This window comes from Camelus bactrianus, chromosome 17, assembly GCF_048773025.1.
Source record: "Camelus bactrianus isolate YW-2024 breed Bactrian camel chromosome 17, ASM4877302v1, whole genome shotgun sequence".
Taxonomy (NCBI): domain Eukaryota; kingdom Metazoa; phylum Chordata; class Mammalia; order Artiodactyla; family Camelidae; genus Camelus; species Camelus bactrianus.
The window spans coordinates 53,832,200-53,976,378 of record NC_133555.1 but is presented as its reverse complement, the minus strand read 5'-3'; positions in this window follow the sequence as shown (position 1 = coordinate 53,976,378).

Below are 144,179 nucleotides of genomic sequence, written 5' to 3'. Positions count from 1 at the left end.
TTGTTGGGAACACAAAGTTTCTTTTCAGTTGCAAACTCCTTTTCATACATATATATGGGGAGGTACTAGCTCCAACTAGTTTTGACAGTGAAAACTGCAGGAACTTCAAACCGGCACTAGGAAACAGACTGAGAAAGCAGAGAAAAAGTGTCTCCTGCAACCCGTTCCCTTGGTGCTAGATGAACGAACGTCTCTCCACTTGCTCAGTTCTGAGAGATAAGTGTGTGTGAAAGCCGTCCTTTACCTAGCTTGTTGGGAACACAAAGTTTCTTTTCAGTTGCAAACTCCACTCCATCCATATATATGGGGAGGTAGAAGCTCCAACTCGCTTTTACAGTGAAAACTGCAGGAACTTCAAACCGGCACTAGGAAACAGACTGAGAAAGCAGAGGAATACTGTCCCCAGCAACCCGTTCCCTTGGTGCTAGATGAACGAACGTCTCTTCACTTGCTCAGTTCCGAGAGATAAGTGTGTGTGTAAGCCGTCCTTCACCTAGCTTGTTGGGAACACAAAGTTTCTTTTCAGTTGCAAACTCCAATCCATACATATATATGGGGAGGTACTAGCTCCAACTCGGTTTTACAGTGAAAACTGCAGGAACTTCAAACCAGCACTAGGAAACAGACTGAGAAAGCAGAGAAAATGTGTCTCCTCAACCCGTTCCCTTGGTGCTAGATGAACGAACGTCTCTCCACTTGCTCAGTTCTGAGAGATAAGAGTGTGGGAAGCCGTCCTTCACCTAGCTTGTTGGGAACACAATGTTTCTTTTCAGTTGCAAACTCCCTTCCATACTTATATATGGGGAGGTACTAGCTCCAACTCGGTTTGACAGTGAAAACTGCAGGAACTTCAAACCGGCACTAGGAAACAGACTGAGAAAGCAGAGAAAATGTGTCTCCTTCAACCCGTTCCCTTGGTGCTAGATGAACGAACGTCTCTCCACTTGCTCAGTTCTGAGAGATAAGTGTGTGTGAAAGCCGTCCTTCACCTAGCTTGTTGGGAACACAAAGTTTCTTTTCAGTTGCAAACTCCACTCCATCCATATATATGGGGAGGTAGAAGCTCCAACTCGGTTTTACAGTGAACACTGCAGGAACTTCAAACCGGCACTAGGAAACAGACTGAGAAAGCAGCGAAAAATTGTCTCCTGCAACCCGTTCCCTTGGTGCTAGATGAAAGAACGTCTCTGCACTTGCTCAGTTCCGAGAGATAAGTGTGTGTGTAAGCCGTCCTTCAACTAGCTTGTTGGGAACACAAAGTTTCTTTTCAGTTGCAAACTCCATTCCATACATATATATGGGGAGGTACTAGCTCCAACTCGGTTTTACAGTGAAAACTGCAGGAACTTCAAACCGGCACTAGGAAACAGACTGAGAAATCACAGAAAAAGTGTCTCCTGAAACCCGTTAACTTGGTGCTAGATGAACGAACGTCTCTGCAATTGCTCAGTTCTGGGAGATAATTGTGTGTGAAAGCCGTACTTCACCTCGCTTGTTGGGAACACAATGTTTCTTTTCAGTTGCAAAATCCATTTCATACATATATATGGGGAGGTACTATCTCCAAATCGGTTTTACAGTGAAAACTGCAGGAACTTCAAACCGGCACTAGGAAATAGACTGAGAAAGCAGAGAAAAAGTGTCTCCTGCAAGCCGTTCCATTGGTGCTAGATGAACGAACGTCTCTCCCCTTGCTCAGTTCTGAGAGATAAGTGTGTGTGAAAGCCGTCCTTCACCTAGCTTGTTGGGAACACAAAGTTTCTTTTCAGTTGCAAACTCCACTCCATCCATATATATGGGGAGGTAGAAGCTCCAACTCAATTTTACAGTGAAAACTGCAGGAACTTCTAACCGGCACTAGGAAACAGAGTGAGAATGCAGAGAAAAAGTGTCTCCTGCAACCCGTTCCCTTGGTGCTAGATGAACGAAAGTCTCTCCACTTGCTCAGTTCCAAGAGATAAGTGTGTGTGTAAGCCGTCCTTCACCTAGCTTGTTGGGAACACAAAGTTTCTTTTCAGTTGCAAACTCCAATCCATACATATATATGGGGAGGTACTAGCTCCAACTCGGTTTTACAGTGAAAACTGCAGGAACTTCAAACCAGCACTAGGAAACAGACTGAGAAAGCAGAGAAAATGTGTCTCCTCAACCCGTTCCCTTGGTGCTAGATGAACGAACGTCTCTCCACTTGCTCAGTTCTGAGAGATAAGAGTGTGGGAAGCCGTCCTTCACCTAGCTTGTTGGGAACACAATGTTTCTTTTCAGTTGCAAACTCCCTTCCATACTTATATATGGGGAGGTACAAGCTCCAACTCGGTTTGACAGTGAAAACTGCAGGAACTTCAAACCGGCACTAGGAAACAGACTGAGAAAGCAGAGAAAATGTGTCTCCTTCAACCCGTTCCCTTGGTGCTAGATGAACGAACGTCTCTCCACTTGCTCAGTTCTGAGAGATAAGTGTGTGTGAAAGCCGTCCTTCACCTAGCTTGTTGGGAACACAAAGTTTCTTTTCAGTTGCAAACTCCACTCCATCCATATATATGGGGAGGTAGAAGCTCCAACTCGGTTTTACAGTGAACACTGCAGGAACTTCAAACCGGCACTAGGAAACAGACTGAGAAAGCAGCGAAAAATTGTCTCCTGCAACCCGTTCCCTTGGTGCTAGATGAAAGAACGTCTCTGCACTTGCTCAGTTCCGAGAGATAAGTGTGTGTGTAAGCCGTCCTTCAACTAGCTTGTTGGGAACACAAAGTTGCTTTTCAGTTGCAAACTCCATTCCATACATATATATGGGGAGGTACTAGCTCCAACTCGGTTTTACAGTGAAAACTGCAGGAACTTCAAACCGGCACTAGGAAACAGACTGAGAAATTACAGAAAAAGTGTCTCCTGCAACCCGTTAACTTGGTGCTAGATGAACGAACGTCTCTGCAATTGCTCAGTTCTGGGAGATAATTGTGTGTGAAAGCCGTACTTCACCTCGCTTGTTGGGAACACAATGTTTCTTTTCAGTTGCAAAATCCATTTCATACATATATATGGGGAGGTACTATCTCCAAATCGGTTTTACAGTGAAAACTGCAGGAACTTCAAACCGGCACTAGGAAACAGACTGAGAAAGCAGAGAAAAAGTGTCTCCTGCAAGCCGTTCCATTGGTGCTAGATGAACGAACGTCTCTCCCCTTGCTCAGTTCTGAGAGATAAGTGTGTGTGAAAGCCGTCCTTCACCTAGCTTGTTGGGAACACAAAGTTTCTTTTCAGTTGCAAACTCCACTCCATCCATATATATGGGGAGGTAGAAGCTCCAACTCAATTTTACAGTGAAAACTGCAGGAACTTCTAACCGGCACTAGGAAACAGAGTGAGAATGCAGAGAAAAAGTGTCTCCTGCAACCCGTTCCCTTGGTGCTAGATGAACGAACGTCTCTCCACTTGCTCAGTTCCAAGAGATAAGTGTGTGTGTAAGCCGTCCTTCACCTAGCTTGTTGGGAACACAAAGTATCTTTTCAGTTGCAAACCCCATTTCATACATATATATGGGGAGGTACTAGCTCCAACTCGGTTTGACAGTGAAAACTGCAGGAACTTCAAACCGGCACTAGGAAACAGACTGAGAAAGCAGAGAAATAGTGTCTCCTGCAACCCGTTCCCTTGGTGCTAGATGAACGAACGACTCTCCACTTGCTAAGTTCTGAGAGGTAAGTGTGTGTGAAAGCCGTCCTTCACCTAGCTTGTTGGGAACACCAAGTTTCTTTTCAGTTGCAAACTCCATTTCATACATATATATGGGGAGGTACTAGCTCCAACTAGTTTTGACAGTGAAAACTGCAGGAACTTCAAACCGGCACTAGGAAACAGACTGAGAAAGCAGAGAAAAAGTGTCTCCTGCAACCCGTTCCCTTGGTGCTAGATGAACGAACGTCTATCCACTTGCTCAGTTCTGAGAGATAAGTGTGTGTGAAAGCCGTCCTTTACCTAGCTTGTTGGGAACACAAAGTTTCTTTTCAGTTGCCAACTCCACTCCATCCATATATATGGGGAGGTAGAAACTCCAACTCGGTTTTACAGTGAAAACTGCAGGAACTTCAAACCGGCACTAGGAAACAGACTGAGAAAGCTGAGGAAAACGGTCTCCTGCAACCCGTTCCCTTGGTGCTAGATGAACGAACGTCTCTTCACTTGCTCAGTTTCGAGAGATAAGTGTGTGTGTAAGCCGTTCTTCACCTATCTTGTTGGGAACACAAAGTTTCTTTTCAGTTGCAAACTCCAATCCAAACATATATATGGGGAGGTACTAGCTCCAACTCGGTTTTACAGTGAAAACTGCAGGAACTTCAAACCGGCACTAGGAAACAGACTGAGAAAGCAGAGAAAATGTGTCTCCTCAACCCGTTCCCTTGGTGCTAGATGAACGAACGTCTCTCCACTTGCTCAGTTCTGAGAGAAAAGATTGTAGGAAGCCGTCCTTCACCTAGCTTGTTGGGAACACAAAGTTTCTTTTCAGTTGCAAACTCCCTTCCATACTTATATATGGGGAGGTACTATCTCCAACTCTGTTTGACAGTGAAAACTGCAGGAACTTCAAACCGGCACTAGGAAACAGACTGAGAAAGCAGAGAAAATGTGTCTCCTGCAACCCGTTCCCTTGGTGCTAGATGAACGAACGTCTCTCCACTTGCTCAGTTCTGAGAGATAAGTGTGTGTGAAAGCCGTCCTTCACCTAGCTTGTTGGGAACACAAAGTTTCTTTTCAGTTGCAAACTCCACTCCATCCATATATATGGGGAGGTAGAAGCTCCAACTCGGTTTTACAGTGAACACTGCAGGAACTTCAAACCGGCACTAGGAAACAGACTGAGAAAGCAGCGAAAAATTGTCTCCTGCAACCCGTTCCCTTGGTGCTAGATGAAAGAACGTCTCTGCACTTGCTCAGTTCCGAGAGATAAGTGTGTGTGTAAGCCGTCCTTCAACTAGCTTGTTGGGAACACAAAGTTTCTTTTCAGTTGCAAACTCCATTCCATACATATATATGGGGAGGTACTAGCTCCAACTCGGTTTTACAGTGAAAACTGCAGGAACTTCAAACCGGCACTAGGAAACAGACTGAGAAATCACAGAAAAAGTGTCTCCTGCAACCCGTTAACTTGGTGCTAGATGAACGAACGTCTCTGCAATTGCTCAGTTCTGGGAGATAATTGTGTGTGAAAGCCGTACTTCACCTCGCTTGTTGGGAACACAATGTTTCTTTTCAGTTGCAAAATCCATTTCATACATATATATGGGGAGGTACTATCTCCAAATCGGTTTTACAGTGAAAACTGCAGGAACTTCAAACCGGCACTAGGAAACAGACTGAGAAAGCAGAGAAAAAGTGTCTCCTGCAAGCCGTTCCATTGGTGCTAGATGAACGAACGTCTCTCCCCTTGCTCAGTTCTGAGAGATAAGTGTGTGTGAAAGCCGTCCTTCACCTAGCTTGTTGGGAACACAAAGTTTCTTTTCAGTTGCAAACTCCACTCCATCCATATATATGGGGAGGTAGAAGCTCCAACTCAATTTTACAGTGAAAACTGCAGGAACTTCTAACCGGCACTAGGAAACAGAGTGAGAATGCAGAGAAAAAGTGTCTCCTGCAACCCGTTCCCTTGGTGCTAGATGAACGAACGTCTCTCCACTTGCTCAGTTCCAAGAGATAAGTGTGTGTGTAAGCCGTCCTTCACCTAGCTTGTTGGGAACACAAAGTATCTTTTCAGTTGCAAACCCCATTTCATACATATATATGGGGAGGTACTAGCTCCAACTCGGTTTGACAGTGAAAACTGCAGGAACTTCAAACCGGCACTAGGAAACAGACTGAGAAAGCAGAGAAATAGTGTCTCCTGCAACCCGTTCCCTTGGTGCTAGATGAACGAACGACTCTCCACTTGCTAAGTTCTGAGAGGTAAGTGTGTGTGAAAGCCGTCCTTCACCTAGCTTGTTGGGAACACCAAGTTTCTTTTCAGTTGCAAACTCCATTTCATACATATATATGGGGAGGTACTAGCTCCAACTAGTTTTGACAGTGAAAACTGCAGGAACTTCAAACCGGCACTAGGAAACAGACTGAGAAAGCAGAGAAAAAGTGTCTCCTGCAACCCGTTCCCTTGGTGCTAGATGAACGAACGTCTATCCACTTGCTCAGTTCTGAGAGATAAGTGTGTGTGAAAGCCGTCCTTTACCTAGCTTGTTGGGAACACAAAGTTTCTTTTCAGTTGCCAACTCCACTCCATCCATATATATGGGGAGGTAGAAACTCCAACTCGGTTTTACAGTGAAAACTGCAGGAACTTCAAACCGGCACTAGGAAACAGACTGAGAAAGCTGAGGAAAACGGTCTCCTGCAACCCGTTCCCTTGGTGCTAGATGAACGAACGTCTCTTCACTTGCTCAGTTTCGAGAGATAAGTGTGTGTGTAAGCCGTTCTTCACCTATCTTGTTGGGAACACAAAGTTTCTTTTCAGTTGCAAACTCCAATCCAAACATATATATGGGGAGGTACTAGCTCCAACTCGGTTTTACAGTGAAAACTGCAGGAACTTCAAACCGGCACTAGGAAACAGACTGAGAAAGCAGAGAAAATGTGTCTCCTCAACCCGTTCCCTTGGTGCTAGATGAACGAACGTCTCTCCACTTGCTCAGTTCTGAGAGAAAAGATTGTAGGAAGCCGTCCTTCACCTAGCTTGTTGGGAACACAAAGTTTCTTTTCAGTTGCAAACTCCCTTCCATACTTATATATGGGGAGGTACTATCTCCAACTCTGTTTGACAGTGAAAACTGCAGGAACTTCAAACCGGCACTAGGAAACAGACTGAGAAAGCAGAGAAAATGTGTCTCCTGCAACCCGTTCCCTTGGTGCTAGATGAACGAACGTCTCTCCACTTGCTCAGTTCTGAGAGATAAGTGTGTGTGAAAGCCGTCCTTCACCTAGCTTGTTGGGAACACAAAGTTTCTTTTCAGTTGCAAACTCCACTCCATCCATATATATGGGGAGGTAGAAGCTCCAACTCGGTTTTACAGTGAACACTGCAGGAACTTCAAACCGGCACTAGGAAACAGACTGAGAAAGCAGCGAAAAATTGTCTCCTGCAACCCGTTCCCTTGGTGCTAGATGAAAGAACGTCTCTGCACTTGCTCAGTTCCGAGAGATAAGTGTGTGTGTAAGCCGTCCTTCAACTAGCTTGTTGGGAACACAAAGTTTCTTTTCAGTTGCAAACTCCATTCCATACATATATATGGGGAGGTACTAGCTCCAACTCGGTTTTACAGTGAAAACTGCAGGAACTTCAAACCGGCACTAGGAAACAGACTGAGAAATCACAGAAAAAGTGTCTCCTGCAACCCGTTAACTTGGTGCTAGATGAACGAACGTCTCTGCAATTGCTCAGTTCTGGGAGATAAGTGTGTGTGAAAGCAGTACTTCACCTCGCTTGTTGGGAACACAATGTTTCTTTTCAGTTGCAAAATCCATTTCATACATATATATGGGGAGGTACTATCTCCAACTCGGTTTTACAGTGAAAACTGCAGGAACTTCAAACCGGCACTAGGAAACAGACTGAGAAAGCAGAGAAAAAGTGTCTCCTGCAAGCCGTTCCATTCGTGCTAGATGAACGAAAGTCTCTCCACTTGCTCAGTTCTGAGAGATAAGTGTGTGTGAAAGCCGTCCTTCACCTAGCTTGTTGGGAACACAAAGTTTCTTTTCAGTTGCAAACTGCACTCCATCCATATATATGGGGAGGTAGAAGCTCCAACTCAATTTTACAGTGAAAACTGCAGGAACTTCTAACCGGCAGTAGGAAACAGAGTGAGAATGCAGAGAAAAAGTGTCTCCTGCAACCCGTTCCCTTGGTGCTAGATGAACGAACGTCTCTCCACTTGCTCAGTTCCAAGAGATAAGTGTGTGTGTAAGCCGTCCTTCACCTAGCTTGTTGGGAACACAAAGTATCTTTTCAGTTGCAAACTCCACTCCATCCATATATATGGGGAGGTAGAAGCTCCAACTCGGTTTTACAGTGAACACTGCAGGAACTTCAAACCGGCACTAGGAAACAGACTGAGAAAGCAGCGAAAAATTGTCTCCTGCAACCCGTTCCCTTGGTGCTAGATGAAAGAACGTCTCTGCACTTGCTCAGTTCCGAGAGATAAGTGTGTGTGTAAGCCGTCCTTCAACTAGCTTGTTGGGAACACAAAGTTTCTTTTCAGTTGCAAACTCCATTCCATACATATATATGGGGAGGTACTAGCTCCAACTCGGTTTTACAGTGAAAACTGCAGGAACTTCAAACCGGCACTAGGAAACAGACTGAGAAATCACAGAAAAAGTGTCTCCTGCAACCCGTTAACTTGGTGCTAGATGAACGAACGTCTCTCCAATTGCTCAGTTCTGGGAGATAAGTGTGTGTGAAAGCCGTACTTCACCTCGCTTGTTGGGAACACAAAGTTTCTTTTCACTTGCAAAATCCATTTCATACATATATATGGGGAGGTACTAGCTCCAACTCGGTTTTACAGTGAAAACTGCAGGAACTTCAAACCGGCACTAGGAAACAGACTGAGAAAGCAGAGAAAAAGTGTCTCCTGAAAACCGTTCCATTGGTGCTAGATGAATGAACGTCTCTCCACTTGCTCAGTTCTGAGAGATAAGTGTGTGTGAAAGCCGTCCTTCACCTAGCTTGTTGGGAACACAAAGTATCTTTTCAGTTGCAAACTCCACTCCATCCATATATATGGGGAGGTAGAAGCTCCAACTCAATTTTACAGTGAAAACTGCAGGAACTTCTAACCGACACTAGTTAACAGAGTGAGAATGCAGAGAAAAAAGGGTCTCCTGCAACCCGTTCCCTTGGTGCTAGATGAACGAACGTCTCTCCAATTGCTCAATTCTGAGAGATAAGTGTGTGTGGAAGGCGTCCTTCACCTAGCTTGATAGGAACACAAAGTTTCTTTTCAGTTACAAACTCCATTCCATACATATATATGGGGAGGTAGAAGCTCCAACTCGGTTTTACAGTGAAAACTGCAGGAACTTCAAACCGGCACTAGGAAACAGATGAGAAAGCAGAGAAAAAGTGTCTCCTGCAACCCTTTCCCTTGGTGCTAGATGAACGAACGTCTCTGCACTTGCTCAGTTCTGAGAGATAAGTGTGTGTGAAAGCCGTCCTTCACCTAGCTTGTTGGGAACACAAAGTTTCTTTTCAGTTGCAAACCCCATTTCATACATATATATGGGGAGGTAGAAGCTCTTACTCGGTTTTACTGTGAAAACTGCAGGAACTTCAAACCGGCACTAGGAAACAGACTGAGAAAGCAGAGAAAAAGTGTCTCCTGCAACCCGTTCCCTTGGTGCTAGATGAACGAACGTCTCTCCACTTGCTCAGTTCTGAGGGATAAGTGTGTGTGAAAGCCGTCCTTCACCTAGCTTGTTGGGAACACAAAGTTTCTTTTCAGTTGCAAACTCCTTTTCATACATATATATGGGGAGGTACTAGCTCCAACTAGTTTTGACAGTGAAAACTGCAGGAACTTCAAACCGGCACTAGGAAACAGACTGAGAAAGCTGAGGAAAACGGTCTCCTGCAACCCGTTCCCTTGGTGCTAGATGAACGAACGTCTCTTCACTTGCTCAGTTTCGAGAGATAAGTGTGTGTGTAAGCCGTTCTTCACCTATCTTGTTGGGAACACAAAGTTTCTTTTCAGTTGCAAACTCCAATCCAAACATATATATGGGGAGGTACTAGCTCCAACTCGGTTTTACAGTGAAAACTGCAGGAATTTCAAACCGGCACTAGGAAACAGACTGAGAAAGCAGAGAAAATGTGTCTCCTCAACCCGTTCCCTTGGTGCTAGATGAACGAACGTCTCTCCACTTGCTCAGTTCTGAGAGAAAAGATTGTAGGAAGCCGTCCTTCACCTAGCTTGTTGGGAACACAAAGTTTCTTTTCAGTTGCAAACTCCCTTCCATACTTATATATGGGGAGGTACTAGCTCCAACTCGGTTTGACAGTGAAAACTGCAGGAACTTCAAACCGGCACTAGGAAACAGACTGAGAAAGCAGAGAAAATGTGTCTCCTGCAACCCGTTCCCTTGGTGCTAGATGAACGAACGTCTCTCCACTTGCTCAGTTCTGAGAGATAAGTGTGTGTGAAAGCCGTCCTTCACCTAGCTTGTTGGGAACACAAAGTTTCTTTTCAGTTGCAAACTCCACTCCATCCATATATATGGGGAGGTAGAAGCTCCAACTCGGTTTTACAGTGAACACTGCAGGAACTTCAAACCGGCACTAGGAAACAGACTGAGAAAGCAGCGAAAAATTGTCTCCTGCAACCCGTTCCCTTGGTGCTAGATGAAAGAACGTCTCTGCACTTGCTCAGTTCCGAGAGATAAGTGTGTGTGTAAGCCGTCCTTCAACTAGCTTGTTGGGAACACAAAGTTTCTTTTCAGTTGCAAACTCCATTCCATACATATATATGGGGAGGTACTAGCTCCAACTCGGTTTTACAGTGAAAACTGCAGGAACTTCAAACCGGCACTAGGAAACAGACTGAGAAATCACAGAAAAAGTGTCTCCTGCAACCCGTTAACTTGCTGCTAGATGAACGAACGTCTCTGCAATTGCTCAGTTCTGGGAGATAAGTGTGTGTGAAAGCCGTACTTCACCTCGCTTGTTGGGAACACAATGTTTCTTTTCAGTTGCAAAATCCATTTCATACATATATATGGGGAGGTACTATCTCCAACTCGGTTTTACAGTGAAAACTGCAGGAACTTCTAACCGGCACTAGGAAACAGAGTGAGAATGCAGAGAAAAAGTGTCTCCTGCAACCCGTTCCCTTGGTGCTAGATGAACGAACGTCTCTCCACTTGCTCAGTTCCAAGAGATAAGTGTGTGTGTAAGCCGTCCTTCACCTAGCTTGTTGGGAACACAAAGTATCTTTTCAGTTGCAAACTCCACTCCATCCATATATATGGGGAGGTAGAAGCTCCAACTCGGTTTTACAGTGAACACTGCAGGAACTTCAAACCGGCACTAGGAAACAGACTGAGAAAGCAGCGAAAAATTGTCTCCTGCAACCCGTTCCCTTGGTGCTAGATGAAAGAACGTCTCTGCACTTGCTCAGTTCCGAGAGATAAGTGTGTGTGTAAGCCGTCCTTCAACTAGCTTGTTGGGAACACAAAGTTTCTTTTCAGTTGCAAACTCCATTCCATACATATATATGGGGAGGTACTAGCTCCAACTCGGTTTTACAGTGAAAACTGCAGGAACTTCAAACCGGCACTAGGAAACAGACTGAGAAATCACAGAAAAAGTGTCTCCTGCAACCCGTTAACTTGGTGCTAGATGAACGAACGTCTCTCCAATTGCTCAGTTCTGGGAGATAAGTGTGTGTGAAAGCCGTACTTCACCTCGCTTGTTGGGAACACAAAGTTTCTTTTCACTTGCAAAATCCATTTCATACATATATATGGGGAGGTACTAGCTCCAACTCGGTTTTACAGTGAAAACTGCAGGAACTTCAAACCGGCACTAGGAAACAGACTGAGAAAGCAGAGAAAAAGTGTCTCCTGAAAACCGTTCCATTGGTGCTAGATGAATGAACGTCTCTCCACTTGCTCAGTTCTGAGAGATAAGTGTGTGTGAAAGCCGTCCTTCACCTAGCTTGTTGGGAACACAAAGTATCTTTTCAGTTGCAAACTCCACTCCATCCATATATATGGGGAGGTAGAAGCTCCAACTCTATTTTACAGTGAAAACTGCAGGAACTTCTAACCGACACTAGTTAACAGAGTGAGAATGCAGAGAAAAAAGGGTCTCCTGCAACCCGTTCCCTTGGTGCTAGATGAACGAACGTCTCTCCAATTGCTCAATTCTGAGAGATAAGTGTATGTGGAAGGCGTCCTTCACCTAGCTTGATAGGAACACAAAGTTTCTTTTCAGTTGCAAACTCCATTCCATACATATATATGGGGAGGTAGAAGCTCTTACTCGGTTTTACTGTGAAAACTGCAGGAACTTCAAACCGGCACTAGGAAACAGATGAGAAAGCAGAGAAAAAGTGTCTCCTGCAACCCTTTCCCTTGGTGCTAGATGAACGAACGTCTCTGCACTTGCTCAGTTCTGAGAGATAAGTGTGTGTGAAAGCCGTCCTTCACCTAGCTTGTTGGGAACACAAAGTTTCTTTTCAGTTGCAAACCCCATTTCATACATATATATGGGGAGGTAGAAGCTCTAACTCGGTTTTACTGTGAAAACTGCAGGAACTTCAAACCGGCACTAGGAAACAGACTGAGAAAGCAGAGAAAAAGTGTCTCCTGCAACCCGTTCCCTTGGTGCTAGATGAACGAACGTCTCTCCACTTGCTCAGTTCTGAGGGATAAGTGTGTGTGAAAGCCGTCCTTCACCTAGCTTGTTGGGAACACAAAGTTTCTTTTCAGTTGCAAACTCCTTTTCATACATATATATGGGGAGGTACTAGCTCCAACTAGTTTTGACAGTGAAAACTGCAGGAACTTCAAACCGGCACTAGGAAACAGACTGAGAAAGCAGAGAAAAAGTGTCTCCTGCAACCCGTTCCCTTGGTGCTAGATGAACGAACGTCTCTCCACTTGCTCAGTTCTGAGAGATAAGTGTGTGTGAAAGCCGTCCTTTACCTAGCTTGTTGGGAACACAAAGTTTCTTTTCAGTTGCAAACTCCACTCCATCCATATATATGGGGAGGTAGAAGCTCCAACTCGCTTTTACAGTGAAAACTGCAGGAACTTCAAACCGGCACTAGGAAACAGACTGAGAAAGCAGAGGAATACTGTCCCCAGCAACCCGTTCCCTTGGTGCTAGATGAACGAACGTCTCTTCACTTGCTCAGTTCCGAGAGATAAGTGTGTGTGTAAGCCGTCCTTCACCTAGCTTGTTGGGAACACAAAGTTTCTTTTCAGTTGCAAACTCCAATCCATACATATATATGGGGAGGTACTAGCTCCAACTCGGTTTTACAGTGAAAACTGCAGGAACTTCAAACCAGCACTAGGAAACAGACTGAGAAAGCAGAGAAAATGTGTCTCCTCAACCCGTTCCCTTGGTGCTAGATGAACGAACGTCTCTCCACTTGCTCAGTTCTGAGAGATAAGAGTGTGGGAAGCCGTCCTTCACCTAGCTTGTTGGGAACACAATGTTTCTTTTCAGTTGCAAACTCCCTTCCATACTTATATATGGGGAGGTACTAGCTCCAACTCGGTTTGACAGTGAAAACTGCAGGAACTTCAAACCGGCACTAGGAAACAGACTGAGAAAGCAGAGAAAATGTGTCTCCTTCAACCCGTTCCCTTGGTGCTAGATGAACGAACGTCTCTCCACTTGCTCAGTTCTGAGAGATAAGTGTGTGTGAAAGCCGTCCTTCACCTAGCTTGTTGGGAACACAAAGTTTCTTTTCAGTTGCAAACTCCACTCCATCCATATATATGGGGAGGTAGAAGCTCCAACTCGGTTTTACAGTGAACACTGCAGGAACTTCAAACCGGCACTAGGAAACAGACTGAGAAAGCAGCGAAAAATTGTCTCCTGCAACCCGTTCCCTTGGTGCTAGATGAAAGAACGTCTCTGCACTTGCTCAGTTCCGAGAGATAAGTGTGTGTGTAAGCCGTCCTTCAACTAGCTTGTTGGGAACACAAAGTTTCTTTTCAGTTGCAAACTCCATTCCATACATATATATGGGGAGGTACTAGCTCCAACTCGGTTTTACAGTGAAAACTGCAGGAACTTCAAACCGGCACTAGGAAACAGACTGAGAAATCACAGAAAAAGTGTCTCCTGAAACCCGTTAACTTGGTGCTAGATGAACGAACGTCTCTGCAATTGCTCAGTTCTGGGAGATAAGTGTGTGTGAAAGCCGTACTTCACCTCGCTTGTTGGGAACACAATGTTTCTTTTCAGTTGCAAAATCCATTTCATACATATATATGGGGAGGTACTATCTCCAACTCGGTTTTACAGTGAAAACTGCAGGAACTTCAAACCGGCACTAGGAAACAGACTGAGAAAGCAGAGAAAAAGTGTCTCCTGCAAGCCGTTCCATTGGTGCTAGATGAACGAACGTCTCTCCCCTTGCTCAGTTCTGAGAGATAAGTGTGTGTGAAAGCCGTCCTTCACCTAGCTTGTTGGGAACACAAAGTTTCTTTTCAGTTGCAAACTCCACTCCATCCATATATATGGGGAGGTAGAAGCTCCAACTCAATTTTACAGTGAAAACTGCAGGAACTTCTAACCGGCACTAGGAAACAGAGTGAGAATGCAGAGAAAAAGTGTCTCCTGCAACCCGTTCCCTTGGTGCTAGATGAACGAACGTCTCTCCACTTGCTCAGTTCCAAGAGATAAGTGTGTGTGTAAGCCGTCCTTCACCTAGCTTGTTGGGAACACAAAGTATCTTTTCAGTTGCAAACCCCATTTCATACATATATATGGGGAGGTACTAGCTCCAACTCGGTTTGACAGTGAAAACTGCAGGAACTTCAAACCGGCACTAGGAAACAGACTGAGAAAGCAGAGAAAAAGTGTCTCCTGCAACCCGTTCCCTTGGTGCTAGATGAACGAACGACTCTCCACTTGCTCAGTTCTGAGAGGTAAGTGTGTGTGAAAGCCGTCCTTCACCTAGCTTGTTGGGAACACCAAGTTTCTTTTCAGTTGCAAACTCCATTTCATACATATATATGGGGAGGTACTAGCTCCAACTAGTTTTGACAGTGAAAACTGCAGGAACTTCAAACCGACACTAGGAAACAGACTGAGAAAGCAGAGAAAAAGTGTCTCCTGCAACCCGTTCCCTTGGTGCTAGATGAACGAACGTCTATCCACTTGCTCAGTTCTGAGAGATAAGTGTGTGTGAAAGCCGTCCTTTACCTAGCTTGTTGGGAACACAAAGTTTCTTTTCAGTTGCCAACTCCACTCCATCCATATATATGGGGAGGTAGAAACTCCAACTCGGTTTTACAGTGAAAACTGCAGGAACTTCAAACCGGCACTAGGAAACAGACTGAGAAAGCTGAGGAAAACGGTCTCCTGCAACCCGTTCCCTTGGTGCTAGATGAACGAACGTCTCTTCACTTGCTCAGTTTCGAGAGATAAGTGTGTGTGTAAGCCGTTCTTCACCTAGCTTGTTGGGAACACAAAGTTTCTTTTCAGTTGCAAACTCCAATCCAAACATATATATGGGGAGGTACTAGCTCCAACTCGGTTTTACAGTGAAAACTGCAGGAACTTCAAACCGGCACTAGGAAACAGACTGAGAAAGCAGCGAAAAATTGTCTCCTGCAACCCGTTCCCTTGGTGCTAGATGAAAGAACGTCTCTGCACTTGCTCAGTTCCGAGAGATATGTGTGTGTGTAAGCCGTCCTTCAACTAGCTTGTTGGGAACACAAAGTTTCTTTTCAGTTGCAAACTCCATTCCATACATATATATGGGGAGGTACTAGCTCCAACTCGGTTTTACAGTGAAAACTGCAGGAACTTCAAACCGGCACTAGGAAACAGACTGAGAAATCACAGAAAAAGTGTCTCCTGAAACCCGTTAACTTGGTGCTAGATGAACGAACGTCTCTGCAATTGCTCAGTTCTGGGAGATAAGTGTGTGTGAAAGCCGTACTTCACCTCGCTTGTTGGGAACACAATGTTTCTTTTCAGTTGCAAAATCCATTTCATACATATATATGGGGAGGTACTATCTCCAACTCGGTTTTACAGTGAAAACTGCAGGAACTTCAAACCGGCACTAGGAAACAGACTGAGAAAGCAGAGAAAAAGTGTCTCCTGCAAGCCGTTCCATTGGTGCTAGATGAACGAACGTCTCTCCCCTTGCTCAGTTCTGAGAGATAAGTGTGTGTGAAAGCCGTCCTTCACCTAGCTTGTTGGGAACACAAAGTTTCTTTTCAGTTGCAAACTCCACTCCATCCATATATATGGGGAGGTAGAAGCTCCAACTCAATTTTACAGTGAAAACTGCAGGAACTTCTAACCGGCACTAGGAAACAGAGTGAGAATGCAGAGAAAAAGTGTCTCCTGCAACCCGTTCCCTTGGTGCTAGATGAACGAACGTCTCTCCACTTGCTCAGTTCCAAGAGATAAGTGTGTGTGTAAGCCGTCCTTCACCTAGCTTGTTGGGAACACAAAGTATCTTTTCAGTTGCAAACCCCATTTCATACATATATATGGGGAGGTACTAGCTCCAACTCGGTTTGACAGTGAAAACTGCAGGAACTTCAAACCGGCACTAGGAAACAGACTGAGAAAGCAGAGAAAAAGTGTCTCCTGCAACCCGTTCCCTTGGTGCTAGATGAACGAACGACTCTCCACTTGCTCAGTTCTGAGAGGTAAGTGTGTGTGAAAGCCGTCCTTCACCTAGCTTGTTGGGAACACCAAGTTTCTTTTCAGTTGCAAACTCCATTTCATACATATATATGGGGAGGTACTAGCTCCAACTAGTTTTGACAGTGAAAACTGCAGGAACTTCAAACCGACACTAGGAAACAGACTGAGAAAGCAGAGAAAAAGTGTCTCCTGCAACCCGTTCCCTTGGTGCTAGATGAACGAACGTCTATCCACTTGCTCAGTTCTGAGAGATAAGTGTGTGTGAAAGCCGTCCTTTACCTAGCTTGTTGGGAACACAAAGTTTCTTTTCAGTTGCCAACTCCACTCCATCCATATATATGGGGAGGTAGAAACTCCAACTCGGTTTTACAGTGAAAACTGCAGGAACTTCAAACCGGCACTAGGAAACAGACTGAGAAAGCTGAGGAAAACGGTCTCCTGCAACCCGTTCCCTTGGTGCTAGATGAACGAACGTCTCTTCACTTGCTCAGTTTCGAGAGATAAGTGTGTGTGTAAGCCGTTCTTCACCTAGCTTGTTGGGAACACAAAGTTTCTTTTCAGTTGCAAACTCCAATCCAAACATATATATGGGGAGGTACTAGCTCCAACTCGGTTTTACAGTGAAAACTGCAGGAACTTCAAACCGGCACTAGGAAACAGACTGAGAAAGCAGAGAAAATGTGTCTCCTCAACCCGTTCCCTTGGTGCTAGATGAACGAACGTCTCTCCACTTGCTCAGTTCTGAGAGAAAAGATTGTAGGAAGCCGTCCTTCACCTAGCTTGTTGGGAACACAAAGTTTCTTTTCAGTTGCAAACTCCCTTCCATACTTATATATGGGGAGGTACTAGCTCCAACTCGGTTTGACAGTGAAAACTGCAGGAACTTCAAACCGGCACTAGGAAACAGACTGAGAAAGCAGAGAAAATGTGTCTCCTGCAACCCGTTCCCTTGGTGCTAGATGAACGAACGTCTCTCCACTTGCTCAGTTCTGAGAGATAAGTGTGTGTGAAAGCCGTCCTTCACCTAGCTTGTTGGGAACACAAAGTTTCTTTTCAGTTGCAAACTCCACTCCATCCATATATATGGGGAGGTAGAAGCTCCAACTCGGTTTTACAGTGAACACTGCAGGAACTTCAAACCGGCACTAGGAAACAGACTGAGAAAGCAGCGAAAAATTGTCTCCTGCAACCCGTTCCCTTGGTGCTAGATGAAAGAACGTCTCTGCACTTGCTCAGTTCCGAGAGATAAGTGTGTGTGTAAGCCGTCCTTCAACTAGCTTGTTGGGAACACAAAGTTTCTTTTCAGTTGCAAACTCCATTCCATACATATATATGGGGAGGTACTAGCTCCAACTCGGTTTTACAGTGAAAACTGCAGGAACTTCAAACCGGCACTAGGAAACAGACTGAGAAATCACAGAAAAAGTGTCTCCTGAAACCCATTAACTTGGTGCTAGATGAACGAACGTCTCTGCAATTGCTCAGTTCTGGGAGATAAGTGTGTGTGAAAGCCGTACTTCAACTCGCTTGTTGGGAACACAATGTTTCTTTTCAGTTGCAAAATCCATTTCATACATATATATGGGGAGGTACTATCTCCAACTCGGTTTTACAGTGAAAACTGCAGGAACTTCAAACCGGCACTAGGAAACAGACTGAGAAAGCAGAGAAAAAGTGTCTCCTGCAAGCCGTTCCATTGGTGCTAGATGAACGAACGTCTCTCCCCTTGCTCAGTTCTGAGAGATAAGTGTGTGTGAAAGCCGTCCTTCACCTAGCTTGTTGGGAACACAAAGTTTCTTTTCAGTTGCAAACTCCACTCCATCCATATATATGGGGAGGTAGAAGCTCCAACTCAATTTTACAGTGAAAACTGCAGGAACTTCTAACCGGCACTAGGAAACAGAGTGAGAATGCAGAGAAAAAGTGTCTCCTGCAACCCGTTCCCTTGGTGCTAGATGAACGAACGTCTCTCCACTTGCTCAGTTCCAAGAGATAAGTGTGTGTGTAAGCCGTCCTTCACCTAGCTTGTTGGGAACACAAAGTATCTTTTCAGTTGCAAACCACATTTCATACATATATATGGGGAGGTACTAGCTCCAACTCGGTTTGACAGTGAAAACTGCAGGAACTTCAAACCGGCACTAGGAAACAGACTGAGAAAGCAGAGAAAAAGTGTCTCCTGCAACCCGTTCCCTTGGTGCTAGATGAACGAACGACTCTCCACTTGCTCAGTTCAGAGAGGTAAGTGTGTGTGAAAGCCGTCCTTCACCTAGCTTGTTGGGAACACCAAGTTTCTTTTCAGTTGCAAACTCCATTTCATACATATATATGGGGAGGTACTAGCTCCAACTAGTTTTGACAGTGAAAACTGCAGGAACTTCAAACCGACACTAGGAAACAGACTGAGAAAGCAGAGAAAAAGTGTCTCCTGCAACCCGTTCCCTTGGTGCTAGATGAACGAACGTCTATCCACTTGCTCAGTTCTGAGAGATAAGTGTGTGTGAAAGCCGTCCTTTACCTAGCTTGTTGGGAACACAAAGTTTCTTTTCAGTTGCCAACTCCACTCCATCCATATATATGGGGAGGTAGAAACTCCAACTCGGTTTTACAGTGAAAACTGCAGGAACTTCAAACCGGCACTAGGAAACAGACTGAGAAAGCTGAGGAAAACGGTCTCCTGCAACCCGTTCCCTTGGTGCTAGATGAACGAACGTCTCTTCACTTGCTCAGTTTCGAGAGATAAGTGTGTGTGTAAGCCGTTCTTCACCTAGCTTGTTGGGAACACAAAGTTTCTTTTCAGTTGCAAACTCCAATCCAAACATATATATGGGGAGGTACTAGCTCCAACTCGGTTTTACAGTGAAAACTGCAGGAACTTCAAACCGGCACTAGGAAACAGACTGAGAAAGCAGCGAAAAATTGTCTCCTGCAACCCGTTCCCTTGGTGCTAGATGAAAGAACGTCTCTGCACTTGCTCAGTTCCGAGAGATATGTGTGTGTGTAAGCCGTCCTTCAACTAGCTTGTTGGGAACACAAAGTTTCTTTTCAGTTGCAAACTCCATTCCATACATATATATGGGGAGGTACTAGCTCCAACTCGGTTTTACAGTGAAAACTGCAGGAACTTCAAACCGGCACTAGGAAACAGACTGAGAAATCACAGAAAAAGTGTCTCCTGAAACCCGTTAACTTGGTGCTAGATGAACGAACGTCTCTGCAATTGCTCAGTTCTGGGAGATAAGTGTGTGTGAAAGCCGTACTTCACCTCGCTTGTTGGGAACACAATGTTTCTTTTCAGTTGCAAAATCCATTTCATACATATATAAGGGGAGGTACTATCTCCAACTCGGTTTTACAGTGAAAACTGCAGGAACTTCAAACCGGCACTAGGAAACAGACTGAGAAAGCAGAGAAAAAGTGTCTCCTGCAAGCCGTTCCATTGGTGCTAGATGAACGAACGTCTCTCCCCTTGCTCAGTTCTGAGAGATAAGTGTGTGTGAAAGCCGTCCTTCACCTAGCTTGTTGGGAACACAAAGTTTCTTTTCAGTTGCAAACTCCACTCCATCCATATATATGGGGAGGTAGAAGCTCCAACTCAATTTTACAGTGAAAACTGCAGGAACTTCTAACCGGCACTAGGAAACAGAGTGAGAATGCAGAGAAAAAGTGTCTCCTGCAACCCGTTCCCTTGGTGCTAGATGAACGAACGTCTCTCCACTTGCTCAGTTCCAAGAGATAAGTGTGTGTGTAAGCCGTCCTTCACCTAGCTTGTTGGGAACACAAAGTATCTTTTCAGTTGCAAACCCCATTTCATACATATATATGGGGAGGTACTAGCTCCAACTCGGTTTGACAGTGAAAACTGCAGGAACTTCAAACCGGCACTAGGAAACAGACTGAGAAAGCAGAGAAAAAGTGTCTCCTGCAACCCGTTCCCTTGGTGCTAGATGAACGAACGACTCTCCACTTGCTCAGTTCTGAGAGGTAAGTGTGTGTGAAAGCCGTCCTTCACCTAGCTTGTTGGGAACACCAAGTTTCTTTTCAGTTGCAAACTCCATTTCATACATATATATGGGGAGGTACTAGCTCCAACTAGTTTTGACAGTGAAAACTGCAGGAACTTCAAACCGACACTAGGAAACAGACTGAGAAAGCAGAGAAAAAGTGTCTCCTGCAACCCGTTCCCTTGGTGCTAGATGAACGAACGTCTATCCACTTGCTCAGTTCTGAGAGATAAGTGTGTGTGAAAGCCGTCCTTTACCTAGCTTGTTGGGAACACAAAGTTTCTTTTCAGTTGCCAACTCCACTCCATCCATATATATGGGGAGGTAGAAACTCCAACTCGGTTTTACAGTGAAAACTGCAGGAACTTCAAACCGGCACTAGGAAACAGACTGAGAAAGCTGAGGAAAACGGTCTCCTGCAACCCGTTCCCTTGGTGCTAGATGAACGAACGTCTCTTCACTTGCTCAGTTTCGAGAGATAAGTGTGTGTGTAAGCCGTTCTTCACCTAGCTTGTTGGGAACACAAAGTTTCTTTTCAGTTGCAAACTCCAATCCAAACATATATATGGGGAGGTACTAGCTCCAACTCGGTTTTACAGTGAAAACTGCAGGAACTTCAAACCGGCACTAGGAAACAGACTGAGAAAGCAGAGAAAATGTGTCTCCTCAACCCGTTCCCTTGGTGCTAGATGAACGAACGTCTCTCCACTTGCTCAGTTCTGAGAGAAAAGATTGTAGGAAGCCGTCCTTCACCTAGCTTGTTGGGAACACAAAGTTTCTTTTCAGTTGCAAACTCCCTTCCATACTTATATATGGGGAGGTACTAGCTCCAACTCGGTTTGACAGTGAAAACTGCAGGAACTTCAAACCGGCACTAGGAAACAGACTGAGAAAGCAGAGAAAATGTGTCTCCTGCAACCCGTTCCCTTGGTGCTAGATGAACGAACGTCTCTCCACTTGCTCAGTTCTGAGAGATAAGTGTGTGTGAAAGCCGTCCTTCACCTAGCTTGTTGGGAACACAAAGTTTCTTTTCAGTTGCAAACTCCACTCCATCCATATATATGGGGAGGTAGAAGCTCCAACTCGGTTTTACAGTGAACACTGCAGGAACTTCAAACCGGCACTAGGAAACAGACTGAGAAAGCAGCGAAAAATTGTCTCCTGCAACCCGTTCCCTTGGTGCTAGATGAAAGAACGTCTCTGCACTTGCTCAGTTCCGAGAGATAAGTGTGTGTGTAAGCCGTCCTTCAACTAGCTTGTTGGGAACACAAAGTTTCTTTTCAGTTGCAAACTCCATTCCATACATATATATGGGGAGGTACTAGCTCCAACTCGGTTTTACAGTGAAAACTGCAGGAACTTCAAACCGGCACTAGGAAACAGACTGAGAAATCACAGAAAAAGTGTCTCCTGCAACCCGTTAACTTGGTGCTAGATGAACGAACGTCTCTGCAATTGCTCAGTTCTGGGAGATAAGTGTGTGTGAAAGCCGTACTTCACCTCGCTTGTTGGGAACACAATGTTTCTTTTCAGTTGCAAAATCCATTTCATACATATATATGGGGAGGTACTATCTCCAACTCGGTTTTACAGTGAAAACTGCAGGAACTTCAAACCAGCACTAGGAAACAGACTGAGAAAGCAGAGAAAAAGTGTCTCCTGCAAGCCGTTCCATTGGTGCTAGATGAACGAAAGTCTCTCCACTTGCTCAGTTCTGAGAGATAAGTGTGTGTGAAAGCCGTCCTTCACCTAGCTTGTTGGGAACACAAAGTTTCTTTTCAGTTGCAAACTCCACTCCATCCATATATATGGGGAGGTAGAAGCTCCAACTCAATTTTACAGTGAAAACTGCAGGAACTTCTAACCGGCACTAGGAAACAGAGTGAGAATGCAGAGAAAAAGTGTCTCCTGCAACCCGTTCCCTTGGTGCTAGATGAACGAACGTCTCTCCACTTGCTCAGTTCCAAGAGATAAGTGTGTGTGTAAGCCGTCCTTCACCTAGCTTGTTGGGAACACAAAGTATCTTTTCAGTTGCAAACTCCACTCCATCCATATATATGGGGAGGTAGAAGCTCCAACTCGGTTTTACAGTGAACAATGCAGGAACTTCAAACCGGCACTAGGAAACAGACTGAGAAAGCAGCGAAAAATTGTCTCCTGCAACCCGTTCCCTTGGTGCTAGATGAAAGAACGTCTCTGCACTTGCTCAGTTCCGAGAGATAAGTGTGTGTGTAAGCCGTCCTTCAACTAGCTTGTTGGGAACACAAAGTTTCTTTTCAGTTGCAAACTCCATTCCATACATATATATGGGGAGGTACTAGCTCCAACTCGGTTTTACAGTGAAAACTGCAGGAACTTCAAACCGGCACTAGGAAACAGACTGAGAAATCACAGAAAAAGTGTCTCCTGAAACCCGTTAACTTGGTGCTAGATGAACGAACGTCTCTGCAATTGCTCAGTTCTGGGAGATAAGTGTGTGTGAAAGCCGTACTTCACCTCGCTTGTTGGGAACACAATGTTTCTTTTCAGTTGCAAAATCCATTTCATACATATATATGGGGAGGTACTAGCTCCAACTCGGTTTTACAGTGAAAACTGCAGGAACTTCAAACCGGCACTAGGAAACAGACTGAGAAAGCAGAGAAAAAGTGTCTCCTGCAAGCCGTTCCATTGGTGCTAGATGAACGAACGTCTCTCCACTTGCTCAGTTCTGAGAGATAAGTGTGTGTGAAAGCCGTCCTTCACCTAGCTTGTTGGGAACACAAAGTTTCTTTTCAGTTGCAAACTCCACTCCATCCATATATATGGGGAGGTAGAAGCTCCAACTCAATTTTACAGTGAAAACTGCAGGAACTTCTAACCGGCACTAGGAAACAGAGTGAGAATGCAGAGAAAAAGTGTCTCCTGCAACCCGTTCCCTTGGTGCTAGATGAACGAACGTCTCTCCACTTGCTCAGTTCCAAGAGATAAGTGTGTGTGTAAGCCGTCCTTCACCTAGCTTGTTGGGAACACAAAGTATCTTTTCAGTTGCAAACCCCATTTCATACATATATATGGGGAGGTACAAGCTCCAACTCGGTTTGACAGTGAAAACTGCAGGAACTTCAAACCGGCACTAGGAAACAGACTGAGAAAGCAGAGAAAAAGTGTCTCCTGCAACCCGTTCCCTTGGTGCTAGATGAACGAACGTCTCTCCACTTGCTCAGTTCTGAGAGGTAAGTGTGTGTGAAAGCCGTCCTTCACCTAGCTTGTTGGGAACACAAAGTTTCTTTTCAGTTGCAAACTCCATTTCATACATATATATGGGGAGGTACTAGCTCCAACTAGTTTTGACAGAGAAAACTGCAGGAACTTCAAACCGGCACTAGGAAACAGACTGAGAAAGCAGAGAAAAAGTGTCTCCTGCAACCCGTTCCCTTGGTGCTAGATGAACGAACGTCTATCCACTTGCTCAGTTCTGAGAGATAAGTGTGTGTGAAAGCCGTCCTTTACCTAGCTTGTTGGGAACACAAAGTTTCTTTTCAGTTGCAAACTCCACTCCATCCATATATATGGGGAGGTAGAAGCTCCAACTCGGTTTTACAGTGAAAACTGCAGGAACTTCAAACCGGCACTAGGAAACAGACTGAGAAAGCTGAGGAAAAGTGTCTCCTGCAACCCGTTCCCTTCGTGCTAGATGAACGAACGTCTCTTCACTTGCTCAGTTTCGAGAGATAAGTGTGTGTGTAAGCCGTCCTTCACCTAGCTTGTTGGGAACACAAAGTTTCTTTTCAGTTGCAAACTCCAATCCAAACATATATATGGGGAGGTACTAGCTCCAACTCGGTTTTACAGTGAAAACTGCAGGAACTTCAAACCGGCACTAGGAAACAGACTGAGAAAGCAGAGAAAATGTGTCTCCTCAACCCGTTCCCTTGGTGCTAGATGAACGAACGTCTCTCCACTTGCTCAGTTCTGAGAGATAAGAGTGTGTGAAGCCGTAATTCACCTAGCTTGTTGGGAACACAAAGATTCTTTTCAGTTGCAAACTCCCTTCCATACATATATATGGGGAGGTACTAGCTCCAACTCGGTTTGACAGTGAAAACTGCAGGAACTTCAAACCGGCACTAGGAAACAGACTGAGAAAGCAGAGAAAATGTGTCTCCTGCAACCCGTTCCCTTGGTGCTAGATGAACGAACGTCTCTCCACTTGCTCAGTTCTGAGAGATAAGTGTGTGTGAAAGCCGTCCTTCACATAGCTTGTTGGGAACACAAAGTTTCTTTTCAGTTGCAAACTCCACTCCATCCATATATATGGGGAGGTAGAAGCTCCAACTCGGTTTTACAGTGAACACTGCAGGAACTTCAAACCGGCACTAGGAAACAGACTGAGAAAGCAGCGAAAAATTGTCTCCTGCATCCCGTTCCCTTGGTGCTAGATGAAAGAACGTCTCTGCACTTGCTCAGTTCCGAGAGATAAGTGTGTGTGTAAGCCGTCCTTCAACTAGCTTGTTGGGAACACAAAGTTTCTTTTCAGTTGCAAACTCCATTCCATACATATATATGGGGAGGTACTAGCTCCAACTCGGTTTTACAGTGAAAACTGCAGGAACTTCAAACCGGCACTAGGAAACAGACTGAGAAATCACAGAAAAATTGTCTCCTGCAACCCGTTAACTTGGTGCTAGATGAACGAACGTCTCTGCAATTGCTCAGTTCTGGGAGATAAGTGTGTGTGAAAGCCGTACTTCACCTCGCTTGTTGGGAACACAATGTTTCTTTTCAGTTGCAAAATCCATTTCATACATATATATGGGGAGGTACTATCTCCAACTCGGTTTTACAGTGAAAACTGCAGGAACTTCAAACCGGCACTAGGAAACAGACTGAGAAAGCAGAGAAAAAGTGTCTCCTGCAAGCCGTTCCATTGGTGCTAGATGAACGAAAGTCTCTCCACTTGCTCAGTTCTGAGAGATAAGTGTGTGTGAAAGCCGTCCTTCACCTAGCTTGTTGGGAACACAAAGTTTCTTTTCAGTTGCAAACTCCACTCCATCCATATATATGGGGAGGTAGTAGCTCCAACTCAATTTTACAGTGAAAACTGCAGGAACTTCTAACCGGCACTAGGAAACAGAGTGAGAATGCAGAGAAAAAGTGTCTCCTGCAACCCGTTCCCTTGGTGCTAGATGAACGAACGTCTCTCCACTTGCTCAGTTCCAAGAGATAAGTGTGTGTGTAAGCCGTCCTTCACCTAGCTTGTTGGGAACACAAAGTATCTTTTCAGTTGCAAACTCCACTCCATCCATATATATGGGGAGGTAGAAGCTCCAACTCGGTTTTACAGTGAACACTGCAGGAACTTCAAACCGGCACTAGGAAACAGACTGAGAAAGCAGCGAAAAATTGTCTCCTGCAACCCGTTCCCTTGGTGCTAGATGAAAGAACGTCTCTGCACTTGCTCAGTTCCGAGAGATAAGTGTGTGTGTAAGCCGTCCTTCAACTAGCTTGTTGGGAACACAAAGTTTCTTTTCAGTTGCAAACTCCATTCCATACATATATATGGGGAGGTACTAGCTCCAACTCGGTTTTACAGTGAAAACTGCAGGAACTTCAAACCGGCACTAGGAAACAGACTGAGAAATCACAGAAAAAGTGTCTCCTGCAACCCGTTAACTTGGTGCTAGATGAACGAACGTCTCTGCAATTGCTCAGTTCTGGGAGATAAGTGTGTGTGAAAGCCGTACTTCACCTCGCTTGTTGGGAACACAATGTTTCTTTTCAGTTGCAAAATCCATTTCATACATATATATGGGGAGGTACTATCTCCAACTCGGTTTTACAGTGAAAACTGCAGGAACTTCAAACCGGCACTAGGAAACAGACTGAGAAAGCAGAGAAAAAGTGTCTCCTGCAAGCCGTTCCATTGGTGCTAGATGAACGAACGTCTCTCCACTTGCTCAGTTCTGAGAGATAAGTGTGTGTGAAAGCCGTCCTTCACCTAGCTTGTTGGGAACACAAAGATTCTTTTCAGTTGCAAACTCCACTCCATCCATATATATGGGGAGGTAGAAGCTCCAACTCAATTTTACAGTGAAAACTGCAGGAACTTCTAACCGGCACTAGGAAACAGAGTGAGAATGCAGAGAAAAAGTGTCTCCTGCAACCCGTTCCCTTGGTGCTAGATGAACGAACGTCTCTCCACTTGCTCAGTTCCAAGAGATAAGTGTGTGTGTAAGCCGTCCTTCACCTAGCTTGTTGGGAACACAAAGTATCTTTTCAGTTGCAAACCCCATTTCATACATATATATGGGGAGGTACTAGCTCCAACTCGGTTTGACAGTGAAAACTGCAGGAACTTCAAACCGGCACTAGGAAACAGACTGAGAAAGCAGAGAAAAAGTGTCTCCTGCAACCCGTTCCCTTGGTGCTAGATGAACGAACGTCTCTCCACTTGCTCAGTTCTGAGAGGTAAGTGTGTGTGAAAGCCGTCCTTCACCTAGCTTGTTGGGAACACAAAGTTTCTTTTCAGTTGCAAACTCCATTTCATACATATATATGGGGAGGTACTAGCTCCAACTAGTTTTGACAGAGAAAACTGCAGGAACTTCAAACCGGCACTAGGAAACAGACTGAGAAAGCAGAGAAAAAGTGTCTCCTGCAACCCGTTCCCTTGGTGCTAGATGAACGAACGTCTATCCACTTGCTCAGTTCTGAGAGATAAGTGTGTGTGAAAGCCGTCCTTTACCTAGCTTGTTGGGAACACAAAGTTTCTTTTCAGTTGCAAACTCCACTCCATCCATATATATGGGGAGGTAGAAGCTCCAACTCGGTTTTACAGTGAAAACTGCAGGAACTTCAAACCGGCACTAGGAAACAGACTGAGAAAGCTGAGGAAAACGGTCTCCTGCAACCCGTTCCCTTGGTGCTAGATGAACGAACGTCTCTTCACTTGCTCAGTTTCGAGAGATAAGTGTGTGTGTAAGCCGTCCTTCACCTAGCTTGTTGGGAACACAAAGTTTCTTTTCAGTTGCAAACTCCAATCCAAACATATATATGGGGAGGTACTAGCTCCAACTCGGTTTTACAGTGAAAACTGCAGGAACTTCAAACCGGCACTAGGAAACAGACTGAGAAAGCAGAGAAAATGTGTCCCCTCAACCCGTTCCCTTGGTGCTAGATGAACGAACGTCTCTCCACTTGCTCAGTTCTGAGAGATAAGAGTGTGTGAAGCCGTAATTCACCTAGCTTGTTGGGAACACAAAGATTCTTTTCAGTTGCAAACTCCCTTCCATACATATATATGGGGAGGTACTAGCTCCAACTCGGTTTGACAGTGAAAACTGCAGGAACTTCAAACCGGCACTAGGAAACAGACTGAGAAAGCAGAGAAAATGTGTCTCCTGCAACCCGTTCCCTTGGTGCTAGATGAACGAACGTCTCTCCACTTGCTCAGTTCTGAGAGATAAGTGTGTGTGAAAGCCGTCCTTCACATAGCTTGTTGGGAACACAAAGTTTCTTTTCAGTTGCAAACTCCACTCCATCCATATATATGGGGAGGTAGAAGCTCCAACTCGGTTTTACAGTGAAAACTGCAGGAACTTCAAACCGGCACTAGGAAACAGACTGAGAAAGCAGAGAAAAATTGTCTCCTGCAACCCGTTCCCTTGGTGCTAGATGAACGAACGTCTCTCCAATTGCTCAGTTCTGGGAGATAAGTGTGTGTGAAAGCCGTCCTTCACCTCGCTTGTTGGGAACATAAAGTTTCTTTTCAGTTGCAAAATCCATTTCATACATATATATGGGGAGGTACTAGCTCCAACTCGGTTTTACAGTGATAACTGCAGGAACTTCAAACCGGCACTAGGAAACAGACTGAGAAAGCAGAGAAAAAGTGTCTCCTGCAAGCCGTTCCATTGGTGCTAGATGAACGAACGTCTCTCCAATTGCTCAGTTCTGAGAGATAAGTGTGTGTGAAAGCCGTCCTTCACCTAGCTTGTTGGGAACACAAAGTTTCTTTTCAGTTGCAAACTCCACTCCATCCATATATATGGGGAGGTAGAAGCTCCAACTCAATTTTACAGTGAAAACTGCAGGATCTTCTAACCGGCACTAGGAAACAGACTGAGAATGCAGAGAAAAAGTGTCTCCTGCAAACCGTTCCCTTGGTGCTAGATGAACGAAAGTCTCTCCACTTGCTCAGTTCCAAGAGATAAGTGTGTGTGTAAGCCGTCCTTCAACTAGCTTGTTGGGAACACAAAGTATCTTTTCAGTTGCAAACTCCATTCCATACATATATATGGGGAGGTACTAGCTCCAACTCGGTTTTACAGTGAAAACTGCAGGAACTTCAAACCGGCACTAGGAAACAGACTGAGAAAGCAGAGAAAAAGTGTCTCCTGCAACCCGTTCCCATGGTGCTACATGAACAAACGTCTATCCACTTGCTCAGTTCTGAGAGATAAGTGTGTGTGAGGCCGTCCTTCACCTAGCTTGTTGGGAACACAAAGTTTCTTTTCAGTTGCAATCCCCCTTCCATACATATATATGGGGAGGTACTAGCTCCAACTCGGTTTGACAGTGAAAACTGCAGGAACTTCAAACCGGCACTAGGAAACAGACTGAGAAAGCAGAGAAAAATTGTCTCCTGCAACCCGTTCCCTTGGTGCTAGATGAACGAACGTCTCTGCACTTGCTCAGTTCCGAGAGATAAGTGTGTGTGTAAGCCGTCCTTCACCTAGCTTGTTGGGAACACAAAGTTTCTTTTCAGTTGCAAACTCCATTCCATACATATATATGGGGAGGTAATAACTCCAACTCGGTTTTACAGTGAAAACTACAGGAACTTCAAACCGGCACTAGGAAACAGACTGAGAAATCAGAGAAAAAGTGTCTCCTGCAACCCGTTAACTTGGTGCTAGATGAACGAACGTCTCTCCAATTGCTCAGTTCTGAGAGATAATTGTGTGTGAAAGCCGTCCTTCAACTAGCTTGTTGGGAACACAAAGTTTCTTTTCAGTTGCAAACTCCATTTCATTTATATATATTTGGAGGTACTAGCTCCAACTCGGTTTTACAGTGAAAACTGCAGGAACTTCAAACCGGCACTAGGAAACAGACTGAGAAAGCAGAGAAATAGTGTCTCCTGCAACCCGTTCCCTTGGTGCTAGATGAACGAACGTCTCTCCACTTGCTCAGTTCTGAGAGGTAAGTGTGTGTGAAAGCCGTCCTTCACCTAGCTTGTTGGGAACACAAAGTTTCTTTTCAGTTGCAAACTCCATTTCATACATATATATGGGGAGGTACTAGCTCCAACTAGATTTGACAGTGAAAACTGCAGGAACTTCAAACCGGCACTAGGAAACAGACTGAGAAAGCAGAGAAAAAGTGTCTCCTGCAAGCCGTTCCCTTGGTGCTAGATGAACGAACGTCTATCCACTTGCTCAGTTCTGAGAGATAAGTGTGTGTGAAAGCCGTCCTTTACCTAGCTTGTTGGGAACACAAAGTTTCTTTTTAGTTGCAAACTCCACTCCATCCATATATATGGGGAGGTAGAAGCTCCAACTCGGTTTTACAGTGAAAACTGCAGGAACTTCATACCGGCACTAGGAAACAGACTGAGAAAGCTGAGGAAAACGGTCTCCTGCAACCCGTTCCCTTGGTGCTAGATGAACGAACGTCTCTCCACTTGCTCAGTTTCGAGAGATAAGTGTGTGTGTAAGCCGTCCTTCACCTAGCTTGTTGGGAACACAAAGTTTCTTTTCAGTTGCAAACTCCAATCCAAACATATATATGGGGAGGTACAAGCTCCAACTCGGTTTTACAGTGAAAACTGCAGGAACTTCAAACCGGCACTAGGAAACAGACTGAGAAAGCAGAGAAAATGTGTCTCTTCAACCCGTTCCCTTGGTGCTAGATGAACGAACGTCTCTCCACTTGCTCAGTTCAGAGAGATAAGAGTGTGTGAAGCCGTAATTCACCTAGCTTGTTGGGAACACAAAGATTCTTTTCAGTTGCAAACTCCCTTCCATACATATATATGGGGAGGTACTAGCTCCAACTCGGTTTGACAGTGAAAACTGCAGGAACTTCAAACCGGCACTAGGAAACAGACTGAGAAAGCAGAGAAAATGTGTCTCCTGCAACCCGTTCCCTTGGTGCTAGATGAACGAACGTCTCTCCACTTGCTCAGTTCTGAGAGATAAGTGTGTGTGAAAGCCGTCCTTCACATAGCTTGTTGGGAACACAAAGTTTCTTTTCAGTTGCAAACTCCACTCCATCCATATATATGGGGAGGTAGAAGCTCCAACTCGGTTTTACAGTGAAAACTGCAGGAACTTCAAACCGGCACTAGGAAACAGACTGAGAAAGCAGAGAAAAATTGTCTCCTGCAACCCGTTCCCTTGGTGCTAGATGAACGAACGTCTCTCCAATTGCTCAGTTCTGGGAGATAAGTGTGTGTGAAAGCCGTCCTTCACATCGCTTGTTGGGAACACAAAGTTTCTTTTCAGTTGCAAAATCCATTTCATACATATATATGGGGAGGTACTAGCTCCAACTCGGTTTTACAGTGATAACTGCAGGAACTTCAAACCGGCACTAGGAAACAGACTGAGAAAGCAGAGAAAAAGTGTCTCCTGCAAGCCGTTCCATTGGTGCTAGATGAACGAACGTCTCTCCACTTGCTCAGTTCTGAGAGATAAGTGTGTGTGAAAGCCGTCCTTCACCTAGCTTGTTGGGAACACAAAGTTTCTTTTCAGTTGCAAACTCCACTCCATCCATATATATGGGGAGGTAGAAGCTCCAACTAATTTTACAGTGAAAACTGCAGGATCTTCTAACCGGCACTAGGAAACAGACTGAGAATGCAGAGAAAAAGTGTCTCCTGCAAACCGTTCCCTTGGTGCTAGATGAACGAAAGTCTCTCCACTTGCTCAGTTCCAAGAGATAAGTGTGTGTGTAAGCCGTCCTTCAACTAGCTTGTTGGGAACACAAAGTATCTTTTCAGTTGTAAACTCCATTCCATACATATATATGGGGAGGTACAAGCTCCAACTCGGTTTTACAGTGAAAACTGCAGGAACTTCAAACCGGCACTAGGAAACAGACTGAGAAAGCAGAGAAAAAGTGTCTCCTGCAACCCGTTCCCATGGTGCTAGATGAACGAACGTCTATCCACTTGCTCTGTTCTGAGAGATAAGTGTGTGTGAGGCCGTCCTTCACCTAGCTTGTTGGGAACACAAAGTTTCTTTTCAGTTGCAATCCCCCTTCCATACATATATATGGGGAGGTACTAGCTCCAACTCGGTTTGACAGTGAAAACTGCAGGAACTTCAAACCGGCACTAGGAAACAGACTGAGAAAGCAGAGAAAAATTGTCTCCTGCAACCCGTTCCCTTGGTGCTAGATGAACGAACGTCTCTGCACTTGCTCAGTTCCGAGAGATAAGTGTGTGTGTAAGCCGTCCTTCACCTAGCTTGTTGGGAACACAAAGTTTCTTTTCAGTTGCAAACTCCATTCCATACATATATATGGGGAGGTAATAGCTCCAACTCGGGTTTACAGTGAAAACTACAGGAACTTCAAACCGGCACTAGGAAACAGACTGAGAAATCAGAGAAAAAGTGTCTCCTGCAACCCGTTAACTTGGTGCTAGATGAACGAACGTCTCTCCAATTGCTCAGTTCTGAGAGATAAGTGTGTGTGAAAGCCGTCCTTCAACTAGCTTGTTGGGAACACAAAGTTTCTTTTCAGTTGCAAACTCCATTTCATTTATATATATTTGGAGGTACTAGCTCCAACTCGGTTTTACAGTGAAAACTGCAGGAACTTCAAACCGGCACTAGGAAACAGACTGAGAAAGCAGAGAAATAGTGTCTCCTGCAACCCGTTCCCTTGGTGCTAGATGAACGAACGTCTCTCCACTTGCTCAGTTCTGAGAGATAAGTGTGTGTGAAAGCCGTCCTTCACCTAGCTTGTTGGGAACACAAAGTTTCTTTTCAGTTGCAAACTCCACTCCATCCATATATATGGGGAGGTAGAAGCTCCAACTCGATTTTACAGTGAAAACTACAGGAACTTCTAACCGGCACTAGGAAACAGACTGAGAAAGCAGAGAAAAAGTGTCTCCTGCAACCCATTCCCTTGGTGCTAGATGAACGAACGTCTCTCCACTTGCTCAGTTCTGAGTGATAATTGTGTGTGAAAGCCGTCCTTCACCTAGCTTGATGGGAACACAAAGTTTCTTTTCAGTTGCAAACTCCACTCCATACATATATATGGGGAGGTAGAAGCTCTTACTCGGTTTTACTGTGAAAACTGCAGGAACTTCAAACCGGCACTAGGAAACAGACTGAGAAAGCAGAGAAAAAGTGTCTCTTGCAACCCTTTCCCTTGGTGCTAGATGAACGAACTCTCTCCACCTGCTCATTTCTGAGAGATAAGTGTGTGTGAAAGCCGTCCTTCACCTAGCTTGTTGGGAACACAAAGTTTCTTTTCAGTTGCAAACTCCACTCCATCCATATATAGGGGGAGGTAGAAGCTCCAACTCGGTTTTAAAGTGAAAACTGCAGGAACTTCAAACCGGCACTAGGAAACAGACTGAGAAAGCAGAGAAAAAGTGTCTCCTGCAACCCGTTCCCTTGGTGCTAGATGAACGAACGTCTCTCCACTTGCTCAGTTCTGAGAGATAATTGTGTGTGAAAGCCGCCCTTCACCTAGCTTGTTGGGAACACAAAGTTTCTTTTCATTTGCAAACCCCATTTCATACATATATATGGGGAGGTACAAGCTCCAACTCGGTTTTACAGTGATAACTGCAGGAACTTCAAACCGGCACTAGGAAACAGACTGAGAAAGCAGAGAAAAAGTTTCTCCTGCAACCCGTTCCCTTGGTGCTAGATGAACGAAAGTCTCTCCACTTGCTCAGTTCTGAGAGATAAGTTTGTGTGAAAGGCGTCCTTCACCTAGCTTGTGGGGAACACAAAGTTTCTTTTCAGTAGCAAACTCCATTTCATACATATATATGGTGAGGTACTAGCTCCAACAAGTTTTGACAGTTAAAACTGCAGGAACTTCTAACCGGCACTAGGAAACAGACTGAGAAAGCAGAGGAAAACTGTCTCCTGCAACCCGTTCCCTTGGTGCTAGATGAACGAACGTCTCTTCACTTGCTCAGTTCCGAGAGAATAGTGTGTGTGTAAGCCGTCCTTCACCTAGCTTGTTGGGAACACAAAGTTTCTTTTCAGTTGCAAACTCCAATCCATACATATATATGGGGAGGTACTAGCTCCAACTCGGTTTTACAGTGAAAACTGCAGGAACTTCAAACCGGCACTAGGAAACAGACTGAGAAAGCAGAGAAAATGTGTCTCCTGCAACCCGTTCCCTTGGTGCTAGATGAACGAAAGTCTCTCCACTTGCTCAGTTCTGAGAGATAAGTGTGTGTGAAAGCCGTCCTTTACCTAGCTTGTTGGGAACACAAAGTTTCTTTTCAGTTGCAAACTCCCTTCCATACATATATATGAGGAGGTACTAGCTCCAACTCGGTTTGACAGTGAAAACTGCAGGGACTTCAAACCGGCTCTAGGAAACAGACTGAGAAAGCAGAGAAAATGTGTCTCCTGCAACCCGTTCCCTTGGTGCTAGATGAACGAACGTCTCTCCACTTGCTCAGTTCTGAGAGATAAGTGTGTGTGAAAGCCGTCCTTCAACTAGCTTGTTGGGAACACAAAGTTTCTTTTCAGTTGCAAACTCCAATCCATACATATATATGGGGAGGTAGAAGCTCCAACTCGGTTTTACAGTGAAAACTGCAGGAACTTCAAACCGGCACTAGGAAACAGACTGAGAAAGCAGAGAAAAATTGTCTCCTGCAACCCGTTCCCTTGGTGCTAGATGAACAAACGTCTCTGCACTTGCTCAGTTCCGAGAGATAAGTGTGTGTGTAAGCCGTACTTCACCTAGCTTGTTGGGAACACAAAGTTTCTTTTCAGTTGCAAACTCCATTCCATACATATATATTTGGAGGTACTAGCTCCAACTCGGTTTTACAGTGAAAACTGCAGGAACTTCAAACCGGCACTAGGAAACAGACTGAGAAAGCAGAGAAAATGTGTCTCCTCAACCCGTTCCCTTGGTGCTAGATGAACGAACGTCTCTCCACTTGCTCAGTTCTGAGAGATAAGAGTGTGTGAAGCCGTAATTCACCTAGCTTGTTGGGAACACAAAGATTCTTTTCAGTTGCAAACTCCCTTCCATACATATATATGGGGAGGTACTAGCTCCAACTCGGTTTGACAGTGAAAACTGCAGGAACTTCAAACCGGCACTAGGAAACAGACTGAGAAAGCAGAGAAAATGTGTCTCCTGCAACCCGTTCCCTTGGTGCTAGATGAACGAACGTCTCTCCACTTGCTCAGTTCTGAGAGATAAGTGTGTGTGAAAGCCGTCCTTCACATAGCTTGTTGGGAACACAAAGTTTCTTTTCAGTTGCAAACTCCACTCCATCCATATATATGGGGAGGTAGAAGCTCCAACTCGGTTTTACAGTGAAAACTGCAGGAACTTCAAACCGGCACTAGGAAACAGACTGAGAAAGCAGAGAAAAATTGTCTCCTGCAACCCGTTCCCTTGGTGCTAGATGAACGAACGTCTCTCCAATTGCTCAGTTCTGGGAGATAAGTGTGTGTGAAAGCCGTCCTTCACCTCGCTTGTTGGGAACACAAAGTTTCTTTTCAGTTGCAAAATCCATTTCATACATATATATGGGGAAGTACTAGCTCCAACTCGGTTTTACAGTGATAACTGCAGGAACTTCAAACCGGCACTAGGAAACAGACTGAGAAAGCAGAGAAAAAGTGTCTCCTGCAAGCCGTTCCATTGGTGCTAGATGAACGAACGTCTCTCCACTTGCTCAGTTCTGAGAGATAAGTGTGTGTGAAAACCGTCCTTCACCTAGCTTGTTGGGAACACAAAGTTTCTTTTCAGTTGCAAACTCCACTCCATCCATATATATGGGGAGGTAGAAGCTCCAACTCAATTTTACAGTGAAAACTGCAGGATCTTCTAACCGGCACTAGGAAACAGACTGAGAATGCAGAGAAAAAGTGTCTCCTGCAAACCGTTCCCTTGGTGCTAGATGAACGAACGTCTCTGCACTTGCTCAGTTCCGAGAGATAAGTGTGTGTGTAAGCCGTCCTTCACCTAGCTTGTTGGGAACACAAAGTTTCTTTTCAGTTGCAAACTCCATTCCATACATATATATGGGGAGGTAATAGCTCCAACTCGGTTTTACAGTGAAAACTGCAGGAACTTCAAACCGGCACTAGGAAACAGACTGAGAAAGCAGAGAAAAAGTGTCTCCTGCAACCCGTTCCCTTGGTGCTAGATGAACGAACGTCTCTCCACTTGCTCAGTTCTGAGAGATAAGTGTGTGTGAAAGCCGTCCTTCACCTAGCTTGTTGGGAACACAAAGTTTCTTTTCAGTTGCAAACTCCACTCCATCCATATATATGGGGAGGTAGAAGCTCCAACTCGATTTTACAGTGAAAACTGCAGGAACTTCTAACCGGCACTAGGAAACAGACTGAGAAAGCAGAGAAAAAGTGTCTCCTGCAACCCATTCCCTTGGTGCTAGATGAACGAACGTCTCTCCACTTGCTCAGTTCTGAGTGATAAGTGTGTGTGAAAGCCGTCCTTCACCTAGCTTGATGGGAACACAAAGTTTCTTTTCAGTTGCAAACTCCACTCCATACATATATATGGGGAGGTAGAAGCTCTTACTCGGTTTTACTGTGAAAACTGCAGGAACTTCAAAACGTCACTAGGAAACAGACTGAGAAAGCAGAGAAAAAGTGTCTCTTGCAACCCTTTCCCTTGGTGCTAGATGAACGAACTCTCTCCACCTGCTCATTTCTGAGAGATAAGTGTGTGTGAAAGCCGTCCTTCACCTAGCTTGTTGGGAACACAAAGTTTCTTTTCAGTTGCAAACTCCACTCCATCCATATATAGGGGGAGGTAGAAGCTCCAACTCGGGTTTACAGTGAAAACTGCAGGAACTTCAAACCGGCACTAGGAAACAGACTGAGAAAGCAGAGAAAAAGTGTCTCCTGCAACCCGTTCCCTTGGTGCTAGATGAACGAACGTCTCTCCACTTGCTCAGTTCTGAGAGATAATTGTGTGTGAAAGCCGCCCTTCACCTAGCTTGTTGGGAACACAAAGTTTCTTTTCAGTTGCAAACCCCATTTCATACATATATATGGGGAGGTACAAGCTCCAACTCGGTTTTACAGTGATAACTGCAGGAACTTCAAACCGGCACTAGGAAATAGACTGAGAAAGCAGAGAAAAAGTGTCTCCTGCAACCCGTTCCCTTGGTGCTAGATGAACGAAAGTCTCTCCACTTGCTCAGTTCTGAGAGATAAGTGTGTGTGAAAGGCGTCCTTCACCTAGCTTGTTGGGAACACAAAGTTTCTTTTCAGTTGCAAATTCCATTTCATACATATATATGGTGAGGTACTAGCTCCAACTAGTTTTGACAGTGAAAACTGCAGGAACTTCTAACCGGCACTAGGAAACAGACTGAGAAAGCAGAGGAAAACTGTCTCCTGCAACCCGTTCCCTTGGTGCTAGATGAACGAACGTCTCTTCACTTGCTCAGTTCCGAGAGATAAGTGTGTGTGTAAGCCGTCCTTCACCTAGCTTGTTGGGAACACAAAGTTTCTTTTCAGTTGCAAACTCCAATCCATACATATATATGGGGAGGTACTAGCTCCAACTCGGTTTTACAGTGAAAACTGCAGGAACTTCAAACCGGCACTAGGAAACAGACTGAGAAAGCAGAGAAAATGTGTCTCCTGCAACCCGTTCCCTTGGTGCTAGATGAACGAAAGTCTCTCCACTTGCTCAGTTCTGAGAGATAAGTGTGTGTGAAAGCCGTCCTTTACCTAGCTTGTTGGGAACACAAAGTTTCTTTTCAGTTGCAAACTCCCTTCCATACATATATATGAGGAGGTACTAGCTCCAACTCGGTTTGACAGTGAAAACTGCAGGGACTTCAAACCGGCTCTAGGAAACAGACTGAGAAAGCAGAGAAAATGTGTCTCCTGCAACCCGTTCCCTTGGTGCTAGATGAACGAACGTCTCTCCACTTGCTCAGTTCTGAGAGATAAGTGTGTGTGAAAGCCGTCCTTCAACTAGCTTGTTGGGAACACAAAGTTTCTTTTCAGTTGCAAACTCCACTCCATCCATATATATGGGGAGGTAGAAGCTCCAACTCGGTTTTACAGTGAAAACTGCAGGAACTTCAAACCGGCACTTGGAAACAGACTGAGAAAGCAGAGAAAAATTGTCTCCTGCAACCCGTTCCCTTGGTGCTAGATGAACAAACGTCTCTGCACTTGCTCAGTTCCGAGAGATAAGTGTGTGTGTAAGCCGTCCTTCACCTAGCTTGTTGGGAACACAAAGTTTCTTTTCAGTTGCAAACTCCATTCCATACATATATATGGGGAGGTACTAGCTCCAACTCTATTTTACAGTGAAAACTGCAGGAACTTCAAACCGGCACTAGGAAATAGACTGAGAAATCACAGAATAAGTGTCTCCTGCAACCCGTTAACTTGGTGCTAGATGAACGAACGTCTCTCCAATTGCTCAGTTCTGGGAGATAAGTGTGTGTGAAAGCCGACCTTCACCTCGCTTGTTGGGAACACAAAATTTCTTTTCAGTTGCAAACTCCATTTCATACATATATATGGGGAGGTACTAGCTCCAACTCGGTTTTACAGTGACAACTGCAGGAACTTCAAACCGGCACTAGGAAACAGACTGAGAAAGCAGAGAAAACGTGTCTCCTGCAACCCGTTCCATTGGTGCTAGATGAACGAACGTCTCTCCACTTGCTCAGTTCTGAGAGATAAGTGTGTGTGAAAGCCGTCCTTCACCTAGCTTGTTGGGAACACAAAGTTTCTTTTCAGTTGCAAACTCCATTTCATACATATATATGGGGAGGTACTAGCTCCAACAAGTTTTGACAGTGAAAACTGCAGGAACTTCAAACCGGCACTAGGAAACAGACTGAGAAAGCAGAGAAAAAGTGTCTCCTGCAACCCGTTATCTTGGTGCTAGATGAACGAACGTCTCTCCAATTGCTCAGTTCTGAGAGATAATTGTGTGTGAAAGCCGTCCTTCATCTAGCTTGTTGGGAACACAAAGTTTCTTTTCAGTTGCAAACTCCATTTCATTTATATATATTTGGAGGTACTAGCTCAAACTCGGCTTTACAGTGAAAACTGCAGGAACTTCAAACCGGCACTAGGAAACAGACTGAGAAAGCAGAGAAATAGTGTCTCCTGCAACTCGTTCCCTTGGTGCTAGATGAACGAACGTCTCTCCACTTGCTCAGTTCTGAGAGATAAGTGTGTGTGAAAGCCGTCCTTCACCCAGCTTTTTGGGAACACAAAGTTTCTTTTCAGTTGCAAACTCCACTCCATCCATATATATGGGGAGGTAGAAGCTCCAACTCGATTTTACAGTGAAAGCTGCAGGAACTTTTAACCGGCACTAGGAAACAGACTGAGAAAGGAGAGAAAAAGTGTCTCCTGCAACCCGTTCCCTTGGTGCTAGATGAACGAACGTCTCTCCACTTGCTCATTTCTGAGAGATAAGTGTGTGTGAAAGCCGTCTTTCACCTAGATTGATGGGAACACAAAGTTTCTTTTCAGTTGCAAACTCCACTCCATACATATATATGGGGAGGTAGAAGCTCTTACTCGGTTTTACTGTGAAAACTGCAGGAACATCAAACCGGCACTAGGAAACAGAATGAGAAAGCAGAGAAAAAGTGTCTCCTGCAACCCTTTCCCTTGGTGCTAGATGAACGAACTCTCTCCACCTGCTCATTTCTGAGAGATAAGTGTGTGTGAAAGCCGTCCTTCAACTAGCTTGTTGGGAACACAAAGTTTCTTTTCAGTTGCAAACTCCACTCCATCCATATATAGGGGGAGGTAGAAGCTCCAACTCGGTTTTACAGTGAAAACTGCAGGAACTTCAAACCGGCACTAGGAAACAGACTGAGAAAGCAGAGAAAAAGTGTCTCCTGCAACCCGTTCCCTTGGTGCTAGATGAACGAACGTCTCTCCACTTGCTCAGTTCTGAGAGATAAGTGTGTGTGAAAGCCGCCCTTCACCTAGCTTGTTGGGAACACAAAGTTTCTTTTCATTTGCAAACCCCATTTCATACATATATATGGGGAGGTACAGGCTCCAACTCGGTTTTACAGTGTAAACTGCAGGAACTTCAAACCGGCACTAGGAAACAGACTGAGAAAGCATAGAAAAAGTGTCTCCTGCAACCCGTTCCCTTGGTGCTAGATGAACGAACGTCTCTCCACTTGCTCAGTTCTGAGAGATAAGAGTGTGTGAAGCCGTCCTTCACCTAGCTTGTTGGGAACACAAAGTTTCTTTTCAGTTGCAAACTCCATTCCATACATATATATGGGGAGGTACTAGCTCCAACTCGGTTTGACAGTGATAACTACAGGAACTTCAAACCGGCACTAGGAAACAGACTGAGAAAGCAGAGAAAAAGTGTCTCCTGCAACCTGTTCCCATGGTGCTAGATGAACGAACGTCTCTCCACTTGCTCAGTTCTGAGAGATAAGTGTGTGTGAAGCCGTCCTTCACCTAGCTTGTTGGGAACACAAAGTTTCTTTTCAGTTGAAAACTCCCTTCCATACATATATATGGGGAGGTACTAGCTCCAACTCGGTTTGACAGTGAAAACTGCAGGAACTTTAAACCGGCACTAGGAAACAGACTGAGAAAGCAGAGAAAAAGTGTCTCCTGCAACCCGTTCCCTTGGTGCTAGATGAACGAACGTCTCTCCACTTGCTCAGTTCTGAGAGATAAGTGTGTGTGAAAGCCGTCCTTCAACTAGCTTGTTGGGAACACAAAGTTTCTTTTCAGTTGCAAACTCCACTCCATCCATATATATGGGGAGGTAGAAGCTCCAACTCGGTTTTACAGTGAAAACTGCAGGAACTTCAAACCGGCACTAGGAAACAGACTGAGAAACCAGAGAAAAATTGTCTCCTGCAACCCGTTCCCTTGGTGCTAGATGAACGAACGTCTCTGCACTTGCTCAGTTCCGAGAGATATGTGTGTGTGAAAGCCGTCCTTCACCTAGCTTGTTGGGAACACAAAGTTTCTTTTCAGTTCCAAACTCCATTCCATACATATATATGGGGAGGTACTAGCTCCAACTCCGTTTTACAGTGAAAACTGCAGGAACTTCAAACCGGCACTTGGAAACAGACTGAGAAATCACAGAAAAAGTGTCCCCTGCAACCCGTTAACTTGGTGCTAGATGAAGGAACGTATCTCCAATTGCTCAGTTCTGGGAGATAAGTGTGTGTGAAAGCCGTCCTTCACCTCGCTTGTTGGGAACACAAAGTTTCTTTTCAGTTGCAAACTCCATTTCATACATATATATGGGGAGGTACTAGCTCCAACTCGGTTTTACAGTGAAAACTGCAGGAACTTCAAACCGGCACTAGGAAACAGACTGAGAAAGCAGAGAAAAAGTGTCTCCTGCAAGCCGTTCCATTGGTGCTAGATGAACGAACGTCTCTTCACTTGCTCAGTTCCAAGAGATAAGTGTGTGTGTAAGCCGTCCTTCAACTAGCTTGTTGGGAACACAAAGTATCTTTTCAGTTGCAAACTCCATTCCATACATATATATGGGGAGGTACTAGTTCCAACTCGGTTTTACAGTGAAAACTGCAGGAACTTCAAACCGGCACTAGGAAACAGACTGAGAAAGCAGAAAAAGTGTCTCCTGCAACCCGTTCCGATGGTGCTAGATGAACGAACGTCTCTCCACTTGCTCAGTTCCAAGAGATAAGTGTGTGTGTAAGCCGTCCTTCAACTAGCTTGTTGGGAACACAAAGTTTCTTTTCAGTTGCAAACTCCATTCCATACATATATATGGGGAGGTACAAGCTCCAACTCGGTTTGACAGTGAAAACTGCAGGAACTTCAAACCGGCACTAGGAAACTGACTGAGATAGCAGAGAAAAAGTGTCTCCTGCAACCCGTTCCCTTGGTGCTAGATGAACGAACGTCTCTCCACTTGCTCAGTTCTGAGAGATACGTGTGTGTGAAAGCCGTGCTTCACCTAGCTTGTTGGGAACACAAAGTTTCTTTTCAGTTGCAAACTCCATTCCATACATATATAGGGGAGGTACTAGCTCCAACTCGGTTTGACAGTGAAAACTGCAGGAACTTCAAACCGGCACTAGGAAACTGACTGAGATAGCAGAGAAAAAGTGTCTCCTGCAACCCGTTCCCTTGGTGCTAGATGAACGAACGTCTCTCCACTTGCTCAGTTCTGAGAGATAAGTGTGTGTGAAAGCCGTCCTTCACCTAGCTTGTTGGGAACACAAAGTTTCTTTTCAGTTGCAAACTCCATTCCATACATATATATAGGGAGGTACAAGCTCCAACTCGGTTTGACAGTGAAAACTGCAGGAAATTCTAACCGGCACTTGGAAACAAACTGAGAAAGCAGAGATAAAGTGTCTCCTGCAACCCGTTCCCTTGGTGCTAGATGAACGAACGTCTCTCCACTTGCTCAGTTCTGAGAGATAAGTCTGTGTGAAAGCCGTCCTTCACCTAGCTTGTTGGGAACACAAAGTTTCTTTTAGGTTGCAAACTCCATTCCATACATATATATGGGGAAGTACTAGCTCCAACTCGGTTTGACAGTGAAAACTGCAGGAACTTCAAACCGGCACTAGGAAACAGACTGAGAAAGCAGAGAAAAAGTGTCTCCTGCAACCCGTTCCCTTGGTGCTAGATGAACGAACGTCTCTCCACTTGCTCTGTTCTGAGAGATAAGTGTGTGTGAAAGCCGTCATTCAACTAGCTTGTTGGGAACACAAAGTTTCTTTTCAGTTGCAAACTCCATTCCATACATATATATGGGGAGGTACTAGCTCCAACTCGGTTTGACAGTGAAAACTGCAGGAACTTCAAACCGGCAGTAGGAAACAGACTGAGATAGCAGAGAAAAAGTGTCTCCTGCAACCCGTTCCCTTGGTGCTAGATGAACGAACGTCTCTCCACTTGCTCAGTTCTGAGAGATAAGTGTGTGTGAAAGCCGTCCTTAACCTAGCTTGTTGGGAACACAAAGTTTCTTTTCAGTTGCAAACTCCATTCCATACATATATATGGGGAGGTACTAGCTCCAACTCGGTTTGACAGTGAAAACTGCAGGAACTTCAAACCGGCACTAGGAAACAGACTGAGAAAGCAGAGAAAAAGTGTCTCCTGCAACCCGTTCCCTTGGTGCTAGATGAACGAACGTCTCTCCACTTGCTCTGTTCTGAGAGATAAGTCTGTGTGAAAGCCATACTTCACCTAGCTTGTTGGGAAAACAAAGTTTCTTTTCAGTTGCAAACTCCATTCCATACATATATATGGGGAGGTAGAAGCTCCAACTCGATTTTACAGTGAAAACTGCAGGAACTTCAAACCGGCACTAGGAAACAGACTGAGAAAGCAGAGAAAAAGTGTCTCCTGCAACCAGTTCCCTTGGTGCTAGATGAACGAACGTCTCTCCACTTGCTCTGTTCTGAGAGATAAGTGTGTGTGAAAGCCGTCCTTCACCTAGCTTGTTGGGAACACAAAGTTTCTTTTCAGTTGCAAACTCCGTTCCTTACATATATATGGGGAGGTACTAGCTCCAACTCGGTTTGACAGTGAAAACTGCAGGAACTTCAAACCGGCACTAGGAAACAGACTGAGAAAGCAGAGAAAAAGTGTCTCCTGCAACCCGTTCCATTGGTGCTAGATGAACGAACGTCTCTCCAATTGCTTAGTTCTGAGAGATAATTGTGTGTGAAAGCCGTCCTTCAACTAGCTTGTTGGGAACACAAAGTTTCTTTTCAGTTGCAAACTCCATTCCATACATATATATGGGGAGGTACTAGCTCCAACTCGGTTTGACAGTGAAAACTGCAGGAACTTCAAACCGGCACTAGGAAACAGACTGAGAAAGCAGAGAAAAAGTGTCTCCTGCAACCCGTTCCCTTGGTGCTAGATGAACGAAAGTCTCTCCACTTGCTCAGTTCCAAGAGATAAGTGTGTGTGAAAGCCGTCCTTCACCTAGCTTGTTGGGAACACAAAGTTTCTTTTCAGTTGCAAACTCCATTCCATACATATATATGGGGAAGTACTAGCTCCAACTCGGTTTGACAGTGAAAACTGCAGGAACTTCAAACCGGCACTAGGAAACAGACTGAGAAAGCAGAGAAAAAGTGTCTCCTGCAACCCGTTCCCTTGGTGCTAGATGAACGAACGTCTCTCCACTTGCTCAGTTCTGAGAGATAAGTGTGTGTGAAAGCCGTCCTTCACCTAGATTGTTGGGAACACAAAGTTTCTTTTCAGTTGCAAACTCCATTCCATACATATATATGGGGAGGTAGAAGCTCCAACTCGGTTTTACAGTGAAAACTGCAGGAACTTCAAACCGGCTCTAGGAAAGAGACTGAGAAAGCATAGAAAAAGTGTCTCCTGCAACCCGTTCCCTTGGTGCTAGATGAACGAACGTCTCTCCACTTGCTCAGTTCTGAGAGATAAGTGTGTGTGAAAGCCGTCCTTCACCTAGCTTGTTGGGAACACAAAGTTTCTTTTCAGTTGCAAACTCCATTCCTTACATATATATGGGGAGGTACTAGCTCCAACTCGGTTTGACAGTGAAAACTGCAGGAACTTCAAACCGGCACTAGGAAACAGACTGAGAAAGCAGAGAAAAAGTGTCTCCTGCAACCCGTTCCCTTGGTGCTAGATGAACGAACGTCTCTCCAATTGCTTAGTTCTGAGAGATAATTGTGTGTGAAAGCCGTCCTTCAACTAGCTTGTTGGGAACACAAAGTTTCTTTTCAGTTGCAAACTCCATTCCATACATATATATGGGGAGGTACTAGCTCCAACTCGGTTTGACAGTGAAAACTGCAGGAACTTCAAACCGGCAGTAGGAAACAGACTGAGAAAGCAGAGAAAAAGTGTCTCCTGCAACCCGTTCCCTTGGTGCTAGATGAACGAACGTCTCTCCACTTGCTCAGTTCTGAGAGATAAGTGTGTGTGAAAGCCGTCCTTCACCTAGCTTGTTGGGAACACAAAGTTTCTTTTCAGTTGCAAACTCCATTCCATACATATATATGGGGAAGTACTAGCTCCAACTCGGTTTGACAGTGAAAACTGCAGGAACTTCAAACCGGCACTAGGAAACAGACTGAGAAAGCAGAGAAAAAGTGTCTCCTGCAACCCGTTCCCTTGGTGCTAGATGAACGAACGTCTCTCCACTTGCTCTGTTCTGAGAGATAAGTCTGTGTGAAAGCCATACTTCACCTAGCTTGTTGGGAAAACACAGTTTCTTTTCAGTTGCAAACTCCATTCCATACATATATATGGGGAGGTAGAATCTCCAACTCGATTTTACAGTGAAAACTGCAGGAACTTCAAACCGGCACTAGGAAACAGACTGAGAAAGCAGAGAAAAAGTGTCTCCTGCAACCCGTTCCATTGGTGCTAGATGAACGAAAGTCTCTCCACTTGCTCAGTTCTGAGAGATAAGTGTGTGTGAAAGCCGTCCTTCACCTAGCTTGTTGGGAACACAAAGTTTCTTTTCAGTTGCAAACTCCATTCCATACATATATATGGGGAGGTACTAGCTCCAACTCGGTTTGACAGTGAAAACTGCAGGAACTTCAAACCGGCACTAGGAAACAGACTGAGAAAGCAGACAAAAAGTGTCTCCTGCAACCTGTTCCCATGGTGCTAGATGAACGAACGTCTATCCACTTGCTCAGTTCTGAGAGATAAGTGTGTGTGAAGCCGTCCTTCACCTAGCTTGTTGGGAACACAAAGTTTCTTTTCAGTTGCAATCTCCCTTCCATACATATATATGGGGAGGTACTACCTCCAACACGGTTTGACAGTGAAAACTGCAGGAACTTCAAACCGGCACTAGGAAACAGACTGAGAAAGCAGAGAAAAATTGTCTCCTGCAACCCGTTCCCTTGGTGCTAGATGAACGAACGTCTCTGCACTTGCTCAGTTCCGAGAGATAAGTGTGAGTGTAAGCCGTCCTTCACCTAGCTTGTTGGGAACACAAAGTTTCTTTTCAGTTGCAAACTCCATTCCATACATATATATGTGTAGGTACTAGCTCCAACTCGGTTTTACAGTGAAAACTGCAGGAACTTCAAACCGGCACTAGGAAACAGACTGAGAAATCAGAGAAAAATTGTCTCCTGCAACCAGTTAACTTGGTGCTAGATGAACGAACGTCTCTCCAATTGCTCAGTTCTGAGAGATAAGAGTGTGTGAAGCCGTCCTTCACCTCGCTTGTTGGGAACACAAAGTTTCTTTTCAGTTGCAAACTCCCTTCCATACATATATATGGGGAGGTACTAGCTCCAACTCGGTTTGACAGTGAAAACTGCAGGAACTTTAAACAGGCACTAGGAAACAGACTGAGAAAGCATAGAAAAAGTGTCTCCTGCAACCCGTTCCCTTGGTGCTAGATGAACGAACGTCTCTGCACTTGCTCAGTTCCGAGAGATAAGTGTGAGTGTAAGCCGTCCTTCACCTAGCTTGTTGGGAACACAAAGTTTCTTTTCAGTTGCAAACTCCATTCCATACATATATATGTGTAGGTACTAGCTCCAACTCGGTTTTACAGTGAAAACTGCAGGAACTTCAAACCGGCACTAGGAAACAGACTGAGAAATCAGAGAAAAATTGTCTCCTGCAACCAGTTAACTTGGTGCTAGATGAACGAACGTCTCTCCAATTGCTCAGTTCTGAGAGATAAGAGTGTGTGAAGCCGTCCTTCACCTCGCTTGTTGGGAACACAAAGTTTCTTTTCAGTTGCAAACTCCCTTCCATACATATATATGGGGAGGTACTAGCTCCAACTCGGTTTGACAGTGAAAACTGCAGGAACTTTAAACCGGCACTAGGAAACAGACTGAGAAAGCATAGAAAAAGTGTCTCCTGCAACCCGTTCCCTTGGTGCTAGATGAACGAACGTCTCTCCACTTGCTCAGTTCTGAGAGATAAGTGTGTGTGAAAGCCGTCCTTCAACTAGCTTGTTGGGAACACAAAGTTTCTTTTCAGTTGCAAACTCCACTCCATCCATATATATGGGGAGGTAGAAGCTCCAACTCGGTTTTACAGTGAAAACTGCAGGAACTTCAAACCGGCACTAGGAAACAGACTGAGAAAGCAGAGAAAAATTGTCTCCTGCAACCCGTTCCCTTGGTGCTAGATGAACGAACGTCTCTGCACTTGCTCAGTTCCGAGAGATATGTGTGTGTGAAAGCCGTCCTTCACCTAGCTTGTTGGGAACACAAAGTTTCTTTTCAGTTCCAAACTCCATTCCATACATATATATGGGGAGGTACTAGCTCCAACTCCGTTTTACAGTGAAAACTGCAGGAACTTCAAACCGGCACTTGGAAACAGACTGAGAAATCACAGAAAAATTGTCCCCTGCAACCCGTTAACTTGGTGCTAGATGAAGGAACGTATCTCCAATTGCTCAGTTCTGGGAGATAAGTGTGTGTGAAAGCCGTCCTTCACCTCGCTTGTTGGGAACACAAAGTTTCTTTTCAGTTGCAAACTCCATTTCATACATATATATGGGGAGGTACTAGCTCCAACTCGTTTTTACAGTGAAAACTGCAGGAACTTCAAACCGGCACTAGGAAACAGACTGAGAAAGCAGAGAAAAAGTGTCTCCTGCATGCCGTTCCATTGGTGCTAGATGAACGAACGTCTCTTCACTTGCTCAGTTCCAAGAGATAAGTGTGTGTGTAAGCCGTCCTTCAACTAGCTTGTTGGGAACACAAAGTTTCTTTTCAGTTGCAAACTCCATTCCATACATATATATGGGGAGGTACAAGCTCCAACTCGTTTTGACAGTGAAAACTGCAGGAACTTCAAACCGGCACTAGGAAACTGACTGAGATAGCAGAGAAAAAGTGTCTCCTGCAACCCGTTCCCTTGGTGCTAGATGAACGAACGTCTCTCCACTTGCTCAGTTCTGAGAGATACGTGTGTGTGAAAGCCGTGCTTCACCTAGCTTGTTGGGAACACAAAGTTTCTTTTCAGTTGCAAACTCCATTCCATACATATATAGGGGAGGTACTAGCTCCAACTCGGTTTGACAGTGAAAACTGCAGGAACTTCAAACCGGCACTAGGAAACTGACTGAGATAGCAGAGAAAAAGTGTCTCCTGCAACCCGTTCCCTTGGTGCTAGATGAACGAACGTCTCTCCACTTGCTCAGTTCTGAGAGATAAGTGTGTGTGAAAGCCGTCCTTCACCTAGCTTGTTGGGAACACAAAGTTTCTTTTCAGTTGCAAACTCCATTCCATACATATATATAGGGAGGTACAAGCTCCAACTCGGTTTGACAGTGAAAACTGCAGGAAATTCTAACCGGCACTAGGAAACAAACTGAGAAAGCAGAGATAAAGTGTCTCCTGCAACCCGTTCCCTTGGTGCTAGATGAACGAACGTCTCTCCACTTGCTCAGTTCTGAGAGATAAGTCTGTGTGAAAGCCGTCCTTCACCTAGCTTGTTGGGAACACAAAGTTTCTTTTAGGTTGCAAACTCCATTCCATACATATATATGGGGAGGTAGAAGCTCCAACTCGGTTTTACAGTGAAAACTGCAGGAACTTCAAACCGGCACTAGGAAACAGACTGAGAAAGCAGAGAAAATGTCTCTCCTGCAACCCTTTCCGTTGGTGCTAGATGAACGAACGTCTCTCCACTTGCTCAGTTCTGAGAGATAAGTGTGTGTGAAAGCCGTCCTTCACCTAGCTTGTTGGGAACACAAAGTTTCTTTTCAGTTGCAAACTCCATTCCATACATATATATGGGGAAGTACTAGCTCCAACTCGGTTTGACAGTGAAAACTGCAGGAACTTCAAACCGGCACTAGGAAACAGACTGAGAAAGCAGAGAAAAAGTGTCTCCTGCAACCCGTTCCCTTGGTGCTAGATGAACGAACGTCTCTCCACTTGCTCTTTTCTGAGAGATAAGTGTGTGTGAAAGCCGTCATTCAACTAGCTTGTTGGGAACACAAAGTTTCTTTTCAGTTGCAAACTCCATTCCATACATATATATGGGGAGGTACTAGCTCCAACTCGGTTTGACAGTGAAAACTGCAGGAACTTCAAACCGGCAGTAGGAAACAGACTGAGAAAGCAGAGAAAAAGTGTCTCCTGCAACCCGTTCCCTTGGTGCTAGATGAACGAACGTCTCTCCACTTGCTCAGTTCTGAGAGATAAGTGTGTGTGAAAGCCGTCCTTCACCTAGCTTGTTGGGAACACAAAGTTTCTTTTCAGTTGCAAACTCCATTCCATACATATATATGGGGAGGTACTAGCTCCAACTCGGTTTGACAGTTAAAACTGCAGGAACTTCAAACCGGCACTAGGAAACAGACTGAGAAAGCAGAGAAAAAGTGTCTCCTGCAACCCGTTCCCTTGGTGCTAGATGAACGAACGTCTCTCCACTTGCTCTGTTCTGAGAGATAAGTCTGTGTGAAAGCCATACTTCACCTAGCTTGTTGGGAAAACAAAGTTTCTTTTCAGTTGCAAACTCCATTCCATACATATATATGGGGAGGTAGAAGCTCCAACTCGGTTTTACAGTGAAAACTGCAGGAACTTCAAACCGGCACTAGGAAACAGACTGAGAAAGCAGAGAAAAAGTGTCTCCTGCAACCAGTTCCCTTGGTGCTAGATGAACGAACGTCTCTCCACTTGCTCTGTTCTGAGAGATAAGTGTGTGTGAAAGCCGTCCTTCACCTAGCTTGTTGGGAACACAAAGTTTCTTTTCAGTTGCAAACTCCATTCCTTACATATATATGGGGAGGTACTAGCTCCAACTCGGTTTGACAGTGAAAACTGCAGGAACTTCAAACCGGCACTAGGAAACAGACTGAGAAAGCAGAGAAAAAGTGTCTCCTGCAACCCGTTCCATTGGTGCTAGATGAACGAACATCTCTCCAATTGCTTAGTTCTGAGAGATAATTGTGTGTGAAAGCCGTCCTTCAACAAGCTTGTTGGGAACACAAAGTTTCTTTTCAGTTGCAAACTCCATTCCATACATATATATGGGGAGGTACTAGCTCCAACTCGGTTTGACAGTGAAAATTGCAGGAACTTCAAACCGGCACTAGGAAACAGACTGAGAAAGCAGAGAAAAAGTGTCTCCTGCAACCCGTTCCCTTGGTGCTAGATGAACGAAAGTCTCTCCACTTGCTCAGTTCCAAGAGATAAGTGTGTGTGAAAGCCGTCCTTCACCTAGCTTGTTGGGAACACAAAGTTTCTTTTCAGTTGCAAACTCCATTCCATACATATATATGGGGAAGTACTAGCTCCAACTCGGTTTGACAGTGAAAACTGCAGGAACTTCAAACCGGCACTAGGAAACAGACTGAGAAAGCAGAGAAAAAGTGTCTCCTGCAACCCGTTCCCTTGGTGCTAGATGAACGAACGTCTCTCCACTTGCTCAGTTCTGAGAGATAAGTGTGTGTGAAAGCCGTCCTTCACCTAGATTGTTGGGAACACAAAGTTTCTTTTCAGTTGCAAACTCCATTCCATACATATATATGGGGAGGTAGAAGCTCCAACTCGGTTTTACAGTGAAAACTGCAGGAACTTCAAACCGGCACTAGGAAAGAGACTGAGAAAGCATAGAAAAAGTGTCTCCTGCAACCCGTTCCCTTGGTGCTAGATGAACGAACGTCTCTCCACTTGCTCAGTTCTGAGAGATAAGTGTGTGTGAAAGCCGTCCTTCACCTAGCTTGTTGGGAACACAAAGTTTCTTTTCAGTTGCAAACTCCATTCCTTACATATATATGGGGAGGTACTAGCTCCAACTCGGTTTGACAGTGAAAACTGCAGGAACTTCAAACCGGCACTAGGAAACAGACTGAGAAAGCAGAGAAAAAGTGTCTCCTGCAACCCGTTCCCTTGGTGCTAGATGAACGAACGTCTCTCCAATTGCTTAGTTCTGAGAGATAATTGTGTGTGAAAGCCGTCCTTCAACTAGCTTGTTGGGAACACAAAGTTTCTTTTCAGTTGCAAACTCCATTCCATACATATATATGGGGAGGTACTAGCTCCAACTCGGTTTGACAGTGAAAACTGCAGGAACTTCAAACCGGCAGTAGGAAACAGACTGAGAAAGCAGAGAAAAAGTGTCTCCTGCAACCCGTTCCCTTGGTGCTAGATGAACGAACGTCTCTCCACTTGCTCAGTTCTGAGAGATAATTGTGTGTGAAAGCCGTCCTTCACCTAGCTTGTTGGGAACACAAAGTTTCTTTTCAGTTGCAAACTCCATTCCATACATATATATGGGGAAGTACTAGCTCCAACTCGGTTTGACAGTGAAAACTGCAGGAACTTCAAACCGGCACTAGGAAACAGACTGAGAAAGCAGAGAAAAAGTGTCTCCTGCAACCCGTTCCCTTGGTGCTAGATGAACGAACGTCTCTCCACTTGCTCTGTTCTGAGAGATAAGTTCGTGTGAAAGCCATACTTCACCTAGCTTGTTGGGAACACAAAGTTTCTTTTCAGTTGCAAACTCCATTCCATACATATATATGGGGAGGTAGAATCTCCAACTCGATTTTACAGTGAAAACTGCAGGAACTTCAAACCGGCACTAGGAAACAGACTGAGAAAGCAGAGAAAAAGTGTCTCCTGAAACCCGTTCCCTTGGTGCTAGATGAACGAACGTCTCTCCAATTGCTCTGTTCTGAGAGATAAGTGTGTGTGAAAGCCGTCCTTCACCTAGCTTGTTGGGAACACAAAGTTTCTTTTCAGTTGCAAACTCCATTCCTTACATATATATGGGGAGGTACTAGCTCCAACTCGGTTTGACAGTGAAAACTGCAGGAACTTCAAACCGGCAATAGGAAACAGACTGAGAAAGCAGAGAAAAAGTGTCTCCTGCAACCCGTTCCCTTGGTGCTAGATGAACGAACGTCTCTCCAATTGCTTAGTTCTGAGAGATAATTGTGTGTGAAAGCCGTCTTTCAACTAGCTTGTTGGGAACACAAAATTTCTTTTCAGTTGCAAACTCCATTCCATACATATATATGGGGAAGTACTAGCTCCAACTCGGTTTGACAGTGAAAACTGCAGGAACTTCAAACCGGCACTAGGAAACAGACTGAGAAAGCAGAGAAAAAGTGTCTCCTGCAACCCGTTCCCTTGGTGCTAGATGAACGAACGTCTTTCCACTTGCTCAGTTCTGAGAGATAAGTGTGTGTGAAAGCCGTCCTTCACCTAGCTTGTTGGGAACACATAGTTTCTTTTCAGTTGCAAACTCCATTCCATACATATATATGGGGAGGTAGAAGCTCCAACTCGGTTTTACAGTGAAAACTGCAGGAACTTCAAACCGGCACTAGGAAACAGACTGAGAAAGCAGAGAAATAGTGTCTCCTGCAACCCGTTCCCTTGGTGCTAGATGAACGAACGTCTCTCCACTTGCTCAGTTCTGAGAGATAAGTGTGTGTGAAAGCCGTCCTTCACCTAGCTTGTTGGGAACACAAAGTTTCTTTTCAGTTGCAAACTCCATTCCATACATATATATGGGGAGGTACAAGCTCCAACTCGGTTTTACAGTGAAAACTGCAGGAACTTCAAACCGGCACTAGGAATCAGACTGAGGAAGCAGAAAAAGTGTCTCCTGCAACCCGTTCCCTTGGTGCTAGATGAACGAACGTCTCTCCACTTGCTCAGTTCTGAGAGATAAGTGTGTGTGAAAGCCGTCCTTCACCTAGCTTGTTGGGAACACAAAGTTTCTTTTCAGTTGCAAACTCCATTCCTTACATATATATGGGGAGGTACTAGCTGCAACTCGGTTTCACAGTGAAAACTGCAGGAACTTCAAACCGGCACTAGGAAACAGACTGAGAAAGCAGAGAAAAAGTGTCTCCTGCAACCCGTTCCCTTGGTGCTAGATGAACGAACGTCTCTCCCCTTGCTCAGATCTGAGAGATAAGTGTGTGTGAAAGCCGTCCTTCACCTAGCTTGTTGGGAACACAAAGTTTCTTTTCATTTGCAAACTCCATTCCATACATATATATGGGGAGGTACTAGCTCCAACTCGGTTTGACAGTGAAAACTGCAGGAACTTCAATCCGGCACTAGGAAACAGACTGAGAAAGCAGAGAAAATGTGTCTCCTGCAACCCTTTCCCTTGGTGCTAGATGAACGAACGTCTCTCCACTTGCTCAGTTCTGAGAGATACGTGTGTGTGAAAGCCGTCCTTCACTTAGCTTGTTGGGAACACAAAGTTTCTTTTCAGTTGCAAACTCCATTCCATACATATATATGGGGAGGTAAAAGCTCCAACTCGGTTTTACAGTGAAAACTGCAGGAACTTCAAACCGGCACTAGGAAACAGACTGAGGAAACAGAGAAAAAATGTCCTCTTCAACCCGTTCCCTTGGTGCTAGATGAACGAACGTCTCTCCACTTGCTCAGTTCTGAGAGATAAGTATGTGTGAAAGCCGTCCTTCACCTAGCTTGTTGGGAACACATAGATTCTTTTCAGTTGCAAACTCCATTCCATACATATATATGGGGAGGTACTATCTCCAACTCGGTTTGACAGTGAAAACTGCAGGAACTTCAAACCGGCACTAGGAAACAGACTGAGAAAGCAGAGAAAATGTCTCTCCTGCAACACTTTCCCTTGGTGCTAGATGAACGAACGTCTCTCCACTTGCTCAGTTCTGAGAGATAAGTGTGTGTGAAAGCCGTCCTTCACCTAGCTTGTTGGGAACACAAAGTTTCTTTTCAGTTGCAAACTCCATTCCATACATATATATGGGGAGGTACTAGCTCCAACTCGGTTTTACAGTGAAAACTGCAGGAACTTCAAACCGGCACTAGGAAACAAATTGAGAAAGCAGACAAAAAGTGTCTCCTGCAACCCGTTCCCTTGGTGCTAGATGAACGAACGTCTCTCCACTTGCTCAGTTCTGAGAGAAAAGTCTGTGTGAAAGCCGTCCTTCACCTAGCTTGTTGGGAACACAAAGTTTCTTTTCAGTTGCAAACTCCATTCCATACATATATATGGGGAGGTAGAATCTCCAACACGGTTTTACAGTGAAAACTGCAGGAACTTCAAACCGGCACTAGGAAACAGACTGAGAAAGCAGAGAAAAAGTGTCTCCTGCAACCCGTTCCCTTGGTGCTAGATGAACGAACGTCTCTCCACTTGCTCAGTTCTGAGAGAGAAGTGCGTGTGAAAGCCGTCCTTCACCTAGCTTGTTGGGAACACAAAGTTTCTTTTCAGTTGCAAACTCCATTCCATACATATATATGGGGAGGTACTAGCTCCAACTCGGTTTGACAGTGAAAACTGCAGGAACTTCAAACCGGCACTAGGAAACAGACTGAGAAAGCAGAGAAAAATTGTCTCCTGCAAACGGTTCCCTTGGTGCTAGATGAACGAACGTCTCTCCACTTGCTCAGTTCTGAGAGATACGTGTGTGTGAAAGCCGTCCTTCACCTAGCTTGTTGGGAACACAAAGTTTATTTTCAGATGCAAACTCCATTCCATACATATATATGGGGAGGTACGAGCTCCAACTCGGTTTTACAGTGAAAACTGCAGGAACTTCAAACCGGCACTAGGAAACAGACTGAGGAAACAGAGAAAAACTGTCTCCTGCAACCCGTTCCCTTGGTGCTAGATGAACGAACGTCTCTCCACTTGCTCTGTTCTGAGAGATAAGTGTGTGTGAAAGCCGTCCTTCACCTAGCTTGTTGGGAACACAAAGTTTCTTTTCAGTTGCAAACTCCATTCCTTACATATATATGGGGAGGTACTAGCTCCAACTCGGTTTGACAGTGAAAACTGCAGGAACTTCAAACCGGCACTAGGAAACAGACTGAGAAAGCAGAGAAAAAGTGTCTCCTGCAACCCGTTCCCTTGGTGCTAGATGAACGAACGTCTCTCCAATTGCTTAGTTCTGAGAGATAATTGTGTGTGAAAGCCGTCCTTCACCTAGCTTGTTGGGAACACAAAGTTTCTTTTCAGTTGCAAACTCCATTCCATACATATATATGGGGAGGTACTAGCTCCAACTCGGTTTGACAGTGAAAACTGCAGGAACTTCAAACCGGCACTAGGAAACAGACTGAGAAAGCAGAGAAAAATTGTCTCCTGCAACCCGTTCCCTTGGTGCTAGATGAACGAACGTCTCTCCACTTGCTCAGTTCTGAGAGATAAGTGTGTGTGAAAGCCGTCCTTCACCTAGCTTGTTGGGAACACAAAGTTTCTTTTCAGTTGCAAACTCCATTCCATACATATATATGGGGAAGTACTAGCTCCAACTCGGTTTGACAGTGAAAACTGCAGGAACTTCAAAACGGCACTAGGAAACAGACTGAGAAAGCAGAGAAAAAGTGTCTCCTGCAACCCGTTCCCTTGGTGCTAGATGAACGAACGTCTCTCCACTTGCTCAGTTCTGAGAGATAAGTGTGTGTGAAAGCCGTCCTTCACCTAGCTTGTTGGGAACACAAAGTTTCTTTTCAGTTGCAAACTCCATTCCATACATATATATGGGGAGGTAGAAGCTCCAACTCGGTTTTACAGTGAAAACTGCAGGAACTTCAACCCGGCACTAGGAAAGAGACTGAGAAAGCAGAGAAAAAGTGTCTTCTGCAACCCGTTCCCTTGGTGCTAGATGAACGAACGTCTCTCCACTTGCTCAGTTCTGAGAGATAAGTGTGTGTGAAAGCCGTCCTTCACCTAGCTTGTTGGGAACACAAAGTTTCTTTTCAGTTGCAAACTCCATTCCATACATATATATGGGGAGGTTCAAGCTCCAACTCGGTTTTACAGTGAAAACTGCAGGAACTTCAAACCGGCACTAGGAAACAGACTGAGGAAGCAGAAAAAAGTGTCTCCTGCAACCCGTTCCCTTGGTGCTAGATGAACGAACGTCTCTCCACTTGCTCAGTTCTGAGAGATAAGTGTGTGTGAAAGCCGTCCTTCACCTAGCTTGTTGGGAACACAAAGTTTCTTTTCAGTTGCAAACTCCATTCCTTACATATATATGGGGAGGTACTAGCTCCAACGCGGTTTCACAGTGAAAACTGCAGGAACTTCAAACCGGCACTAGGAAACAGACTGAGAAAGCAGAGAAAAAGTGTCTCCTGCAACCCGTTCCCTTGGTGCTAGATGAACGAACGTCTCTCCCCTTGCTCAGATCTGAGAGATAAGTGTGTGTGAAAGCCGTCCTTCACCTAGCTTGTTGGGAACACAAAGTTTCTTTTCAGTTGCAAACTCCATTCCATACATATATATGGGGAGGTACTAGCTCCAACTCGGTTTGACAGTGAAAACTGCAGGAACTTCAATCCGGCACTAGGAAACAGACTGAGAAAGCAGAGAAAATGTGTCTCCTGCAACCCTTTCCCTTGGTGCTAGATGAACGAACGTCTCTCCACTTGCTAAGTTCTGAGAGATAAGTGTGTGTGAAAGCCGTCCTTCACCTAGCTTGTTGGGAACACAAAGTTTCTTTTCAGTTGCAAACTCCATTCCATACATATATATGGGGAGTTAGAAGCTCCAACTCGGTTTTACAGTGAAAACTGCAGGAACTTCATACCGGCATTAGGAAACAGATTGAGAAAGCAGACAAAAGTGTCTCCTGCAACCCGTTCCCTTGGTGCTAGATGAACGAACGTCTCTCCACTTGCTCAGTTCTGAGAGATAAGTCTGTGTGAAAGCCGTCCTTCACCTAGCTTGTTGGGAACACAAAGTTTCTTTTCAGTTGCAAACTCCATTCCATACATATATATGGGGAGTTAGAAGCTCCAACTCGTTTTTACAGTGAAAACTGCAGGATCTTCAAACCGGCACTAGGAAACAGACTGAGAAAGCAGAGAAAAAGTGTCTCCTGCAACCCGTTCCCTTGGTGCTAGATGAACGAACGTCTCTCCACTTGCTCAGTTCTGAGAGATAAGTGTGTGTGAAAGCCGTCCTTCACCTAGCTTGTTGGGAACACAAAGTTTCTTTTCACTTGCAAACTCCATTCCATTCTTATATATGGGGAGGTACAAGCTCCAACTCGGTTTTACAGTGAAAACTGCAGGAACTTCAAAACGGCACTAGGAAACAGATTGAGGAAGCAGAGAATAAGTGTCTCCTGCAACCCATTCCCTTGGTGCTAGATGAACGAACGTCTCTCCACTTGATCAGTTCTCAGAGATAAGTATGTGTGAAAGCCGTCCTTCACCTAGCTTGTTGGGAACACAAAGTTTCTTTTCAGTTGCAAACTCCATTCCATACATATATATGGGGAGGTAGAAGCTCCAACTCGGTTTTACAGTGAAAACTGCAGGAACTTCAAACCGGCACTAGGAAACAGACTGAGAAAGCAGAGAAAAAGTGTCTCCTGCAATCCGTTCCCTTGGTGCTAGATGAACGAACGTCTCTCCACTTGCTCAGTTCTGAGAGATAAGTGTGTGTGTAAGCCGTCCTTCACCTAGCTTTTTGGGAACACAAAGTTTCTTTTCAGTTGCAAACTCCATTCCATACATATATATGGGGAGGTACTAGCTCCAACTCGGTTTTACAGTGAAAACTGCAGGAACTTCAAACCGGCACTAGGAAACAGATTGAGAATACAGACAAAAAGTGTCTCCTGCAACCCGTTCCCTTGGTGCTAGATGAACGAACGTCTCTCCACTTGCTCATTTCTGAGAGATAAGTCTGTGTGAAAGCCGTCCTTCACCTAGCTTGTTGGGAACACAAAGTTTCTTTTCAGTTGCAAACTCCATTCCATACATATATATGGGGAGGTAGAAGCTCCAACTCGGTTTTACAGTGAAAACTGCAGGAACTTCAAACCGGCACTAGGAAACAGACTGAGAAAGCAGAGAAAAAGTGTCTCCTGCAATCCGTTCCCTTGGTGCTAGATGAACGAACGTCTCTCCACTTGCTCAGTTCTGAGAGATAAGTGTGTGTGTAAGCCGTCCTTCACCTAGCTTTTTGGGAACACAAAGTTTCTTTTCAGTTGCAAACTCCATTCCATACATATATATGGGGAGGTACTAGCTCCAACTCGGTTTTACAGTGAAAACTGCAGGAACTTCAAACCGGCACTAGGAAACAGATTGAGAATACAGACAAAAAGTGTCTCCTGCAACCCGTTCCCTTGGTGCTAGATGAACGAACGTCTCTCCACTTGCTCATTTCTGAGAGATAAGTCTGTGTGAAAGCCGTCCTTCACCTAGCTTGTTGGGAACACAAAGTTTCTTTTCAGTTGCAAACTCCATTCCATACATATATATGGGGAATTACAAGCTCCAACTCGGTTTTACAGTGAAAACTGCAGGAACTTCAAACCGGCATTAGGGAACAGACTGAGAAAGCAGAGAAAAAGTGTCTCCTGCATCCCGTTCCCTTGGTGCTAGATGAACGAACGTCTCTCCACTTGCTCAGTTCTGAGAGATACGTGTGTGTGAAAGCCGTCCTTCACTTAGCTTGTTGGGAACACAAAGTTTCTTTTCAGTTGCAAACTCCATTCCATACATATATATGGGGAGGTACAAGCTCCAACTCGGTTTTACAGTGAAAACTGCAGGAACTTCAAACCGGCACTAGGAAACAGTCTGAGGAAACAGAGAAAAAATGTCCTCTGCAACCCGTTCCCTTGGTGCTAGATGAACGAACGTCTCTCCACTTGCTCAGTTCTGAGAGATAAGTATGTGTGAAAGCCGTCCTTCACCTAGCTTGTTGGGAACACATAGTTTCTTTTCAGTTGCAAACTCCATTCCATACATATATATGGGGAGGTACTAGCTCCAAATCGGTTTGACAGTGAAAACTGCAGGAAGTTCAAACCGGCACTAGGAAACAGACTGAGAAAGCAGAGAAAAGGTCTCTCCTGCAACCCTTTCCCTTGGTGCTAGATGAACGAACGTCTCTCCACTTGCTCAGTTCTGAGAGATAAGTGTGTGTGAAAGCCGTCCTTCACCTAGCTTGTTGGGAACACAAAGTTTCTTTTCAGTTGCAATCTCCATTCCATACATATATATGGGGAGGTACTAGCTCCAACTCGGTTTTACAGTGAAAACTGCAGGAACTTCAAACCGGCACTAGAAAACAGATTGAGAAAGCAGACAAAAAGTGTCTCCTGCAACCCGTTCCATTGGTGCTAGATGAACGAAAGTCTCTCCACTTGCTCAGTTCTGAGAGATAAGTCTGTGTGAAAGCCGTCCTTCACCTAGCTTGTTGGGAACACAAAGTTTCTTTTCAGTTGCAAACTCCGTTCCATACATATATATGGGGAGGTAGAATCTCCAACACGGTTTTACAGTGAAAACTGCAGGAACTTCAAACCGGCACTAGGAAACAGACTGAGAAAGCAGAGAAAAAGTGTCTCCTGCAACCCGTTCCCTTTGTGCTAGATGAACGAACGTCTCTCCACTTGCTCAGTTCTAAGAGAGAAGTGCGTGTGAAAGCCGTCCTTCACCTAGCTTGTTGGGAACACAAAGTTTCTTTTCAGTTGCAAACTCCATTCCATACATATATATGGGGAGGTTCTAGCTCCAACTCGGTTTGACAGTGAAAACTGCAGGAACTTCAAACCGGCACTAGGAAACAGACTGAGAAAGCAGAGAAAAAGTGTCTCCTGCAAACGGTTCCCTTGGTGCTAGATGAACGAACGTCTCTCCACTTGCTCAGTTCTGAGAGATACGTGTGTGTTAAAGCCGTCCTTCACCTAGCTTGTTGGGAACACAAAGTTTATTTTCAGATGCAAACTCCATTCCATACATATATATGGGTAGGTACGAGCTCCAACTCGGTTTTACAGTGAAAACTGCAGGAACTTCAAACCGGCACTAGGAAACAGACTGAGGAAACAGAGAAAAACTGTCTCCTGCAACCCGTTCCCTTGGTGCTAGGTGAACGAACGTCTCTCCACTTGCTCAGTTCTGAGAGATAAGTATGTGTGAAATCCGTCCTTCACCTAGCTTTTTGGGAACACATAGTTTCTTTTCAGTTGCAAACTCCATTCCATACATATATATGGGGAGGTACTAGCTCCAACTCGGTTTGACAGTGAAAACTGCAGGAACTTCAAACCGACACTAGGAAACAGACTGAGAAAGCAGAGAAAAAGTGTCTCCTGCAACCCGTTCCCTTGGTGCTAGACGAACGAACGTCTCTCCACTTGCTCAGTTCTGAGAGATAAGTGTGTGTGAAAGCCGTCCTTCACCTAGCTTCTTGGGAACACAAAGATTCTTTTCAGTTGCAAACTCCATTCCATACATATATATGGGGAGGTAGAAGCTCCAACTCGGTTTTACAGTGAAAACTGCAGGAACTTCAAACCGGAACTAGGAAACAGATTGAGAATACAGACAAAAAGTGTCTCCTGCAACCCGTTCCCTTGGTGCTAGATGAACGAACGTCTCTCCACTTGCTCATTTCTGAGAGAGAAGTGCGTGTGAAAGCCGTCCTTCACCTAGATTGTTGGGAACACAAAGTTTCTTTTCAGTTGCAAACTCCATTCCATACATATATATGGGGAGGTACTAGATCCAACTCGGTTTGACAGTGAAAACTGCAGGAACTTCAAACCGGCACTAGGAAACAGACTGAGAAAGCAGAGAAAAAGTGTCTCCTGCAAACGGTTCCCTTGGTGCTAGATGAACGAACGTCTCTCCACTTGCTCAGTTCTGAGAGATACGTGTGTGTGAAAGCCGTCCTTCACCTAGCTTGTTGGGAACACAAAGTTTCTTTTCAGATGCAAACTCCATTCCATACATATATATGGGGAGGTAGAAGCTCCAACTCGGTTTTACAGTGAAAACTGCAGGAACTTCATACCGGCACTAGGAAACAGACTGAGGAAACAGAGAAAAACTGTCTCCTGCAACCCGTTCCCTTGGTGCTAGATGAACGAACGTCTCTCCACTTGCTCAGTTCTGAGAGATAAGTATGTGTGAAAGCCGTCCTTCACCTAGCTTGTTGGGAACACATAGTTTCTTTTCAGTTGCAAACCCCATTCCATACATATATATGGGGAGGTACTAGCTCCAACTCGGTTTGACAGTGAAAACTGCAGGAAATTCAAACCGACACTAGGAAACAGACTGAGAAAGCAGAGAAAAAGTGTCTCCTGCAACCCGTTCCCTTGGTGCTAGATGAACGAACGTCTCTCCACTTGCTCAGTTCTGAGAGATAAGTGTGTGTGAAAGCCGCCCTTCACCTAGCTTCTTGGGAACACAAAGTTTCTTTTCAGTTGCAAACTCCATTCCATACATATATATAGGGAAGGTAGAAGCTCCAACTCGGTTTTACAGTGAAAACTGCAGGAACTTCAAACCGGCACTAGGAAACAGATTGAGAATACCGACAAAAAGTGTCTCCTGCAACCCGTTCCCTTGGTGCTAGATGAACGAACGTCTCTCCACTTGCTCAGTTCTGAGAGATAATTCTGTGTGAAAGCCGTCCTTCACCTAGCTTGTTGGGAACACAAAGTTTCTTTTCAGTTGCAAACTCCATTCCATACATATATATGGGGAGGTACAAGCTCCAACTCGGTTTTACAGTGAAAACTGCAGGAACTTCAAACCGGCACTAGGAAACAGACTGAGGAAACAGAGAAAAAATATCCTCTGCAACCCGTTCCCTTGGTGCTAGATGAACGAACGTCTCTCCACTTGCACAGTTCTGAGAGATAAGTATGTGTGAAAGCCGTCCTTCACCTAGCTTTTTGGGAACACATAGTTTCTTTTCAGTTGCAAACTCCATTCCATACATATATATGGGGAGGTACTAGCTCCAACTCGGTTTGACAGTGAAAACTGCAGGAACTTCAAACCGGCACTAGGAAACAGACTGAGAAAGCAGAGAAAATGTCTCTCCTGCAACCCTTTCCCTTGGTGCTAGATGAACGAACGTCTCTCCACTTGCTCAGTTCTGAGAGATAAGTGTGTGTGAAAGCCGTCCTTCACCTAGCTTGTTGCTAACACAAAGTTTCTTTTCAGTTGCAAACTCCATTCCATACATATATTTGGGGAGGTACTAGCTCCAACTCGGTTTTACAGTGAAAACTGCAGGAACTTCAAACCGGCACTAGGAAACAGATTGAGAAAGCAGACAAAAAGTGTCTCCTGCAACCCGTTCCCTTGGTGCTAGATGAACGAACGTCTCTCCACTTGCTCAGTTCTGAGAGATACGTGTGTGTGAAAGCCGTCCTTCACCTAGCTTGTTGGGAACACAAAGTTTCTTTTCGGATGCAAACTCCATTCCATACATATATATGGGTAGGTAGAAGCTCCAACTCGGTTTTACAGTGAAAACTGCAGGAACTTCATACCGGCACTAGGAAACAGACTGAGGAAACAGAGAAAAACTGTCTCCTGCAACCCGTTCCCTTGGTGCTAGATGAACGAACGTCTCTCCACTTGCTCAGTTCTGAGAAATAAGTATGTGTGAAAGCCGTAATTCACCTAGCTTGTTGGGAACACATAGTTTCTTTTCAGTTGCAAACTCCATTCCATACATATATATGGGGAGGTACTAGCTCCAACTCGGTTTGACAGGGAAAACTGCAGGAACTTCAATCCGGCACTAGGAAACAGACTGAGAAAGCAGAGAAAATGTCTCTCCTGCAACCCTTTCCCTTGGTGCTAGATGAACGAACGTCTCTCCACTTGCTCAGTTCTGAGAGATAAGTGTGTGTGAAAGCCGTCCTTCACCTAGCTTGTTGGGAACACAAAGTTTCTTTTCAGTTGCAAACTCCATTCCATACATATATATGGGGAGGTACTAGCTCCAACTCGGTTTTACAGTGAAAACTGCAGGAACTTCAAACCGGCACTAGGAAACAGACTGAGAAAGCAGACAAAAAGTGTCTCCTGCAACCCGTTCCCTTGGTGCTAGATGAACGAACGTCTCTCCACTTGCTCAGTTCTGAGAGATAATTCTGTGTGAAAGCCGTCCTTCACCTAGCTTGTTGGGTACACAAAGTTTCTTTTCAGTTGCAAACTCCATTCCATACATATATATGGGGAGGTAGAATCTCCAACACGGTTTTACAGTGAAAACTGCAGGAACTTCATACCGGCACTAGGAAACAGACTGAGAAAGCAGAGAAAAAGTGTCTCCTGCAACCCGTTCCCTTGGTGCTAGATGAACGAACGTCTCTCCACTTGCTCATTTCTGAGAGAGAAGTGCGTGTGAAAGCCGTCCTTCACCTAGCTTGTTGGGAACACAAAGTTTCTTTTCAGTTGCAAACTCCATTCCATACATATATATGGGGAGGTACTAGATCCAACTCGGTTTGACAGTGAAAACTGCAGGAACTTCAAACCGGCACTAGGAAACAGACTGAGAAAGCAGAGAAAAAGTGTCTCCTGCAAACGGTTCCCTTGGTGCTAGATGAACGAACGTCTCTCCACTTGCTCAGTTCTGAGAGATACGTGTGTGTGAAAGCCGTCCTTCACCTAGCTTGTTGGGAACACAAAGTTTCTTTTCAGATGCAAACTCCATTCCATACATATATATGGGGAGGTAGAAGCTCCAACTCGGTTTTACAGTGAAAATTGCAGGAACTTCATACCGGCACTAGGAAACAGACTGAGGAAACAGAGAAAAACTGTCTCCTGCAAACCGTTCCCTTGGTGCTAGATGAACGAACGTCTCTCCACTTGCTCAGTTCTGAGAAATAAGTATGTGTGAAAGCCGTCCTTCACCTAGCTTGTTGGGAACACATAGTTTCTTTTCAGTTGCAAACTCCATTCCATACATATATATGGGGAGGTACTAGCTCCAACTCGGTTTGACAGTGAAAACTGCAGGAACTTCAATCCGGCACTAGGAAACAGACTGAGAAAGCAGAGAAAATGTCTCTCCTGCAACCCTTTCCCTTGGTGCTAGATGAACGAACGTCTCTCCACTTGCTCAGTTCTGAGAGATAAGTGTGTGTGAAAGCCGTCCTTCACCTAGCTTGTTGGGAACACAAAGTTTCTTTTCAGTTGCAAACTCCATTCCATACATATATATGGGGAGGTACTAGCTCCAACTCGGTTTTACAGTGAAAACTGCAGGAACTTCAAACCGGCACTAGGAAACAGACTGAGAAAGCAGACAAAAAGTGTCTCCTGCAACCCGTTCCCTTGGTGCTAGATGAACGAACGTCTCTCCACTTGCTCAGTTCTGAGAGATAATTCTGTGTGAAAGACGTCCTTCACCTAGCTTGTTGGGAACACAAAGTTTCTTTTCAGTTGCAAACTCCATTCCATACATATATATGGGGAGGTACAAACTCCAACTCGATTTTACAGTGAAAACTGCAGGAAATTCAAACCGGCACTAGGAAACAGACTGAGAAAGCAGAGAAAAAGTGTCTCCTGCAACCCGTTCCCTTGGTGCTAGATGAACGAACGTCTCTCCACTTGCTCATTTCTGAGAGATTCGTGTGTGTGAAAGCCGTCCTTCACCTAGCTTGTTGGGAACACAAAGTTTCTTTTCAGTTGCAAACTCCATTCCATACATATATATGGGGAGGTACAAGCTCCAACTCGGTTTTACAGTGAAAACTGCAGGAACTTCAAACCGGCACTAGGAAACAGACTGAGGAAACAGAGAAAAAATGTCCTCTGCAACCCGTTCCCTTGGTGCTAGATGAACGAGCGTCTCTCCACTTGCACAGTTCTGAGAGATAAGTATGTGTGAAAGCCGTCCTTCACCTAGCTTGTTGGGAACACATAGTTTCTTTTCAGTTGCAAACTCCATTCCATACATATATATGGGGAGGTACTAGCTCCAACTCGGTTTGACAGTGAAAACTGCAGGAACTTCAAACCGGCACTAGGAAACAGACTGAGAAAGCAGAGAAAATGTCTCTCCTGCAACCCTTTCCCTTGGTGCTAGATGAACGAACGTCTCTCCACTTGCTCAGTTCTGAGAGATAAGTGTGTGTGAAAGCCGTCCTTCACCTAGCTTGTTGGGAACACAAAGTTTCTTTTCAGTTGGAAACTCCATTCCATACATATATATGGGGAGGTACTAGCTCCAACTCGGTTTTACAGTGAAAACTGCAGGAACTTTAAACCGGCACTAGGAAACAGATTGAGAAAGCAGACAAAAAGTGTCTCCTGCAACCCGTTCCCTTGGTGCTAGATGAACGAACGTCTCTCCACTTGCTCAGTTCTGAGAGATAAGTCTGTGTGAAAGCCGTCCTTCACCTAGCTTGTTGGGAACACAAAGTTTCTTTTCAGTTGCAAACTCCATTCCATACATATATATGGGGAGGTAGAATCTCCAACACGGTTTTACAGTGAAAACTGCAGGAACTTCAAACCGGCACTAGGAAACAGACTGAGAAAGCAGAGAAAAAGTGTCTCCTGCAACCCGTTCCCTTGGTTCTAGATGAACGAACGTCTCTCCACTTGCTCATTTCTGAGAGAGAAGTGCGTGTGAAAGCCGTCCTTCACCTAGCTTGTTGGGAACACAAAGTTTCTTTTCAGTTGCAAACTCCATTCCATACATATATATGGGGAGGTACTAGATCCAACTCGGTTTGACAGTGAAAACTGCAGGAACTTCAAACCGGCACTAGGAAACAGACTGAGAAAGCAGAGAAAAAGTGTCTCCTGCAAACGGTTCCCTTGGTGCTAGATGAACGAACGTCTCTCCACTTGCTCAGTTCTGAGAGATACGTGTGTGTGAAAGCCGTCCTTCACCTAGCTTGTTGGGAACACAAAGTTTATTTTCAGATGCAAACTCCATTCCATACATATATATGGGGAGGTAGAAGCTCCAACTCTGTTTTACAGTGAAAACTGCAGGAACTTCAAACCGGCACTAGGAAACAGACTGAGGAAACAGAGAAAAACTGTCTCCTGCAACCCGTTCCCTTGGTGCTAGATGAACGAACGTCTCTCCACTTGCTCAGTTCTGAGAAATAAGTATGTGTGAAAGCCGTCCTTCACCTAGCTTGTTGGGAACACATAGTTTCTTTTCAGTTGCAAACTCCATTCCATACATATATATGGGGAGGGACTAGCTCCAACTCGGTTTGACAGTGAAAACTGCAGGAACTTCAATCCGGCACAAGAAACAGACTGAGAAAGCAGAGAAAATGTCTCTCCTGCAACCCTTTCCCTTGGTGCTAGATGAACGAACGTCTCTCCACTTGCTCAGTTCTGAGAGATAAGTGTGTGTGAAAGCCGTCCTTCACCTAGCTTGTTGGGAACACAAAGTTTCTTTTCAGTTGCAAACTCCATTCCATACATATATATGGGGAGGTACTAGCTCCAACACGGTTTTACAGTGAAAACTGCAGGAACTTCAAACCGGCACTAGGAAACAGATTGAGAAAGCAGACAAAAAGTGTCTCCTGCAACCCGTTCCCTTGGTGCTAGATGAACGAACGTCTCTCCACTTGCTCAGTTCTAAGAGATAAGTCTGTGTGAAAGCCGTCCTTCACCGAGCTTGTTGGGAACACAAAGTTTCTTTTCAGTTGCAAACTCCATTCCATACATATATATGGGGAGGTAGAATCTCCAACACGGTTTTACAGTGAAAACTGCAGGAACTTCAAACCGGCACTAGGAAACAGACTGAGAAAGCAGAGAAAAATTGTCTCCTGCAACCCGTTCCCTTGGTGCTAGATGAACGAACGTCTCCCCACTTGCTCAGTTCTGAGAGAGAAGTGCGTGTGAAAGCCGTCCTTCACCTAGCTTGTTGGGAACACAAAGTTTCTTTTCAGTTGCAAACTCCATTCCATACATATATATGGGGAGGTACTAGCTCCAACTCGGTTTGACAGTGAAAACTGCAGGAACTTCAAACCGGCACTAGGAAACAGACTGAGAAAGCAGAGAAAAAGTGTCTCCTGCAACCCGTTCCCTTGGTGCTAGATGAACGAACGTCTCTCCACTTGCTCAGTTCTGAGATATAAGTGTGTGTGAAAGCCGTCCTTCACCTAGCTTGTTGGGAACACAAAGTTTCTTTTCACTTGCAAACTCCATTCCATTCATATATATGGGGAGGTACAAGCTCCAACTCGGATTTACAGTGAAAACTGCAGGAACTTCAAAACGGCACTAGGAAACAGACTGAGGAAGCAGAGAAAAAGTGTCTCCTGCAACCCGTTCCCTTGGTGCTAGATGAACGAACGTCTCTCCACTTGCTCAGTTCTGAGAGATAAGTATGTGTGAAAGCCGTCCTTCAACTAGCTTGTTGGAAACACAAAGTTTCTTTTCAGTTGCAAACTCCATTCCATACATATATATGGGGAGGTAGAAGCTCCAACTCGTTTTTACAGTGAAAACTGCAGGATCTTCAAACCGGCACTAGGAAACAGACTGAGAAAGCAGAGAAAAAGTGTCTCCTGCAATCCGATCCCTTGGTGCTAGATGAACGAACGTCTCTCCACTTGCTCAGTTATGAGAGATAAGTGTGTGTGTAAGCCGTCCTTCACCTAGCTTTTTGGGAACACAAAGTTTCTTTTCAGTTGCAAACTCCATTCCATACATATATATGGGGAGGTACTAGCTCCAACTCGGTTTTACAGTGAAAACTGCAGGAACTTCAAACCGGCACTAGGAAACAGACTGAGAAAGCAGAGAAAAAGTGTCTCCTGCAACCCGTTCCCTTGGTGCTAGATGAACGAACGTCTCTCCACTTGCTCAGTTCTGAGAGATAAGTGTGTGTGAAAGCCGTCCTTCACCTAGCTTGTTGGGAACACAAAGTTTCTTTTCAGTTGCAAACTACATTCCATACATATATATGGGGAGGTACTAGCTCCAACTCGGTTTGACAGTGAAAACTGCAGGAACTTCAATCCGGCACTAGGAAACAGACTGAGAAAGCAGAGAAAATGTGTCTCCTGCAACCCTTTCCCTTGGTGCTAGATGAACGAACGTCTCTCCACTTGCTCAGTTCTGAGAGACAAGTGTGTGTGAAAGCCGTCCTTCACCTAGCTTGTTGGGAACACAAAGTTTCTTTTCAGTTGCAAACTCCATTCCATATATATATATGGGGAGGTAGAAGCTCCAAATCTGTTTTACAGTGAAAACTGCAGGAACTTCAAACCGGCACTAGGAAACAGATTGAGAAAGCAGACAAAAAGTGTTTCTTGCAACCCGTTCCCTTGGTGCTAGATGAACGAACGTCTCTCCACTTGCTCAGTTCTGAGAGATAAGTCTGTGTGAAAGCCGTCCTTCACCTAGCTTGTTGGGAACACAAAGTTTCTTTTCAGTTGCAAACTCAATTCCATACATATATATGGGGAGGTACTAGCTCCAACTCGGTTTTACAGTAAAAACTGCAGGAACTTCAAACCGGCACTAGGAAACAGACTGAGAAAGCAGAGAAAAAGTGTCTCCTGCAACCCGTTCCCTTGGTGCTAGATGAACGAACGTCTCTCCACTTGCTCAGTTCTGAGAGATAAGTGTGTGTGAAAGCCGTCCTTCACCTAGCTTGTTGGGAACACAAAGTTTCTTTTCACTTGCAAACTCCATTCCATTCATATATATGGGGAGGTACAAGCTCCAACTCGGTTTTACAGTGAAAACTGCAGGAACTTCAAAATGGCACTAGGAAACAGATTGAGGAAGCAGAGAAAAAGTGTCTCCTGCAACCCGTTCCCTTGGTTCTAGATGAACGAACGTCTCTCCACTTGATCAGTTCTCAGAGATAAGTATGTGTGAAAGCCGTCCTTCACCTAGCTTCTTGGGAACACAAAGTTTCTTTTCAGTTGCAAACTCCATTCCATACATATATATGGGGAGGTACTAGCTCCAACTCGGTTTTACAGTGAAAACTGCAGGAACTTCAAACCGGACCTAGGAAACAGACTGAGAAAGCAGAGAAAAAGTGTCTCCTGCAATCCGTTCCCTTGGTGCTAGATGAACGAACGTCTCTCCACTTGCTCAGTTTTGAGAGATAAGTGTGTGTGTAAGCCGTCCTTCACCTAGCTTTTTGGGAACACAAAGTTTCTTTTCAGTTGCAAACTCCATTCCATACATATATATGGGGAGGTACTAGCTCCAACTCGGTTTTACAGTGAAAACTGCAGGAAATTCAAACCGGCACTAGGAAACAGACTGAGAAAGCAGAGAAAAAGTGTCTCCTGCAACCCGTTCCCTTGGTGCTAGATGAACGAACGTCTCTCCACTTGCTCAGTTCTGAGAGATAAGTGTGTGTGAAAGCCGTCCTTCACCTAGCTTGTTGGGAACACAAAGTTTTTTTTTCAGTTGCCAACTCCATTCCATACATATATATGGGGAGGTAGAAGCTCCAACTCGGTTTTACAGTGAAAACTGCAGGAACTTCAAACCGGCACTAAGAAACAGATTTAGAAAACAGACAAAAAGTGTCTCCTGCAACCCGTTCCCTTGGTGCTAGATGAACGAACGTCTCTCCACTTGCTCAGTTCTGAGAGATAAGTCTGTGTGAAAGCCGTCCTTCACCTAGCTTGTTGGGAACACAAAGTTTCTTTTCAGTTGCAAACTCCATTCCATACATATATATCGGGAGGTACAAGCTCCAACTCGGTTTTACAGTGAAAACTGCAGGAACTTCAAACCGGCACTAGGAAACAGACTGAGAAAGCAGAGAAAAAGTGTCTCCTGCAAACCGTTCCCTTTGTGCTAGATGAACGAACGTCTCTCCACTTGCTCAGTTCTGAGAGATACGTGTGTGTGAAAGCCGTCCTTCACCTAGCTTGTTGGGAACACAAAGTTTCTTTTCAGATGCAAACTCCATTCCATACATATATATGGGGAGGTACAAGCTCCAACTCGGTTTTACAGTGAAAACTGGAGGAACTTCAAACAGGCACTAGGAAACAGACTGAGGAAACAGAGAAAAACTGTCTCCTGCAACCCGTTCCCTTGGTGCTAGATGAACGAACGTCTCTCCACTTGCTCAGTTCTGAGAAATAAGTATGTGTGAAAGCCGTCCTTCACCTAGCTTGTTGGGAACACATAGTTTCTTTTCAGTTGCAAACTCCATTCCATACATATATAAGGGGAGGTACTAGCTCCAACTCGGTTTGACAGTGAAAACTGCAGGAACTTCAATCCGGCACTAGGAAACAGACTGAGAAAGCAGAGAAAATGTCTCTCCTGCAACCCTTTCCCTTGGTGCTAGATGAACGAACGTCTCTCCACTTGCTCAGTTCTGAGAGATAAGTGTGTGTGAAAGCCGTCCTTCACCTAGCTTTTTGGGAATACAAAGTTTCTTTTCAGTTGCAAACTCCATTCCATACATATATATGGGGAGGTAGAAGCTCCAACTCGGTTTTACAGTGAAAACTGCAGGAACTTCAAACCGGCACTAGGAAACAGATTGAGAAAGCAGACAAAAAGTGTCTCCTGCAACCCGTTCCCTTGGTGCTAGATGAACGAACGTCTCTCCACTTGCTCAGTTCTGAGAGATAAGTCTGTGTGAAAGCCGTCCTTCACCTAGCTTGTTGGGAACACAAAGATTCTTTTCAGTTGCAAACTCCATTCCATACATATATATGGGGAGGTAGAATCTCCAACACGGTTTTACAGTGAAAACTGCAGGAACTTCAAACCGGCACTAGGAAACAGACTGAGAAAGCAGAGAAAAAGTGTCTCCTGCAACCCGTTCCCTTGGTGCTAGATGAACGAACGTCTCTCCACTTGCTCAGTTCTGAGAGAAAAGTGCGTGTGAAAGCCGTCCTTCACCTAGCTTGTTGGGAACACAAAGTTTCTTTTCAGTTGCAAACACCATTCCATTCATATATATGGGGAGGTACAAGCTCCAAGTCGGTTTTACAGTGAAAACTGCAGGAACTTCAAAACGGCACTAGGAAACAGACTGAGGAAGCAGAGAAAAAGTGTCTCCTGCATCCCGTTCCCTTGCTGCTAGATGAACGAACGTCTCTCCACTTGCTCAGTTCTGAGAGATAAGTATGTGTGAAAGCCGTCATTCACCTAGCTTGTTGGGAACACAAAGTTTCTTTTCAGTTGCAAACTCCATTCCATACATATATATGGGGAGGTAGAAGCTCCAACTCGGTTTTACAGTGAAAACTGCAGGAACTTCAAACCGGCACTAAGAAACAGACTGAGAAAGCAGAGAAAAAGTGTCTCCTGCAATCCGTTCCCTTGGTGCTAGATGAACGAACGTCTCTCCACTTGCTCAGTTATGAGAGATAAGTGTGTGTGTAAGCCGTCCTTCACCTAGCTTTTTGGGAACACAAAGTTTCTTTTCAGTTGCCAACTCCATTCCATACATATATATGGGGAGGTACTAGCTCCAACTCGGTTTTACAGTGAAAACTGCAGGAACTTCAAACCGGCACTAGGAAACAGACTGAGAAAGCAGAGAAAAAGTGTCTCCTGCAACCCGTTCCCTTGGTGCTAGATGAACGAACGTCTCTCCACTTGCTCAGTTCTGAGAGATAAGTGTGTGTGAAAGCCGTCCTTCACCTTGCTTGTTGGGAACACAAAGTTTCTTTTCAGTTGCAAACTCCATTCCATACATATATATGGGGAGGTACAAACTCCAACTCGGTTTTACAGTGAAAACTGCAGGAACTTCAAACCGGCACTGGGAAACAGATTGAGAAAGCAGATAAAAAGTGTCTCCTGCAACCCGTTCCCTTGGTGGTAGATGAACGAACGTCTCTCCACTTGCTCAGTTCTGAGAGATAAGTCTGTGTGAAAGCCGTTCTTCACCTAGCTTGTTGGGAACACAAAGTTTCTTTTCAGTTGCAAACTCCATTCCATACATATATATGGGGAGGTAGAATCTCCAACACGGTTTTACAGTGAAAACTGCAGGAACTTCAAACCGGCACTAGGAAACAGACTGAGAAAGCAGAGAAAAAGTGTCTCCTGCAACCCGTTCCCTTGGTGCTAGATGAACGAAAGTCTCTCCACTTGCTCAGTTCTGAGAGTGAAGTGCGTGTGAAAGCCGTCCTTCACCTAGCTTGTTGGGAACACAAAGTTTCTTTTCAGTTGCAAACTCCATTCCATACATATATATGGGGAGGTACAAGCTCCAACTCGTTTTGACAGTGAAAACTGCAGGAACTTCAAACCGGCACTGGGAAACAGACTGAGAAAGCAGAGAAAAAGTGTCTCCTGCAACCCGTTCCCTTGGTGCTAGATGAACGAACGTCTCTCCACTTGCTCAGTTCTGAGAGATACGTGTGTGTGAAAGCCGTCCTTCACCTAGCTTGTTGGGAACACAAAGTTTCTTTTCAGATGCAAACTCCATTCCATACATATATATGGGGAGGTACAAGCTCCAAGTCGGTTTTACAGTGAAAACTGCAGGAACATCAAACCGGCACTAGGAAACAGACTGAGGAAACAGAGAAAAACTGTCTCCTGCAACCCGTTCCCTTTGTGCTAGATGAACGATCGTCTCTCCACTTGCTCAGTTCTGAGAGATAAGTATGTGTGAAAGCCGTCCTTCACCTAGCTTGTTGGGAACACATAGTTTCTTTTCAGTTGCAAACTCCATTCCATACATATATATGGGGAGGTACTAGCTCCAACTCGGTTTCACAGTGAAAACTGCAGGAACTTCAATCCGGCACTAGGAAACAGACTGAGAAAGCAGAGAAAATGTCTCTCCTGCAACCCTTTCCCTTGGTGCTAGATGAACGAACGTCTCTCCACTTGCTCAGTTCTGAGAGATAAGTGTGTGTGAAAGTCGTCCTTCACCTAGCTTGTTGGGAACACAAAGTTTCTTTTCAGTTGCAAACTCCATTCCATACATATATATGGGGAGATACTAGCTCCAACTCGGTTTTACAGTGAAAACTGCAGGAACTTCAAACCGGCACTAGGAAACAGATTGAGAAAGCAGACAAAAACTGTCTCCTGCAACCCGTTCCCTTGGTGCTAGATGAACGAACGTCTCTCCACTTGCTCAGTTCTGAGAGATAAGTCTGTGTGAAAGCCGTCCTTCACCTAGCTTGTTGGGAACACAAAGTTTCTTTTCAGTTGCAAACTCCATTCCATACATATATATGGGAAGGTAGAATCTCCAACACGGTTTTACAGTGAAAACTGCAGGAACTTCAAACCGGCACTAGGAAACAGACTGAGAAAGCAGAGAAAAAGTGTCTCCTGCAACCCGTTCCCTTGGTGCTAGATGAACGAATGTCTCTCCACTTGCTCAGTTCTGAGAGTGAAGTGCGTGTGAAAGCCGTACTTCACCTAGCTTGTTGGGAACACAAAGTTTCTTTTCAGTTGCAAACTCCATTCCATACATATATATGGGGAGGTACTAGCTCCAACTCGTTTTGACAGTGAAAACTGCAGGAACTTCAAACCGGCACTGGGAAACAGACTGAGAAAGCAGAGAAAAAGTTTCTCCTGCAACCCGTTCCCTTGGTGCTAGATGAACGAACGTCTCTCCACTTGCTCAGTTCTGAGAGATACGTGTGTGTGAAAGCCGTCCTTCACCTAGCTTGTTGGGAACACAAAGTTTCTTTTCAGATGCAAACTCCATTCCATACATATATATGGGGAGGTACAAGCTCCAAGTCGGTTTTACAGTTAAAACTGCAGGAACTTCAAACCGGCACTAGGAAACAGACTGAGGAAACAGAGAAAAACTGTCTCCTGCAACCCGTTCCCTTGGTGCTAGATGAACGAACGTCTCTCCACTTGCTCAGTTCTGAGAGATTAGTATGTGTGAAAGCCGTCCTTCACCTAGCTTGTTGGGAACACATAGTTTCTTTTCAGTTGCAAACTCCATTCCATACATATATATGGGGAGGTAATAGCTCCAACTCGGTTTGACAGTGAAAACTGCAGGAACTTCAATCCGGCACTAGGAAACAGACTGAGAAAGCAGAGAAAATGTCTCTCCTGCAACCCTTTCCCTTGGTGCTAGATGAACGAACGTCTCTCCACTTGCTCAGTTCTGAGAGATAAGTGTGTGTGAAAGCCGTCCTTCACCTAGCTTGTTGGGAACACAAAGTTTCTTTTCAGTTGCAAACTCCATTCCATACATATATATGGGGAGGTACTAGCTCCAACTCGGTTTTACAGTGAAAACTGCAGGAACCTCAAACCGGCACTAGGAAACAGATTGAGAAAGCAGACAAAAATTGTCTCCTGCAACCCCTTCCCTTGGTGCTAGATGAACGAACGTCTCTCCACTTGCTCAGTTCTGAGAGATAAGTCTGTGTGAAAGCCGTCCTTCACCTAGCTTGTTGGGAACACAAAGTTTCTTTTCACTTGCAAACTCCATTCCATTCATATATATGGGGTTGTACAAGCTCCAACTCGGTTTTACAGTGAAAACTGCAGGAACTTCAAACCGGCACTAGGAAACAGACTGAGAAAGCAGAGAAAAAGTGTCTCCTGCAACCCGTTCCCTTGGTGCTAGATGAACGAACGTCTCTCCACTTGCTCAGTTCTGAGAGATAAGTGCGTGTGAAAGCCGTACTTCACCGAGCTTGTTGGGAACACAAAGTTTCTTTTCAGTTGCAAACTCCATTCCATACATATATATGGGGAGGTAGAAGCTCCAACTCGGTTTTACAGTGAAAACTGCAGGAACTTCAAACCGGCACTAGGAAACAGACTGAGAAAGCAGAGAAAAAGTGTCTCCTGCAACCCGTTCCCTTGGTGCTAGATGAACGAACGTCTCTCCACTTGATCAGTTCTCAGAGATAAGTATGTGTGAAAGCCGTCCTTCACCTAGCTTGTTGGGAACACAAAGTTTCTTTTCAGTTGCAAACTCCATTCCATACATATATATGGGGAAGTAGAAGCTTCAACTCGGTTTTACAGTGAAAACTGCAGGAACTTCAAACCGGCACTAGGAAACAGATTGAGAAAGCAGACAAAAAGTGTCTCCTGCAACCCGTTCCCTTGGTGCTAGATGAACGAACGTCTCTCCACTTGCTCAGTTCTGAGAGATAAGTGTGTGTGAAAGCCGTCCTTCACCTAGCTTGTTGGGAACACAAAGTTTCTTTTCAGTTGCAAACTCAATTCCATACATATATATGGGGAGGTACTAGCTCCAACTCCGTTTGACAGTGAAAACTGCAGGAACTTCAAACCGGCACTAGGAAACAGACTGAGAAAGCAGAGAAAAAGTGTCTCCTGCAACCCGTTCCCTTGGTGCTAGATGAACGAACGTCTCTCCACTTGCTCAGTTCTGAGAGATAAGTCTGTGTGAAAGCCGTCCTTCACCTAGCTTGTTGGGAACACAAAGTTTCTTTTCAGTTGCAAACTCCATTCCATACATATATATGGGGAGGTAGAATCTCCAACACGGTTTTACAGTGAAAACTGCAGGAACTTCAAACCGGCACTAGGAAACAGACTGAGAAAGCAGAGAAAAAGTGTCTCCTGCAACCCGTTCCCTTGGTGCTAGATGAACGAACGTCTCTCCACTTGCTCAGTTCTGAGAGAGAAGTGCGTGTGAAAGCCGTCCTTCACCTAGCTTGTTGGGAACACAAAGTTTCTTTTCAGTTGCAAACTCCATTCCATACATATATATAGGGAGGTACTAGCTCCAAATCGGTTTGACAGTGAAAACTGCAGGAACTTCAAACCGGCACTAGGAAACAGACTGAGAAAGCAGACAAAAAGTGTCTCCTGCAACCCGTTCCCTTGGTGCTAGATGAACGAACGTCTCTCCACTTGCTCAGTTCTGAGAGATATGTCTGTGTGAAAGCCGTCCTTCACCTAGCTTGTTGGGAACACAAAGTTTCTTTTCAGTTGCAAACTCCATTCCACACATATATATGGGGAGGTAGAATCTCCAACACGGTTTTACAGTGAAAACTGCAGGAACTTCAAACCGGCACTAGGAAACAGACTGAGAAAGCAGAGAAAAAGTGTCTCCTGCAACCCGTTCCCTTGGTGCTAGATGAACGAACGTCTCTCCACTTGCTCAGTTCTGAGAGAGAAGTGCCTGTGAAAGCCGTCCTTCACCTAGCTTGTTGGGAACACAAAGTTTCTTTTCAGTTGCAAACTCCATTCCATACATATATATGGGGAGGTACTAGCTCCAACTCGGTTTGACAGTGAAAACTGCAGGAACTTCAAACCGGCACTAGGAAACAGACTGAGATAGCAGACAAAAAGTGTCTCCTGCAACCCGTTCCCTTGGTGCTAGATGAACGAACGTCTCTCCACTTGCTCAGTTCTGAGATATAAGTGTGTGTGAAAGCCGTCCTTCACCGAGCTTGTTGGGAACACAAAGTTTCTTTTCAGTTGCAAACTCCATTCCATACATATATATGGGGAGGTAGAATCTCCAACACGGTTTGACAGTGAAAACTGCAGGAACTTCAAACCGGCACTAGGAAACAGACTGAGAAAGCAGAGAAAAAGTGTCTCCTGCAACCCGTTCCCTTGGTGCTAGATGAACGAACGTCTCTCCACTTGCTCAGTTCTGAGAGAGAAGTGCGTGTGAAAGCCGTCCTTCACCTAGCTTGTTGGGAACACAAAGTTTCTTTTCAGTTGCAAACTCCATTCCATACATATATATGGGGAGGTACTAGCTCCAACTCGGTTTGACAGTGAAAACTGCAGGAACTTCAAACCGGCACTAGGAAACAGACTGAGAAAGCAGACAAAAAGTGTCTCCTGCAACCCGTTCCCTTGGTGCTAGATGAACGAACGTCTCTCCACTTGCTCAGTTCTGAGATATAAGTGTGTGTGAAAGCCGTCCTTCACCTAGCTTGTTGGGAACACAAAGTTTCTTTTCACTTGCAAACTCCATTCCATTCATATATATGGGGTTGTACAAGCTCCAACTCGGTTTTACAGTGAAAACTGCAGGAACTTCAAACCGGCACTAGGAAACAGACTGAGAAAGCAGAGAAAAAGTGTCTCCTGCAACCCGTTCCCTTGGTGCTAGATGAACGAACGTCTCTCCACTTGCTCAGTTCTGAGAGATAAGTGCGTGTGAAAGCCGTCCTTCAACGAGCTTGTTGGGAACACAAAGTTTCTTTTCAGTTGCAAACTCCATTCCATACATATATATGGGGAGGTAGAAGCTCCAACTCGGTTTTACAGTGAAAACTGCAGGAACTTCAAACCGGCACTAGGAAACAGACTGAGAAAGCAGACAAAAGTGTCTCCTGCAACCCGTTCCCTTGGTGCTAGATGAACGAACGTCTCTCCACTTGCTCAGTTCTGAGATATAAGTGTGTGTGAAAGCCGTCCTTCACCGAGCTTGTTGGGAACACAAAGTTTCTTTTCAGTTGCAAACTCCATTCCATACATATATATGGGGAGGTAGAATCTCCAACACGGTTTTACAGTGAAAACTGCAGGAACTTCAAACCGGCACTAGGAAACAGACTGAGAAAGCAGAGAAAAAGTGTCTCCTGCAACCCGTTCCCTTGGTGCTAGATGAACGAACGTCTCTCCACTTGCTCAGTTCTGAGAGAGAAGTGCGTGTGAAAGCCGTCCTTCACCTAGCTTGTTGGGAACACAAAGTTTCTTTTCAGTTGCAAACTCAATTCCATACATATATATGGGGAGGTACTAGCTCCAACTCGGTTTGACAGTGAAAACTGCAGGCACTTCAAACCGGCACTAGGAAACAGACTGAGAAAGCAGACAAAAAGTGTCTCCTGCAACCCGTTCCCTTGGTGCTAGATGAACGAACGTCTCTCCACTTGCTCAGTTCTGAGATATAAGTGTGTGTGAAAGCCGTCCTTCACCTAGCTTGTTGGGAACACAAAGTTTCTTTTCACTTGCAAACTCCATTCCATTCATATATATGGGGTTGTACAAGCTCCAACTCGGTTTTAGAGTGAAAACTGCAGGAACTTCAATCCGGCACTAGGAAACAGACTGAGAAAGCAGAGAAAAAGTGTCTCCTGCAACCCGTTCCCTTGGTGCTAGATGAACGAACGTCTCTCCACTTGCTCAGTTCTGAGAGATAAGTGCGTGTGAAAGCCGTCCTTCACCGAGCTTGTTGGGAACACAAAGTTTCTTTTCAGTTGCAAACTCCATTCAATACATATATATGGGGAGGTAGAAGCTCCAACTCGGTTTTACAGTGAAAACTGCAGGAACTTCAAACCGACACTAGGAAACAGACTGAGAAAGCAGAGAAAAAGTGTCTCCTGCAACCCGTTCCCTTGGTGCTAGATGAACGAACGTCTCTCCACTTGATCAGTTCTCAGAGATAAGTATGTGTGAAAGCCGTCCTTCACCTAGCTTGTTGGGAACACAAAGTTTCTTTTCAGTTGCAAACTCCATTCCATACATATATATGGGGAAGTAGAAGCTCCAACTCGGTTTTACAGTGAAAACTGCAGGAACTTCAAACCGGCACTAGGAAACAGATTGAGAAAGCAGAGAAAAAGTGTCTCCTGCAACCCGTTCCCTTGGTGCTAGATGAACGAACGTCTCTCCACTTGCTCAGTTCTGAGAGATAAGTGTGTGTGAAAGCCGTCTTTCACCTATCTTGTTGGGAACACAAAGTTTCTTTTCAGTTGCAAACTCAATTCCATACATATATATGCGGAGGTACTAGCTCCAACTCCGTTTGACAGTGAAAACTGCAGGAACTTCAAACCGGCACTAGGAAACAGACTGAGAAAGCAGAGAAAAAGTGTCTCCTGCAACCCGTTCCCTTGGTGCTAGATGAACGAACGTCTCTCCACTTGCTCAGTTCTGAGAGATAAGTCTGTGTGAAAGCCGTTCTTCACCTAGCTTGTTGGGAACACAAAGTTTCTTTTCAGTTGCAAACTCCATTCCATACATATATATGGGGAGGTAGAATCTCCAACACGGTTTTACAGTGAAAACTGCAGGAACTTCAAACCGGCACTAGGAAACAGACTGAGAAAGCAGAGAAAAAGTGTCTCCTGCAACCCGTTCCCTTGGTGCTAGATGAACGAACGTCTCTCCACTTGCTCAGTTCTGAGAGAGAAGTGCGTGTGAAAGCCGTACTTCACCTAGCTTGTTGGGAACACAAAGTTTCTTTTCAGTTGCAAACTCCATTCCATACATATATATGGGGAGGTACTAGCTCCAACTCGTTTTGACAGTGAAAACTGCAGGAACTTCAAACCGGCACTGGGAAACAGACTGAGAAAGCAGAGAAAAAGTTTCTCCTGAACCCGTTCCCTTGGTGCTAGATGAACGAACGTCTCTCCACTTGCTCAGTTCTGAGAGATACGTGTGTGTGAAAGCCGTCCTTCACCTAGCTTGTTGGGAACACAAAGTTTCTTTTCAGATGCAAACTCCATTCCATACATATATATGGGGAGGTACAAGCTCCAAGTCGGTTTTACAGTTAAAACTGCAGGAACTTCAAACCGGCACTAGGAAACAGACTGAGGAAACAGAGAAAAACTGTCTCCTGCAACCCGTTCCCTTGGTGCTAGATGAACGAACGTCTCTCCACTTGCTCAGTTCTGAGAGATAAGTATGTGTGAAAGCCGTCCTTCACCTAGCTTGTTGGGAACACATAGTTTCTTTTCAGTTGCAAACTCCATTCCATACATATATATGGGGAGGTACTAGCTCCAACTCGGTTTGACAGTGAAAACTGCAGGAACTTCAATCCGGCACTAGGAAACAGACTGAGAAAGCAGAGAAAATGTCTCTCCTGCAACCCTTTCCCTTGGTGCTAGATGAACGAACGTCTCTCCACTTGCTCAGTTCTGAGAGATAAGTGTGTGTGAAAGCCATCCTTCACCTAGCTTGTTGGGAACACAAAGTTTCTTTTCAGTTGCAAACTCCATTCCATACATATATATGGGGAGGTACTAGCTCCAACTCGGTTTTACAGTGAAAATTGCAGGAACCTCAAACCGGCACTAGGAATCAGATTGAGAAAGCAGACAAAAATTGTCTCCTGCAACCCCTTCCCTTGGTGCTAGATGAACGAACGTCTCTCCACTTGCTCAGTTCTGAGAGATAAGTCTGTGTGAAAGCCGTCCTTCACCTAGCTTGTTGGGAACACCAAGTTTCTTTTCACTTGCAAACTCCATTCCATTCATATATATGGGGTTGTACAAGCTCCAACTCGGTTTTACAGTGAAAACTGCAGGAACTTCAAACCGGCACTAGGAAACAGACTGAGAAAGAAGAGAAAAAGTGTCTCCTGCAACCCGTTCCCTTGGTGCTAGATGAACGAACGTCTCTCCACTTGCTCAGTTCTGAGAGATAAGTGCGTGTGAAAGCCGTACTTCACCGAGCTTGTTGGGAACACAAAGTTTCTTTTCAGTTGCAAACTCCATTCCATACATATATATGGGGAGGTAGAAGCTCCAACTCGGTTTTACAGTGAAAACTGCAGGAACTTCAAACCGGCACTAGGAAACAGACTGAGAAAGCAGAGAAATAGTGTCTCCTGCAACCCGTTCCCTTATTGCTAGATGAACGAACGTCTCTCCACTTGATCAGTTCTCAGAGATAAGTATGTGTGAAAGCCGTCCTTCACCTAGCTTGTTGGGAACACAAAGTTTCTTTTCAGTTGCAAACTCCATTCCATACATATATATGGGAAGTAGAAGCTCCAACTCGGTTTTACAGTGAAAACTGCAGGAACTTCAAACCGGCAATAGGAAACAGATTGAGAAAGCAGACAAAAAGTGTCTCCTGCAACCCGTTCCCCTGGTGCTAGATGAACGAACGTCTCTCCACTTGCTCAGTTCTGAGAGATAAGTGTGTGTGAAAGCCGTCCTTCACCTAGCTTGTTGGGAACACAAAGTTTCTTTTCAGTTGCAAACTCAATTCCATACATATATATGGGGAGGTACTAGCTCCAACACCGTTTGACAGTGAAAACTGCAGGAACTTCAAACCGGCACTAGGAAACAGACTGAGAAAGCAGAGAAAAAGTGTCTCCTGCAAACCGTTCCCTTGGTGCTAGATGAACGAACGTCTCTCCACTTGCTCAGTTCTGAGAGATAAGTGTGTGTGAAAGCCGTCCTTCACCTAGCTTGTTGGGAACACAAAGTTTCTTTTCAGTTGCAAACTCCATTCCATACATATATATGGGGAGGTAGAATCTCCAACACGGTTTTACAGTGAAAACTGCAGGAACTTCAAACCGGCACTAGGAAACAGACTGAGAAAGCAGAGAAAAAGTGTCTCCTGCAACCCGTTCCCTTGGTGCTAGATGAACGAACGTCTCTCCACTTGCTCAGTTCTGAGAGAGAAGTGCGTGTGAAAGCCGTCCTTCACCTAGCTTGTTGGGAACACAAAGTTTCTTTTCAGTTGCAAACTCCAATCCATACATATATATGGGGAGGTACTAGCTCCAAATCGGTTTGACAGTGAAAACTGCAGGAACTTCAAACCGGCACTAGGAAACAGACTGAGAAAGCAGACAAAAAGTGTCTCCTGCAACCCGTTCCCTTGGTGCTAGATGAACGAACGTCTCTCCACTTGCTCAGTTCTGAGAGATAAGTCTGTGTGAAAGCCGTCCTTCACCTAGCTTGTTGGGAACACAAAGTTTCTTTTCAGTTGCAAACTCCATTCCATACATATATATGGGGAGGTAGAATCTCCAACACGGTTTTACAGTGAAAACTGCAGGAACTTCAAACCGGCACTAGGAAACAGACTGAGAAAGCAGAGAAAAAGTGTCTCCTGCAACCCGTTCCCTTGGTGCTAGATGAACGAACGTCTCTCCACTTGCTCAGTTCTGAGAGAGAAGTGCCTGTGAAAGCCGTCCTTCACCTAGCTTGTTGGGAACACAAAGTTTCTTTTCAGTTGCAAACTCCATTCCATACATATATATGGGGAGGTACTAGCTCCAACTCGGTTTGACAGTGAAAACTGCAGGAACTTCAAACCGGCACTAGGAAACAGACTGAGATAGCAGACAAAAAGTGTCTACTGCAACCCGTTCCCTTGGTGCTAGATGAACGAACGTCTCTCCACTTGCTCAGTTCTGAGATATAAGTGTGTGTGAAAGCCGTCCTTCACCGAGCTTGTTGGGAACACAAAGTTTCTTTTCAGTTGCAAACTCCATTCCATACATATATATGGGGAGGTAGAATCTCCAACACGGTTTTACAGTGAAAACTGCAGGAACTTCAAACCGGCACTAGGAAACAGACTGAGAAAGCAGAGAAAAAGTGTCTCCTGCAACCCGTTCCCTTGGTGCTAGATGAACGAACGTCTCTCCACTTGCTCAGTTCTGAGAGAGAAGTGCGTGTGAAAGCCGTCCTTCACCTAGCTTGTTGGGAACACAAAGTTTCTTTTCAGTTGCAAACTCCATTCCATACATATATATGGGGAGGTACTAGCTCCAACTCGGTTTGACAGTGAAAACTGCAGGAACTTCAAACCGGCACTAGGAAACAGACTGAGAAAGCAGACAAAAAGTGTCTCCTGCAACCCGTTCCCTTGGTGCTAGATGAACGAACGTCTCTCCACTTGCTCAGTTCTGAGATATAAGTGTGTGTGAAAGCCGTCCTTCAACTATCTTGTTGGGAACACAAAGTTTCTTTTCACTTGCAAACTCCATTCCATTCATATATATGGGGTTGTACAAGCTCCAACTCGGTTTTACAGTGAAAACTGCAGGAACTTCAAACCGGCACTAGGAAACAGACTGAGAAAGCAGAGAAAAAGTGTCTCCTGCAACCCGTTCCCTTGGTGCTAGATGAACGAACGTCTCTCCACTTGCTCAGTTCTGAGAGATAAGTGCGTGTGAAAGCCGTCCTTCAACGAGCTTGTTGGGAACACAAAGTTTCTTTTCAGTTGCAAACTCAATTCCATACATATATATGGGGAGGTAGAAGCTCCAACTCGGTTTTACAGTGAAAACTGCAGGAACTTCAAACCGGCACTAGGAAACAGACTGAGAAAGCAGACAAAAAGTGTCTCCTGCAACCCGTTCCCTTGGTGCTAGATGAACGAACGTCTCTCCACTTGCTCAGTTCTGAGATATAAGTGTGTGTGAAAGCCGTCCTTCACCGAGCTTGTTGGGAACACAAAGTTTCTTTTCAGTTGCAAACTCCATTCCATACATATATATGGGGAGGTAGAATCTCCAACACGGTTTTACAGTGAAAACTGCAGGAACTTCAAACCGGCACTAGGAAACAGACTGAGGAAACAGAGAAAAAGTGTCTCCTGCAACCCGTTCCCTTGGTGCTAGATGAACGAACGTCTCTCCACTTGCTCAGTTCTGAGAGAGAAGTGCGTGTGAAAGCCGTCCTTCACCTAGCTTGTTGGGAACACAAAGTTTCTTTTCAGTTGCAAACTCAATTCCATACATATATATGGGGAGGTACTAGCTCCAACTCGGTTTGACAGTGAAAACTGCAGGCACTTCAAACCGGCACTAGGAAACAGACTGAGAAAGCAGACAAAAAGTGTCTCCTGCAACCCGTTCCCTTGGTGCTAGATGAACGAACGTCTCTCCACTTGCTCAGTTCTGAGATATATGTGTGTGTGAAAGCCGTCCTTCACCTAGCTTGTTGGGAACACAAAGTTTCTTTTCACTTGCAAACTCCATTCCATTCATATATATGGGGTTGTACAAGCTCCAACTCGGTTTTACAGTGAAAACTGCAGGAACTTCAAACCGGCACTAGGAAACAGACTGAGAAAGCAGAGAAAAAGTGTCTCCTGCAACCCGTTCCCTTGGTGCTAGATGAACGAACGTCTCTCCACTTGCTCAGTTCTGAGAGATAAGTGCGTGTGAAAGCCGTCCTTCACCGAGCTTGTTGGGAACACAAAGTTTCTTTTCAGTTGCAAACTCCATTCAATACATATATATGGGGAGGTAGAAGCTCCAACTCGGTTTTACAGTGAAAACTGCAGGAACTTCAAACCGACACTAGGAAACAGACTGAGAAAGCAGAGAAAAAGTGTCTCCTGCAACCCGTTCCCTTGGTGCTAGATGAACGAACGTCTCTCCACTTGATCAGTTCTCAGAGATAAGTATGTGTGAAAGCCGTCCTTCACCTAGCTTGTTGGGAACACAAAGTTTCTTTTCAGTTGCAAACTCCATTCCATACATATATATGGGGAAGTAGAAGCTCCAACTCGGTTTTACAGTGAAAACTGCAGGAACTTCAAACCGGCACTAGGAAACAGATTGAGAAAGCAGACAAAAAGTGTCTCCTGCAACCCGTTCCCTTGGTGCTAGATGAACGAACGTCTCTCCACTTGCTCAGTTCTGAGAGATAAGTCTGTGTGAAAGCCGTTCTTCACCTAGCTTGTTGGGAACACAAAGTTTCTTTTCAGTTGCAAACTCCATTCCATACATATATATGGGGAGGTAGAATCTCCAACACGGTTTTACAGTGAAAACTGCAGGAACTTCAAACCGGCACTAGGAAACAGACTGAGAAAGCAGAGAAAAAGTGTCTCCTGCAACCCGTTCCCTTGGTGCTAGATGAACGAACGTCTCTCCACTTGCTCAGTTCTGAGAGAGAAGTGCGTGTGAAAGCCGTACTTCACCTAGCTTGTTGGGAACACAAAGTTTCTTTTCAGTTGCAAACTCCATTCCATACATATATATGGGGAGGTACTAGCTCCAACTCGTTTTGACAGTGAAAACTGCAGGAACTTCAAACCGGCACTGGGAAACAGACTGAGAAAGCAGAGAAAAAGTTTCTCCTGAACCCGTTCCCTTGGTGCTAGATGAACGAACGTCTCTCCACTTGCTCAGTTCTGAGAGATACGTGTGTGTGAAAGCCGTCCTTCACCTAGCTTGTTGGGAACACAAAGTTTCTTTTCAGATGCAAACTCCATTCCATACATATATATGGGGAGGTACAAGCTCCAAGTCGGTTTTACAGTTAAAACTGCAGGAACTTCAAACCGGCACTAGGAAACAGACTGAGGAAACAGAGAAAAACTGTCTCCTGCAACCCGTTCCCTTGGTGCTAGATGAACGAACGTCTCTCCACTTGCTCAGTTCTGAGAGATAAGTATGTGTGAAAGCCGTCCTTCACCTAGCTTGTTGGGAACACATAGTTTCTTTTCAGTTGCAAACTCCATTCCATACATATATATGGGGAGGTACTAGCTCCAACTCGGTTTGACAGTGAAAACTGCAGGAACTTCAATCCGGCACTAGGAAACAGACTGAGAAAGCAGAGAAAATGTCTCTCCTGCAACCCTTTCCCTTGGTGCTAGATGAACGAACGTCTCTCCACTTGCTCAGTTCTGAGAGATAAGTGTGTGTGAAAGCCGTCCTTCACCTAGCTTGTTGGGAACACAAAGTTTCTTTTCAGTTGCAAACTCCATTCCATACATATATATGGGGAGGTACTAGCTCCAACTCGGTTTTACAGTGAAAATTGCAGGAACCTCAAACCGGCACTAGGAAACAGATTGAGAAAGCAGACAAAAATTGTCTCCTGCAACCCCTTCCCTTGGTGCTAGATGAACGAACGTCTCTCCACTTGCTCAGTTCTGAGAGATAAGTCTGTGTGAAAGCCGTCCTTCACCTAGCTTGTTGGGAACACCAAGTTTCTTTTCACTTGCAAACTCCATTCCATTCATATATATGGGGTTGTACAAGCTCCAACTCGGTTTTACAGTGAAAACTGCAGGAACTTCAAACCGGCACTAGGAAACAGACTGAGAAAGAAGAGAAAAAGTGTCTCCTGCAACCCGTTCCCTTGGTGCTAGATGAACGAACGTCTCTCCACTTGCTCAGTTCTGAGAGATAAGTGCGTGTGAAAGCCGTACTTCACCGAGCTTGTTGGGAACACAAAGTTTCTTTTCAGTTGCAAACTCCATTCCATACATATATATGGGGAGGTAGAAGCTCCAACTCGGTTTTACAGTGAAAACTGCAGGAACTTCAAACCGGCACTAGGAAACAGACTGAGAAAGCAGAGAAATAGTGTCTCCTGCAACCCGTTCCCTTATTGCTAGATGAACGAACGTCTCTCCACTTGATCAGTTCTCAGAGATAAGTATGTGTGAAAGCCGTCCTTCACCTAGCTTGTTGGGAACACAAAGTTTCTTTTCAGTTGCAAACTCCATTCCATACATATATATGGGAAGTAGAAGCTCCAACTCGGTTTTACAGTGAAAACTGCAGGAACTTCAAACCGGCAATAGGAAACAGATTGAGAAAGCAGACAAAAAGTGTCTCCTGCAACCCGTTCCCCTGGTGCTAGATGAACGAACGTCTCTCCACTTGCTCAGTTCTGAGAGATAAGTGTGTGTGAAAGCCGTCCTTCACCTAGCTTGTTGGGAACACAAAGTTTCTTTTCAGTTGCAAACTCAATTCCATACATATATATGGGGAGGTACTAGCTCCAACACCGTTTGACAGTGAAAACTGCAGGAACTTCAAACCGGCACTAGGAAACAGACTGAGAAAGCAGAGAAAAAGTGTCTCCTGCAAACCGTTCCCTTGGTGCTAGATGAACGAACGTCTCTCCACTTGCTCAGTTCTGAGAGATAAGTGTGTGTGAAAGCCGTCCTTCACCTAGCTTGTTGGGAACACAAAGTTTCTTTTCAGTTGCAAACTCCATTCCATACATATATATGGGGAGGTAGAATCTCCAACACGGTTTTACAGTGAAAACTGCAGGAACTTCAAACCGGCACTAGGAAACAGACTGAGAAAGCAGAGAAAAAGTGTCTCCTGCAACCCGTTCCCTTGGTGCTAGATGAACGAACGTCTCTCCACTTGCTCAGTTCTGAGAGAGAAGTGCGTGTGAAAGCCGTCCTTCACCTAGCTTGTTGGGAACACAAAGTTTCTTTTCAGTTGCAAACTCCAATCCATACATATATATGGGGAGGTACTAGCTCCAAATCGGTTTGACAGTGAAAACTGCAGGAACTTCAAACCGGCACTAGGAAACAGACTGAGAAAGCAGACAAAAAGTGTCTCCTGCAACCCGTTCCCTTGGTGCTAGATGAACGAACGTCTCTCCACTTGCTCAGTTCTGAGAGATAAGTCTGTGTGAAAGCCGTCCTTCACCTAGCTTGTTGGGAACACAAAGTTTCTTTTCAGTTGCAAACTCCATTCCATACATATATATGGGGAGGTAGAATCTCCAACACGGTTTTACAGTGAAAACTGCAGGAACTTCAAACCGGCACTAGGAAACAGACTGAGAAAGCAGAGAAAAAGTGTCTCCTGCAACCCGTTCCCTTGGTGCTAGATGAACGAACGTCTCTCCACTTGCTCAGTTCTGAGAGAGAAGTGCCTGTGAAAGCCGTCCTTCACCTAGCTTGTTGGGAACACAAAGTTTCTTTTCAGTTGCAAACTCCATTCCATACATATATATGGGGAGGTACTAGCTCCAACTCGGTTTGACAGTGAAAACTGCAGGAACTTCAAACCGGCACTAGGAAACAGACTGAGATAGCAGACAAAAAGTGTCTCCTGCAACCCGTTCCCTTGGTGCTAGATGAACGAACGTCTCTCCACTTGCTCAGTTCTGAGATATAAGTGTGTGTGAAAGCCGTCCTTCACCGAGCTTGTTGGGAACACAAAGTTTCTTTTCAGTTGCAAACTCCATTCCATACATATATATGGGGAGGTAGAATCTCCAACACGGTTTTACAGTGAAAACTGCAGGAACTTCAAACCGGCACTAGGAAACAGACTGAGAAAGCAGAGAAAAAGTGTCTCCTGCAACCCGTTCCCTTGGTGCTAGATGAACGAACGTCTCTCCACTTGCTCAGTTCTGAGAGAGAAGTGCGTGTGAAAGCCGTCCTTCACCTAGCTTGTTGGGAACACAAAGTTTCTTTTCAGTTGCAAACTCCATTCCATACATATATATGGGGAGGTACTAGCTCCAACTCGGTTTGACAGTGAAAACTGCAGGAACTTCAAACCGGCACTAGGAAACAGACTGAGAAAGCAGACAAAAAGTGTCTCCTGCAACCCGTTCCCTTGGTGCTAGATGAACGAACGTCTCTCCACTTGCTCAGTTCTGAGATATAAGTGTGTGTGAAAGCCGTCCTTCAACTATCTTGTTGGGAACACAAAGTTTCTTTTCACTTGCAAACTCCATTCCATTCATATATATGGGGTTGTACAAGCTCCAACTCGGTTTTACAGTGAAAACTGCAGGAACTTCAAACCGGCACTAGGAAACAGACTGAGAAAGCAGAGAAAAAGTGTCTCCTGCAACCCGTTCCCTTGGTGCTAGATGAACGAACGTCTCTCCACTTGCTCAGTTCTGAGAGATAAGTGCGTGTGAAAGCCGTCCTTCAACGAGCTTGTTGGGAACACAAAGTTTCTTTTCAGTTGCAAACTCAATTCCATACATATATATGGGGAGGTAGAAGCTCCAACTCGGTTTTACAGTGAAAACTGCAGGAACTTCAAACCGGCACTAGGAAACAGACTGAGAAAGCAGACAAAAAGTGTCTCCTGCAACCCGTTCCCTTGGTGCTAGATGAACGAACGTCTCTCCACTTGCTCAGTTCTGAGATATAAGTGTGTGTGAAAGCCGTCCTTCACCGAGCTTGTTGGGAACACAAAGTTTCTTTTCAGTTGCAAACTCCATTCCATACATATATATGGGGAGGTAGAATCTCCAACACGGTTTTACAGTGAAAACTGCAGGAACTTCAAACCGGCACTAGGAAACAGACTGAGAAAGCAGAGAAAAAGTGTCTCCTGCAACCCGTTCCCTTGGTGCTAGATGAACGAACGTCTCTCCACTTGCTCAGTTCTGAGAGAGAAGTGCGTGTGAAAGCCGTCCTTCACCTAGCTTGTTGGGAACACAAAGTTTCTTTTCAGTTGCAAACTCAATTCCATACATATATATGGGGAGGTACTAGCTCCAACTCGGTTTGACAGTGAAAACTGCAGGCACTTCAAACCGGCACTAGGAAACAGACTGAGAAAGCAGACAAAAAGTGTCTCCTGCAACCCGTTCCCTTGGTGCTAGATGAACGAACGTCTCTCCACTTGCTCAGTTCTGAGATATATGTGTGTGTGAAAGCCGTCCTTCACCTAGCTTGTTGGGAACACAAAGTTTCTTTTCACTTGCAAACTCCATTCCATTCATATATATGGGGTTGTACAAGCTCCAACTCGGTTTTACAGTGAAAACTGCAGGAACTTCAAACCGGCACTAGGAAACAGACTGAGAAAGCAGAGAAAAAGTGTCTCCTGCAACCCGTTCCCTTGGTGCTAGATGAACGAACGTCTCTCCACTTGCTCAGTTCTGAGAGATAAGTGCGTGTGAAAGCCGTCCTTCACCGAGCTTGTTGGGAACACAAAGTTTCTTTTCAGTTGCAAACTCCATTCAATACATATATATGGGGAGGTAGAAGCTCCAACTCGGTTTTACAGTGAAAACTGCAGGAACTTCAAACCGACACTAGGAAACAGACTGAGAAAGCAGAGAAAAAGTGTCTCCTGCAACCCGTTCCCTTGGTGCTAGATGAACGAACGTCTCTCCACTTGATCAGTTCTCAGAGATAAGTATGTGTGAAAGCCGTCCTTCACCTAGCTTGTTGGGAACACAAAGTTTCTTTTCAGTTGCAAACTCCATTCCATACATATATATGGGGAAGTAGAAGCTCCAACTCGGTTTTACAGTGAAAACTGCAGGAACTTCAAACCGGCACTAGGAAACAGATTGAGAAAGCAGACAAAAAGTGTCTCCTGCAACCCGTTCCCTTGGTGCTAGATGAACGAACGTCTCTCCACTTGCTCAGTTCTGAGAGATAAGTGTGTGTGAAAGCCGTCTTTCACCTAGCTTGTTGGGAACACAAAGTTTCTTTTCAGTTGCAAACTCAATTCCATACATATATATGGGGAGGTACTAGCTCCAACTCCGTTTGACAGTGAAAACTGCAGGAACTTCAAACCGGCACTAGGAAACAGACTGAGAAAGCAGAGAAAAAGTGTCTCCTGCAACCCGTTCCCTTGGTGCTAGATGAACGAACGTCTCTCCACTTGCTCAGTTCTGAGAGATAAGTCTGTGTGAAAGCCGTCCTTCACCTAGCTTGTTGGGAACACAAAGTTTCTTTTCAGTTGCAAACTCCATTCCATACATATATATGGGGAGGTAGAATCTCCAACACGGTTTTACAGTGAAAACTGCAGGAACTTCAAACCGGCACTAGGAAACAGACTGAGAAAGCAGAGAAAAAGTGTCTCCTGCAACCCGTTCCCTTGGTGCTAGATGAACGAACGTCTCTCCACTTGCTCAGTTCTGAGAGAGAAGTGCGTGTGAAAGCCGTCCTTCACCTAGCTTGTTGGGAACACAAAGTTTCTTTTCAGTTGCAAACTCCATTCCATACATATATATGGGGAGGTACTAGCTCCAACTCGGTTTGGCAGTGAAAACTGCAGGAACTTCAAACCGGCACTAGGAAACAGACTGAGAAAGCAGACAAAAAGTGTCTCCTGCAACCCGTTCCCTTGGTGCTAGATGAACGAACGTCTCTCCACTTGCTCAGTTCTGAGATATAAGTGTGTGTGAAAGCCGTCCTTCACCTAGCTTGTTGGGAACACAAAGTTTCTTTTCACTTGCAAACTCCATTCCATTCATATATATGGGGTTGTACAAGCTCCAACTCGGTTTTACAGTGAAAACTGCAGGAACTTAAAACCGGCACTAGGAAACAGACTGAGAAAGCAGAGAAAAAGTGTCTCCTGCAACCCGTTCCCTTGGTGCTAGATGAACGAACGTCTCTCCACTTGCTCAGTTCTGAGAGATAAGTGCGTGTGAAAGCCGTCCTTCACCGAGCTTGTTGGGAACACAAAGTTTCTTTTCAGTTGCAAACTCCATTCCATACATATATATGGGGAGGTAGAAGCTCCAACTCGGTTTTACAGTGAAAACTGCAGGAACTTCAAACCGGCACTAGGAAACAGACTGAGAAAGCAGAGAAAAAGTGTCTCCTGCAACCCGTTCCCTTGGTGCTAGATGAACGAACGTCTCTCCACTTGATCAGTTCTCAGAGATAAGTATGTGTGAAAGCCGTCCTTCACCTAGCTTGTTGGGAACACAAAGTTTCTTTTCAGTTGCAAACTCCATTCCATACATATATATGGGGAAGTAGAAGCTCCAACTCGGTTTTACAGTGAAAACTGCAGGAACTTCAAACCGGCACTAGGAAACAGATTGAGAAAGCAGACAAAAAGTGTCTCCTGCAACCCGTTCCCTTGGTGCTAGATGAACGAACGTCTCTCCACTTGCTCAGTTCTGAGAGATAAGTGTGTGTGAAAGCCGTCCTTCACCTAGCTTGTTGGGAACACAAAGTTTCTTTTCAGTTGCAAACTCAATTCCATACATATATATGGGGAGGTACTAGCTCCAACTCCGTTTGACAGTGAAAACTGCAGGAACTTCAAAACGGCACTAGGAAACAGACTGAGAAAGCAGAGAAAAAGTGTCTCCTGCAACCCGTTCCCTTGGTGCTAGATGAACGAACGTCTCTCCACTTGCTCAGTTCTGAGAGATAAGTGTGTGTGAAAGCCGTTCTTCACCTAGCTTGTTGGGAACACAAAGTTTCTTTTCAGTTGCAAACTCCATTCCATACATATATATGGGGAGGTAGAATCTCCAACACGGTTTTACAGTGAAAAATGCAGGAACTTCAAACCGGCACTAGGAAACAGACTGAGAAAGCAGAGAAAAAGTGTCTCCTGCAACCCGTTCCCTTGGTGCTAGATGAACGAACGTCTCTCCACTTGCTCAGTTCTGAGAGTGAAGTGCGTGTGAAAGCCGTCCTTCACCTAGCTTGTTGGGAACACAAAGTTTCTTTTCAGTTGCAAACTCAATTCCATACATATATATGGGGAGGTACTAGCTCCAACTCCGTTTGACAGTGAAAACTGCAGGAACTTCAAACCGGCACTAGGAAACAGACTGAGAAAGCAGAGAAAAAGTGTCTCCTGCAACCCGTTCCCTTGGTGCTAGATGAACGAACGTCTCTCCACTTGCTCAGTTCTGAGAGAGAAGTGCGTGTGAAAGCCGTCCTTCACCTAGCTTGTTGGGAACACAAAGTTTCTTTTCACTTGCAAACTCCATTCCATTCATATATATGGGGTTGTACAAGCTCCAACTCGGTTTTACAGTGAAAACTGCAGGAACTTCAAACCGGCACTAGGAAACAGACTGAGAAAGCAGAGAAAAAGTGTCTCCTGCAACCCGTTCCCTTGGTGCTAGATGAACGAACGTCTCTCCACTTGCTCAGTTCTGAGAGATAAGTGCGTGTGAAAGCCGTACTTCACCGAGCTTGTTGGGAACACAAAGTTTCTTTTCAGTTGCAAACTCCATTCCATACATATATATGGGGAGGTAGAAGCTCCAACTCGGTTTTACAGTGAAAACTGCAGGAACTTCAAACCGGCACTAGGAAACAGACTGAGAAAGCAGAGAAAAAGTGTCTCCTGCAACCCGTTCCCTTGGTGCTAGATGAACGAACGTCTCTCCACTTGATCAGTTCTCAGAGATAAGTATGTGTGAAAGCCGTCCTTCACCTAGCTTGTTGGGAACACAAAGTTTCTTTTCAGTTGCAAACTCCATTCCATACATATATATGGGGAAGTAGAAGCTCCAACTCGGTTTTACAGTGAAAACTGCAGGAACTTCAAACCGGCACTAGGAAACAGATTGAGAAAGCAGACAAAAAGTGTCTCCTGCAACCCGTTCCCTTGGTGCTAGATGAACGAACGTCTCTCCACTTGCTCAGTTCTGAGAGATAAGTGTGTGTGAAAGCCGTTCTTCACCTAGCTTGTTGGGAACACAAAGTTTCTTTTCAGTTGCAAACTCCATTCCATACATATATATGGGGAGGTAGAATCTCCAACACGGTTTTACAGTGAAAACTGCAGGAACTTCAAACCGGCACTAGGAAACAGACTGAGAAAGCAGAGAAAAAGTGTCTCCTGCAACCCGTTCCCTTGGTGCTAGATGAACGAACGTCTCTCCACTTGATCAGTTCTCAGAGATAAGTATGTGTGAAAGCCGTCCTTCACCTAGCTTGTTGGGAACACAAAGTTTCTTTTCAGTTGCAAACTCCATTCCATACATATATATGGGGAAGTAGAAACTCCAACTCGGTTTTACAGTGAAAACTGCAGGAACTTCAAACCGGCACTAGGAAACAGATTGAGAAAGCAGACAAAAAGTGTCTCCTGCAACCCGTTCCCTTGGTGCTAGATGAACGAACGTCTCTCCACTTGCTCAGTTCTGAGAGATAAGTGTGTGTGAAAGCCGTCCTTCACCTAGCTTGTTGGGAACACAAAGTTTCTTTTCAGTTGCAAACTCAATTCCATACATATATATGGGGAGGTACTAGCTCCAACTCCGTTTGACAGTGGAAACTGCAGGAACTTCAAAACGGCACTAGGAAACAGACTGAGAAAGCAGAGAAAAAGTGTCTCCTGCAACCCGTTCCCTTGGTGCTAGATGAACGAACGTCTCTCCACTTGCTCAGTTCTGAGAGATAAGTGTGTGTGAAAGCCGTTCTTCACCTAGCTTGTTGGGAACACAAAGTTTCTTTTCAGTTGCAATCTCCATTCCATACATATATATGGGGAGGTAGAATCTCCAACACGGTTTTACAGTGAAAAATGCAGGAACTTCAAACCGGCACTAGGAAACAGACTGAGAAAGCAGAGAAAAAGTGTCTCCTGCAACCCGTTCCCTTGGTGCTAGATGAACGAACGTCTCTCCACTTGCTCAGTTCTGAGAGATAAGTGAGTGTGAAAGCCGTCCTTCACCTAGCTTGTTGGGAACACAAAGTTTCTTTTCAGTTGCAAACTCCATTCCATACATATATTTGGGGAGGTAGACGCTCCAACTCGTTTTGACAGTGAAAACTGGAGGAACTTCAAACCGGCACTGGGAAACAGACTGAGAAAGCAGAGAAAAAGTTTCTCCTGCAAACCGTTCCCTTGGTGCTAGATGAACGAACGTCTCTCCACTTGCTCAGTTCTGAGAGATACGTGTGTGTGAAAGCCGTCCTTCACCTAGCTTGTTGGGAACACAAAGTTTCTTTTCAGTTGCAAACTCCATTCCATACTTATATATGGGGAGGTACTAGCACCAACTCGGTTTTACAGTGAAAACTGCAGGAACTTCAAACCGGCACTAGGAAACAGACTGAGAAAGCAGAGAAAAAGTGTCTCCTGCAACCCGTTCCCTTGGTGCTAGATGAACGAACGTCTCTCCACTTGCTCAGTTCTGAGGGAGAAGTGCGTGTGAAAGCCGTCCTTCACCTAGCTTGTTGGGAACACAAAGTTTCTTTTCAGTTGCAAACTCCATTCCATACATATATATGGGGAAGTACTAGCTCCAACTCGGTTTGACAGTGAAAACTGCAGGATCTTCAAACCGGCACTAGGAAACAGACTGAGAAAGCAGAGAAAAAGTGTCTCCTGCAACCCGTTCCCTTGGTGCTAGATGAACGAACGTCTCTCCACTTGCTCAGTTCTGAGAGATAAGTGTGTGTGAAAGCCGTCCTTCACCTAGCTTGTTGGGAACACAAAGTTTCTTTTCAGTTGCAAACTCCATTCCATACATATATATGGGGAGGTACAAGCTCCAACTCGGTTTTACAGTGAAAACTGCAGGAACTTCAAACCGGCACTAGGAAACAGACTGAGAAAGCAGAGAAAAAGTGTCTCCTGCAACCCGTTCCCTTGGTGCTAGATGAACGAACGTCTCTCCACTTGCTCATTTCTGAGAGATACGTGTGTGTGAAAGCCGTCCTTCACCTAGCTTGTTGGGAACACAAAGTTTCTTTTCAGTTGCAAACTCCATTCCATACATATATATGGGGAAGTAGAAACTCCAACTCGGTTTTACAGTGAAAACTGCAGGAACTTCAAACCGGCACTAGGAAACAGATTGAGAAAGCAGACAAAAAGTGTCTCCTGCAACCCGTTCCCTTGGTGCTAGATGAACGAACGTCTCTCCACTTGCTCAGTTCTGAGAGATAAGTGTGTGTGAAAGCCGTCCTTCACCTAGCTTGTTGGGAACACAAAGTTTCTTTTCAGTTGCAAACTCAATTCCATACATATATATGGGGAGGTACTAGCTCCAACTCCGTTTGACAGTGAAAACTGCAGGAACTTCAAAACGGCACTAGGAAACAGACTGAGAAAGCAGAGAAAAAGTGTCTCCTGCAACCCGTTCCCTTGGTGCTAGATGAACGAACGTCTCTCCACTTGCTCAGTTCTGAGAGATAAGTGTGTGTGAAAGCCGTTCTTCACCTAGCTTGTTGGGAACACAAAGTTTCTTTTCAGTTGCAATCTCCATTCCATACATATATATGGGGAGGTAGAATCTCCAACACGGTTTTACAGTGAAAAATGCAGGAACTTCAAACCGGCACTAGGAAACAGACTGAGAAAGCAGAGAAAAAGTGTCTCCTGCAACCCGTTCCCTTGGTGCTAGATGAACGAACGTCTCTCCACTTGCTCAGTTCTGAGAGATAAGTGAGTGTGAAAGCCGTCCTTCACCTAGCTTGTTGGGAACACAAAGTTTCTTTTCAGTTGCAAACTCCATTCCATACTTATATTTGGGGAGGTAGACGCTCCAACTCGTTTTGACAGTGAAAACTGGAGGAACTTCAAACCGGCACTGGGAAACAGACTGAGAAAGCAGAGAAAAAGTTTCTCCTGCAAACCGTTCCCTTGGTGCTAGATGAACGAACGTCTCTCCACTTGCTCAGTTCTGAGAGATACGTGTGTGTGAAAGCCGTCCTTCACCTAGCTTGTTGGGAACACATAGTTTCTTTTCAGTTGCAAACTCCATTCCATACATATATATGGGGAGGTACTAGCTCCAACTCGGTTTGACAGTGAAAACTGCAGGAACTTCAATCCGGCACTAGGAAACAGACTGAGAAAGCAGAGAAAAAGTGTCTCCTGCAACCCGTTCCCTTGGTGCTAGATGAACGAACGTCTCTCCACTTGCTCAGTTCTGAGAGATAAGTGTGTGTGAAAGCCGTTCTTCACCTAGCTTGTTGGGAACACAAAGTTTCTTTTCAGTTGCAATCTCCATTCCATACATATATATGGGGAGGTAGAATCTCCAACACGGTTTTACAGTGAAAAATGCAGGAACTTCAAACCGGCACTAGGAAACAGACTGAGAAAGCAGAGAAAAAGTGTCTCCTGCAACCCGTTCCCTTGGTGCTAGATGAACGAACGTCTCTCCACTTGCTCAGTTCTGAGAGATAAGTGAGTGTGAAAGCCGTCCTTCACCTAGCTTGTTGGGAACACAAAGTTTCTTTTCAGTTGCAAACTCCATTCCATACATATATTTGGGGAGGTAGACGCTCCAACTCGTTTTGACAGTGAAAACTGGAGGAACTTCAAACCGGCACTGGGAAACAGACTGAGAAAGCAGAGAAAAAGTTTCTCCTGCAAACCGTTCCCTTGGTGCTAGATGAACGAACGTCTCTCCACTTGCTCAGTTCTGAGAGATACGTGTGTGTGAAAGCCGTCCTTCACCTAGCTTGTTGGGAACACATAGTTTCTTTTCAGTTGCAAACTCCATTCCATACATATATATGGGGAGGTACTAGCTCCAACTCGGTTTGACAGTGAAAACTGCAGGAACTTCAATCCGGCACTAGGAAACAGACTGAGAAAGCTGAGAAAATGTCTCTCCTGCAACCCTTTCCCTTGGTGCTAGATGAACGAACGTCTCTCCACTTGCTCAGTTCTGAGAGATAAGTGTGTGTGAAAGCCGTCCTTCACCTAGCTTGTTGGGAACACAAAGTTTCTTTTCAGTTGCAAACTCCATTCCATACTTATATATGGGGAGGTACTAGCTCCAACTCGGTTTTACAGTGAAAACTGCAGGAACTTCAAACCGGCACTAGGAAACAGACTGAGAAAGCAGAGAAAAAGTGTCTCCTGCAACCCGTTCCCTTGGTGCTAGATGAACGAACGTCTCTCCACTTGCTCAGTTCTGAGGGAGAATTGCGTGTGAAAGCCGTCCTTCACCTAGCTTGTTGGGAACACAAAGTTTCTTTTCAGTTGCAAACTCCATTCCATACATATATATGGGGAAGTACTAGCTCCAACTCGGTTTGACAGTGAAAACTGCAGGATCTTCAAACCGGCACTAGGAAACAGACTGAGAAAGCAGAGAAAAAGTGTCTCCTGCAACCCGTTCCCTTGGTGCTAGATGAACGAACGTCTCTCCACTTGCTCAGTTCTGAGAGATAAGTGTGTGTGAAAGCCGTCCTTCACCTAGCTTGTTGGGAACACAAAGTTTCTTTTCAGTTGCAAACTCCATTCCATACATATATATGGGGAGGTACAAGCTCCAACTCGGTTTTACAGTGAAAACTGCAGGAACTTCAAACCGGCACTAGGAAACAGACTGAGAAAGCAGAGAAAAAGTGTCTCCTGCAACCCGTTCCCTTGGTGCTAGATGAACGAACGTCTCTCCACTTGCTCATTTCTGAGAGATACGTGTGTGTGAAAGCCGTCCTTCACCTAGCTTGTTGGGAACACAAAGTTTCTTTTCAGTTGCAAACTCCATTCCATACATATATATGGGGAGGTACAAGCTCCAACTCGGTTTTACAGTGAAAACTGCAGGAACTTCAAACCGGCACTAGGAAACAGACTGAGGAAACAGAGAAAAAATGTCCTCTGCAACCCGTTCCCTTGGTGCTAGATGAACGAACGTCTCTCCACTTGCTCAGTTCTGAGAGATAAGTATGTGTGAAAGCCGTCCTTCACCTAGCTTGTTGGGAACACATAGTTTCTTTTCAGTTGCAAACTCCATTTCATACATATATAAGGGGAGGTACTAGCTCCAACTCGGTTTGACAGTGAAAACTGCAGGAACTTCAAACCGGCACTAGGAAACAGACTGAGAAAGCAGAGAAAATGTCTCTCCTGCAACCCTTTCCCTTGGTGCTAGATGAACGAACGTCTCTCCACTTGCTCAGTTCTGAGAGATAAGTGTGTGTGAAAGCCGTACTTCACCTAGCTTGTTGGGAACACAAAGTTTCTTTTCAGTTGCAAACTCCATTCCATACATATATATGGGGAGGTACTAGCTCCAACTCGGTTTTACAGTGAAAACTGCAGGAACTTCAAACCGGCACTAGGAAACAGATTGAGAAAGCAGACAAAAAGTGTCTCCTGCAACCCGTTCCCTTGGTGCTAGATGAACGAACGTCTCTCCACTTGCTCAGTTCTGAGAGATAAGTATGTGTGAAAGCCGTCCTTCACCTAGCTTGTTGGGAACACAAAGTTTCTTTTCAGTTGCAAACTCCATTCCATACATATATATGGGGAGGTAGAATCTCCAACACGGTTTTACAGTGAAAACTGCAGGAACTTCAAACCGGCACTAGGAAACAGACTGAGAAAGCAGAGAAAAAGTGTCTCCTGCAACCCGTTCCCTTGGTGCTAGGTGAACGAACGTCTCTCCACTTGCTCATTTCTGAGAGAGAAGTGCGTGTGAAAGCCGTCCTTCACCTAGCTAGTTGGGAACACAAAGTTCCTTTTCAGTTGCAAACTCCATTGCATACATATATATGGGGAGGTACTAGATCCAACTCGGTTTGACAGTGAAAACTGCAGGAACTTCAAACCGGCACTAGGAAACAGACTGAGAAAGCAGAGAAAAAGTGTCTCCTGCAAACGGTTCCCTTGGTGCTAGATGAACGAACGTCTCTCCACTTGCTCAGTTCTGAGAGATACGTGTGTGTGAAAGCCGTCCTTCACCTAGCTTGTTGGGAACACAAAGTTTATTTTCAGATGGAAACTCCATTCCATACATATATATGGGGAGGTAGAAGCTCCAACTCGGTTTTACAGTGAAAACTGCAGGAACTTCAAACCGGCACTAGGAAACAGACTGAGGAAACAGAGAAAAACTGTCTCCTGCAACCCGTTCCCTTGGTGCTAGATGAACGAACGTCTCTCCACTTGCTCAGTTCTGAGAAATAAGTATGTGTGAAAGCCGTCCTTCACCTAGCTTGTTGGGAACACATAGTTTCTTTTCAGTTGCAAACTCCATTCCATACATATATATGGGGAGGTACTAGCTCCAACTCGGTTTGACAGTGAAAACTGCAGGAACTTCAATCCGGCACTAGGAAACAGACTGAGAATGCAGAGAAAATGTCTCTCCTGCAACCCTTTCCCTTGGTGCTAGATGAACGAACGTCTCTCCACTTGCTCAATTCTGAGAGATAAGTGTGTGTGAAAGCCGTCCTTCACCTAGCTTGTTGGGAACACAAAGTTTCTTTTCAGTTGCAAACTCCATTCCATACATATATATGGGGAGGTACTAGCTCCAACTCGGTTTTACAGTGAAAACTGCAGGAACTTCAAACCGGCACTAGGAAACAGATTGAGGAAGCAGACAAAAAGTGTCTCCTGCAACCCTTTCCCTTGGTGCTAGATGAACGAACGTCTCTCCACTTGCTCAGTTCTAAGAGATAATTCTGTGTGAAAGCCGTCCTTCACCTAGCTTGTTGGGAACACAAAGTTTCTTTTCAGTTGCAAACTCCATTCCATACATATATATGGGGAGGTAGAATCTCCAACACGGTTTGACAGTGAAAACTGCAGGAACTTCAAACCGGCACTAGGAAACAGACTGAGAAAGCAGAGAAAAAGTGTCTCCTGCAACCCGTTCCCTTGGTGCTAGATGAACGAACGTCTCTCCACTTGCTCAGTTCTGAGAGAGAAGTGCGTGTGAAAGCCGTCCTTCACCTAGCTTGTTGGGAACACAAAGTTTCTTTTCAGTTGCAAACTCCATTCCATACATATATATGGGGAGGTACTAGCTCCAACTCGGTTTGACAGTGAAAACTGCAGGAACTTCAAACCGGCACTAGGAAACAGACTGAGAAAGCAGAGAAAAAGTGTCTCCTGCAACCCGTTCCCTTGGTGCTAGATGAACGAACGTCTCTCCACTTGCTCAGTTCTGAGATATAAGTGTGTGTGAAAGCCGTCCTTCACCTAGCTTGTTGGGAACACAAAGTTTCTTTTCACTTGCAAACTCCATTCCATTCATATATATGGGGAGGTACAAGCTCCAACTCGGATTTACAGTGTAAACTGCAGGAAATTCAAAACGGCACTAGGAAACAGACTGAGGAAGCAGAGAAAAAGTGTCTCCTGCAACCCGTTCCCTTGGTGCTAGATGAACGAACGTCTCTCCACTTGCTCAGTTCTGAGAGATAAGTATGTGTGAAAGCCGTCCTTCACCTAGCTTGTTGGGAACACAAAGTTTCTTTTCAGTTGCAAACTCCATTCCATATATATATATGGGGAGGTAGAAGCTCCAACTCGGTTTTACAGTGAAAACTGCAGGAACTTCAAACCGGCACTAGGAAACAGACTGAGAAAGCAGAGAAAAAGTGTCTCCTGCAATCCGTTCCCTTGGTGCTAGATGAACGAACGTCTCTCCACTTGCTCAGTTATGAGAGCTAAGTGTGTGTGTAAGCCGTCCTTCACCTAGCTTTTTGGGAACACAAAGTTTCTTTTCAGTTGCAAACTCCATTCCATACATATATATGGGGAGGTACTAGCTCCAACTCGGTTTTACAGTGAAAACTGCAGGAACTTCAAACCGGCACTAGGAAACAGACTGAGAAAGCAGAGAAAAAGTGTCTCCTGCAACCCGTTCCCTTGGTGCTAGATGAACGAACGTCTCTCCACTTGCTCAGTTCTGAGAGATAAGTGTGTGTGAAAGCCGTCCTTCACCTTGCTTGTTGGGAACACAAAGTTTCTTTTCAGTTGCAAACTCCATTCCATACATATATATGGGGAGGTAGAAGCTCCAACTCGGTTTTACAGTGAAAACTGCAGGAACTTCAAACCGTCACTAGGAAACAGACTGAGAAGCAGACAAAAAGTGTCTCCTGCAAACCGTTCCCTTGGCGCTAGATGAACGAACGTCTCTCCACTTGCTCAGTTCTGAGAGATAAGTCTGTGTGAAAGCCGTCCTTCACCTAGCTTGTTGGGAACACAAAGTTTCTTTTCAGTTGCAAACTCCATTCCATAAATATATATGGGGAGGTGCAAGCTCCAACTCGGTTTTACAGTGAAAACTGCAGGAACTTCAAACCGGCACTAGGAAACAGACTGAGAAAACAGAGAAAAAGTGTCTCCTGCCACCCGTTCCCTTGGTGCTAGATGAACGAACGTCTCTCCACTTGCTAAGTTCTGAGAGATACGTCTGTGTGAATGCCGTCCTTCACCTAGCTTGTTGGGAACACAAAGTTTCTTTTCAGATGCAAACTCCATTCCATACATATATATGGGGAGGTACAAGCTCCAACTCGGTTTTACAGTGAAAACTGCAGGAAATTCAAACCGGCACTGGGAAACAGACTGCTGAAACAGAGAAAAGCTGTCTCCTGCAAACTGTTCCCTTGGTGCTAGATGAACGAACGTCTCTCCACTTGCTCAGTTCTGAGAGATAAGTATGTGTGAAAGCCGTCCTTCACCTAGCTTGTTGGGAACACATAGATTCTTTTCAGTTGCAAACTACATTCCATACATATATATGGGGAGGTACTAGCTCCAACTCGGTTTGACAGTGAAAACTGCAGGAACTTCAATCCGGCACTAGGAAACAGACTGAGAAAGCAGAGAAAATGTGTCTCCTGCAACCCTTTCCCTTGGTGCTAGATGAACGAACGTCTCTCCACTTACTCAGTTCTGAGAGACAAGTGTGTGTGAAAGCCGTCCTTCACCTAGCTTGTTGGGAACACAAAGTTTCTTTTCAGTTGCAAACTCCATTCCATACATATATATGGGGAGGTAGAAGCTCCAACTCGGTTTTACAGTGAAAACTGCAGGAACTTCAAACCGGCACTAGGAAACAGATTGAGAAAGCAGACAAAAAGTGTCTCTTGCAACCCGTTCCCTTGGTGCTAGATGAACGAACGTCTCTCCACTTGCTCAGTTCTGAGAGATAAGTCTGTGTGAAAGCCGTCCTTCACCTAGCTTGTTGGGAACACAAAGTTTCTTTTCAGTTGCAAACTCAATTCCATACATATATATGGGGAGGTACTAGCTCCAACTCGGTTTTACAGTGAAAACTGCAGGAACTTCAAACCGGCACTAGGAAACAGACTGAGAAAGCAGAGAAAAAGTGTCTCCTGCAACCCGTTCCCTTGGTGCTAGATGAACGAACGTCTCTCCACTTGCTCAGTTCTGAGAGATAAGTGTGTGTGAAAGCCGTCCTTCACCTAGCTTGTTGGGAACACAAAGTTTCTTTTCAGTTGCAAACTCCATTCCATTCATATATATGGGGAGGTACAAGCTCCAACTCGGTTTTACAGTGAAAACTGCAGGAAGTTCAAAACGGCACTAGGAAACAGATTGAGGAAGCAGAGAAAAAGTGTCTCCTGAAACCCGTTCCCTTGGTGCTAGATGAACGAACGTCTCTCCACTTCATCAGTTCTCAGAGATAAGTATGTGTGAAAGCCGTACTTCACCTAGCTTCTTGGGAACACAAAGTTTCTTTTCAGTTGCAAACTCCATTCCATACATATATATGGGGAAGTAGAAGCTCCAACTCGGTTTTACAGTGAAAACTGCAAGAACTTCAAACCGGACCTAGGAAACAGACTGAGAAAGCAGAGAAAAAGTGTCTCCTGCAATCCGTTCCCTTGGTGCTAGATGAACGAACGTCTCTCCACTTGCTCAGTTCTGAGAGATAAGTGTGTGTGTAAGCCGTCCTTCACCTAGCTTGTTGGGAACACAAAGTTTCTTTTCAGTTGCAAACTCCATTCCATACATATATATGGGGAGGTACTAGCTCCAACTCGGTTTTACAGTGAAAACTGCAGGAACTTCAAACCGGCACTAGGAAACAGACTGAGAAAGCAGAGAAAAAGTGTTTCCTGCAACCCGTTCCCTTGGTGCTAGATGAACGAACGTCTCTCCACTTGCTCAGTTCTGAGAGATAAGTGTGTGTGAAAGCCGTCCTTCACCTAGCTTGTTGGGAACACAAAGTTTTTTTTCAGTTGCAAACTCCATTCCATACATATATATGGGGAGGTAGAAGCTCCAACTCGGTTTTACAGTGAAAACTGCAGGAACTTCAAACCGGCACTAAGAAACAGATTTAGAAAACAGACAAAAAGTGTCTCCTGCAACCCGTTCCCTTGGTGCTAGATGAACGAACGTCTCTCCACTTGCTCAGTTCTGAGAGATAAGTCTGTGTGAAAGCCGTCCTTCACCTAGCTTGTTGGGAACACAAAGTTTCTTTTCAGTTGCAAACTCCATTCCATACATATATATCGGGAGGTACAAGCTCCAACTCGGTTTTACAGTGAAAACTGCAGGAACTTCAAACCGGCACTAGGAAACAGACTGAGAAAGCAGAGAAAAAGTGTCTCCTGCAACCCGTTCCCTTGGTGCTAGATGAACGAACGTCTCTCCACTTGCTCAGTTCTGAGAGAGACGTGTGTGTGAAAGCCGTCCTTCACCTAGCTTGTTGGGAACACAAAGTTTGTTTTCAGATGCAAACTCCATTCCATACATATATATGGGGAGGTACAAGCTCCAACTCGGTTTTACAGAGAAAACTGGAGGAACTTCAAACAGGCACTAGGAAACAGACTGAGGAAACAGAGAAAAACTGTCTCCTGCAACCCGTTCCCTTGGTGCTAGATGAACGAATGTCTCTCCACTTGCTCAGTTCTGAGAGATAAGTATGTGTGAAAGCCGTCCTTCACCTAGCTTGTTGGGAACACATAGTTTCTTTTCAGTTGCAAACTCCATTCCATACATATATAAGGGGAGGTACTAGCTCCAACTCGGTTTGACAGTGAAAACTGCAGGAACTTCAATCCGGCACTAGGAAACAGACTGAGAAAGCAGAGAAAATGTCTCTCCTGCAACCCTTTCCCTTGGTGCTAGATGAACGAACGTCTCTCCACTTGCTCAGTTCTGAGAGATAAGTGTGTGTGAAAGCCGTCCTTCACCTAGCTTTTTGGGAATACAAAGTTTCTTTTCAGTTGCAACCTCCATTCCATACATATATATGGGGAGGTAGAAGCTCCAACTCGGTTTTACAGTGAAAACTGCAGGAATTTCAAACCGGCACTAGGAAACAGATTGAGAAAGCAGACAAAAAGTGTCTCCTGCAACCCGTTCCCTTGGTGCTAGATGAACGTACGTCTCTCCACTTGCTCAGTTCTGAGAGATAAGTCTGTGTGAAAGCCGTCCTTCACCTAGCTTGTTGGGAACACAAAGTTTCTTTTCAGTTGCAAACTCCATTCCATACATATATATGGGGAGGTAGAATCTCCAACACGGTTTTACAGTGAAAACTGCAGGAACTTCAAACCGGCACTAGGAAACAGACTGAGAAAGCAGAGAAAAAGTGTCTCCTGCAACCCGTTCCCTTGGTGCTAGATGAACGAACGTCTCTCCACTTGCTCAGTTCTGAGAGATAAGTGCGTGTGAAAGCCGTCTTTCACCTAGCTTGTTGGGAACACAAAGTTTCTTTTCAGTTGCAAACTCCATTCCATTCATATATATGGGTAGGTACAAGCTCCAACTCGGTTTTACAGTGAAAACTGCAGGAACTTCAAAACGGCACTAGGAAACAGACTGAGGAAGCAGAGAAAAAGTGTCTCCTGCATCCCGTTCCCTTGGTGCTAGATGAACGAACGTCTCTCCACTTGCTCAGTTCTGAGAGATAAGTATGTGTGAAAGCCGTCCTTCACCTAGCTTGTTGGGAACACAAAGTTTCTTTTCAGTTTCAAACTCCTTTCCATACATATATATGGGGAGGTAGAAGCTCCAACTCGGTTTTACAGTAAAAACTGCAGGAACTTCAAACCGGCACTAGGAAACAGACTGAGAAAGCAGAGAAAAAGTGTCTCCTGCATTCCGTTCCCTTGGTGCTAGATGAACGAACGTCTCTCCACTTGCTCAGTTCTGAGAGATAAGTGTGTGTGTAAGCCGTCCTTCACCTAGCTTTTTGGGAACACAAAGTTTCTTTTCAGTTGCAAACTCCATTCCATACATATATATGGGGAGGTACTAGCTCCAACTCGGTTTTACAGTGAAAACTGCAGGAACTTCAAACCGGCACTAGGAAACAGACTGAGAAAGCAGAGAAAAAGTGTCTCCTGCAACCCGTTCCCTTGGTGCTAGATGAACGAACGTCTCTCCACTTGCTCAGTTCTGAGAGATAAGTGTGTGTGAAAGCCGTCCTTCACCTTGCTTGTTGGGAACACAAAGTTTCTTTTCAGTTGCAAACTCCATTCCATACATATATATGGGGAGGTACAAACTCCAACTCGGATTTACAGTGAAAACTGCAGGAACTTCAAACCGGCACTGGGAAACAGATTGAGAAAGCAGATAAAAAGTGTCTCCTGCAACCCGTTCCCTTGGTGCTAGATGAACGAACGTCTCTCCACTTGCTCAGTTCTGAGAGATAAGTGCGTGTGAAAGCCGTCCTTCACCTAGCTTGTTGGGAACACAAAGTTTCTTTTCAGTTGCAAACTCCATTCCATTCATATATATGGGGAGGTACAAGCTCCAACTCGGTTTTACAGTGAAAACTGCAGGAACTTCAAAACGACACTAGGAAACAGACTGAGGAAGCAGAGAAAAAGTGTCTCCTGCATCCCGTTCCCTTGGTGCTAGATGAACGAACGTCTCTCCACTTGCTCAGTTCTGAGAGATAAGTATGTGTGAAAGCCGTCCTTCACCTAGCTTCTTGGGAACACAAAGTTTCTTTTCAGTTTCAAACTCCATTCCATACATATATATGGGGAGGTAGAAGCTCCAACTCGGTTTTACAGTAAAAACTGCAGGAACTTCAAACCGGCACTAGGAAACAGACTGAGAAAGCAGAGAAAAAGTGTCTCCTGCAATCCGTTCCCTTGGTGCTAGATGAACGAACGTCTCTCCACTTGCTCAGTTCTGAGAGATAAGTGTGTGTGTAAGCCGTCCTTCACCTAGCTTTTTGGGAACACAAAGTTTCTTTTCAGTTGCAAACTCCATTCCATACATATATATGGGGAGGTACTAGCTCCAACTCGGTTTTACAGTGAAAACTGCAGGAACTTCAAACCGGCACTAGGAAACAGACTGAGAAAGCAGAGAAAAAGTGTCTCCTGCAACCCGTTCCCTTGGTGCTAGATGAACGAACGTCTCTCCACTTGCTCAGTTCTGAGAGATAAGTGCGTGTGAAAGCCGTCCTTCACCTAGCTTGTTGGGAACACAAAGTTTCTTTTCAGTTGCAAACTCCATTCCATACATATATATGGGGAGGTACTAGCTCCAACTCGTTTTGACAGTGAAAACTGCAGGAACTTCAAACCGGCACTGGGAAACAGACTGAGAAAGCAGAGAAAAAGTTTCTCCTGCAACCCGTTCCCTTGGTGCTAGATGAACGAACGTCTCTCCACTTGCTCAGTTCTGAGAGATACGTGTGTGTGAAAGCCGTCCTTCACCTAGCTTGTTGGGAACACAAAGTTTCTTTTCAGATGCAAACTCCATTCCATACATATATATGGGGAGGTACAAGCTCCAAGTCGGTTTTACAGTGAAAACTGCAGGAACTTCAAACCGGCACTAGGAAACAGACTGAGGAAACAGAGAAAAACTGTCTCCTGCAACCCGTTCCCTTGGTGCTAGATGAACGAACGTCTCTCCACTTGCTCAGTTCTGAGAGATAAGTATGTGTGAAAGCCGTCCTTCACCTAGCTTGTTGGGAACACATAGTTTCTTTTCAGTTGCAAACTCCATTCCATACATATATATGGGGAGGTACTAGCTCCAACTCGGTTTGACAGTGAAAACTGCAGGAACTTCAATCCGGCACTAGGAAACAGACTGAGAAAGCAGAGAAAATGTCTCTCCTGCAACCCTTTCCCTTGGTGCTAGATGAACGAACGTCTCTCCACTTGCTCAGTTCTGAGAGATAAGTGTGTGTGAAAGCCGTCCTTCACCTAGCTTGTTGGGAACACAAAGTTTCTTTTCAGTTGCAAACTCCAATCCATACATATATATGGGGAGGTACTATCTCCAACTCGGTTTTACAGTGAAAACTGCAGGAACTTCAAATCGGCACTAGGAAACAGATTGAGAAAGCAGACAAAAAGTGTCTCCTGCAACCCCTTCCCTTGGTGCTAGATGAACGAACGTCTCTCCACTTGCTCAGTTCTGAGAGATAAGTCTGTGTGAAAGCCGTCCTTCACCTAGCTTGTTGGGAACACAAAGTTTCTTTTCAGTTGCAAACTCCATTCCATACATATATATGGGAAGGTAGAATCTCCAACACGGTTTTACAGTGAAAACTGCAGGAACTTCAAACCGGCACTAGGAAACAGACTGAGAATGCAGAGAAAAAGTGTCTCCTGCAACCCGTTCCCTTGGTGCTCGATGAACGAACGTCTCTCCACTTGCTCAGTTCTGAGAGAGAATTGCGTGTGAAAGCCGTCCTTCACCTAGCTTGTTGGGAACACAAAGTTTCTTTTCAGTTGCAAACTCCATTCCATACATATATATGGGGAGGTACTAGCTCCAACTAGGTTTGACAGTGAAAACTGCAGGAACTTCAAACCGGCACTGGGAAACAGACTGAGAAAGCAGAGAAAAAGTTTCTCCTGCAACCCGTTCCATTGGTGCTAGATGAACGAACGTCTCTCCACTTGCTCAGTTCTGAGAGATACGTGTGTGTGAAAGCCGTCCTTCACCTAGCTTGTTGGGAACACAAAGTTTCTTTTCAGATGCAAACTCCATTCCATACATATATATGGGGAGGTACAAGCTCCAAGTCGGTTTTACAGTGAAAACTGCAGGAACTTCAAACCGGCACTAGGAAACACACTGAGGAAACAGAGAAAAACTGTCTCCTGCAACCCGTTCCCTTGGTGCTAGATGAACGAACGCCTCTCCACTTGCTCAGTTCTGAGAGATAAGTCTGTGTGAAAGCCGTCCTTCACCTAGCTTGTTGGGAACACAAAGTTTCTTTTCAGTTGCAAACTCCATTCCATACATATATATGGGAAGGTAGAATCTCCAACACGGTTTTACAGTGAAAACTGCAGGAACTTCAAACCGGCACTAGGAAACAGACTGAGAAAGCAGAGAAAAAGTGTCTCCTGCAACCCGTTCCCTTGGTGCTAGATGAACGAACGTCTCTCCACTTGCTCAGTTCTGAGAGAGAAGTGCGTGTGAAAGCCGTCCTTCACCTAGCTTGTTGGGAACACAAAGTTTCTTTTCAGTTGCAAACTCCATTCCATACATATATATGGGGAGGTACTAGATCCAACTAGGTTTGACAGTGAAAACTGCAGGAACTTCAAACCGGCACTGGGAAACAGACTGAGAAAGCAGAGAAAAAGTTTCTCCTGCAACCCGTTCCCTTGGTGCTAGATGAACGAACGTCTCTCCACTTGCTCAGTTCTGAGAGATACGTGTGTGTGAAAGCCGTCCTTCACCTAGCTTGTTGGGAACACAAAGTTTCTTTTCAGATGCAAACTCCATTCCATACATATATATGGGGAGGTACAAGCTCCAAGTCGGTTTTACAGTGAAAACTGCAGGAACTTCAAACCGGCACTAGGAAACACACTGAGGAAACAGAGAAAAACTGTCTCCTGCAACCCGTTCCCTTGGTGCTAGATGAACGAACGTCTCTCCACTTGCTCAGTTCTGAGAGATAAGTATGTGTGAAAGCCGTCCATCACCTAGCTTGTTGGGAACACATAGTTTCTTTTCAGTTGCAAACTCCATTCCATACATATATATGGGGAGGTACTAGCTCCAACTCGGTTTGACAGTGAAAACTGCAGGAACTTCAATCCGGCACTAGGAAACAGACTGAGAAAGCAGAGAAAATGTCTCTCCTGCAACCCTTTCCCTTGGTGCTAGATGAACGAACGTCTCTCCACTTGCTCAGTTCTGAGAGATAAGTGTGTGTGAAAGCCGTCCTTCACCTAGCTTGTTGGGAACACAAAGTTTCTTTTCAGTTGCAAACTCCATTCCATACATATATATGGGGAGGTACTAGCTCCAACTAGGTTTGACAGTGAAAACTGCAGGAACTTCAAACCGGCACTGGGAAACAGACTGAGAAAGCAGAGAAAAAGTTTCTCCTGCAACCCGTTCCCTTGGTGCTAGATGAACGAACGTCTCTCCACTTGCTCAGTTCTGAGAGATACGTTTGTGTGAAAGCCGTCCTTCACCTAGCTTGTTGGGAACACAAAGTTTCTTTTCAGATGCAAACTCCATTCCATACATATATATGGGGAGGTACAAGCTCCAAGTCGGTTTTACAGTGAAAACTGCAGGAACTTCAAACCGGCACTAGGAAACACACTGAGGAAACAGAGAAAAACTGTCTCCTGCAACCCGTTCCCTTGGTGCTAGATGAACGAACGTCTCTCCACTTGCTCAGTTCTGAGAGATAAGTATGTGTGAAAGCCGTCCTTCACCTAGCTTGTTGGGAACACATAGTTTCTTTTCAGTTGCAAACTCCATTCCATACATATATATGGGGAGGTACTAGCTCCAACTCGGTTTGACAGTGAAAACTGCAGGAACTTCAATCCGGCACTAGGAAACAGACTGAGAAAGCAGAGAAAATGTCTCTCCTGCAACCCTTTCCCTTGGTGCTAGATGAACGAACGTCTCTCCACTTGCTCAGTTCTGAGAGATAAGTGTGTGTGAAAGCCGTCCTTCACCTAGCTTGTTGGGAACACAAAGTTTCTTTTCAGTTGCAAACTCCATTCCATACATATATATGGGGAGGTACTAGCTCCAACTCCGTTTTACAGTGAAAACTGCAGGAACTTCAAACCGGCACTAGGAAACAGATTGAGAAAGCAGACAAAAAGTGTCTCCTGCAAACCCTTCCCTTGGTGCTAGATGAACGAACGTCTCTCCACTTGCTCAGTTCTGAGAGATAAGTCTGTGTGAAAGCCGTCCTTCACCTAGCTTGTTGGGAACACATAGTTTCTTTTCAGTTGCAAACTCCATTCCATACATATATATGGGGAGGTACTAGCTCCAACTCGGTTTGACAGTGAAAACTGCAGGAACTTCTATCCGGCACTAGGAAACAGACTGAGAAAGCAGAGAAAATGTCTCTCCTGCAACCCTTTCCCTTGGTGCTAGATGAACGAACGTCTCTCCACTTGCTCAGTTCTGAGAGATAAGTGTGTGTGAAAGCCGTCCTTCACCTAGCTTGTTGGGAACACAAAGTTTCTTTTCAGTTGCAAACTCCATTCCATACATATATATGGGGAGGTACTAGCTCCAACTCGGTTTTACAGTGAAAACTGCAGGAACTTCAAACCGGCACTAGGAAACAGATTGAGAAAGCAGACAAAAAGTGTCTCCTGCAACCCTTTCCCTTGGTGCTAGATGAACGAACGTCTCTCCACTTGCTCAGTTCTGAGAGAGAAGTGCGTGTGAAAGCCGTCCTTCACCTAGCTTGTTGGGAACACAAAGTTTCTTTTCAGTTGCAAACTCCATTCCATACATATATATGGGGAGGTACTAGCTGCAACTCGGTTTGACTGTGAAAACTGCAGGAACTTCAAACCGGCACTAGGAAACAGACTGAGAAAGCAGAGCAAAAGTGTCTCCTGCAACCCGTTCCCTTGGTGCTAGATGAACGAACGTCTCTCCACTTGCTCAGTTCTGAGATATAAGTGTGTGTGAAAGCCGTCCTTCACCTAGCTTGTTGGGAACACAAAGTTTCTTTTCACTTGCAAACTCCATTCCATTCATATATATGGGGTGGTACAAGCTCCAACTCGGTTTTACAGTGAAAACTGCAGGAACTTCAAACCGGCACTAGGAAACAGACTGAGAAAGCAGAGAAAAAGTGTCTCCTGCAACCCGTTCCCTTGGTGCTAGATGAACGAACGTCTCTCCACTTGCTCAGTTCTGAGAGATAAGTGCGTGTGAAAGCCGTCCTTCACAGAGCTTGTTGGGAACACAAAGTTTCTTTTCAGTAGCAAACTCCATTCCATACATATATATGGGGAGGTAGAAGCTCCAACACGGTTTTACAGTGAAAACTGCAGGAACTTCAAACCGGCACTAGGAAACAGACTGAGAAAGCAGAGAAAAAGTGTCTCCTGCAACCCGTTCCCTTGGTGCTAGATGAACGAACGTCTCTCCACTTGATTAGTTCTCAGAGATAAGTATGTGTGAAAGCCGTCCTTCACCTAGCTTGTTGGGAACACAAAGTTTCTTTTCAGTTGCAAACTCCATTCCATACATATATATGGGGAAGAAGAAGCTCCAACTCTCTTTTACAGTGAAAACTGCAGGAACATCAAACCGGCACTAGGAAACAGATTGAGAAAGCAGACAAAAAGTGTCTCCTGCAACCCGTTCCCTTGGTGCTAGATGAACGAACGTCTCTCCACTTGCTCAGTTCTGAGAGATATGTGTGTGTGAAATCCGTCCTTCACCTAGCTTGTTGGGAACACAAAGTTTCTTTTCAGTTGCAAACTCAATTCCATACATATATATGGGGAGGTACTAGCTCCAACTCGGTTTTACAGTGAAAACTGCAGGAACTTCAAACCGGCACTAGGAAACAGACTGAGAAAGCAGAGAAAAAGTGTCTCCTGCAACCCGTTCCCTTGGTGCTAGATGAACGAACGTCTCTCCACTTGCTCAGTTCTGAGAGATAAGTGTGTGTGAAAGCCGTCCTTCACCTAGCTTGTTGGGAACACAAAGTTTCTTTTCAGTTGCAAACTCCATTCCAAACATATATATGGGGAGGTAGAAACTCCAACTCGGTTTTACAGTGAAAACTGCAGGAACTTCAAACCGGCACTAGGAAACAGATTGAGAAAGAAGAGAAAAATTGTCTCCTGCAACCCGTTCCCTTGGTGCTAGATGAACGAACGTCTCTCCACTTGCTCAGTTCTGAGAGATAAGTCTGGGTGAAAGCCATCCTTCACCTAGCTTGTTGGGAACACAAAGTTTCTTTTCATTTGCAAACTCCATTCCATACATATATATGGGGAGGTACAAGCTCCAACACGGTTTTACAGTGAAAACTGCAGGAACTTCAAACCGGCACTAGGAAACAGACTGAGAAAGCAGAGAAAAAGTGTCTCCTGCAACCCGTTCCCTTGGTGCTAGATGAACGAACGTCTCTCAACTTGCTCAGTTCTGAGAGATACGTGTGTGTGAAATCCGTCTTTCACCTAGCTTGTTGGGAACACAAAGTTTCTTTTCAGATGCAAACTCCATTCCATACATATATATGGGGAGGTACAAGCTCCAACTCGGTTTTACAGTGAAAACTGCAGGAAATTCAAACCGGCACTAGGAAACAGACTGAGAAACAGAGAAAAAGTGTCTCTTGCAACCCGTTCCCTTGGTGCTAGATGAACGAACGTCTCTCCACTGGCTCAGTTCTGAGAGATAAGTATGTGTGAAAGCCGTCCTTCACCTAGCTTGTTGGGAACACATAGTTTCTTTTCAGTTGCAAACACCTTTCCATACATATATATGAGGAGGTACTAGCTCCAACTCGGTTTGACAGTGAAAACTGCAGGAACTTCTATCCGGCACTAGGAAACAGACTGAGAAAGCAGAGAAAAAGTGTCTCCTGTAACCCGTTCCCTTGGTGCTAGATGAACGAACGTTTCTCCACTTGCTCAGTTCTGAGAGATAAGTGAGTGTGAAAGCCGTCCTTCACCTAGCTTGTTTGGAACACAAAGTTTCTTTTCACTTGCAAACTCCATTCCATTCATATATATGGGGAGGTACAAGCTCCAACTCGGATTTAGAGTGTAAACTGCAGGAAATTCAAAACGGCACTAGGAAACAGACTGAGGAAGCAGAGAAAAAGTGTCTCCTGCAACCCGTTCCCTTGGTGCTAGATGAACGAACGTCTCTCCACTTGCTCAGTTCTGAGAGATAAGTATGTGTGAAAGCCGTCCTTCACCTAGCTTGTTGGGAACACAAAGTTTCTTTTCAGTTGCAAACTCCATTCCATATATATATATGGGGAGGTAGAAGCTCCAACTCGGTTTTACAGTGAAAACTGCAGGAACTTCAAACCGGCACTAGGAAACAGACTGAGAAAGCAGAGAAAAAGTGTCTCCTGCAATCCGTTCCCTTGGTGCTAGATGAACGAACGTCTCTCCACTTGCTCAGTTATGAGAGCTAAGTGTGTGTGTAAGCCGTCCTTCACCTAGCTTTTTGGGAACACAAAGTTTCTTTTCAGTTGCAAACTCCATTCCATACATATATATGGGGAGGTACTAGCTCCAACTCGGTTTTACAGTGAAAACTGCAGGAACTTCAAACCGGCACTAGGAAACAGACTGAGAAAGCACAGAAAAAGTGTCTCCTGCAACCCGTTCCCTTGGTGCTAGATGAACGAACGTCTCTCCACTTGCTCAGTTCTGAGAGATAAGTGTGTGTGAAAGCCGTCCTTCACCTTGCTTGTTGGGAACACAAAGTTTCTTTTCAGTTGCAAACTCCATTCCATACATATATATGGGGAGGTAGAAGCTCCAACTCGGTTTTACAGTGAAAACTGCAGGAACTTCAAACCGTCACTAGGAAACAGACTGAGAAGCAGACAAAAAGTGTCTCCTGCAAACCGTTCCCTTGGCGCTAGATGAACGAACGTCTCTCCACTTGCTCAGTTCTGAGAGATAAGTCTGTGTGAAGCCGTCCTTCACCTAGCTTGTTGGGAACACAAAGTTTCTTTTCAGTTGCAAACTCCATTCCATACATATATATGGGGAGGTACAAGCTCCAACTCGGTTTTACAGTGAAAACTGCAGGAACTTCAAACCGGCACTAGGAAACAGACTGAGAAAACAGAGAAAAAGTGTCTCCTGCCACCCGTTCCCTTGGTGCTAGATGAACGAACGTCTCTCCACTTGCTAAGTTCTGAGAGATACGTCTGTGTGAATGCCGTCCTTCACCTAGCTTGTTGGGAACACAAAGTTTCTTTTCAGATGCAAACTCCATTCCATACATATATATGGGGAGGTACAAGCTCCAACTCGGTTTTACAGTGAAAACTGCAGGAAATTCAAACCGGCACTGGGAAACAGACTGCTGAAACAGAGAAAAGCTGTCTCCTGCAAACTGTTCCCTTGGTGCTAGATGAACGAACGTCTCTCCACTTGCTCAGTTCTGAGAGATAAGTATGTGTGAAAGCCGTCCTTCACCTAGCTTGTTGGGAACACATAGATTCTTTTCAGTTGCAAACTACATTCCATACATATATATGGGGAGGTACTAGCTCCAACTCGGTTTGACAGTGAAAACTGCAGGAACTTCAATCCGGCACTAGGAAACAGACTGAGAAAGCAGAGAAAATGTGTCTCCTGCAACCCTTTCCCTTGGTGCTAGATGAACGAACGTCTCTCCACTTACTCAGTTCTGAGAGACAAGTGTGTGTGAAAGCCGTCCTTCACCTAGCTTGTTGGGAACACAAAGTTTCTTTTCAGTTGCAAACTCCATTCCATACATATATATGGGGAGGTAGAAGCTCCAACTCTGTTTTACAGTGAAAACTGCAGGAACTTCAAACCGGCACTAGGAAACAGATTGAGAAAGCAGACAAAAAGTGTCTCTTGCAACCCGTTCCCTTGGTGCTAGATGAACGAACGTCTCTCCACTTGCTCAGTTCTGAGAGATAAGTCTGTGTGAAAGCCGTCCTTCACCTAGCTTGTTGGGAACACAAAGTTTCTTTTCAGTTGCAAACTCAATTCCATACATATATATGGGGAGGTACTAGCTCCAACTCGGTTTTACAGTGAAAACTGCAGGAACTTCAAACCGGCACTAGGAAACAGACTGAGAAAGCAGAGAAAAAGTGTCTCCTGCAACCCGTTCCCTTGGTGCTAGATGAACGAACGTCTCTCCACTTGCTCAGTTCTGAGAGATAAGTGTGTGTGAAAGCCGTCCTTCACCTAGCTTGTTGGGAACACAAAGTTTCTTTTCAGTTGCAAACTCCATTCCATTCATATATATGGGGAGGTACAAGCTCCAACTCGGTTTTACAGTGAAAACTGCAGGAACTTCAAAACGGCACTAGGAAACAGATTGAGGAAGCAGAGAAAAAGTGTCTCCTGAAACCCGTTCCCTTGGTGCTAGATGAACGAACGTCTCTCCACTTGATCAGTTCTCAGAGATAAGTATGTGTGAAAGCCGTACTTCACCTAGCTTCTTGGGAACACAAAGTTTCTTTTCAGTTGCAAACTCCATTCCATACATATATATGGGGAAGTAGAAGCTCCAACTCGGTTTTACAGTGAAAACTGCAGGAACTTCAAACCGGACCTAGGAAACAGACTGAGAAAGCAGAGAAAAAGTGTCTCCTGCAATCCGTTCCCTTGGTGCTAGATGAACGAACGTCTCTCCACTTGCTCAGTTCTGAGAGATAAGTGTGTGTGTAAGCCGTCCTTCACCTAGCTTTTTGGGAACACAAAGTTTCTTTTCAGTTGCAAACTCCATTCCATACATATATATGGGGAGGTACTAGCTCCAACTCGGTTTGACAGTGAAAACTGCAGGAACTTCAATCCGGCACTAGGAAACAGACTGAGAAAGCAGAGAAAATGTCTCTCCTGCAACCCTTTCCCTTGGTGCTAGATGAACGAACGTCTCTCCACTTGCTCAGTTCTGAGAGATAAGTGTGTGTGAAAGCCGTCCTTCACCTAGCTTGTTGGGAACACAAAGTTTCTTTTCAGTTGCAAACTCCATTCCATACATATATATGGGGAGGTACTAGCTCCAACTCGGTTTTACAGTGAAAACTGCAGGAACTTCAAACCGGCACTAGGAAACAGATTGAGAAAGCAGACAAAAAGTGTCTCCTGCAACCCTTTCCCTTGGTGCTAGATGAACGAACGTCTCTCCACTTGCTCAGTTCTGAGAGAGAAGTGCGTGTGAAAGCCGTCCTTCACCTAGCTTGTTGGGAACACAAAGTTTCTTTTCAGTTGCAAACTCCATTCCATACATATATATGGGGAGGTACTAGCTGCAACTCGGTTTGACTGTGAAAACTGCAGGAACTTCAAACCGGCACTAGGAAACAGACTGAGAAAGCAGAGAAAAAGTGTCTCCTGCAACCCGTTCCCTTGGTGCTAGATGAACGAACGTCTCTCCACTTGCTCAGTTCTGAGATATAAGTGTGTGTGAAAGCCGTCCTTCACCTAGCTTGTTGGGAACACAAAGTTTCTTTTCACTTGCAAACTCCATTCCATTCATATATATGGGGTGGTACAAGCTCCAACTCGGTTTTACAGTGAAAACTGCAGGAACTTCAAACCGGCACTAGGAAACAGACTGAGAAAGCAGAGAAAAAGTGTCTCCTGCAACCCGTTCCCTTGGTGCTAGATGAACGAACGTCTCTCCACTTGCTCAGTTCTGAGAGATAAGTGCGTGTGAAAGCCGTCCTTCACAGAGCTTGTTGGGAACACAAAGTTTCTTTTCAGTAGCAAACTCCATTCCATACATATATATGGGGAGGTAGAAGCTCCAACTCGGTTTTACAGTGAAAACTGCAGGAACTTCAAACCGGCACTAGGAAACAGACTGAGAAAGCAGAGAAAAAGTGTCTCCTGCAACCCGTTCCCTTGGTGCTAGATGAACGAACGTCTCTCCACTTGATCAGTTCTCAGAGATAAGTATGTGTGAAAGCCGTCCTTCACCTAGCTTGTTGGGAACACAAAGTTTCTTTTCAGTTGCAAACTCCATTCCATACATATATATGGGGAAGAAGAAGCTCCAACTCTCTTTTACAGTGAAAACTGCAGGAACATCAAACCGGCACTAGGAAACAGATTGAGAAAGCAGAAAAAAAGTGTCTCCTGCAACCCGTTCCCTTGGTGCTAGATGAACGAACGTCTCTCCACTTGCTCAGTTCTGAGAGATAAGTGTGTGTGAAAGCCGTCCTTCACCTAGCTTGTTGGGAACACAAAGTTTCTTTTCAGTTGCAAACTCCATTCCAAACATATATATGGGGAGGTAGAAACTCCAACTCGGTTTTACAGTGAAAACTGCAGGAACTTCAAACCGGCACTAGGAAACAGATTGAGAAAGCAGAGAAAAATTGTCTCCTGCAACCCGTTCCCTTGGTGCTAGATGAACGAACGTCTCTCCACTTGCTCAGTTCTGAGAGATAAGTCTGGGTGAAAGCCATCCTTCACCTAGCTTGTTGGGAACACAAAGTTTCTTTTCATTTGCAAACTCCATTCCATACATATATATGGGGAGGTACAAGCTCCAACACGGTTTGACAGTGAAAACTGCAGGCACTTCAAACCGGCACTAGGAAACAGACTGAGAAAGCAGAGGAAAAGTGTCTCCTGCAACCCGTTCCCTTGGTGCTAGATGAACGAACGTCTCTCAACTTGCTCAGTTCTGAGAGATACGTGTGTGTGAAATCCGTCTTTCACCTAGCTTGTTGGGAACACAAAGTTTCTTTTCAGATGCAAACTCCATTCCATACATATATATGGGGAGGTACAAGCTCCAACTCGGTTTTACAGTGAAAACTGCAGGAAATTCAAACCGGCACTAGGAAACAGACTGAGAAACAGAGAAAAAGTGTCTCTTGCAACCCGTTCCCTTGGTGCTAGATGAACGAACGTCTCTCCACTGGCTCAGTTCTGAGAGATAAGTATGTGTGAAAGCCGTCCTTCACCTAGCTTGTTGGGAACACATAGTTTCTTTTCAGTTGCAAACACCTTTCCATACATATATATGAGGAGGTACTAGCTCCAACTCGGTTTGACAGTGAAAACTGCAGGAACTTCTATCCGGCACTAGGAAACAGACTGAGAAAGCAGAGAAAAAGTGTCTCCTGTAACCCGTTCCCTTGGTGCTAGATGAACGAACGTTTCTCCACTTGCTCAGTTCTGAGAGATAAGTGAGTGTGAAAGCCGTCCTTCACCTAGCTTGTTTGGAACACAAAGTTTCTTTTCACTTGCAAACTCCATTCCATTCATATATATGGGGAGGTACAAGCTCCAACTCGGATTTAGAGTGTAAACTGCAGGAAATTCAAAACGGCACTAGGAAACAGACTGAGGAAGCAGAGAAAAAGTGTCTCCTGCAACCCGTTCCCTTGGTGCTAGATGAACGAACGTCTCTCCACTTGCTCAGTTCTGAGAGATAAGTATGTGTGAAAGCCGTCCTTCACCTAGCTTGTTGGGAACACAAAGTTTCTTTTCAGTTGCAAACTCCATTCCATATATATATATGGGGAGGTAGAAGCTCCAACTCGGTTTTACAGTGAAAACTGCAGGAACTTCAAACCGGCACTAGGAAACAGACTGAGAAAGCAGAGAAAAAGTGTCTCCTGCAATCCGTTCCCTTGGTGCTAGATGAACGAACGTCTCTCCACTTGCTCAGTTATGAGAGCTAAGTGTGTGTGTAAGCCGTCCTTCACCTAGCATTTTGGGAACACAAAGTTTCTTTTCAGTTGCAAACTCCATTCCATACATATATATGGGGAGGTACTAGCTCCAACTCGGTTTGACAGTGAAAACTGCAGGAACTTCAAACCGGCACTAGGAAACAGACTGAGAAAGCACAGAAAAAGTGTCTCCTGCAACCCGTTCCCTTGGTGCTAGATGAACGAACGTCTCTCCACTTGCTCAGTTCTGAGAGATAAGTGTGTGTGAAAGCCGTCCTTCACCTTGCTTGTTGGGAACACAAAGTTTCTTTTCAGTTGCAAACTCCATTCCATACATATATATGGGGAGGTAGAAGCTCCAACTCGGTTTTACAGTGAAAACTGCAGGAACTTCAAACCGTCACTAGGAAACAGACTGAGAAGCAGACAAAAAGTGTCTCCTGCAAACCGTTCCCTTGGCGCTAGATGAACGAACGTCTCTCCACTTGCTCAGTTCTGAGAGATAAGTCTGTGTGAAAGCCGTCCTTCACCTAGCTTGTTGGGAACACAAAGTTTCTTTTCAGTTGCAAACTCCATTCCATACATATATATGGGGAGGTACAAGCTCCAACTCGGTTTTACAGTGAAAACTGCAGGAACTTCAAACCGGCACTAGGAAACAGACTGAGAAAACAGAGAAAAAGTGTCTCCTGCCACCCGTTCCCTTGGTGCTAGATGAACGAACGTCTCTCCACTTGCTAAGTTCTGAGAGATACGTCTGTGTGAATGCCGTCCTTCACCTAGCTTGTTGGGAACACAAAGTTTCTTTTCAGATGCAAACTCCATTCCATACATATATATGGGGAGGTACAAGCTCCAACTCGGTTTTACAGTGAAAACTGCAGGAAATTCAAACCGGCACTGGGAAACAGACTGCTGAAACAGAGAAAAGCTGTCTCCTGCAAACTGTTCCCTTGGTGCTAGATGAACGAACGTCTCTCCACTTGCTCAGTTCTGAGAGATAAGTATGTGTGAAAGCCGTCCTTCACCTAGCTTGTTGGGAACACATAGATTCTTTTCAGTTGCAAACTACATTCCATACATATATATGGGGAGGTACTAGCTCCAACTCGGTTTGACAGTGAAAACTGCAGGAACTTCAATCCGGCACTAGGAAACAGACTGAGAAAGCAGAGAAAATGTGTCTCCTGCAACCCTTTCCCTTGGTGCTAGATGAACGAACGTCTCTCCACTTACTCAGTTCTGAGAGACAAGTGTGTGTGAAAGCCGTCCTTCACCTAGCTTGTTGGGAACACAAAGTTTCTTTTCAGTTGCAAACTCCATTCCATACATATATATGGGGAGGTAGAAGCTCCAACTCTGTTTTACAGTGAAAACTGCAGGAACTTCAAACCGGCACTAGGAAACAGATTGAGAAAGCAGACAAAAAGTGTCTCTTGCAACCCGTTCCCTTGGTGCTAGATGAACGAACGTCTCTCCACTTGCTCAGTTCTGAGAGATAAGTCTGTGTGAAAGCCGTCCTTCACCTAGCTTGTTGGGAACACAAAGTTTCTTTTCAGTTGCAAACTCAATTCCATACATATATATGGGGAGGTACTAGCTCCAACTCGGTTTTACAGTGAAAACTGCAGGAACTTCAAACCGGCACTAGGAAACAGACTGAGAAAGCAGAGAAAAAGTGTCTCCTGCAACCCGTTCCCTTGGTGCTAGATGAACGAACGTCTCTCCACTTGCTCAGTTCTGAGAGATAAGTGTGTGTGAAAGCCGTCCTTCACCTAGCTTGTTGGGAACACAAAGTTTCTTTTCAGTTGCAAACTCCATTCCATTCATATATATGGGGAGGTACAAGCTCCAACTCGGTTTTACAGTGAAAACTGCAGGAACTTCAAAACGGCACTAGGAAACAGATTGAGGAAGCAGAGAAAAAGTGTCTCCTGAAACCCGTTCCCTTGGTGCTAGATGAACGAACGTCTCTCCACTTGATCAGTTCTCAGAGATAAGTATGTGTGAAAGCCGTACTTCACCTAGCTTCTTGGGAACACAAAGTTTCTTTTCAGTTGCAAACTCCATTCCATACATATATATGGGGAAGTAGAAGCTCCAACTCGGTTTTACAGTGAAAACTGCAGGAACTTCAAACCGGACCTAGGAAACAGACTGAGAAAGCAGAGAAAAAGTGTCTCCTGCAATCCGTTCCCTTGGTGCTAGATGAACGAACGTCTCTCCACTTGCTCAGTTCTGAGAGATAAGTGTGTGTGTAAGCCGTCCTTCACCTAGCTTTTTGGGAACACAAAGTTTCTTTTCAGTTGCAAACTCCATTCCATACATATATATGGGGAGGTACTAGCTCCAACTCGGTTTTACAGTGAAAACTGCAGGAACTTCAAACCGGCACTAGGAAACAGACTGAGAAAGCAGAGAAAAAGTGTCTCCTGCAACCCGTTCCCTTGGTGCTAGATGAACGAACGTCTCTCCACTTGCTCAGTTCTGAGAGATAAGTGTGTGTGAAAGCCGTCCTTCACCTAGCTTGTTGGGAACACAAAGTTTTTTTTCAGTTGCAAACTCCATTCCATACATATATATGGGGAGGTAGAAGCTCCAACTCGGTTTTACAGTGAAAACTGCAGGAACTTCAAACCGGCACTAAGAAACAGATTTAGAAAACAGACAAAAAGTGTCTCCTGCAACCCGTTCCCTTGGTGCTAGATGAACGAACGTCTCTCCACTTGCTCAGTTCTGAGAGATAAGTCTGTGTGAAAGCCGTCCTTCACCTAGCTTGTTGGGAACACAAAGTTTCTTTTCAGTTGCAAACTCCATTCCATACATATATATCGGGAGGTACAAGCTCCAACTCGGTTTTACAGTGAAAACTGCAGGAACTTCAAACCGGCACTAGGAAACAGACTGAGAAAGCAGAGAAAAAGTGTCTCCTGCAACCCGTTCCCTTGGTGCTAGATGAACGAACGTCTCTCCACTTGCTCAGTTCTGAGAGAGACGTGTGTGTGAAAGCCGTCCTTCACATAGCTTGTTGGGAACACAAAGTTTGTTTTCAGTTGCAAACTCCATTCCATACATATATATGGGGAGGTACAAGCTCCAACTCGGTTTTAAAGTGAAAACTGGAGGAACTTCAAACAGGCACTAGGAAACAGACTGAGGAAACAGAGAAAAACTGTCTCCTGCAACCCGTTCCCTTGGTGCTAGATGAACGAACGTCTCTCCACTTGCTCAGTTCTGAGAGATAAGTATGTGTGAAAGCCGTCCTTCACCTAGCTTGTTGGGAACACATAGTTTCTTTTCAGTTGCAAACTCCATTCCATACATATATAAGGGGAGGTACTAGCTCCACCTCGGTTTGACAGTGAAAACTGCAGGAACTTCAATCCGGCACTAGGAAACAGACTGAGAAAGCAGAGAAAATGTCTCTCCTGCAACCCTTTCCCTTGGTGCTAGATGAACGAACGTCTCTCCACTTGCTCACTTCTGAGAGATAAGTGTGTGTGAAAGCCGTCCTTCACCTAGCTTTTTGGGAATACAAAGTTTCTTTTCAGTTGCAACCTCCATTCCATACATATATATGGGGAGGTAGAAGCTCCAACTCGGTTTTACAGTGAAAACTGCAGGAACTTCAAACCGGCACTAGGAAACAGATTGAGAAAGCAGACAAAAAGTGTCTCCTGCAACCCGTTCCCTTGGTGCTAGATGAACGAACGTCTCTCCACTTGCTCAGTTCTGAGAGATAAGTCTGTGTGAAAGCCGTCCTTCACCTAGCTTGTTGGGAACACAAAGATTCTTTTCAGTTGCAAACTCCATTCCATACATATATATGGGGAGGTAGAATCTCCAACACGGTTTTACAGTGAAAACTGCAGGAACTTCAAACCGGCACTAGGAAACAGACTGAGAAAGCAGAGAAAAAGTGTCTCCTGCAACCCGTTCCCTTGGTGCTAGATGAACGAACGTCTCTCCACTTGCTCAGTTCTGAGAGAGACGTGTGTGTGAAAGCCGTCCTTCACCTAGCTTGTTGGGAACACAAAGTTTGTTTTCAGATGCAAACTCCATTCCATACATATATATGGGGAGGTACAAGCTCCAACTCGGTTTTACAGTGAAAACTGGAGGAACTTCAAACAGGCACTAGGAAACAGACTGAGGAAACAGAGAAAAACTGTCTCCTGCAACCCGTTCCCTTGGTGCTAGATGAACGAACGTCTCTCCACTTGCTCAGTTCTGAGAGATAAGTATGTGTGAAAGCCGTCCTTCACCTAGCTTGTTGGGAACACATAGTTTCTTTTCAGTTGCAAACTCCATTCCATACATATATAAGGGGAGGTACTAGCTCCAACTCGGTTTGACAGTGAAAACTGCAGGAACTTCAATCCGGCACTAGGAAACAGACTGAGAAAGCAGAGAAAATGTCTCTCCTGCAACCCTTTCCCTTGGTGCTAGATGAACGAACGTCTCTCCACTTGCTCAGTTCTGAGAGATAAGTGTGTGTGAAAGCCGTCCTTCACCTAGCTTTTTGGGAATACAAAGTTTCTTTTCAGTTGCAACCTCCATTCCATACATATATATGGGGAGGTAGAAGCTCCAACTCGGTTTTACAGTGAAAACTGCAGGAACTTCAAACCGGCACTAGGAAACAGATTGAGAAAGCAGACAAAAAGTGTCTCCTGCAACCCGTTCCCTTGGTGCTAGATGAACGAACGTCTCTCCACTTGCTCAGTTCTGAGAGATAAGTCTGTGTGAAAGCCGTCCTTCACCTAGCTTGTTGGGAACACAAAGTTTCTTTTCAGTTGCAAACTCCATTCCATACATATATATGGGGAGGTAGAATCTCCAACACGGTTTTACAGTGAAAACTGCAGGAACTTCAAACCGGCACTAGGAAACAGACTGAGAAAGCAGAGAAAAAGTGTCTCCTGCAACCCGTTCCCTTGGTGCTAGATGAACGAACGTCTCTCCACTTGCTCAGTTCTGAGAGATAAGTGCGTGTGAAAGCCGTCCTTCACCTAGCTTGTTGGGAACACAAAGTTTCTTTTCAGTTGCAAACTCCATTCCATTCATATATATGGGGAGGTACAAGCTCCAACTCGGTTTTACAGTGAAAACTGCAGGAACTTCAAAACGGCACTAGGAAAATGACTGAGGAAGAAGAGAAAAAGTGTCTCCTGCATCCCGTTCCCTTGGTGCTAGATGAACGAACGTCTCTCCACTTGCTCAGTTCTGAGAGATAAGTATGTGTGAAAGCCGTCCTTCACCTAGCTTGTTGGGAACACAAAGTTTCTTTTCAGTTTCAAACTCCATTCCATACATATATATGGGGAGGTAGAAGCTCCAACTCGGTTTTACAGTATAAACTGCAGGAACTTCAAACCGGCACTAGGAAACAGACTGAGAAAGCAGAGAAAAAGTGTCTCCTGCAATCCGTTCCCTTGGTGCTAGATGAACGAACGTCTCTCCACTTGCTCAGTTCTGAGAGATAAGTGTGTGTGTAAGCCGTCCTTCACCTAGCTTTTTGGGAACACAAAGTTTCTTTTCAGTTGCAAACTCCATTCCATACATATATATGGGGAGGTACTAGCTCCAACTCGGTTTTACAGTGAAAACTGCAGGAACTTCAAACCGGCACTAGGAAACAGACTGAGAAAGCAGAGAAAAAGTGTCTCCTGCAACCCGTTCCCTTGGTGCTAGATGAACGAACGTCTCTCCACTTGCTCAGTTCTGAGAGATAAGTGTGTGTGAAAGCCGTACTTCACCTTGCTTGTTGGGAACACAAAGTTTCTTTTCAGTTGCAAACTCCATTCCATACATATATATGGGGAGGTACAAACTCCAACTCGGTTTTACAGTGAAAACTGCAGGAACTTCAAACCGGCACTGGGAAACAGATTGAGAAAGCAGATAAAAAGTGTCTCCTGCAACCCGTTCCCTTGGTGCTAGATGAACGAACGTCTCTCCACTTGCTCAGTTCTGAGAGATAAGTGCGTGTGAAAGCCGTCCTTCACCTAGCTTGTTGGGAACACAAAGTTTCTTTTCAGTTGCAAACTCCATTCCATTCATATATATGGGGAGGTACAAGCTCCAACTCGGTTTTACAGTGAAAACTGCAGGAACTTCAAAACGGCACTAGGAAACAGACTGAGGAAGCAGAGAAAAAGTGTCTCCTGCATCCCGTTCCCTTGGTGCTAGATGAACGAACGTCTCTCCACTTGCTCAGTTCTGAGAGATAAGTATGTGTGAAAGCCGTCCTTCACCTAGCTTCTTGGGAACACAATGTTTCTTTTCAGTTTCAAACTCCATTCCATACATATATATGGGGAGGTAGAAGCTCCAACTCGGTTTTACAGTAAAAACTGCAGGAACTTCAAACCGGCACTAGGAAACAGACTGAGAAAGCAGAGAAAAAGTGTCTCCTGCAATCCGTTCCCTTGGTGCTAGATGAACGAACGTCTCTCCACTTGCTCAGTTCTGAGAGATAAGTGTGTGTGTAAGCCGTCCTTCACCTAGCTTTTTGGGAACACAAAGTTTCTTTTCAGTTGCAAACTCCATTCCATACATATATATGGGGAGGTACTAGCTCCAACTCGGTTTTACAGTGAAAACTGCAGGAACTTCAAACCGGCACTAGGAAACAGACTGAGAAAGCAGAGAAAAAGTGTCTCCTGCAACCCGTTCCCTTGGTGCTAGATGAACGAACGTCTCTCCACTTGCTCAGTTCTGAGAGATAAGTGTGTGTGAAAGCCGTCCTTCACCTTGCTTGTTGGGAACACAAAGTTTCTTTTCAGTTGCAAACTCCATTCCATACATATATATGGGGAGGTACAAACTCCAACTCGGTTTTACAGTGAAAACTGCAGGAACTTCAAACCGGCACTGGGAAACAGATTGAGAAAGCAGATAAAAAGTGTCTCCTGCAACCCGTTCCCTTGGTGCTAGATGAACGAACGTCTCTCCACTTGCTCAGTTCTGAGAGATAAGTGTGTGTGAAAGCCGTCCTTCACCTAGCTTGTTGGGAACACAAAGTTTCTTTTCAGTTGCAAACTCCATTCCATACATATATATGGGGAGGTAGAATCTCCAACACGGATTTACAGTGAAAACTGCAGGAACTTCAAACCGGCACTAGGAAACAGACTGAGAAAGCAGAGAAAAAGTGTCTCCTGCAACCCGTTCCCTTGGTGCTAGATGAACGAACGTCTCTCCACTTGCTCAGTTCTGAGAGTGAAGTGCGTGTGAAAGCCGTCCTTCACCTAGCTTGTTGGGAACACAAAGTTTCTTTTCAGTTGCAAACTCCATTCCATACATATATATGGGGAGGTATTAGCTCCAACTCGTTTTGACAGTGAAAACTGCAGGAACTTCAAACCGGCACTGGGAAACAGACTGAGAAAGCAGAGAAAAAGTTTCTCCTGCAACCCGTTCCCTTGGTGCTAGATGAACGAACGTCTCTCCACTTGCTCAGTTCTGAGAGATACGTGTGTGTGAAAGCCGTCCTTCACCTAGCTTGTTGGGAACACAAAGTTTCTTTTCAGATGCAAACTCCATTCCATACATATATATGGGGAGGTACAAGCTCCAAGTCGGTTTTACAGTGAAAACTGCAGGAACTTCAAACCGGCACTAGGAAACAGACTGAGGAAACAGAGAAAAACTGTCTCCTGCAACCCGTTCCCTTGGTGCTAGATGAACGAACGTCTCTCCACTTGCTCAGTTCTGAGAGATAAGTATGTGTGAAAGCCGTCCTTCACCTAGCTTGTTGGGAACACATAGTTTCTTTTCAGTTGCAAACTCCATTCCATACATATATATGGGGAGGTACTAGCTCCAACTCGGTTTGACAGTGAAAACTGCAGGAACTTCAATCCGGCACTAGGAAACAGACTGAGAAAGCAGAGAAAATGTCTCTCCTGCAACCCTTTCCCTTGGTGCTAGATGAACGAACGTCTCTCCACTTGCTCAGTTCTGAGAGATAAGTGTGTGTGAAAGCCGTCCTTCACCTAGCTTGTTGGGAACACAAAGTTTCTTTTCAGTTGCAAACTCCAATCCATACATATATATGGGGAGGTACTAGCTCCAACTCGGTTTTACAGTGAAAACTGCAGGAACTTCAAATCGGCACTAGGAAACAGATTGAGAAAGCAGACAAAAAGTGTCTCCTGCAACCCCTTCCCTTGGTGCTAGATGAACGAACGTCTCTCCACTTGCTCAGTTCTGAGAGATAAGTCTGTGTGAAAGCCGTCCTTCAACTAGCTTGTTGGGAACACAAAGTTTCTTTTCAGTTGCAAACTCCATTCCATACATATATATGGGGAGGTACTAGCTCCAACTAGGTTTGACAGTGAAAACTGCAGGAACTTCAAACCGGCACTGGGAAACAGACTGAGAAAGCAGAGAAAAAGTTTCTCCTGCAACCCGTTCCCTTGGTGCTAGATGAACGAACGTCTCTCCACTTGCTCAGTTCTGAGAGATACGTGTGTGTGAAAGCCGTCCTTCACCTAGCTTGTTGGGAACACAAAGTTTCTTTTCAGATGCAAACTCCATTCCATACATATATATGGGGAGGTACAAGCTCCAAGTCGGTTTTACAGTGAAAACTGCAGGAACTTCAAACCGGCACTAGGAAACACACTGAGGAAACAGAGAAAAACTGTCTCCTGCAACCCGTTCCCTTGGTGCTAGATGAACGAACGTCTCTCCACTTGCTCAGTTCTGAGAGATAAGTCTGTGTGAAAGCCGTCCTTCACCTAGCTTGTTGGGAACACAAAGATTCTTTTCAGTTGCAAACTCCATTCCATACATATATATGGGGAGGTAGAAGCTCCAACTCGGTTTTACAGTGAAAACTGGAGGAACTTCAAACAGGCACTAGGAAACAGACTGAGGAAACAGAGAAAAACTGTCTCCTGCAACCCGTTCCCTTGGTGCTAGATGAACGAACGTCTCTCCACTTGCTCAGTTCTGAGAGATAAGTATGTGTGAAAGCCGTCCTTCACCTAGCTTGTTGGGAACACATAGTTTCTTTTCAGTTGCAAACTCCATTCCATACATATATAAGGGGAGGTACTAGCTCCAACTCGGTTTGACAGTGAAAACTGCAGGAACTTCAATCCGGCACTAGGAAACAGACTGAGAAAGCAGAGAAAATGTCTCTCCTGCAACCCTTTCCCTTGGTGCTAGATGAACGAACGTCTCTCCACTTGCTCAGTTCTGAGAGATAAGTGTGTGTGAAAGCCGTCCTTCACCTAGCTTTTTGGGAATACAAAGTTTCTTTTCAGTTGCAACCTCCATTCCATACATATATATGGGGAGGTAGAAGCTCCAACTCGGTTTTACAGTGAAAACTGCAGGAACTTCAAACCGGCACTAGGAAACAGATTGAGAAAGCAGACAAAAAGTGTCTCCTGCAACCCGTTCCCTTGGTGCTAGATGAACGAACGTCTCTCCACTTGCTCAGTTCTGAGAGATAAGTCTGTGTGAAAGCCGTCCTTCACCTAGCTTGTTGGGAACACAAAGTTTCTTTTCAGTTGCAAACTCCATTCCATACATATATATGGGGAGGTAGAATCTCCAACACGGTTTTACAGTGAAAACTGCAGGAACTTCAAACCGGCACTAGGAAACAGACTGAGAAAGCAGAGAAAAAGTGTCTCCTGCAACCCGTTCCCTTGGTGCTAGATGAACGAACGTCTCTCCACTTGCTCAGTTCTGAGAGATAAGTGCGTGTGAAAGCCGTCCTTCACCTAGCTTGTTGGGAACACAAAGTTTCTTTTCAGTTGCAAACTCCATTCCATTCATATATATGGGGAGGTACAAGCTCCAACTCGGTTTTACAGTGAAAACTGCAGGAACTTCAAAACGGCACTAGGAAAATGACTGAGGAAGAAGAGAAAAAGTGTCTCCTGCATCCCGTTCCCTTGGTGCTAGATGAACGAACGTCTCTCCACTTGCTCAGTTCTGAGAGATAAGTATGTGTGAAAGCCGTCCTTCACCTAGCTTGTTGGGAACACAAAGTTTCTTTTCAGTTTCAAACTCCATTCCATACATATATATGGGGAGGTAGAAGCTCCAACTCGGTTTTACAGTAAAAACTGCAGGAACTTCAAACCGGCACTAGGAAACAGACTGAGAAAGCAGAGAAAAAGTGTCTCCTGCAATCCGTTCCCTTGGTGCTAGATGAACGAACGTCTCTCCACTTGCTCAGTTCTGAGAGATAAGTGTGTGTGTAAGCCGTCCTTCACCTAGCTTTTTGGGAACACAAAGTTTCTTTTCAGTTGCAAACTCCATTCCATACATATATATGGGGAGGTACTAGCTCCAACTCGGTTTTACAGTGAAAACTGCAGGAACTTCAAACCGGCACTAGGAAACAGACTGAGAAAGCAGAGAAAAAGTGTCTCCTGCAACCCGTTCCCTTGGTGCTAGATGAACGAACGTCTCTCCACTTGCTCAGTTCTGAGAGATAAGTGTGTGTGAAAGCCGTCCTTCACCTTGCTTGTTGGGAACACAAAGTTTCTTTTCAGTTGCAAACTCCATTCCATACATATATATGGGGAGGTACAAACTCCAACTCGGTTTTACAGTGAAAACTGCAGGAACTTCAAACTGGCACTGGGAAACAGATTGAGAAAGCAGATAAAAAGTGTCTCCTGCAACCCGTTCCCTTGGTGCTAGATGAACGAACGTCTCTCCACTTGCTCAGTTCAGAGAGATAAGTGCGTGTGAAAGCCGTCCTTCACCTAGCTTGTTGGGAACACAAAGTTTCTTTTCAGTTGCAAACTCCATTCCATTCATATATATGGGGAGGTACAAGCTCCAACTCGGTTTTACAGTGAAAACTGCAGGAACTTCAAAACGGCACTAGGAAACAGACTGAGGAAGCAGAGAAAAAGTGTCTCCTGCATCCCGTTCCCTTGGTGCTAGATGAACGAACGTCTCTCCACTTGCTCAGTTCTGAGAGATAAGTATGTGTGAAAGCCGTCCTTCACCTAGCTTCTTGGGAACACAAAGTTTCTTTTCAGTTTCAAACTCCATTCCATACATATATATGGGGAGGTAGAAGCTCCAGCTCGGTTTTACAGTAAAAACTGCAGGAACTTCAAACCGGCACTAGGAAACAGACTGAGAAAGCAGAGAAAAAGTGTCTCCTGCAATCCGTTCCCTTGGTGCTAGATGAACGAACGTCTCTCCACTTGCTCAGTTCTGAGAGATAAGTGTGTGTGTAAGCCGTCCTTCACCTAGCTTTTTGGGAACACAAAGTTTCTTTTCAGTTGCAAACTCCATTCCATACATATATATGGGGAGGTACTAGCTCCAACTCGGTTTTACAGTGAAAACTGCAGGAACTTCAAACCGGCACTAGGAAACAGACTGAGAAAGCAGAGAAAAAGTGTCTCCTGCAACCCGTTCCCTTGGTGCTAGATGAACGAACGTCTCTCCACTTGCTCAGTTCTGAGAGATAAGTGTGTGTGAAAGCCGTCCTTCACCTTGCTTGTTGGGAACACAAAGTTTCTTTTCAGTTGCAAACTCCATTCCATACATATATATGGGGAGGTACAAACTCCAACTCGGTTTTACAGTGAAAACTGCAGGAACTTCAAACCGGCACTGGGAAACAGATTGAGAAAGCAGATAAAAAGTGTCTCCTGCAACCCGTTCCCTTGGTGCTAGATGAACGAACGTCTCTCCACTTGCTCAGTTCTGAGAGAAAAGTGTGTGTGAAAGCCGTCCTTCACCTAGCTTGTTGGGAACACAAAGTTTCTTTTCAGTTGCAAACTCCATTCCATACATATATATGGGGAGGTAGAATCTCCAACACGGATTTACAGTGAAAACTGCAGGAACTTCAAACCGGCACTAGGAAACAGACTGAGAAAGCAGAGAAAAAGTGTCTCCTGCAACCCGTTCCCTTGGTGCTAGATGAACGAACGTCTCTCCACTTGCTCAGTTCTGAGAGTGAAGTGCGTGTGAAAGCCGTCCTTCACCTAGCTTGTTGGGAACACAAAGTTTCTTTTCAGTTGCAAACTCCATTCCATACATATATATGGGGAGGTATTAGCTCCAACTCGTTTTGACAGTGAAAACTGCAGGAACTTCAAACCGGCACTGGGAAACAGACTGAGAAAGCAGAGAAAAAGTTTCTCCTGCAACCCGTTCCCTTGGTGCTAGATGAACGAACGTCTCTCCACTTGCTCAGTTCTGAGAGATACGTGTGTGTGAAAGCCGTCCTTCACCTAGCTTGTTGGGAACACAAAGTTTCTTTTCAGATGCAAACTCCATTCCATACATATATATGGGGAGGTACAAGCTCCAAGTCGATTTTACAGTGAAAACTGCAGGAACTTCAAACCGGCACTAGGAAACAGACTGAGGAAACAGAGAAAAACTGTCTCCTGCAACCCGTTCCCTTGGTGCTAGATGAACGAACGTCTCTCCACTTGCTCAGTTCTGAGAGATAAGTATGTGTGAAAGCCGTCCTTCACCTAGCTTGTTGGGAACACATAGTTTCTTTTCAGTTGCAAACTCCATTCCATACATATATATGGGGAGGTACTAGCTCCAACTCGGTTTGACAGTGAAAACTGCAGGAACTTCAATCCGGCACTAGGAAACAGACTGAGAAAGCAGAGAAAATGTCTCTCCTGCAACCCCTTCCCTTGGTGCTAGATGAACGAACGTCTCTCCACTTGCTCAGTTCTGAGAGATAAGTGTGTGTGAAAGCCGTCCTTCACCTAGCTTGTTGGGAACACAAAGTTTCTTTTCAGTTGCAAACTCCATTCCATACATATATATGGGGAGGTACTAGCTCCAACTCGGTTTTACAGTGAAAACTGCAGGAACTTCAAACCGGCACTAGGAAACAGATTGAGAAAGCAGACAAAAAGTGTCTCCTGCAACCCTTTCCCTTGGTGCTAGATGAACGAACGTCTCTCCACTTGCTCAGTTCTGAGAGAGAAGTGCGTGTGAAAGCCGTCCTTCACCTAGCTTGTTGGGAACACAAAGTTTCTTTTCAGTTGCAAACTCCATTCCATACATATATATGGGGAGGTACTAGCTGCAACTCGGTTTGACTGTGAAAACTGCAGGAACTTCAAACCGGCACTAGGAAACAGACTGAGAAAGCAGAGAAAAAGTGTCTCCTGCAACCCGTTCCCTTGGTGCTAGATGAACGAACGTCTCTCCACTTGCTCAGTTCTGAGATATAAGTGTGTGTGAAAGCCGTCCTTCACCTATCTTGTTGGGAACACAAAGTTTCTTTTCACTTGCAAACTCCATTCCATTCATATATATGGGGTGGTACAAGCTCCAACTCTGTTTTACAGTGAAAACTGCAGGAACTTCAAACCGGCACTAGGAAACAGACTGAGAAAGCAGAGAAAAAGTGTCTCCTGCAACCCGTTCCCTTGGTGCTAGATGAACGAACGTCTCTCCACTTGCTCAGTTCTGAGAGATAAGTGCGTGTGAAAGCCGTCCTTCACAGAGCTTGTTGGGAACACAAAGTTTCTTTTCAGTAGCAAACTCCATTCCATACATATATATGGGGAGGTAGAAGCTCCAACTCGGTTTTACAGTGAAAACTGCAGGAACTTCAAACCGGCACTAGGAAACAGACTGAGAAAGCAGAGAAAAAGTGTCTCCTGCAACCCGTTCCCTTGGTGCTAGATGAACGAACGTCTCTCCACTTGATCAGTTCTCAGAGATAAGTATGTGTGAAAGCCGTCCTTCACCTAGCTTGTTGGGAACACAAAGTTTCTTTTCAGTTGCAAACTCCATTCCATACATATATATGGGGAAGAAGAAGCTCCAACTCTCTTTTACAGTGAAAACTGCAGGAACATCAAACCGGCACTAGGAAACAGATTGAGAAAGCAGACAAAAAGTGTCTCCTGCAACCCGTTCCCTTGGTGCTAGATGAACGAACGTCTCTCTACTTGCTCAGTTCTGAGAGATATGTGTGTGTGAAATCCGTCCTTCACCTAGCTTGTTGGGAACACAAAGTTTCTTTTCAGTTGCAAACTCAATTCCATACATATATATGGGGAGGTACTAGCTCCAACTCGGTTTTACAGTGAAAACTGCAGGAACTTCAAACCGGCACTAGGAAACAGACTGAGAAAGCAGAGAAAAAGTGTCTCCTGCAACCCGTTCCCTTGGTGCTAGATGAACGAAAGTCTCTCCACTTGCTCAGTTCTGAGAGATAAGTGTGTGTGAAAGCCGTCCTTCACCTAGCTTGTTGGGAACACAAAGTTTCTTTTCAGTTGCAAACTCCATTCCAAACATATATATGGGGAGGTAGAAACTCCAACTCGGTTTTACAGTGAAAACTGCAGGAACTTCAAACCGGCACTAGGAAACAGATTGAGAAAGCAGAGAAAAATTGTCTCCTGCAACCCGTTCCCTTGGTGCTAGATGAACGAACGTCTCTCCACTTGCTCAGTTCTGAGAGATAAGTCTGGGTGAAAGCCATCCTTCACCTAGCTTGTTGGGAACACAAAGTTTCTTTTCATTTGCAAACTCCATTCCATACATATATATGGGGAGGTACAAGCTCCAACACGGTTTTACAGTGAAAACTGCAGGAACTTGAAACCGGCACTAGGAAACAGACTGAGAAAGCAGAGAAAAAGTGTCTCCTGCAACCCGTTCCCTTGGTGCTAGATGAACGAACGTCTCTCAACTTGCTCAGTTCTGAGAGATACGTGTGTGTGAAATCCGTCTTTCACCTAGCTTGTTGGGAACACAAAGTTTCTTTTCAGATGCAAACTCCATTCCATACATATATATGGGGAGGTACAAGCTCCAACTCGGTTTTACAGTGAAAACTGCAGGAAATTCAAACCGGCACTAGGAAACAGACTGAGAAACAGAGAAAAAGTGTCTCTTGCAACCCGTTCCCTTGGTGCTAGATGAACGAACGTCTCTCCACTGGCTCAGTTCTGAGAGATAAGTATGTGTGAAAGCCGTCCTTCACCTAGCTTGTTGGGAACACATAGTTTCTTTTCAGTTGCAAACTCCTTTCCATACATATATATGAGGAGGTACTAGCTCCAACTCGGTTTGACAGTGAAAACTGCAGGAACTTCTATCCGGCACTAGGAAACAGACTGAGAAAGCAGAGAAAAAGTGTCTCCTGCAACCCGTTCCCTTGGTGCTAGATGAACGAACGTTTCTCCACTTGCTCAGTTCTGAGAGATAAGTGAGTGTGAAAGCCGTCCTTCACCTAGCTTGTTGGGAACACAAAGTTTCTTTTCAGTTGCAAACTCCATTTCATACATATATATGGGGAGGTAGAAGCTCCAACTCGGTTTTACAGTGAAAACTGCAGGAACTTCAAAACGGCACTAGGAAACAGATTGAGAAAGCAGAGAAAAAGTGTCTCCTGCAACCCGTTCCATTGGTGCTAGATGAACGAACGTCTCTCCACTTGCTCAGTTCTGAGAGATAAGTGTGTGTGAAAGCCGTCCTTCACCTAGCTTGTTGGGAACACAAAGGTTCTTTTCAGTTGCAAACTCCATTCCATACATATATATGGGTAGGTAGAATCTCCAACACAGTTTTACAGTGAAAACTGCAGGAACTTCAAACCGGCACTAGGAAACAGACTGAGAAAGCAGAGAAAAAGTGTCTCCTGCAACACGTTCCCTTGGTGCTAGATGAACGAACGTCTCTCCACTTGCTCAGTTCTGAGAGAGAAGTGCGTGTGAAAGCCGTCCTTCACCTAGCTTGTTGGGAACACAAACTTTCTTTTCAGTTGCAAACTCCATTCCATACATATATATGGGGAGGTACTAGCACCAACACGGATTTACAGTGAAAACTGCAGGAACTTCAAAACGGCACTAGGAAACAGACTGAGGAAGCAGAGAAAAAGTGTCTCCTGCAACCCGTTCCCTTGGTGCTAGATGAACGAACGTCTCTCAACTTGCTCAGTTCTGAGAGATACGTGTGTGTGAAATCCGTCTTTCACCTAGCTTGTTGGGAACACAAAGTTTCTTTTCAGATGCAAACTCCATTCCATACATATATATGGGGAGGTACAAGCTCCAACTCGGTTTTACAGTGAAAACTGCAGGAACTTCAAACCGGCACTAGGAAACAGACTGAGAAACAGAGAAAAAGTGTCTCCTGCAACCCGTTCCCTTGGTGCTAGATGAACGAACGTCTCTCCACTGGCTCAGTTCTGAGAGATAAGTAAGTGTGAAAGCCGTCCTTCACCTAGCTTGTTGGGAACACAAAGTTTCTTTTCAGTTGCAAACTCCATTCCATACATATATATGGGGAGGTACTAGCTCCAACTCGGTTTGACAGTGAAAACTGCAGGAACTTCAATCCGGCACTAGGAAACAGACTGAGAAAGCAGAGAAAATGTTTCTCCTGCAACCCTTTCCCTTGGTGCTAGATGAACGAACGTCTCTCCACTTGCTCAGTTCTGAGAGATAAGTGTGTGTGAAAGTCGTCCTTCACCTAGCTTGTTGGGAACACAATGTTTCTTTTCAGTTGCAAACTCCATTCCATACATATATATGGGGAGGTAGAAACTCCAACTCGGTTTTACAGTGAAAACTGCAGGAATTTCAAACCGGCACTAGGAAACAGATTGAGAAAGCAGACAAAAAGTGTCTCCTGCAACCCGTTCCCTTGGTGCTAGATGAACGAACGTCTCTCCACTTGCTCAGTTCTGAGAGATAAGTGTGTGTGAAAGCCGTCCTTCACCTAGCTTGTTGGGAACACAAAGTTTCTTTTCAGTTGCAAACTCCATTCCATACATATATATGGGGAGGTAGAAACTCCAACTCGGTTTTACAGTGAAAACTGCAGGAACTTCAAACCGGCACTAGGAAACAGATTGAGACAGCAGACAAAAAGTGTCTCCTGCAACCCGTTCCCTTGGTGCTAGATGAACGAACGTCTCTCCACTTGCTCAGTTCTGAGAGATAATTCTGGGTGAAAGCCGTCCTTCACCTATCTTTTTGGGAACACAAAGTTTCTTTTCATTTGCAAACTCCATTCCATACATATATATGGGGAGGTACAAGCTCCAACACGGTTTTACAGTGAAAACTGCAGGAACTTCAAACCGGCACTAGGAAACAGACTGAGAAAGCAGAGAAAAAGTGTCTCCTGCAACCCGTTCCCTTGGTGCTAGATGAACGAACGTCTCTCAACTTGCTCAGTTCTGAGAGATACGTGTGTGTGAAATCCGTCTTTCACCTAGCTTGTTGGGAACACAAAGTTTCTTTTCAGATGCAAACTCCATTCCATACATATATATGGGGAGGTAAAAGCTCCAACTCGGTTTTACAGTGAAAACTTCAGGAACTTCAATCCGGCACTAGGAAACAGACTGAGAAACAGAGAAAAACTGTCTCCTGCAACCCGTTCCCTTGGTGCTAGATGAACGAACGTCTCTCCACTGGCTCAGTTCTGAGAGATAAGTATCTGTGAAAGCCGTCCTTCACCTAGCTTGTTGGGAACACATAGTTTCTTTTCAGTTGCAAACTCCATTCCATACATATATATGGGGAGGTACTAGCTCCAACTCGGTTTGACAGTGAAAACTGCAGGAACTTCAATCCGGCACTAGGAAACAGACTGAGAAAGCAGAGAAAATGTCTCTCCTGCAACCCTTTCCCTTGGTGCTAGATGAACGAACGTCTCTCCACTTGCTCAGTTCTGAGAGATAAGTGTGTGTGAAAGCCGTCCTTCACCTAGCTTGTTGGGAACACAAAGTTTCTTTTCAGTTGCAAACTCCATTTCATACATATATATGGGGAGGTAGAAGCTCCAACTCGGTTTTACAGTGAAAACTGCAGGAACTTCAAACCGGCACTAGGAAACAGATTGAGAAAGCAGAGAAAAAGTGTCTCCTGCAACCCGTTCCCTTGGTGCTAGATGAACGAACGTCTCTCCACTTGCTCAGTTCTGAGAGATAATTCTGGGTGAAAGCCGTCCTTCACCTATCTTTTTGGGAACACAAAGTTTCTTTTCATTTGCAAACTTCATTCCATACATATATATGGGGAGGTACAAGCTCCAACACGGTTTTACAGTGAAAACTGCAGGAACTTCAAACCGGCACTAGGAAACAGACTGAGAAAGCAGAGAAAAAGTGTCTCCTGCAACCCGTTCCCTTGGTGCTAGATGAACGATCGTCTCTCAACTTGCTCAGTTCTGAGAGATACGTGTGTGTGAAATCCGTCTTTCACCTATCTTGTTGGGAACACAAAGTTTCTTTTCAGATGCAAACTCCATTCCATACATATATATGGGGAGGTACAAGCTCCAACTCGGTTTTACAGTGAAAACTTCAGGAACTTCAATCCGGCACTAGGAAACAGACTGAGAAACAGAGAAAAACTGTCTCCTGCAACCCGTTCCCTTGGTGCTAGATGAACGAACGTCTCTCCACTGGCTCAGTTCTGAGAGATAAGTATCTGTGAAAGCCGTCCTTCACCTAGCTTGTTGGGAACACATAGTTTCTTTTCAGTTGCAAACTCCATTCCATACATATATATGGGGAGGTACTAGCTCCAACTCGGTTTGACAGTGAAAACTGCAGGAACTTCAATCCGGCACTAGGAAACAGACTGAGAAAGCAGAGAAAATGTCTCTCCTGCAACCCTTTCCCTTGGTGCTAGATGAACGAACGTCTCTCCCCTTGCTCAGTTCTGAGAGATAAGTGTGTGTGAAAGCCGTCCTTCACCTAGCTTGTTGGGAACACAAAGTTTCTTTTCAGTTGCAAACTCCATTTCATACATATATATGGGGAGGTAGAAGCTCCAACTCGGTTTTACAGTGAAAACTGCAGGAACTTCAAACCGGCACTAGGAAACAGATTGAGAAAGCAGAGAAAAAGTGTCTCCTGCAACCCGTTCCCTTGGTGCTAGATGAACGAACGTCTCTCCACTTGCTCAGTTCTGAGAGATAAGTCTGTGTGAAAGCCGTCCTTCACCTAGCTTGTTGGGAACACAAAGTTTCTTTTCAGTTGCAAACTCCATTCCATACATATATATGGGGAGGTAGAATCTCCAACACGGTTTTACAGTGAAAACTGCAGGAACTTCAAACCGGCACTAGGAAACAGACTGAGAAAGCAGAGAAAAAGTGTCTCCTGCAACACGTTCCCTTGGTGCTAGATGAACGAACGTCTCTCCACTTGCTCAGTTCTGAGAGAGAAGTGCGTGTGAAAGCCGTCCTTCAACTAGCTTGTTGGGAACACAAAGTTTCTTTTCAGTTGCAAACTCCATTCCATACATATATATGGGGAGGTACTAGCTCCAACTCGGATTTACAGTGAAAACTGCAGGAACTTCAAAACGGCACTAGGAAACAGACTGAGGAAGCAGAGAAAAAGTGTCTCCTGCAACCCGTTCCCTTGGTGCTAGATGAACGAACGTCTCTCCACTTGCTCAGTTCTGAGAGAGAAGTGCGTGTGAAAGCCGTCCTTCAACTAGCTTGTTGGGAACACAAAGTTTCTTTTCAGTTGCAAACTCCATTCCATACATATATATGGGGAGGTACTAGCTCCAACTCGGATTTACAGTGAAAACTGCAGGAACTTCAAACCGGCACTAGGAAACAGACTGAGAAAGCAGAGAAAAAAGTTTCTCCTGCCACCCGTTCCCTTGTTGCTAGATGAACGAACGTCTCTAAACTTGCTCTGTTCTGAGAGATATGTGTGTGTGAAAGCCGTCCTTCAACTAGCTTGTTGGGAACACAAAGTTTCTTTTCAGTTGCAAACTCCATTCCATACATATATATGGGGAGGTACAAGCTCCAACTCGGTTTTACAGTGAAAACTGCAGGAACTTCAAACCGGCACTAGGAAACAGACTGAGAAAGCAGAGAAAAAGTGTCTCCTGCAACCCGTTCCCTTGGTGCTAGATGAACGAACGTCTCTCCACTTGCTAAGTTCTGAGAGATACGTGTGTGTGAAAGCCGTCCTTCACCTAGCTTGTTGGGAACACAAAGTTTCTTTTCAGATGCAAACTCCATTCCATACATATATATGGGGAGGTACAAGCTCCAACTCGGTTTTACAGTGAAAACTGCAGGAAATTCAAACCGGCACTGGGAAACAGACTGAGGAAACAGAGAAAAACTGTCTCCAGCAAACCGTTCCCTTGGTGCTAGATGAACGAACGTCTCTCCACTTGCTCAGTTCTGAGAGATAATTATGTGTGAAAGCCGTCCTTCACCTAGCTTGTTGGGAACACATAGTTTCTTTTCAGTTGCAAACTACATTCCATACATATATATGGGGAGGTACTAGCTCCAACACGGTTTGACAGTGAAAACTGCAGGAACTTCAATCCGGCACTAGGAAACAGACTGAGAAAGCAGAGAAAATGTGTCTCCTGCAACCCTTTCCCTTGGTGCTAGATGAATGAACGTCTCTCCACTTGCTCAGTTCTGAGAGATAAGTGTGTGTGAAAGCCGTCCTTCAACTAGCTTGTTGGGAACACAAAGTTTCTTTTCAGTTGCAAACTCCATTCCATACATATATATGGGGAGGTAGAAGCTCCAACTCTGTTTTACAGTGAAAACTGCAGGAACTTCAAACCGGCACTAGGAAACAGATTGAGAAAGCAGACAAAAAGTGTCTCTTGCAACCCGTTCCGTTGGTGCTAGATGAACGAACGTCTCTCCACTTGCTCAGTTCTGTGAGATAAGTCTGTGTGAAAGCCGTCTTTCACCTAGCTTGTTGGGAACACAAAGTTTCTTTTCAGTTGCAAACTCCATTCCATACATATATATGGGGAGGTACTAGCTCCAACTCGGTTTTACAGTGAAAACTGCAGGAACTTCAAACCGGCACTAGGAAACAGACTGAGAAAGCAGAGAAAAAGTGTCTCCTGCAACCCGTTCCCTTGGTGCTAGATGAACGAACGTCTCTCCACTTGCTCAGTTCTGAGAGATAAGTGTGTGTGAAAGCCATCCTTCACCTAGCTTGTTGGGAACACAAAGTTTCTTTTCACTTGCAAACTCCATTCCATTCATATATATGGGGAGGTAGAAGCTCCAACTCGGTTTTACAGTGAAAACTGCAGGAACTTCAAACCGGCACTAGGAAACACACTGAGAAAGCAGAGAAAAAGTGTCTCCTGCAACCCGTTCCCTTGGTGCTAGATGAACGAACGTCTCTCCACTTGATCAGTTCTCAGAGATAAGTCTGTGTGAAAGCCGTCCTTCACCTAGCTTGTTGGGAACACAAAGTTTCTTTTCAGTTGCAAACTCCATTCCATACATATATATGGGGAGGTAGAAGCTCCAACTCGTTTTTACAGTGAAAACTGCAGGAACTTCAAACCGGCACTAGGAAACAGACTGAGAAAGCAGAGAAAAAGTGTCTCCTGCAATCCGTTCCCTTGGTGCTAGATGAACGAACGTCTCTCCACTTGCTCAGTTCTGAGAGATAAGTGTGTGTGTAAGCCGTCCTTCACCTAGCTTTTTGGGAACACAAAGTTTCTTTTCAGTTGCAAACTCCATTCCATACATATATATGGGGAGGTACTAGCTCCAACTCGTTTTTACAGTGAAAACTGCAGGAACTTCAAACCGGCACTAGGAAACAGACTGAGATAGCAGAGAAAAAGTGTCTCCTGCAACCCGTTCCCTTGGTGCTAGATGAACGAACGTTCCTCCACTTGCTCAGTTCTGAGAGATAAGTGTGTGGGAAAGCCGTCCTTCACCTAGCTTGTTGGGAACACAAAGTTCCTTTTCAGTTGCAAACTCCATTCCATACATATATATGGGGAGGTAGAAGCTCCAACTCGGTTTTACAGTGAAAACTGCAGGAACTTCAAACCGGCACTAGGAAACAGATTGAGAAAACAGACAAAAATTGTCTCCTGCAACCCGTTCCCTTGGTGCTAGATGAACGAACGTCTCTCCACTTGCTCAGTTCTGAGAGATAATTCTGGGTGAAAGCCGTCCTTCACCTATCTTGTTGGGAACACAAAGTTTCTTTTCATTTGCAAACTCCGTTCCATACATATATATGGGGAGGTACAAGCTCCAACACGGTTTTACAGTGAAAACTGCAGGAACTTCAAACCGGCACTAGGAAACAGACTGAGAAAGCAGAGAAAAAGTGTCTCCTGCAAACCGTTCCCTTGGTGCTAGATGAACGAACGTCTCTCAACTTGCTCAGTTCTGAGAGATACGTGTGTGTGAAATCCGTCTTTCAACTATCTTGTTGGGAACACAAAGTTTCTTTTCAGATGCAAACTCCATTCCATACATATATATGGGGAGGTACAAGCTCCAACTCGGTTTTACAGTGAAAACTTCAGGAACTTCAAACCGGCACTAGGAAACAGACTGAGAAACAGAGAAAAACTGTCTCCTGCAACCCGTTCCCTTGGTGCTAGATGAACGAACGTCTCTCCACTGGCTCAGTTCTGAGAGATAAGTATCTGTGAAAGCCGTCCTTCACCTAGCTTGTTGGGAACACATAGTTTCTTTTCAGTTGCAAACTCCATTCCATACATATATATGGGGAGGTACTAGCTCCAACTCGGTTTGACAGTGAAAACTGCAGGAACTTCAATCCGGCACTAGGAAACAGACTGAGAAAGCAGAGAAAATGTCTCTCCTGCAACCCTTTCCCTTGGTGCTAGATGAACGAACGTCTCTCCACTTGCTCAGTTCTGAGAGATAAGTGTGTGTGAAAGCCTTCCTTCACCTAGCTTGTTGGGAACACAAAGTTTCTTTTCAGTTGCAAACTCCATTTCATACATATATATGGGGAGGTAGAAGCTCCAACTCGGTTTTACAGTGAAAACTGCAGGAACTTCAAAACGGCACTAGGAAACAGACTGAGAAAGCAGAGAAAATGTCTCTCCTGCAACCCTTTCCCTTGGTGCTAGATGAACGAACGTCTCTCCACTTGCTCAGTTCTGAGAGATAAGTGTGTGTGAAAGCCTTCCTTCACCTAGCTTGTTGGGAACACAAAGTTTCTTTTCAGTTGCAAACTCCATTTCATACATATATATGGGGAGGTAGAAGCTCCAACTCGGTTTTACAGTGAAAACTGCAGGAACTTCAAAACGGCACTAGGAAACAGATTGAGAAAGCAGAGAAAAAGTGTCTCCTGCAACCCGTTCCCTTGGTGCTAGATGAACGAACGTCTCTCCACTTGCTCAGTTCTGAGAGATAAGTCTGTGTGAAAGCCGTCCTTCACCTAGCTTGTTGGGAACACAAAGTTTCTTTTCAGTTGCAAACTCCATTCCATACATATATATGGGGAGGTAGAATCTCCAACACGGTTTTACAGTGAAAACTGCAGGAACTTCAAACCGGCACTAGGAAACAGACTGAGAAAGCAGAGAAAAAGTGTCTCCTGCAACACGTTCCCTTGGTGCTAGATGAACGAACGTCTCTCCACTTGCTCAGTTCTGAGAGAGAAGTGCGTGTGAAAGCCGTCCTTCACCTAGCTTGTTGGGAACACAAAGTTTCTTTTCAGTTGCAAACTCCATTCCATACATATATATGGGGAGGTACTAGCTCCAACTCGGATTTACAGTGAAAACTGCAGGAACTTCAAAACGGCACTAGGAAACAGACTGAGGAAGCAGAGAAAAAGTGTCTCCTGCAACCCGTTCCCTTGGTGCTAGATGAACGAACGTCTCTCCACTTGCTAAGTTCTGAGAGATAAGTGTGTGTGAAAGCCGTCCTTCACCTAGCTTGTTGGGAACACAAAGTTTCTTTTCAGTTGCAAACTCCATTCCATACATATATATGGGGAGGTAGAAGCTCCAACTCGGTTTTACAGTGAAAACTGCAGGAACTTCAAACCGGCACTAAGAAACAGACTGAGAAAGCAGAGAAAAAGTGTCCCTGCAACCCGTTCCCTTGGTGCTAGATGAACGAACGTCTCTCCACTTGCTCAGTTCTGAGAGATAAGTGTGTGTGAAAGCCGTCCTTCACCTTGCTTGTTGGGAACACAAAGTTTCTTTTCAGTTGCAAACTTCATTCCATACATATATATGGGGAGGTAGAAGCTCCAACTCGGTTTTACAGTGAAAACTGCAGGAACTTCAAACCGGCACTAGGAAACAGACTGAGAAAGCAGACGAAAAGTGTCTCCTGCAACCCATTCCCTTGGTGCTAGATGAACGAACGTCTCTCCACTTGCTCAGTTCTGAGAGATAAGTCTGTGTGAAAGCCGTCCTTCACCTAGCTTGTTGGGAACACAAAGTTTCTTTTCAGTTGCAAACTCCATTCCATACATATATATGGGGAGGTACAAGCTCCAACTCGGTATTACAGTGAAAACTGCAGGAACTTCAAACCGGCACTAGGAAGCAGACTGAGAAAGCAGAGAAAAAAGTTTCTCCTGCCACCCGTTCCCTTGTTGCTAGATGAACGAACGTCTCTCCACTTGCTCTGTTCTGAGAGATATGTGTGTGTGAAAGCCGTCCTTCAACTAGCTTGTTGGGAACACAAAGTTTCTTTTCAGTTGCAAACTCCATTCCATACATATATATGGGGAGGTACAAGCTCCAACTCGGTTTTACAGTGAAAACTGCAGGAACTTCAAACCGGCACTAGGAAACAGACTGAGAAAGCAGAGAAAAAGTGTCTCCTGCAACCCGTTCCCTTGGTGCTAGATGAACGAACGTCTCTCCACTTGCTAAGTTCTGAGAGATACGTGTGTGTGAAAGCCGTCCTTCACCTAGCTTGTTGGGAACACAAAGTTTCTTTTCAGATGCAAACTCCATTCCATACATATATATGGGGAGGTACAAGCTCCAACTCGGTTTTACAGTGAAAACTGCAGGAAATTCAAACCGGCACTGGGAAACAGACTGAGGAAACAGAGAAAAACTGTCTCCAGCAAACCGTTCCCTTGGTGCTAGATGAACGAACGTCTCTCCACTTGCTCAGTTCTGAGAGATACGTGTGTGTGAAATCCGTCTTTCAACTATCTTGTTGGGAACACAAAGTTTCTTTTCAGATGCAAACTCCATTCCATACATATATATGGGGAGGTACAAGCTCCAACTCGGTTTTACAGTGAAAACTTCAGGAACTTCAAACCGGCACTAGGAAACAGACTGAGAAACAGAGAAAAACTGTCTCCTGCAACCCGTTCCCTTGGTGCTAGATGAACGAACGTCTCTCCACTGGCTCAGTTCTGAGAGATAAGTATCTGTGAAAGCCGTCCTTCACCTAGCTTGTTGGGAACACATAGTTTCTTTTCAGTTGCAAACTCCATTCCATACATATATATGGGGAGGTACAAGCTCCAACTCGGTTTGACAGTGAAAACTGCAGGAACTTCAATCCGGCACTAGGAAACAGACTGAGAAAGCAGAGAAAATGTCTCTCCTGCAACCCTTTCCCTTGGTGCTAGATGAACGAACGTCTCTCCACTTGCTCAGTTCTGAGAGATAAGTGTGTGTGAAAGCCTTCCTTCACCTAGCTTGTTGGGAACACAAAGTTTCTTTTCAGTTGCAAACTCCATTTCATACATATATATGGGGAGGTAGAAGCTCCAACTCGGTTTTACAGTGAAAACTGCAGGAACTTCAAAACGGCACTAGGAAACAGACTGAGAAAGCAGAGAAAATGTCTCTCCTGCAACCCTTTCCCTTGGTGCTAGATGAACGAACGTCTCTCCACTTGCTCAGTTCTGAGAGATAAGTGTGTGTGAAAGCCTTCCTTCACCTAGCTTGTTGGGAACACAAAGTTTCTTTTCAGTTGCAAACTCCATTTCATACATATATATGGGGAGGTAGAAGCTCCAACTCGGTTTTACAGTGAAAACTGCAGGAACTTCAAAACGGCACTAGGAAACAGATTGAGAAAGCAGAGAAAAAGTGTCTCCTGCAACCCGTTCCCTTGGTGCTAGATGAACGAACGTCTCTCCACTTGCTCAGTTCTGAGAGATAAGTCTGTGTGAAAGCCGTCCTTCACCTAGCTTGTTGGGAACACAAAGTTTCTTTTCAGTTGCAAACTCCATTCCATACATATATATGGGGAGGTAGAATCTCCAACACGGTTTTACAGTGAAAACTGCAGGAACTTCAAACCGGCACTAGGAAACAGACTGAGAAAGCAGAGAAAAAGTGTCTCCTGCAACACGTTCCCTTGGTGCTAGATGAACGAACGTCTCTCCACTTGCTCAGTTCTGAGAGAGAAGTGCGTGTGAAAGCCGTCCTTCACCTAGCTTGTTGGGAACACAAAGTTTCTTTTCAGTTGCAAACTCCATTCCATACATATATATGGGGAGGTACTAGCTCCAACTCGGATTTACAGTGAAAACTGCAGGAACTTCAAAACGGCACTAGGAAACAGACTGAGGAAGCAGAGAAAAAGTGTCTCCTGCAACCCGTTCCCTTGGTGCTAGATGAACGAACGTCTCTCCACTTGCTAAGTTCTGAGAGATAAGTGTGTGTGAAAGCCGTCCTTCACCTAGCTTGTTGGGAACACAAAGTTTCTTTTCAGTTGCAAACTCCATTCCATACATATATATGGGGAGGTAG